Below are 144,179 nucleotides of genomic sequence, written 5' to 3' on the forward strand. Positions count from 1 at the left end.
TAATGTATTATTTTGCTGGAATTGAAATAAACGAATTGAATGGAATGGAATACTATCAGGAAGTAGGATCGTTTGTGTATCTCACTTCATCAAATGTAGCCTGTTACCTCAAAAACTATACACAAGCCATTTCTGTGACTCGTCTATACCTCAAATACCCTACCAAAGTCATTTATGTAGCCAGTAATCTCAAGGACCATACATATTATCAATTATTTAACTTTGATTTATCTGTTTTTCCTTCTAACAATAAGAATATTCTAAATGAGCTTCAAAGTTAGCGTTTAAATACCCCCTTTCTAAAGGGTAAGTTGGAAAGAAGTGGATAATGAATTATGTTGCAAAATACAATAACTGCCGTAAACACTCCTTTCTAGTGAGGAATCACAAAAATAGCTGTGGGGGTAGACCGGAACGGATCTGAAATATGTTGTTAACAAATTCATTTTCTTCCCGTATCTTCTGAAATGGGGATATTGCATTTTTGTGACAATAATTAAACCTTAAAAACAAAATCATTGAGTATGGTAACTTGTTCCCTCTAAAAGGATTCGTTATATTTAATTCATAGTAGCTCCGAGTACGGAAACAAATAAACCTAAAACGCCTAAGTAATATTGTATTTGTTTTCATATTCCGTTTGATGCAGATGAACCAGATTATGCAGTCGATCACACAGATTCGTAAGTAAAAGAATATATATTTATATTCTTGTATGTATATATATATATAATGTGTAAACTGTATTGTATGAGTCTCCGGTCTTTTTATTCAGCATGATTTTATTTACAATAAACCAGAATTGAATTGAATTGAGAAATCCTTACACCAGGCATTTGTGAATACTTACGCGTAACCGATCACTATAAAGTTATATTTACCTGTAATAAGTATGGCCACTGGTCGACAATTAACTTTTGTCAGTCGATTCTCGGTCTTTAGATAAGGGTGAAGACGAGGATTCCTGTCGATATTTTAAATAGGAATGTACCGACCCTCCATCAACTAGTATTTCATTTATTTATACATTTTGCAAATGTGTCAAATATAATAGGTAACAGATGGACATTATGACGAAAATAACAAAATTCGCAGCATTATACATTTCGATATCCTAAAATATGATTTCCTGCCGAATGTTATGAAATTACTTTTCTGCAGGCAGGGGCGATTGCAGTATGTATCCAACAATCTTCTCGAGATCATCCCGGATGTAATCCCTTCAATAAAGGATTTAAAGACCCTTGGCTACCAGTTAGGCTTCTCTCATTCAGCTGTAGAGAAATACGTCAACCGCCCAGACTTGTCATTTGATTGTGTCTCAAGATCAGGCTGTGGTGAGATGCTTCGTGACTGGAGACGGAAGGTTCGACCTAGTGAGCAGGTAGATGAAATTCACCTAGCATTACAAAATGCTGGGTTAGGCCATACATCTGAGGTCATCCTACCCGAACGTAAGTACCATACTACACTATCTTTCCATTTGCAAAACAACAGTGTATAATATTTCCTTTACGTGTTGCACAGTTTGGACAAAAATAACAAATTGTCGAACTCCCTTTTACATATATAACCATAAACAAAGGCACTAAGAAAAGTTTTTCACTTGTATTACTCACCATAACGATCTGGTATGTGCTCGAACTGTTTTGAAGCATGCCCCATTTCTGGTAGATATCTATATAATACACAACGGAAGAGGCATATTAGTTGGGAGAAAAAACTGGCCCTACATATATCGTAAGTACCCAGCAAGGATGCAACCTGGGGCCTCTCATAATTATAACAGTCCAGAGTGATCAATCTACCACTGTGCTTCCACGTATACAAATTAATGTGAGCTTTACACTCTACCCTATTTGCTTTTATTATTAATCTTCTTCCCCATTTCAATGTGTATTACCAGTGAAAAGCACTTCTAGGAGGCACTTTGAAAAAGCCAGACACAAATTTGAGTCAAACAAGTAGGCAACGCTGTCATTGGAATGTATATCATCATCTCAAGGCCAAGAAGGGATTCACTTGATTCATGCATTCAGCTCAGAAGCCTACGTCTTCAGAAACATGTATTCTAAGTCTGCATGATTTTCAGCTTGAGTCTCGAAATTTTCCTTTTGCTTCCTTAGCCAATGCTGCTGGAAGTCATGTAGTTAAGCTTCATACCAGAAAAGTTTCTTTTTAATTATCCTTCACGACTAAAGGGAAATCCAACCTTGTTGGTAAACTAATCTTTACACAAGCAAAACAACCAGAGAAGCAGACTAGAGAAGTTTTTAAGGAAATTAAGAATAATGTGTAAGTTATGAATATTTGAAAGTTATAATCACGTTTTATATGGGCACTTCACAGTGGCTGCAACAAATGCTCTCGAAATCCCCTCATATTTGAAAGGTGACTAAACAAAAATTCGAACAATTGGACTAAATATTAGATATGGGCGCACTGTTTACACTTTCTGCAAAATTTAGTACATTTTATATAATTTGGATTACACCCTACATTATCAAACAGTCCCAGTAACATATAGACATTTTCATTACAGAAGGTATTCCTAATTTATTGTAAAATTGTATAAAAACTGTTTGAATTATGTTGCTATTATAATCATAATCATATGATTTTTATATGTATGAATTGTTTCAATACTGTTTCAGTAGTTTTCGACAATGACGATATACAAGAGGTTATAATCGCAGGTAATATTTACTCTTTTTAAATGGTATAAATACTGTTTTAATTTTGTTACTAGAATACTCATGAATCAAGCACATAATATTGTAATTACAGAATATATTTTCTTTCTGGCAAGTAAGTTTTTTTGAATACTGTGCTAGTCCTATTGCTACAATATCATATTAATATATGATAATAATTACAAAATCTATTTTGTTTATTATAATGTTGTATGAATACTGTTTCATTTCTGTTGCTTCACTGAACGATCATTTACTTGTGATAATATTTGTTGTTTTTAGAGTCCATGCCTCTGATTTATAGAGCAGCACACTCCAAAACATATACATATGATAATAATTGCAGAATGAAATGGTTGTATGAGTGCTGTTTTAATTATATTGCTACAATAATTATTTACACATTATATTAATTACAGAAGGTATTTCCTTTATTTTAATGTTGTATGAATATTGTTTAAAGTATGTTGCTATAATTATCATAAACATATGATTTTAATATCCAAAGATACACTGTCGCTCATATAGTTGGAATATTTTTGTTTTACCCCAATTTATGGAATTATTTTAAAAATAATTTAAAAATAATAGATCTAGATAATAATATTTGAGTGAATAATAATTTGCCAATGTGTGTTTTGCGTGACTGCTAAAGAATGTGTATGCTACCATGCTTATCAACTAGGGGACCTACGCCCTTAAGTCATAAATGACAGTAATGAAGATTAATGCCCCACAAAAGGGCACTAATATAGCACATCGACACGGTTTTTATCCTGGGGCCTCACAGTTACGAGGCCATTGCTTTGCCACTGAACCATGACTGTACGCAGCGGGGGCAAGGGTAGGGGGCAGTTTTCATAAATATATATTTTTTTTTTAACAGAAAATGCAATAAATTTTCAATATATTATTTTTTTTACCCCGGTTCCCAACATAAACAAATCCTCTGTGTGCCCATGCCTTGAGCCATAATGCATGGCCGTCCAGAGGATTTTTTATGAGTACTGTTCTAGTCCTGTTGCTACAATATCATATAAATATGATAATCAGTACACATTTTCTTTATTGTAAGTTTGTATGAATAGTGGTTACTGTTATAGTCTTGTTTTTACAATAATCATATATAGTAATCGCAGTATATGTATAAATGTTATTGAAATATTGTATGAATACTTTTTCAGTTATATTGCTACAATAATCCTATATTTGTGATAATAATTACAGAGTATATTTTCTTTACCGTAAGGTTGTATGAATACTGTTTCTGTTCTCTTGCTCGAATAATCATATATATATAAGATAACATTTACAGAAAATCTTTTCTTTATCGCAAGTTTGTATGAGCACTGTTCTAGTCATATTGATACAATATCATACATATATATGAATCTTCTTACAGAATACATTTTCTTTATTGTAAGTTTGAACGAATAATATTTCAGCTCTGTTGCGTCAAATATCACGTACTTGTGATAATATTTACAATTCGTTTTTTCTTTATTGTAACTTTGCATAAATACTGTTTCATTCCTGTTGCTACAGCAATGAAATACGTGATTTTGTAATCACAGTATATATGTTATTTTAAGGTTGAATGAATACTATTTCAGTTATATTGCTACAATAATCCTATATTTGTGATAATAATTACAGAGTATATTTTCTTTACCGTAATGTTGTATGAATACTGTTTCAGTTCTGTTGCTCTAATAATCATATATATATATATATATATATAAGATAACATTTACAGAAAATCTTTTTTTTATCTCAAGTTTGTATGAGCACTGTTTTAGTCATATTGATACAATATCATACAAATATATGAAACTTCTTACAGAATACATTTTCTTTATTGTAAGTTTGTACGAATACTATTTCAGCTCTGTTGCGTCAAATATCACGTACTTGTGATAATATTTACAATTCATTTTTTCTTTATTGTAACTTTGCATGAATACTGTTTCAGTCCTGTTGCTACAGCAATGAAATACGTGATTTTGTAATCACAGTATATTTGTTATTTTAAGGTTGAATGAATACTATTTCAGTTATATTGCGACAATAATCCTATATTTGTGATAACAATTACAGAGTATATTTTCTTTACCGTAATGTTGTATGAGTACTGTTTCAGTTCTGTTGCTCTAATAATCATATATATATAAGATAACATTTACAGAAAATCTTTTTTTTATCGCAAGTTTGTATGAGCACTGTTCTAGTCATATTGATAAAATATCATACATATATATGAATCTTCTTACAGAATACATTTTCTTTATTGTAAGTTTGTACGAATACTATTTCAGCTCTGTTGCGTCAAATATCACGTACTTGTGATAATATTTACAATTCATTTTTTCTTTATTGTAACTTTGCATGAATACTGTTTCAGTCCTGTTGCTACAGCAATGAAATACGTGATTTTGTAATCACAGTATATGTGTTATTTTAAGGTTGAATGAATACTATTTCAGTTATATTGCTACAATCATCCTATATTTGTGATAATAATTACAGAGTATATTTTCTTTACCGTAATGTTGTTTGAATACTGTTTCAGTCATGTTGCTCTATTAACCATATATGTATATATATAAGATAACATTTACAGAAAATCCTTTCTTTATCTCAAGTTTGTATGAGCACTGTTCTAGTCATATTGATACAATATCATACATATATATGAAACTTATTACAGAATACATTTTCTTCATTGTAAGTTTGTACGAATACTGTTTCAGCTCTGTTGCTTCAACGATCACTTACTTGTGATAATAATTACAGTTCATTTTTTCTTTATTGTAACTTTGCATGAATACTGTTTCAGTCCTGTTGCTACAGCAATGAAATACGTGATTTTGTAATCGCAGTACATATGTTATTTTAAGGTTGAACGAATACTATTTCAGTTATATTGCTACAATTATCCTATATTTGTGATAATAATTACAGAGTATATTTTCTTTACCGTAATGATGTATGAATACTGTTTCAGTTCTGTTGCTCGAATAATCATACATATAAGATAATATTTACAGAAGACGTTTTCTATATTGTGATAATACTGTTCTTGTCCTATGGCTACAATATCATATATATATATATATATATATATATATATATATATAAAACATATTAAAGAATACATTTTCTTTATTGTAAGGCTGCATTAATACTATTTCAGTCCTGTTGCTAATATATGATATATATATCATAATCATTACAGAATACATCTTTATTGTAAGGCTGCATGAATACTATTTCAGTTCTGTTGCTAATATATGATATATATCATAATAATTACAGAATACATTTTCTTTATTGTAAGGCTGCATTAATACTATTTCAGTCCTGTTGCTAATATATGATATATATCATAATAATTACAGAATACATCTTTATTGTAAGGCTGCATGAATACTATTTCAGTTCTGTTGCTAATATATGATATATATTATAATAATTACAGAATATATTTATTTATTGTGAGCTTTAATGAATACTGTTGCAGTTCTGTTTTCTCGAATAATCATATAACATAATATTTACAGAAGACGTTTTCTTTATTATGAGATTACTGTTTCAGTTCTTTTGCTACAATTATAATGAACCTAAGGTAATAAATACAATAAATATATGGTTTGTATTGCAAGAATTATCATGCTAGTAAGACAATAATTACAGACCAAATATGCTGTACTATAAGGCTATATAACTATAGTGTTTCATGTGTATTGCTACAATAGCCATGTATATAAGACAATAATTACAGTAGATATCTTCCTCATTGCATGGTCTTATGAAGACTGTTCATTGTTTTACTACGATGATCGTGTATATTACGTATTATAACTGAATGGAATATATGCGAGATTATAAGGTTATATGAAAACGGTTTTACATGAATGGCTACAACAATCATGTATATCGGCTAGCTATTTTCTTTATTGCAAGTTTTTTTGAAAATTCAGTTATATTGATATATTGTATTGTTGTATTAACACAACAATCATGTAAATAATACAATAATAACAGCGGATAACTTTGTTATTGTAAGTTTGCATGAAAACCTTTTTCTGTTATATTGCTTCAAATCATTATTATGTAAAAGAGTTAAAGTTAGGTTGTGTGGTATAAGGCAAACAATGATGTGTGAGCTATTGGATTCATTATATATAGGCGAAAGAATAGCATAGAAGAAATACTGCTCATAAAATGTTATCATATTCAAAAGATGACAAAGTAGCTCCAGTCATTGATCTAGGTATTGATGACACTTTGTGCTTTCCCATATTTCAGTGAGGATTGTCCTCACTACCGTCACTTCGTGAAAATAGGGACGATATGTGTGCAGTGTTTTTCAACTGTTAGCAGTTTTCAGCAAGATTGCATGTTGTTATGATTTGTATGTATATCATTTTCCTTGTATTAAAGAGTTTATTACAGTTGGTATGATCTTTGATGGCTTTATTCTCCAAAACGAATTGATACTAGTTAATATTGTATATACTTCTTTATTTCTTGTATTCAACAGACTTTGTATTTATCTTTATTCATTTGTATGTGTTTCGTAATTTCTATGGTTGCATTTAATATTTTTAACATTTTTAACAAGTCTTTAATGTCGATTTTTTTCATGGTTCTAATTAAAAAATGTACAACAGTACTAACACCAATCGTATAATTCTCTATACATACATTTGAATTTGTTTTTCTTTTCTAAACCTGAAAACTAATAATTCCCATGTATATTCCTATGAACATAATCAACATTTTCGAATGACTTCAATACAGTTTCTTTTACAATGCACTTGCCGAACTAGTACTCGACATTATACACGCAGCTGTGTCACGGATGATTATGTTGAATTGCTTCAATAATCAAGTAAAACAAAAAAAAACAGATTAGATATGTATTAAGCCATATTACGGTCGTAGAAACGGCTTTTTCGGAGTGTTGTACCAATGATCATGTACATAAGATGGTATACAGTAATGTTTGCAGGAGCGGATCCAGGGGGCCGAGCGGGCCTTGCCCCCCCCCCCCCCCCCCGCAAAAAAAAAAAAAAGGAGAGAGAGAGAAGGAAAGAAGGGAAAGGGAAAGAGGAGACAAAGGGAAAAAAGAAGAGGAAGAAGAAAAGAAAAGAGGGAAGAAGTAGATCGGGGGAGGGCAAAAGGACTTGCCTCCCAGGCTGTTGCCCCCCCCCCCCCCCAATCAAAAAATAAAAGAGAAGGAAGGAAAGGGAAAGAAAAAAGGAAAAGAGGAGATACAAGAAAGGAAAAAAGAGGAAGAAGAAAAGAGAAAAAAAGGGGATAACGACACAACAAATCGTCTTCTTTCTCTAATGATTTAATGAAACGTAAGCTTCTGCTTAGCGCGGGAGGGGGAAAACTCAATTCAGACGAGGATTATTTTTTGGGAACGGTAAAACAAATCGTCTTCTTTCTCTAATAATTTATTGAAATGTCAAAGCTTCCGCGTTTCGCGGAGGAGGGAGGGGGAAACTCGCCCCTCCCTGCACCCACCCACCCCCAATTACGTCACTGCTGGTCACCATTTCGAACCAATATTTGGCTTGCATAATTTCAAATTTTACCCCCCCCCCCCCCCCCGCCCCTAAGAAATCCTGGATCCGCTCCTGATGTATATACAACGGCAACAGTTTCAATATAAAATGTAAGTTCTTCTTACTTAAATCATTGGTCTGGAAACAATTATTTGCCCATTGTTGTGTATTGTATTACATTTTCACTGACAATGAATTCACATTGTAATGCAATTTTCAAGTTTCCCAGGCTTATTTAGGAGAACAGAAGATTGATATTGTTTAGTTTTACGATAACATCACTCAGTTTGATTTGATTTGATTGGAGATATATCTCATTAAAAACAGAGTAAAGGCTATACAGTTTCAAACAAACCTACACCATTAAACTTCAAGCTCACTCACACATGATTTATTGCGACACTTTCAAGGCTACTTATTATTTCAAGTTCATGTATATACAAAGGGCAACAGCTTCAATATTAAACCTAATTAAATCAATGGTCTGGAAAATGTTAATGCCCATTGTTGTATATTATACAACATTTTCCATAACGATGAATATACATTGTATAATGCAATTTTCAGGAAAACCATACTTATCATTACTGTTATATTTGTTATATGATACTAAAGCAAATCGTTTCGCTGATCGATAAGATAAATCAGTGTGAAGTACGTGTCAAATAATGAAATCATTACGTGTTATATACCTCACTTAAGAAATCCAGCCATCTGATTGGTCGAAATTGCATTCATAAACTTTAACTATTTCTGTAAAATTCCCAGTAACCATGGTTAAAACAGTTCTAAAATCCCAGTAACCATGGTTACCGGGAAAATAGTTCAGTCTCCATGGTTACCCCATAGGTTTACATGTTAAAAAATGGTTTGAGCGATCGAGGATACCGTACGTGTGCGAAGAATTGGTCGGTATTTTCATACAAGACATGACAATTCCAAACAAGACAAAAATGGCTAAAGAAACTGTCCCAAGATTTCAACTTATCAAATGCAAGACTCGCTGACAGCAAGAACAACAAAAAGGGTACGTGAAATTATCCATAAACATGTTAGTTTAGTTGCTGAAAATGGAGTACCAGCATAGACGTAGACGAAAATAGATCTAGTTGTCAGGGTGTCTGATCGCGCACCCGATGTTGTGTGCTATATTCTTCCCATAGAGATTACACGCAATGCAGTCTCTATGCAGTCTATGTGCATTGCGCGACCATGCAAAAAAGTCAAGTTTTTTTTTTTCAATTCGAGATTCAAACCTTTATCTGTTGTGATCCTGAAAGTGATACTCAATACGTGAGGTGTCATATGAAAGCGCAGGTTCTTCTCTCTATTCCCCACAGGGCCGGTCCACCCCCAAAATTGTAAAACTATCCTGCGTAGACTAGAATCTAGATCTAGTCTACTCTCAAAGATACACTCATAAAAAACAACCGTGCAGATAAACTAGAGAAAGGCCAAGGTGGTGTCATTAGTTGCCTCTTTTGTTTTCGGCATATAAAAGTATTAATGACTGCTTTAATATTCGAGAAATAGTTGTTTTTATACGCTCTCGGGAAAGTTACAATTGGGCTATTGCCCTCGGCACGCCCAGGGGCAATAGCACAATTCTAACCTTTCCTTGAGCGTATAAAAACAACTATTTCTCTCAAAGCAGTCATTAATACTATACTATTTTTAACCGGACTAGACATTTGAAACGTATAAAAAATGTATACACTATTGACAGCAAGCAAGTTTTTTAAACAAAGAATTCAGAAATTGAACAACATTGCATATTTTAGTCTACACGGCATGCTCTACACCTTTAGTTGGACTGTAAACAGTTGTCTTCTTGAGTCTTCCATATAAATATAAATTTATAGGAGGTCAATAATCATTATGAAAACACCACTTTCGTAAGGTTCACACATCAATATATATTGTGCACACATGTAACAATGTGATAATATTTTTTCTTGGGGGGGGGGGGGACGGGAGGAGGGCAATCCCAAAAGGGACTGATATGTGAACATTAATATTGATAGGTCGCTTCACAAAAGGGGCATACATAGTCCTTTTTTGTGGATAGTTTTTTGAGCAAAACACAAAATAGGTGGAAGGACGGGGTACACGTCTTCCTTCAATTTTCTGAGGGGGATCGTCCCCCATGGATAATTTGAAAAAGTGCACACCAACAAAATGTATAGCAAATACTGACTAAAGACTGCAACACGCTTTAAGGCTCTGGTGGGCCCAAGAGTACAGCGTTTAGACTAATAGAAATGCTAAAATCTTCTCGCTCGGTCGCTACGCTCCTTCGCATAATATCCTAAAAATATACAAGTAAATATTGAAGAAAATATGTATTCTGTTGGTATCACGTATGTACAAATCGTCCTTGTTTTCACGAAGTGACGGTAGTGAGGAAAATCGTAACGCAAAGTGAATGCAATTCTTTTTCACTACCGTCACTTCGTGAAAACAGCGACGAAATTACAATGTATGTTAACAAGATTAAAAGTTATAGAAATAGATCAGTGTTCCAAAAATGAATATTCAGCTTGCTCTTTTAAGAAGTCCCTTCCTGCTCAGTCAAACTAAAATTTACCTAGTAAATATTTACAACCCTTCGGACTGCACACTAGATATCGGCAAAGTAAAAGTGAAGCGTGAAAAAAGTATATTGCTTCTTTTTATGCTGTAGTTTTGCTAAAGAATGTAATTTTGTAACACAACAAAACTTCAAAAACCTGTGAGGGGTTTACATATAAGACTTATCATACAGCTTTATGGGGGTAGTCCCTTCCGTCACCTCCGCCTCTTTCACTGGCGTACTGATGGGTGGGGGGCAGTAACCCCCCCCCCCCCCCCAATACAATTTAAACATGGGTTATTTTTAATTTGATACCAGTGATTTACAAGTATTGCTAAAATGGCAGTATTTTTCCATGAGCTCCCGGGGGCTCTACCCCCTGGAACCCACCAAGGGCCCTAAGGCGGGCCCTGTTTGCTCATTTGGCCGTAATTAAATGCCTAAAGTCCTTGAGCTTTCGGGGGCTCTGCCCTCTGGACTCAACCAAGGGGCCTAAGGCGGGTCCCTAGATGCGTAATTTGGTGCCTAAAAGCCCTTCCGTTATGTATTTCTTATGTATTTCTTTGTCTTTCTTTCTCCATATCCTCTGCACTCTCCTTATGTATTTTTTTGTTTTCCTTTTTCTATTACCTTCTCTTCCCTGGGTATACGTGCTTGCACATGAACTATATATGGCTAAACAGTTTTGTAAAAAAAAATATGCGCGAACGGTCAAGGAGTAAGAAGAAGGCAAAAAGAGAACAAAGACGGCATCCATGGAAGCCATGTGAGAGTGTCCACTTTTTTCGCTTTTACTTTCACCCTTGCATTCTTTCCTGAATCAGAGTTTTCTCACACCTTGTAGACTCGTGCAGGTTATGATCTTGTGTGTGTGTGTGTATGCGTGTGTGTGTGCGTGCGTGTGTGTGTGTGTGTGTGTGTGTGTGTGTGTGTGCGTGCGTGTGTTTGTGTGTGTTCGTGTAACGAAATAACGTATACAATAGCTTGGCAATTCTCATGGTTATGAGATACAATGTGAAAGGAAATAAGAGAATAATGGTCGCGTAGCTTAAATCAAAGTTCCCCATTGCAGTCCTCTCTTTTTGGATATTTTTGCATTTTGTTTTTGTAAGAGGTGTAGCGCCAGAAGAAAGAAGAGGAAGAAGAAAAGAAACGGGTGAAGAAGGAGATCGGGGGGGGGGGCGAAAGGGTCTTGCCTCCCACGCTGTTGCAACCCCCCCCCCCCTCCAATAAAAAAAATAAGAGAGAAGGAAGGAAAGGGAAAGGGTAAGAGGAGATAAAGGGAAGGAAAAAGAAGAAAAGAAAAGAAAGGGGATATCATTTGCAATTTTCCCGCCGGTGGATCGAGGAGGGGCGAAAGGCCCTTACATCCCCCCGCCACCGCTATATAACAAAGAGAGAAAGAAGGAAAAGGGAAAGAGGAGAGCTAAAAGGGAACAAAAAAGAGGAAGAAGAAAAGAAAAGGGTGAAAAGAACGGGAGATCATTTCCGGTTAATCCCGCCAACAACGTGTGGATCGGGGTGGGGGCCCTTGCCCCCCCCCCCTCGGCAAACCTTAAGGAGGAGAGAAAGGGAAAGAAGAAAAAAAAGAGAAAGAAGAAAAGGGGGGCACTGGGGTACTGATGGGGGGCTTGGGGAATTTAAATTCAAACGTGGCTTATTTCTAATTCCATAACGGTGGCTTACAAATAATGCTGAATTCTTTCCGAGATTTTTCCTCAGTTTTTAGTAAATAATACTTTTGTATGCGTTTGTTGGAAAATGACAAATTCCTAAATTTACAGCCAGGCAAGAAATATATTCTTGAGAAAAGTTAGGGCCCGAAGATCGGCTGGAATCGCAAGCCTCGAGCTCCCCCCCCCCCTCCACTTTTTTTTGAAAAGGTATAGTAAAGAGAAATAGAAATAAAGAGAGCAAGAAAGAAAGAATAGTTAACTAGCTGCTCATCTGACCGAAATTAAACGCCTAAAAACCCCTGAGACTCCCCTAGATGCTAATCTGACGGAAATGTAATGCCTTAAACCCCCTGTTTTCTTGGGGCTTCGCCCGCTGGACCTCACGCCACTTAGTGTCCTGCCAGTGTCACAAATAAGGTATAAAAATATGTTCATCTGACCGGAATCAAATGCCTAAAACCCCTGAGCTTCTCGGGTCGGACAAGGTATCAAAATTTGTTTATCTGACCGCAGGCGCGTAGCCAGGGGGGGGGGGAATAGAAAAAAATAGAGAGGAGAGGAAAGAAAGAGGACGTAGGGAGAAAAAGGAGCAGACAAAAAACATCTTTGAAATTCAGACAAGAATTAAGAGTATAGAGAACGGTACAACGAATCGTCTTCTAACTCTAATAATTTAATGAATCGTCAAAGCTTCCGCGCTTCGCGGAGGGGGGAGCTGAATTAAGACAAGGATTAAGAGTATAGAGAACGGTACAACGAATCGTCTTCTATCTCTAATAATTTAATGAAACGTCAAAGCTTCCGCGCTTCGCGGAGGGGGGGGCTGAATTAAGACAAGGATTAAGAGTCGAGAACGGTACAACGAATCGTTTTCTTTCGTCAATGATTTAATGAAACGTAAAAGTTTCCGCGCTACGCGCGGGAGGGGAAAATTGCATTCAAACGAGGATAATTTGTTTATCTGACCGCAGGCGCGTAGCCAGGGGGGGGGGGGGGGAATAAAAAAATAGAGAGGAGAGGAAAGAAAGAGGACGTAGGGAGAAAAAGGAGCAGACAAAAAACATCTTTGAAATTCAGACAAGAATTAAGAGTATAGAGAACGGTACAACGAATCGTCTTCTAACTCTAATAATTTAATGAATCGTCAAAGCTTCCGCGCTTCGCGGAGGGGGGAGCTGAATTAAGACAAGGATTAAGAGTATAGAGAACGGTACAACGAATCGTCTTCTATCTCTAATAATTTAATGAAACGTCAAAGCTTCCGCGCTTCGCGGAGGGGGGGGGGCTGAATTAAGACAAGGATTAAGAGTCGAGAACGGTACAACGAATCGTTTTCTTTCGTCAATGATTTAATGAAACGTAAAAGTTTCCGCGCTACGCGCGGGAGGGGAAAATTGCATTCAAACGAGGATAATTTTCGAGAACGCTATAACGAATCGTCTTCTTTCAATAATAATTTAATGAAACGTCAAAGTTTCCGCGCTGCGTGGAGAGGGGGGGGGGGCTGAATTAAGAGAAGGATTAAGAGTCGAGAACGGTACAACGAATTGTCTTCTTTCTCTAATACTTTAATGAAACGTCATATTTAGCTTCCGCGCTTTGCAGAGGAGGGAGGGGGGAAACTCGCCCCTCCCCACATCCCCCTGCATTACGTCACTGCTGGTCACAATTACGTACCAATATTTGGCTCGCATAATTTCAAATTTGCCCCCCCCCCCCCCCTAAGAAATCCTGGATCCGTTTGTATTGTATTAAGATGTGGCAATGTTTTAGTTGTGATGCCGCAATTACCATTTAATGAATAAAGTTTGAATAAAGTTTGAATAAAGTAATAGATATTGGAAATTGTTGCGTATAATGATCATACATGGCCGCGATCTGAGTGTTCACTTACTTTTAAAAAGTCAAGTTGGAATAAGGCTGCTGATTTAATACATATCATCTTTAAACAGACACAAATAAATCCCAATCAATCTACCTATTCACTCATTTCAGAGTCGGGTTGAGGCTTCATTTGTTCTTACGTTTTCCTAATTAAAACTTACGTATGCCTAATTAAAATCAGAAAAACAAATCAACGACCTTCTGCAAAACAGCATGGGTGTAGTGACTATTTCTCAAATTATTTATGGAATCAGGAAATTGCTGGTGTATTAATTTCAATTTCATGTGTTACCGTGTAAACTCAACTTTAACGCAATCTGGTATTTAAGACACGGTTAATTCTAAAAAAATACAGGTGTATTTCAAAGACACAGACGGTAATTTGACTTGACTTGACTTATGCCGTCCACGCAGGCCGGGGGCCTCGTGATGGCTTCTGTATGGTGATGGTATGCCAAGTTTTTCTGTCCGCAGCCAGTCTTGATGCATCTGTCAGCCTTGGTATGGATCTTGCTTTGCAGTCCTCTGAGATGCAGTCAAGCCATCTTTTGGGTGGGCGGCCTCTGGGTCGATTTCCTGCGACCTTTCCTTCCACGGCAATTTTGGGGTATCTTGTAGGTTTCATTCTTAGGACGTGGCCGAAATATTTGAGTCTTTTAGTGGAGACTTTGTCCATAACATCTTGATCGAGGTTGAGGGATTCTTTGATGTGTGTGTTACGGATCTTATCTAGTCTTGTCACCCCCATTATGCGACGAAGGCATGCCATTTCAAACACTTGAAGTCTGTTGCTATCTTCTTTTTTAACTGTCCAGGATTCCGCCCCATAAAGCAGTATAGAGAGGATGAGTGATTGGTACAGTTGCATCTTCGTGTGGCTACTAATGCTTTTTGATGTCCAAATGTTATTTAGCCTTTGGAAAGCTGCCCCTGCTTTCCTGATACGATTCTTAATGTCACTTGTACTTGAGCCGTTTTCTGCTATTTTCCCTCCCAGGTACACAAAATCTTCCACCTGTTTTAGTCTGTCGTTGGCTATGTCAATGTTGAGGTTGCACTTGCTTTTGCTAATAGCTTGCACTTCTGTCTTTGCTATGTTCACCTTGAGACCAAGGTCACAGCTTGCCTTGTAGACTTTATCAACCAGTGTCTGCAGTTCCTCTGGAGTCTCGGCTATCAAGACGATGTCGTCTGCAAAACGTAAGTTGTTTATGCAGGTTCCTTGAATTTTAGCTCCTATTTGGACTTCCTCCATTGCCATGGTCATAACTAGCTCGAGGAGTATGTTGAAAAGTTGTGGGGAGATGGCAAAAAGTTGTGGGGAGACGGTAATTTATTATGTAAAAAATGTTATTCTTGGTTACGGAAAATAACCAAGTAGAACTCGTCCTTTTTGAGCGGTTCCGTCGGTTCCATGGGTTAACTCCTAGGTTCGATAACGTTTAGCTCAGAGCAGAGCGGTATCCTGGTTGTTAATACATCACCAGCTACACTTAGTGTATTATTTGGTTACATCTTTCTCCACGGGGATTCGAACCAATTTCTCCCGAGATCTTCAGCATAGCTCCCAACAGCTACCATCTTCACTAGTCTATCTGGGCAGGTTCACTCTTGTGTAGAGTAGGAGAAATGGATGTTTTCTGATAGCTGATTTGTAACTCATCTCTAAGTTTTTTCCTGGTACTTATCGCGTATGTACTCTGTAATTTAGGATTGCCATTTTTAGCAAAACAGACATTTTATAAGTGGTTTCTTGACAAAAGTTATTGAACTGCATTAATGATGCTAAATATGTTTGCAGGCGACTTTATTTTCATTAAGTTCAAGTTCAAGTTTCAAGTTTATTTGTCTTTCTTCCAACATAAATGTAATACAATTTAACAAATGTATAAACATGCAAATTATATAAGAGGAACACTATAAGAATCAAGTTCATACAATGCATTTACATGAGAAAACAAAAGAAGAAAAGACGAGGAGACCTAATTAAAGCTTAGCTTGTAGAGGTCATGTCCCTCAAAAACAATAACATAAACAACAAGAACAGCCTGGTTATATAATAGATTAATACAAGAAATGTTCGTCAAAGGCGCTAAAGTACTAAAACAAATAACTATAAACAATAACCATATGATTATACACATGGTTTAACTGAGTAATAAAAAAGGGTGGGGAGAAGAGACTATGTATACAAAAGGGGGAGATAAGAGTGATAATAATGTGGGATATAGAATTGGAGAGAGGGGGCGGGAGTGGGAAATAGAGGGAGAGTTCGAGTGGGGGGGGGGGAAGAAAAAAATATATACTTTCACTGTAAACTGAAAGCTAGCTACAGGCGAGAAAGGAAAGAAAAAGGAAAAGGTAAGTCGGCAGTTGCTATACAGAAGTAAATTGAGGAATGGATTAAGTTCAAATATAAATCACGACAGTACAGATTAAGAAACAACTAAGTAATCATTCAATAAGTACAATTTCAGTTTACGTTTGAAGACAGATATACTGACAGAATGGCTAATGCTTGTGTCAAGAGTGTTCCAAATCTTTGGTCCAGTGCAAACTAAAGTGTTGAGAGTAAACTTTGTCCTTGCATGGGGTAAGTGGAATGCAGAAGCACCTCTTGTGGCATAATTGTGAATTTGATTGTTTCTATTGAAAATCTTGGCTAATGCCAGTGGCAGTACACCTGAGATGAGATCATACATTAAGGAACCCAATTGCATATAATAAATATCTTCTTCCTTTAAAATCCTATGATGATAAAAAAGAGGATTTGTATGAGCACGAAAGTCAGCATTACAGATTGTTCTTATTACCCTCTTTTGAGCCAAGAATATTTTATCTAATTGTGTTATTAGAGATTTTCCCCAAGCAAGCACACCATAATTAATATAAGGTAGAATTAAAGTTGAATACAAGATAAGTAATATGCTTTTAGGAAGAGTAGACTTCAACCTACGAATTACACCAGTATTCCTTGATAATATTTGCATAGATTATTTACATGAGTTTTCCCCTTCAATTGTTCGTCGATATAAAGACCTAAAAATTTAGTTGATGTTACCCTGTCTATCAGAACACCGTTGAACATAATGTCACCGGGCAACATCTTGAGCAAATTACTATATATCATATAATTGGTTTTTTTAAGATTAAGAGACAGTCTATTAGCATGAATCCATGAGGTAATATTGCGCAACTCTGAGTTAACTGTTTGCACAAGAACTTGTGCATCTTTGTGTGAAAAAAAATATGCTTGAATCATCTGCAAACAAAATAAAGGATAATACATCAGAAGAATACTGATAATCATTTATATAAAGAATAAATAAAAGAGGACCAAGAAGTGATCCCTGTGGGACTCCACAGCTGACATTTTGTAACTCTGAATCAAAACCATTTATGGATACGAATTGCTGTCTGTCAGCTAAATAGCTCCTGAACCAATCAAGGACAGCACCCCTGACCCCGTAATGGGATAATTTACATAACAATATTTTGTGATCTACTGTATCAAATGCCTTAGAGTAATCCAAGAATATTCCATGTGTGTGCATGTGGTTGTCCATAACATAAGAAACTGTATTGATAAAGTGCAGTATAGCATGGGTGGTAGTATATGTTTCTCACGGAAGCCAAATTGAAATTTGGAAAACATTTTACTTGAATTGAGAAACTTTACAGTTCTCACATAGATAAGTTTTTCAAGAATTTTAGAGAAAGATGTTAATAGGGAAATGGGTCGGTAGTTCGTCAATAGTTTTGGGTCACCCTTCTTAAAAATTGGGACAACCTTTGCGACTTTCATATTCCTGGGTACAATGCCATTTGTCATTGACAGATTAAATATATGCACTAATGGCTGTACGATTTCTGTTGCTAAGTTTTTAACTAGACTGTTGGAGATAGTATCACAACCTGGGCTTTTTCCAATCTTCAAAAAATGTACTATACTGAGTACTTATACTTCATTTGTTGGCATTAAAAAACAAACTTTGCTGATTAGGTTCTTTCAATAAGTCATGGAATGATTTATCACAATTTGGAATACTCTCCGACAAATTCGGACCGATACTACAAAAATAATTATTGAACTTTTCAACAATAGATTTTGTATCATCTACTAATTCTCCATCAATTTGCAGAGATCTTATGCTGGATGTTTTACTGTTGCTTAAATTAAAATAAACGTCGTCTTCTTTATAAACAGTCATTATTATAATATGAAAACGAAAATAGAAGTGTCTTTGAATTTTAGCGATATTCAGTTGTCAATATTGTGAATTTTCTTTCCAATGTTTTTTTTAAAGTCATCATGAGAGTGAACATCGGCATTTGTCCTTGATAATTGTGAAATTCATTCTTGTCGAATTAAGAAATACTACTTTATAGTTATTACATTTGTAATACCTTTATTATATGAGATATAAAATTACATGCGGTTACATATTTTTAGAGGTCTCTTGACCATGTTCGACAATGATAGTTTGTATAGGTGTATTTCGGACAAACTATTGTCTATTTTATTTTGGTAACTATAGGTTCAACTGGCCAACGAGATTTACATCGTCGCCGAGTGTCTTTTTACCAGTTTCGACAATTTTCACCATGGGTCTTCGCTCCTAGACTACATCATGTAGTTCGTCGAGGTTCAGGACGTCGAACATTTCAGCTTCTCTGACAGCCGTCAAAATCAACGTCGCCACGTGTCTTCCGTCGACAAGTCTCCGCCGCGTGTTTGAAAGACATTGAAATTTGATATCTTGTTTATATCTCATATAATCTCACATCAAATGTTCATTCTATTTTTATTCAAGCAAAACGGTATATCTTTGTTTGTTTGAATTAATAAGTGTAAGGAATATATATACATTTATACTTTGGTACTGCGTTCAATTAATTGACCAGTCAGGTTTTGCTTCACTTATAATTACATACATCTTTACTTTGTAAAATGTGATACCAGTTCAATTGTTGGATTATAAACTAAATTCACTGAACGGTAATTATTTTGTTTCCAAGTTATTTATTCTGAGAGATCACATAGTTAAAAAGTTTGGAATGTTGAGTCGCCATGATTGATTGAGTATGGTGTTGAATTTGTTATTGCCTTAGAAAATATATCAATACACCACACTTCCATAATCTAGAAAAGTCGGTTAAATCCCAAAATGCGAACCAAAAGGAACGCAAAGCGTTTTGGGGACTTTACACCTCCCATAAACGTTTAAATGTCCTCGAAACAATATGTATTTCAAAAGTCTTGAGAGCATAGCGGTGATGCTTGATCCAAACAAGGGAAATTGTGAAAATGATGTTGAATCTCGCTATGAAAAGAAAAACCACCTTTATTTTCAATAATATTTTTTTGTTTCACTTGATATCAGCTCCGATTTAAGTAGCAACTCTTTTAATAATTGTTGTTTAAATATCATAATAATATTCTGCTTTTATATAGCGCTTAATACAGTATCTCTAAGCGCTTTACAGATATACTATAGTTTGCCTTTTGTGTTGCTGAGGTTTCTCTTCGTATATTCTGCATGCTCCTGTGGTCAGTTTTGTTTTGATTGTGATAATACCGATATACTCATTTTTATTGGATGTAATGCGACCATATATGTACATAGTCTAATCACAATTTTCCTTGTTTCTATCTAGCATATTAAGTTCTTTTTTTATACTAATGTTATCCTATACAGTAGGTTTGCGGGTGCACCATGTGAGAGAGAGAGAGAGAGAGAGAGAGAGGGTTGAGGAGTCCTGAAAAGGACTCTGACTCAGTAATCTTTCTTGGGGGTGTGGTAGTCCTGAAAAGGACTGTTTGTTATCTTTCTTAGCATAAAGTTCTAAGGAGAACTATAGCGCTTGGAGAGGATGAGTGGCTCGACGTTTCGAACAGGTTGACTATCCGTCGTCAGGAGTGGCGACGGTTAGTCAACCTGTTCGAAACATCACTATTAAATTTATGTCATAGATGTTATCAATGATTTGCTTACCATCATTTTCATTATTATTAGAGTTTATCATTTCTAGGCTATAGCCTAGGTGTTGAAATTAATGAAAGGGACTCAATTTTGAGGTTTGTGAAATCTTTGACAAGCAAATACCAAAGGTCATCAACTTGATATCTGCGTATGCTTTGGGAGTCTCTATAGCTGCTGCAAGGAAGGGGGCTGGGGGAGGGGGCACAATCAGGAGACACATTTCTTTGTGTGTATAATAATGTATTGCTAGGTATCCCATAATGGCAGGATTGTTGCGTTTAGGATACGTAAATACACCCTTGCTGTTTATGCCCCCCCCCCCCCTCTGATCTGCTACTGAATAATTATCCAGCTCCAGTCTTGCTTTATTTTATCGAATACATTTTGTTTAGACTTGTTTTAGCCTCTCTTTTTTAAGGGTGATTTTACCTGTTTCTTGGCCATCCGCCACTGCACTGAAATACCCTTCAAATACTATTCACCATTCATTCTCTATTTTCCTTTATTCACCTGTGAAGCAACTCATTTTATATGTGTCTGGTGGACGCCCCCCCCCCCCCTCCTCCCCGAAAAAATGTAATTTGGATCGATTTACCCCCATGCAGTCATGGGTATGTTGATCCGTGGCATATTTAGTGGCATTTTGGCATCTGGAATATGCATTATAATTTTAGAATAACATTACCTGTACATTTATTTATTTATTTATTTCTAATCTTTTGTCAGATATCCAATTCACCAATAAGTACATCAAGGCATGTATTGCTGTCATTTGTCAATCATCATTTCTTCCTTTTTAACTTAAAAGTACGCATGCGCAGCACATATGCGCACGCGTACTTTCTCTTCGCCATGTTGAATCGACGATACAACATGGACGAATCGTCGAGTTAGGACGAAGAATTTCGCCCTTTTTCGCCATCAAAGATTTCTTCAAATTATAAGATACAAGGAGATGGCACGATGCCCAGATAAGTCGAAAAACATCGTTAGTAAAATTTGTAATTGCTATACCTCTTCACATTTTGAGATAATGTCGCCTAATCGGCTGTGTGAATCGTTTACCTGTTCGTCGTCTCGAGCTCCGGAGCCTTCGGCATCGGTGTCGGAGCTCCATGGAGTTACTCATGAGTATGAGTTATGTTTGACCAGGGAGGTGATAGAGAAGGAGTGGAAACTCTTGTAATTTATTCAAAAGCAGCGTGAGTTTTAAAGCGTAACAATGGGATGCGTAACATTCCACTTGGCTTTGAAGTTCCATGCTCCGAGCCGCATTTATTAAATTACCGGCAAAATTTCAGTGTAAATTATAAACGTTATATGGGGATTGTATTGGGAATAGTGCATCAAACAATTTTTCAAATTTAGTACTCCACCCTTCCTTTAATTTGTGTGCCAGAGTTGGTAAAAGAAAATTTAGATCCTGACAGCAACAAAAAATCAATATTTCAGGATAATCTGATTTTGCGTGTTTTAATGTCCCGTTATTTAATCCATGATTTAAAATCTTCGATAACTATAGGTTTGCTAATGCGTGCTTTCGCGTGCTTTTTTTTGTATTTTGCAGTTGGAAAAAAGGTGTGAAATTACAACAATTTGTGTTTGCTTGCTCAACTAATTACACATTCAACAATGGATGAGGAATCATTCAAAGGGACAGCGAACATTTGCTGAGATACCATTTTCTGATGAAGGAATTCTAAATCCTGATATTTCATGCGCTCTTTTATCATACCACCTGGTCAACAGTTGCAAATTAGCGCATAACTTTTCGGCGGCTCAAAGGAGAGCGTCTTGATTCCACTCCTTCTCTTATCACCTTCCTGGTTTGACAAAACAGTTGAGCAGGGGCGGCGATCCCGGGGGGGGGGGATGGGGGGGACACGTCCCCCCCCCCCTCAATTTTTTTAGGGGGGGGGTCGTCCGTCCCCCCCCCCCCCTAAAATTTGTAAAAGTGCCAACAAAAATGTATAGCAAATACTGACTAAAGACTGCAACACACTTTTAGGTTCTGGAGGGCCAAAGAGTGCAGCGTTTAGACGAATACAAATGCAAAAATCCTCTCACTCGGTAGCTACGCTCCCTCGCATAATATCCTTCAAAATGTACAAGTAAATATCGAGAAAATTGAAGTGTGAAACAAGTATATTGGTTGTTTTTATACTATAGTTTTGCTAAGGAATGTAATTTTTTAATAGAACAAAACTTCAAAAACCTGTAAGGGGGTAGTCACTTCCGTCACCTTCACCCCTCTCATTCACTATGCTCCCTCGCACTTGTGTACCGATGGGGGGCTTTGGGGGCAGTTCCCTCCAAATGAAATTCGAACGCGGTTTATTTCTAATTCGATACCAATGATTTACAAATGTTGTTGAAATGGCATGATTTTTCGCTGAGCTTCCGGGGGCTCTGCCCCCGGACCTCACCAAGGGCCCTAAGGCGGGCCCCTGGTTGCTCATATGATCGTAATTTAATGCCTAATACCCCCGAGCTTCATGAGGCTCCGCCCATTGACACCCCCGGGGCTTTACCCCTGGACCCACGCCAACTTACGCACCACTTTGCTTTGCTTTGCTCTACCCCCCCCCCCCCCTCACCTTGAAAAACGTTCCCAGGGCCTGCGTTACATGTAAGAGTGGTGGTGATGCGGATTTTTTTTTCTGCCCCCCAAAACGTTTTTGCTCATTACGCCATTGCTCCCTCGTCACTTGCATTTCGCCCCCCCCCCCCCGGTCATGAAAAGAAATCGCCGCCCCTGCAGTTGAGTGTCCATTAATAGAAACTAAGTCTAACACTGAGTTGTCACTTAAAGTTAAACCTCTTTATACGTGAGATTTCAAATTGATGTCAAGTTGAATTTTCAAAGGGTTGACCTTGAGTCTGATAAACCTAGACCTGGGGGTATTTCATAAAGCTGTTCGTAAAGTTACGCATGACTTTACGAACGACTTGTATATGAAGTGCCAGATAGGATGCCCTAATTTTTGTTGGATATTTCCAATAACCTCAATTAAATTATGGCTAAAAATATACTTTGCATTAAAAATGGTTGTTAGAATGTTATTCTACATCTGCACAGTTCAACTTTAGTTGATGCAGTTAATAATGATTGAGCATCCCTTTTGTTTTTCATATACGAGTCGTTTGTAAAGTCATGCGTAACTTTATGAATAGCTTTATGAAACACCCCCCCCCCCCCCCCAGGTATACTTGTATTTGAGTACTAGTTTGGTATAAACGTTTCAAGTCTAGAGATCTCACTTCAATCTAACAAGTCGACTTCTTGTGTAAGGTAATTTTTGTACCACTATTGCATTTTTTATTGTGGAAATTAGGGCCAGACCCTATAGCCTATACATGTTTGTATACATAGTATTAGTCTTCTCGCAGACCCCTTATGAGTGTATTCATAGGCGTGTTATAGAGGGTCCATTCCAAAGTAATATCTATGAATGGACAAAATGCATATACGGGTATTAATTGTGACTAGTCTAGGTTTCTAAAATGGTCTTTCTCAGCTGCATTTGAATTGAATCCTTTCATTCAGATTTAACAAATGTAGTCTATACAGTGCGTCCCAAGAAAAAACGAAATCGATGTTTTATCATAACTTAATCACAATTATAATTAATAAATGACACATATTTGGAAAGGTTAGATCCTCCTCTTTCATTTGATGCAACTCATATGATGCATATTTCACGCACTTTGAAAGCAATTTGAAGAGAGGAAACCAAAATGTCATTTGGCGGGCGGTTATTCCGGCGGTATCTGAATTTTAAAGAGAAAATCACGTTTCTAGAAAGTTCAATTTCTGTCCTTTCATATGACACCTCAATCAGGAAAAATGAGCCAGGAATAACAAAGTTCTGTTTGTTTAAAGTAAAAAAAGACGAAAGACCTGATCAGCCATGCATCAGGTCTTTCGTCTGTTTTGTGCATATGGCTTATCGTCACAGGCGCACCGGAAGCAAACATTCCATGGAGCTCACCTTCCAGGCAGAAGCGGATCTAGAGGGGGGGTTGGGGGGGGGGTTGCAACCCCCCCAAAAAAAATCCGGGGACCATTTTTTAAAATCTTATCTTTTTTTTTAAACTTGTAATTTTATTTTATTCTATTTCTATGTATTTATTTCATTTATTATTATTATTATTGTTATTATTATTATTATTATTATTATTATTATTTCTTTTTTGGGGGAGGGGGGGGGGGGGGGGTTGGGCGAACAAATGTCACAGAGTCCCTTGCCCCCCCCCCCCCCCCCCCCCATCAGCTTTTTTGAGGACACGGGCCACCGCCGAAGTGAAAAAAAAAAGAAAGAAAAAAGAACGCACGCTGGAGAGAAACCCTTTCAAGTGCAAATATTGTGAAAAGATTTTCAACTCATCTGGTAACCAAACACATGATAACTCTGGATATAACTGTGTATTTAACTGTTACTTGATTTAAAAAGACGTTATCATGCACTGCTTTTTATGGTCTCCATTGTGTTAATAGATGCCAGGAAAACATCACTTACGGGGTTCAAATAAACACCCAAAAAAAAATCGGCTCGCCGCTTCGCGGCTCGTGGACGATGCTCCGCATCGTCATTATTTTGGTCAACCCCCCCCATTAGCAAAAAGCTAGATCCGCCCCTGCCAGGGGCAGTGACGTAATGAGAAAAAACGTTCGGAAGGGGGGGGCACACGAAAAATCTGCATCACCACCAGTCTTAAACTTTACATGCAGGTCCCGCGAAACGTTTTTCAAAGTGGAGTATTAACGATCAGGTAGATTGTAAATTTGCGTGGGGTCCAGGGCATGAACTTCGACAGGGGGTCAAGGGGCTGAGCCCCCGGAAGCTCAGGGGTTTTGGTATTTAATTACGGTTAGATGAGCATCCAGGGGCCCTCTTTAAGGCCAGGGGGAAAGCCCCCAGAAGCTCAGAAGTTTTAATATTTAACTACGGTCAGATGAGCATCCAGGGGCCGCCTTAGGGTCCTTGGTGGGGTCCAGGGGGGAGAGCCCCCGGAAGCTCAGGGGTTTTAGGTATTTAATTACGGTCAGATTTGTGGGGTTCCAGGGGGCAGAGCCCCCGGAAGCTCAGGGGTTAGTAGGGATTTAATTACGGTCAGATGAGCATCCAGGGGCCCGCCTTAGGGCCCTTGGTGGGGTCCAGGGGGCAGAGTACCCGGAAGCTCGGGGTTTTTAGGTATTTATTTACGGTCAGATGAACATCGAAGGGGTAGAGCCACCGGAAGCTCAGGGGTTAGTAGGTATTTAATTACGGTCAGATGAGCACCCAGAAAAAATACCGGAAAATCATGTCATAGCAGCAACATTTGTAAATCATTGGTATCGAATAAGAAATACACCACCCCCCCCCCCCCCATCAGCACGCCAGCGTTTAGGGGCTCATGTCTTCTCACCGCTATAACAAAAAAAAGACAATGTTTCCCACTCCCGCACAATATGTCCACGATATGCGCGTATCGCTATTATAAAGACCTCCATTGACAAATACCGAATAGGTGGCATGCGCATTGTTTATGAAATTTAATTCCTGTGAACTTTCCTTTTCTTTGAATGGAATTGTATATGTGATTTAATTCAGTTTTTTTTTTATTATTGTTATGTTCTTTTGGGTTAAAAATACAAACCATGTTTACTCCTTTACTGCTTTTTATTTTTGGAGGGGGGGGCATTTTTGGGGGGCAAAATGTGTTTTGCCCCCCACTTTTTTGGTTGGGGGAGGCAACTGCCCCCCCCCTTGTTATTCCTGGCTCATTTTTCCTGATTGAGGTGTCATATGAAAGGACAGAAGATGAAATTTCTAAAAATGTGATTTTCTCTTTGAAATTCAGATACCGCCCGCCAAATGACATTTTGGTTTCCTCTCTTCAAATTGCTTTTAATCACGCATGCGTGAAATATGCATCATATTAGTTGCATCAAATGAAAGAGGAGGATTTAACCTTTCCAAATATGTGTTATTAATTAATTATAATTGTGATTAAGTTATGATAAAACAACGATAGTTCTCGGTTTCGTTTTTTCTTGGGACGCACTGCATAGTCAAAAAAAATCTTTGCTGGGTTATAATAACTCTTGATATTTTCTTGAGAGTGGGTGCATGCTAACCTTCATAAACAAGAGTTTTATTCCAGGTAATTCAAGCTATCTTGTTTTAATTGATGAAGCACAATTCATTGTTTTTACAAGACCAAATCGATCCTTCCTTTGGTTATTGCGTTTATGTTCATTATAGTAAATACACCTTAATTATATATAGATTTAGGTGAACTAGCAAGCTTAGCTTATTTCTTTTAGCAAACTCTTCATACTGGAAAAGCTTTATAGGAGCACACTTCCGCAACATGGCGAAGTACCAAGATATGAACTGGAAAGCTGCGGACCTCCCAACAGAAATCAAGTTGTTCAAGAAGTGCATCGAACTTGTCCACCTAATTTATTGATGTTTTGTGCAGACTCAAATTCATCTTTGTCAATATCGTCATCACCGTCGCTATAATCATTTATCAACATCACTATAATCACCCTCATTATCAACATCATCATCATCATCAGTTACAAATATCAATATCATCGTCATCAGCATCAGTTAACATAATTACTATCATCATTACCATTGTAATTTATCAACATCAATATTATCATCATCATCATTATCAGTTATCAACATAACTATCATCATCATCATCATCAGTTTAATATCAACATCACTATATCATCATCAGTTATCAACATAACTATCATCATCATCATTATCAGTTATCAACATAACTATCATCATCATCATCATTATCAGTTATCAACATAACTATTATCATCATCATCATTATCAGTTATCAACATCAACATTACTATCAACATCACTATCATCATCGTTACTGTAGATGTTGTCGTGGTCTACTGGATACGTTACAGGACTTTGGATCACATGATTTGCGGTTCACGTCTCGTAGTTTATTATTTATCATGGAAGTCATGTTAAAAAGCCGGGGTAATAATTGTGGAGCACCAGGAGTGTCCAGTCTGACAGACATGAGCAGCTATACAAGAACAGACTCTTTTCATTTACATTATCAGTTATCAACATCACTTATATCATCATCAAATATCATTCATCATCTCCCTCAATACAATCCCCATCAATATTGTCACCATAATGATCAATATAAATGTAGTCATTATCATTACCAATATCAACATCATCACCAACCAGTAACTGTACTACAAAGAAAACTTCTTGAAATTGCATGTACACATGTATATCAAATGTACTTAAAGAATTTAATTAATGGAATTTTTGATTTTTTACATAAAAAACAAGGCAATTCATGAGTTTTCAGTATTCAGGGTTATGAAGATGACACGTCTCTTTTTAACAATATGAATTTTTTTTTCTTCATCTAAAACATTATGTACCTCCATAAAATGACTTCTGCATGTTTAATGATTACAATTCATGAGTTTTCAGCTTCATTCACGATTAAGAATATGACACGTCTCTTTTTAACAATATAAATTTTGTTCATCTAAAAGCATTATGTACAAGCATAAAATGACTTCTGCATGTTTAATGAATACTGTGGAAACACATATATGCTATTGCAACATATACATTCATGTAAAAGCTAAAGATCATCATCATCAGGCACTGACGACGGAATCATAAGATTGCTGAAAGCTGCACATATTTCATGTAAAAGATGGACTTGCATACATGCCATATTGACAAAGAAATAGGTACATGACGTTGTATATATGTTATAACACACATGAGCAGGTCCAAACTTCTAAGCTTTTTCTTCTGACATTTACATTAAAGTTAATTTGAATATATGTAGTAATAAAAGGGGACATTTCTTTGATGATATTTTTTCCAAGCAGATATAAAATGAACTTAAAAGCTTACAATTATTTACCTTTCCTTTTTGTGTGCAAAAAGCTATAATATAAAGCATACATATAAGATGCATCTACAGTCATGTATATTTAAAACACAACAATCCACAAAGTTACAGAAATGTCTACTGTGAATAATTCATTATATTGTGAAATCTATCAATCTCTCTCTTTTTTTTTCCTTCAAGCTACATCTACATGTACTAAAATCCTCCAAACCAAGGCCATAATAATTATATACCGTTTCATCTATAAGAAAACATACCAGCAACCTCAACCCTCATCTTTCCGCTATATAGGCTCGTTTTTTTTTTTTTATTTTTAAACGACGACATTAAGTGTAATACGTTTCACAATTACCTGTACATCTAACGGGAAGAAAAAATTACAATTCAATTAACAAATATGTATTTAATGTAAATATCAATGTTCATACAATCCATGTTTTTAAGTGACAGAATGCGAAATACCCACACTACAACTATTGATAAACTACGAAACACCCCTCTATAAAACAATAGTTACATGTACACCTTTAATACATAAAACGATGACGTAAAGTGTACGCTTCACAATTATGTATCTTATAACATTCGGTTCATTGAAAACATGCAAATCCTTTGACTTGCAACGAAGGCGGGCAACAAAGGCTTCATTGCCCATAGTTAATTGTCATTCATATAGTTAAAAGATAAAAAAAAATTGCTGCAATTTTTTTTATTTACTTTTAAAGACATGATGTTCTTTGTATTCTATTTTAATGTACCATATACAACTTAAACATAAGGGAAACAACTTTTTGTTTTATTATGTACACAGTATGTTGACAATTCATGTATCACTATGTTCAGTATGTTCACAAAAAGTATATATCAGTTAATTATCAAGGATTTATATAATGTGTATATGTTCCAAATACGTTAATGAAAAAAGAAAATAATATACTTCCATAGTTCCTACACTCTATAAATGAATTTATAGAAATTAACATATTTCTTTGACAGTTAAATTCCTATATTTACACGATACTGCAGTGAACACGAAGGCATTCTATAACACAGCTAGATAATACAAGTAGGTTTGGACTCCACAATATTGTAAAGCAGACCTCTGACATGCGCCAGGGAAACAAGGGTGTCCAAAGTCTGGACCCTAAACAAATTTCAAGATGTTTACACATGGCTCACGAATACAGATTCTAAAACAGTTCACTGCGGACCTAAGCTTACACTCACGATATAGTGTGGAGCCAAGCTGTAATGAATATATAGTTGTACATATAACAGGAAGACAATTTGTATCATTATTTAAAAATCTAGTCGAATAAATAAATTTCTTGCAGTGACAGAATTAATCAAACTATTGATAAACTACGAACACTCCTCTATAGTGACATCAGCAATTTACATATACCTTTCATCCATTCCTGTACTTTGTCTATTGTGAATAATTCATTATACATGTATTGTGGAATCTATCAATCTCTCTCCTTTTTTCCTTCAAGCTACATCTAAATATGCTAAAATCCGCCAAACTAAAACCATAATAATTATACACCGTTTCTTCTACAGGAAAACGTACCAGTAACCTCAACCCTCCTCTATCTTATATAGGCTCGTTCAGATATAGCGCTGCAAAACCGTCTGCGACGTTTTTTTTTTATTTTACGATGACGTAAAGTGTAATACTTTTCACATTTCTGTATATTTCTGTATATAACAAAGGCTTTGGTGCACACAGTTGCAATTCATGCTCAGAAGTTAATATAAAACAAAAACTGCAGCGATGTTTGTTTTTGCGGCCGGTTAACAGCACCATATCTGAACAAGCCTTAAAGCTACAAACATTAAAAATATATATCATTGCAGATTGAAAACTGCTTGAAAATAAAGGCACTTTTGAGTTTGAATCCACTATACGTACATGTACTGTTTTCATATTATTTATTTGGCATTTTTAATATTTGAAATAATGAATACAACCAATAATATACAAAGAAATTATGTACCATAATAACAGAAACGGCGAAAAAGAAAAAAAGTTCTCGGCCGGGAGTGGTGAGTGGCTAAGCTCTGGTAAGCCTGAATAAATAGATCTCCTTTAAAAAGCAAACAATCAATGAAATACTTAAATATCATTGTGAGTGATTATTATACAACACCAACTCTTAAAAGAGCCCCCGCAAACAGAAAAGTATATTTACACAGTAATTTATAGGTGCCGTGTCGGAGATCAAACCCACGACCTTTGCATTTGAAGATAAATGCCTTAATCCAACCCACTACGACACCTGAAGGGCAATACACAGGAATATCTTCAGTGACATGTACAACCTTCGTATAATTCTACGTCTGCACTCATAACGTGTAATTGATTATAGAACAGAACTGTGTAGTATATACAGTCAACAACTAAACTATTCATACCCCCTTTTAAATTTGATGTTTTTGTGTTATTTGTAACTCAAGAATGAAAGGTGTACTGGTTGAATACGGCCTTTGTGAAATACTTTTAGATGTAAGCTACAATATGTCACATTCTCAAGAAACATATATCGGACAAATACATTTTCTGAAATGCTTAAAATATACGAAACTTGGTAAGAGTATGAATAACTTAGTAGTTAAATTATATGCATACGGTACATTCTTTTTTTCATACATCAAATGGCACTGAAATGTGTATATTTGATATATCCTTCTTTTGCACTTAAAGAAAACTTCACCAGTTATGGTCATGCGATTGCATTGTGAAAGAAACATTGTGAAATCGATCAGAAAAGGTTGATCATCTAGCATAGATGTACTGCAAGGTTCTGGAATCATCAAAATGATAAGAAATTTGGCCAAGTCTTCATAAAGTTAGAATCACTGTACACAGACAGATGTATATGGGACTACACACACGTGCGCGACACGTGCATTTGTATCTCTCAACAGGCGAGAGATACACTAATTTACCAAATATATCAATAAGTAGGCGGTTTCCCGTCAACATTTTTATCATCATGTATTATATTCAAAACATATTCTTTTACATGATTGGTAATAAGAGCTTCCATTTCATTTTTTTGAAATTAAGGCGTTTCCAATACTGGTCTTTACCTTTAACATACACGTACTTGATAATTACAGCCATGCAACGTTTCTATACACATCCTGTTTCTTACAGATATATACATGCAAAACTGGAATAAAACTTCACATAAATTGAAAATGTTGAGAGTTTAGTAAAAAAAAAAAAAATTAAAAAAAAAGAAATAGGCAGCTGATGAAAATGGATTTGCATGTTTCGGGAAGAAAATAATCTTCTTGATCAAAACTTCTAGGCCCTATTTCATAAAACCTGTAATCTATAACGAATGCTACATTACTGTGACAAATTATATCGCAGCCAATCAAATTCCACGAATTCAGTAGCTTAAAACATTTATTGTATTAAACTTGTGATTGATAACAAGTTTTATGAAACACGGCCCTGCCGCGGTTTAAATCAGCAAGTTTTGAGAATCTGGTTAATAAGACATGCATTTCACAACTTACAGGGGTACTGCATATAGGTCTGTATGTAGCAGTATCATCCCGTACATCACTGAGCTGTTGGTTCCTCAAACTCTTTACTACTTAATGTAGAGTTCAGTGGGTTACGTACTGTTCACAAGTTGACCACCACATGGTGCTGTGCAACTTCATCGGTTCAGTCTCTCCTACGTACCACTTTTTTTTTGTTCATTTTCCACCATCCTCCCAGACTGTCAAAGTCTCCCAACTCTCCTTTATTCTTGTACACGTACCAAAAAACTAGAAACCACAGGGATGGTTCATTTGAACTTAATTGCTGGATCAAACGTTTGGAACAACGGAAAACATACATGTACATGAATCATCTGATCTGTTAATCCTTTGAAATCTTGCCTCTCAAAACAAAAGTTGTTCAAAACAACAACTTTCAATTAATTGACTTTTTTTTTTATGTAGACCTAGATGAATCACCAGAGCCCAGAGCATTTTGCGCAATAGATACATGGAACTTTCCACATGTTTATATCCTTTATCACTACTATCGTAACCACCCTTATTAAGGGACCCCACTGGAAATAAGCTCTCGAGCTTTCGTGGGTTATTCTGTTCAAGCTGACTTATTTTTGATCTGTTATTATTGTTTATTGTTGTATGTTGGAAGCTTGTCGAATAAAAATCAATCAATCAATCAGTCATAAAACGATTATTATTCATGTCATTATCATTACCATCTCACTGTCTTGACGGAAAAGGAAGTATTCCCCTTTTCCTCCTGATGTTTGGTCGAGTAAATGCAACCACTTCGGACTGTTGAGCATTTAATCTGCGTAATTTTAATTCATCTGGCGGTTTTTGGAAGATTTCGAGCGTTTCCTCCTCCTGGTATTTGGATAAGGCTCAGTCAGAGCAGAAAATCGACCCCCATATGCCTTATTAACTGTTATGTTATGGAGCAGCTTTTGAGCAAGCTGGACTCGCGCGAAGGTAGTTGATCGGACCCACTTTGCTGCTGGTCTTGTTTATGAAGGCTTCGACGCCGAAGTCGCTGATCTGATCCGCCTTGCTGCTGGTGATGGTCAGGGCTCTGATTTTGTCCCGTTTCATTTCCATTAGAACCGGTACAACGTTGAGAAGTTCCTGCACCAGTGACTTCGCTAGTTGGTCTTCTTTCATTGTTATCATGCTCCTGTCTCTCTGGACTCACTTTTTGTTGACAGCTCTTACGCTGAGGTCGTTGATCTGACCTGCTTTGCCGTTGCTGATGGTCAAGGCTCTGATTTTGTCCCGTTTCATTTCCTTTAGAACCGTTACGACGTTGAGAAGTTCTAATAGTGACTTCACTAGTTAGTCTTCTTTCACTGTTATCGTGCTTCTGTCTCTCTGGACTCACTTTTTGTTGACGGCTCTTACGCTGAGGTCGTTGATCTGACCTGCTTTGCCGTTGCTGATGGTCAAGGCTCTGATTTTGTCCCGTTTCATTTCCATTAGAACCGGTACACCGTTGAGAAGTTCCTGCACCAGTGACTTCACTAGTTGGTCTTCTTTCACTGTTATCATGCACCTGTCTCTCTGGACTCACTTTTTGTTGGCGGCTCTTACGCTGAGGTCGTTGATCTGACCTGCTTTGCCGTTGCTGATGGTCAAGGCTCTGATTTTGTCCCGTTTCATTTCCTTTAGAACCGTTACGACGTTGAGAAGTTCCTGCACCAGTGACTTCACTAGTTAGTCTTCTTTCACTGTTATCGTGCTTCTGTCTCTCTGGACTCACTTTTTGTTGACGGCTCTTACGCTGAGGTCGTTGATCTGACCTGTTTTGCCGTTGCTGATGGTCAAGGCTCTGATTTTGTCCCGTTTCATTTCCATTAGAACCGGTACACCGTTGAGAAGTTCCTGCACCAGTGACTTCACTAGTTGGTCTTCTTTCACTGTTATCATGCTCCTGTCTCTCTGGACTCAATTTTTGTTGACGGCTCTTACGCTGAGGTCGTTGATCTGACCTGCTTTGCCGCTTCTGATGGTCAAGGCTCTGATTTTGTCCCGTTACATTTCCATTAGAACCCTTCCGACGTTGAGAAGTTCGTGCACCAGTTACTTCACCAGATGATCTCTTTTCACTCCTTACATGCTCCTGCTTCTCTGGACTCACTTTTTGTTGACGGCTCTTACGCTGAGGTCGTTGATCTGACCTGCTTTGCTGCTTCTGATGGTCAAGGCTCTGATTTTGTCCCGTTACATGTCCATTAGAACCCTTCCGACGTTGAGAAGTTCGTGCACCAGTGACTTCACCAGATGATCTCTTTTCACTCCTTACATGCTCCTGCTTCTCTGAACTCACTTTTTGTTGACGGCTTTGACGCTGAGGTCGTTGATCTGACCTGCTTTGCCGCTTCTGACGGTCAAGGCTCTGATTTTGTCCAGTTTCATTTCCTTTAGAACCCTTCCGAGTTTGAGAAGTTCCAGATCTAGTGGCTTCACCAAATTGTCTCCTTTCTCTCCGACCATGCTTAATGCTGTCAGTCCTTGAACTCGGGTGTTTTCGCTGCTGACCTGCTTTATTTTTACCCTTCTGCTGCCTGGAAAATCTCACATCGTTCCCCGTTCCTGTAACACTTACTTGTAAACTTTTCCCATCCTCTGTGTCAAGGCTAGCATCAAGACGCGAACTTTTCCTCCTCTGTCTTTGAGGACTACAGGTGCTACTGCTGCTGGCAGTTATGCCCTGGGCTGTTATTGATCGACTGTGGCTCCTTAGGTTGCGATGCACCTGGTGACCAACAACACCTATATCCTCTTCATGACTCGTTGATGCTACGTTTCTGTCAGGTTTCTTTAGTATGCTTCGAGGTTGAGCAGGGTCTCTGGATGATGGGGGGAAATGGCTACTTCCACCAAATGACTTCCCGCTAGAGGACTCACCGTGGATAGAGTCGCATGACCTTGTGACCTTTGCTGCTTTTCCATGATCCTCTGTCCCTGTGTCTAAGCGTACTCGCTTCTTGCACCCGTTATCTACTCCATCATTGCCAGAAGATCTGATCTTCTCCACCCCATCGCACGAAGCCTGGGTGGCTTGAAAAGATTGACTCTGAGAGATATCTCTTAGAGCATTAGGCACATGCTGTTCTCCTACGATCATAGGGGCGTTACCTTTGCTGTTAAGTTCCTGAGATGATCTGCTACCCGTGTCCACTACTGGAGGTAACAAGATGGCCCCTGCAGGCATCACAGCATCTGCCGGATGGCTTGATGTCTGCGAATGGCGTCTCTTTTCTGGAGGTTTCCTAATGTCCGATGGCACCAATGACGGGTTTGGAGGGTCACCTGGACAAGTAGATCTATCTTCTTCGGTAGGTTTTGCCCTGTCTTGTTTAGTATTGGGTGTCGATGAGGTGCCTGAACAGGCAGCTTGACCACCAATGGTCTCAGAGATGTTTGCAGAGTACGAACTTGTTGAAGGGAAGGACTCGCCTAGAATTGATGAATGACCATGTGACAAACTTCTTGAATCTGCAAGTAGTATATCCTCCAAATCCATCTCATTTGAGTTTGATGATGCAGGTTGTTGAAGGCAATCCTGCTCGGAATGGATCACGGAAACAAAAGAGGTTTCTGAAGGTTCCTTTGAACTTAAACTAGGTGGATTAGATGGAGTGCAAGGAACGTCCTGTACATAGTTGGTCCTCAGGGTGGGATTCTTCTCCTTTTGACGATCATTTTGTTTTGTAGTTGACGGTAATTTATCAGGTCTTGAGGGTCTCTGGATGTGTTGTTCATTTCTACTTGCAACCAATTTGTCAGGTGCTGCTGTAGATATGCTTGGGGCCACACACCGAGAGAAAGGCTCCAGTAGTTGCAGATGAAGAGAGGGACTTACCTGATTAACCTTGGAAGGTTCTGTCCCTTGGTTTCCTGACGGAACACTTGATGTCTGCGAGTGGCGTCTCTTCTTTAGAGGTTTGCTCATGTCCGATGCCACCAATGATGGGTCTGGAGGGTCACTTGGACAAGCAGATCTATCATCTCCAGTAGGTTTTAACCTGTCTGGTTTGGTACTGGGTGTTTCAGAGGTGCCTGAAGAGGCAGAATGACCACCGTTAAGAGTCCTTGAGGATTCAGAGATGTTACTGGAGTACAAACTTGTTGAAGGAAAGGAAACACTTGGAATTGATGAATGACCATGTGACAAACTTCTTGAATCTGCAGGTAGTCTATCCTCCAAACCCATCTCATTTGAGTTCAAAGATGCAGGTTGCTGGAGGCAATCCTGCACGGAACGGATCATGGATGTAGAAGGGCTTTCTGAAGGTTCCTTGGAACTTAAGCTGAGTGTATTAGATGAAGTGTCAGGAATGTCCTGTAGAGAGTCGGTCCTCTTGGTATCATTCTTCTCCTTTTGACGATCATTTTGTTTTGTAGTTGACGGTAATTTATCAGGTCTTGAGGGTCTCTGGATGTGTTGTTCATTTCTACTTGCAACCAATTTGTCAGGTGCTGCTGTAGATATGCTTGGGGCCACACACCGAGAAAAAGGCACAGCTAGAGATTCTAGCGAGAAAGAATACACAGGTTCTGATTCTCCCTCTTGTAGCAACAACAATCTTTCTTGTGGGTGCAACCTTGATGGAGACCATGCATTTCGTAGACATGGAAGAAATTTCTTTCCAGAGTTCTTATCGAGGTCCTCGGAAATTCCTCCGGATAAGTGAGCTTTGGAAGGAATGGACATTGCTAATTGCTCCTCTTGTAGCAACAAGAATCTTTCTTGGGGATCCAACTCTAAGGGACACCATGCATTTCGTTGGCAAGAAAGAAGTTTCTTTCCAGAGTCCTTATCAACGTCCTTTGAAACTCCTTTGGAAGGAATGGACATAGCTGCTTGTGCCTCTTTACCATGGGATACTGTTCCTTTCTCATGTTGATTAACTTGTTCTTTAGTGTCTTCATTCTCCATCTTGATACTTAATTGAGAATCTTTGGGGAAATACTGTCCTTGAGAGTCATCCTCTAGAGGCTTTTGCTGTAGCTGCTGAGTGGTCAGATCTTCAGTATCCTCATTCTCCATCTTGATACTCAACTGAGAATCTGTGGGGAAATACTGTCTATGAGAGTCATCCTCTATTTGCAAACGTGGCGGATTGACACCATTATTTGAAGAAGTTTCTAAACCTGCATCATCCCTTTGAGGTTGGTGGATTTCTTCATCAGGGCTTTGACAGCTTACGTGATAGTTAGGTTCTAGGTCAGCAGCTTCTCTATCATTATGTTCCTTATCCTCCAACAAGTGTGGTGGGAAATCTCTTGGAACGATCGTGTCAGAGGTAGGGAACTCTTCGCTTGCATCACTTAAAGAATCATCACTTTCTTCATGAAGAATAGGTGAGGAAGGCTGTGTATCAAAATTCTCAGTTGTTTCTTTAAGGACTACCTCACCCACTTCATCGCCTGTCATATTTTCAGTGTGCCCGTGATCATCTCCATCATTACTGTCAATCATAGTTTCATCCGAGTCTGTCTCATTCTCGGACACCGCTGAAGCTTTTGTGCTGACGAGACATCTTCTTATTTTATGAGTGTCTTCATCGCTGACAGTATCAATAGGCTCTTCGCCTGAACCTTCATTCAACGGGCGTGCAGGAATTTTAGGAGGCAACCTGTCCATTTTTTCAGATTGCTCTGGACCCCGTCCTTGCTGCAAGCAAACCTCATTCGTTGAAACTTGGTTGGATTCAGGATCCTGTAATGAACCAACATCACCCAAAGAGTAACATTTACCACTCTTTGCAACTTTCTGCTTCTTCTTCTGACCTCGCCTGTCCCTACATTTCTTTTTACGTTTCACCTTCAGCTTTCTTCTGGCATCAGACTGTTTATCAAAGTCTGGCTTCTTCTGTACATTGTCCCAGGATGTCAGGTCTCCTTCATTAGTCGATGAATTATCATCACTGCAGTGAGGTTTTCTACGGCTTTTTGTCATGGCCAAGTTGATTTCATCTTTGCAGCTACCATCCAACCCACAGCCTGAAGTAAAAAGGACAATGTTTCATGTTGTACTATCATATTTTATTATGTAGACTTCGATGTCAAACTTTTTGACTCAATAGTGAAACGGTTGGAATATTATTTAACACTTTTAGGATATGGTGCATTTTAAATCCAACGAGTAACATTTAACAAATATTAAAGGCAAAATATTTATAAGATTTATGGATAATAATGGCTATTTCATGTAGTGTTGTGAATAATCAGAGAAAATGGAGACCATAAAAAATAAAAATGGAAAGAAAGCAAGTACCCGGTAGTTAACATTTTTTCCAAGCTATCCTAAAGCAATTTGCAAGAATTCGGGAAAGGTTGCTCATTGCGCACATCTATATTTAAACTATGCAGTTGTCGCTCCAAAGTAATTATGGGATAACACAGGATTATAAGTACTCAAGTTACTATCAATTTCAGCATTATACCTAATATCTAATAAAAGATATGGGAAATTGATATTGAGTCACAACCCCCCCCCCCCTAAGACAATCACCCCGGACAATTACCCAAGGAAAACCATAAACTTTCAAATCTACGTTATTTTATGACAGAATATATTTGTTTCAAACAGGGGTTGTACAAAAAAACATATTTGCATTTAAATATATTTAGGGTGAATGTATAATTAAAAATTTTCTTACGGAAGAAAACAGCTTTTTGGAAGATTTTAGTACAAGAAAAATGGGAGGGGAGCTCGCATGATACGTCACAATTTTGCTAATTTGTGTTTCATTGATGACAACTTCAAAATATCATAACTTTTTTTTATTTGTTATTGGATATTTATCAAACTCTCAGTAACTTGTTTCTCCATATTTTCTTCTTTTATTAAAAACAACTTATTAACAGGGTAGACTTCCCCTTTAATGAACAGCCCCCTGGAAAATCACAACTGTTGTTATTTTCCAGGGGGCGTAAAATTTTCCTCGGGGGTTGTTGTCGTTGCATAGTTGTCGCTGATTGTGGATGAAATTGGGGTTGGGTGGCTGTCCCATGACGATATTTTGTTTATTTTTATTTTATTTTTTTTTCTTCTTTTTTTTTTGGGGGGGGGGGTATTTGGGGGCGGTGGTTATTTTGTGTGGGATCGATTGTCCTTGGGGTGTAATTGTCCTAGGGGATAATTTTCCAAGGGAGTAATAATCCTCGGTGGGTGGTTATCCTTGGGGAGTAATTGTCCCACTGGTAATTGACCAGGGGTGAAAGGGGGCAATCGTCCTAGAACCTAATCAAACAAGTATGTCCCCTGATTAGATTCAGAATCAGGATAAACTCTGTTTCTTGGATCAAGGAAATCTCCCAACAACTAATTGCAATGTTAATGAGCAGAAGATGGAGATCATTATATTGAAGGGAAAAAAATCATACCTGGATGACGAAGGTATGTGCCACTTGCAGATGGAGCATCATTGCCTTCACAGTCGCTGGATCTGACAATACCTGATGAAATGTGAACAGCTGATGGTGAATCCTGAGGCAACGGCGACTCCTGAGATTGAAAAAAAATATCTGGGTTGCTGAAGTCTGCTAGATGTAAGTCCCAAGGCCTACCCTCAAACTTGTATTCTACAGCGCTAGCGTCCACTTGACTATACGACTGAGATTCCTTCCAAAGGTCTCCCAGAGTCATTCCGTTGCCTTTGCCGTCACTAGCGTGACTAACGTCTCCACTCATATGTCTTGGTTCATTATGATGTCTTTGATTACGAGGTTGTCCTTCAGATTTATAATCACCATCCAGTTCTGAATTTTTCTCTCCAATGCCACTAAGTTGTTCCTCTGCTTGAAGGTCAGACTCATAATCCACTGCACTATCTTTCCCCACTGATGGCAGTGAGGTATCCTGCTTTATTGCAATATGCCTTTTCCCACATCCTGACCCTGTGACCCTCCCAGTGCTTGTGGATGGCAAATCTCTGTCGACATCATCGTCATTATGGCTTTCGTTGTCACTGCCCCAAATATCTGGTAAATCTGAATTAGAGTTCGAGGCATTATCTTGCAAATCCTTGGCAGAGTTTGAGGGACTATCTCGAGGGTCACAACTAGTGTCTGAGGATATGATGTCACTATCAGATTCAGTTGGGGATCCTTCATCCATGGTGTCTTCCACTTCTTAACTTTCATTCATTTCTTTTCATTCAGCTCTCTGTACTAGCTCATCATCATCTATAAAGCATAAATTGAGAGAATCGTCATGACAATTAGGACATTCTAAACGTTTCCCTCTTTTGCTCATCTGGCCATCTGCACTAAGCTTGATAATGTTATTGGTGTGTTCTATGTCCTTCACAGATAGTAAAATCTATCCTTCCTTTCTTTGGCACGAAAAAAACACCGTATGCTTAAACAAAAATACAATGGACGATGGACGACAACCAACGCGGCAAGCAGTGTAAACGTAGCTATAACACAGCACAAATTTGCGTCCCAAAATGGCCGCGATGTACACGGAAGTTTAGGGGAATCCCTACGGGGAATCCCCGCAACAACCCGTTACGATTTTATTTTTTTTAAAGATATTTGTTATTATATTCTCTCATATCAAATACATATTGTATAAATCATTTATCTTAAACAAAATAGTACATATTTTTCATATAGCAAAACTGGATTCACTGTACATTGATATTTTGGTAGGCCCTAATAAAAGGGGGAAAACAGTACATTTTCCTAAACTGTTTAGAATTTTTTTCATATATTATATGATCAAAGAATAGTATCTGTCAATTATGTACTTAATCGATATTGGAACGATACCACTTCTCAAAAATAAATGGATCTATTCCGTCCGCCTCTCTAATTTACGTGTATTTCAGAGACTGCATAGCCGGGGGCAGGGGCACAGTACCCCACCCCCACTTATTCAGGTACCCCATCATTAAGTGCCCCATTTTACATACAAGAAGTGCCCCTTTTAGTTCAGATATTAGTACCCCTTTTTATTTTTAGTAGGTGTCCGTTCTGCAATCTTATAATAGCCTCTTACCATCTCTGATAAATGCCCCTATTCAAATCTGGGAGCTAGGTGCCAGTGGCGCTCAAGGGGGGGGGGGGGGTGCAAATTTTAAAATTTTCGAGGACCCCCCCCCCCAAAAAAAAAAATGTGCTCACTACCCTCCCCCCCTCCCCCCCTACTGAACGACTTTTCGGCTGGCTCAGTCGTTGCGATTTTTTTTTGGACTCCAAAAAACAAACAAAAAGTGTCTGCTTACCATCATCACCGTCGTCATTATCAGTTATCATCATCACTATGCCATCATGATCACCATCTTCAACATCAGTTACCAATATCACTATCATCATCAGTTATGAACATCACTATCATCATCATCACAACCATCAATATCATCATCATCAGTTATCAACATCATCATCACAACCATCAGTTACCAGTATCAATATTATCATCGTCATCATCATCATAATGTTATCAATATCATCATCAGTTATCATTCAACGCACTATCATCATCACATCATAAGTGAATATCAACATTTCTATCATCATTGTTACTGTAGATGGTGGTCTAGAGGATATGTTACAAGAATTTGGATCGCATGATTCGCAATTCATGTCTTGCAGTTTATTATTTATCAGGGCAGCCATGCTAAAGCCGGGGTAATAATTGAGGAGCACCAGGAGTGTCCAGTCTGACAGACATGAGCAGCTATACAAGAACCCACTTTTTGTTATTAACATCAGTTATCAACATATCACTATCATCATCATTGATCAGCATCATCATCACCATCAACGTTGTCACCATAATGACCAATATACATGTAATCATTATCAATATTGATTGATTGATGATTGATTCTTATTCGACAAGCTTCCAACATACAACAATATACAATAATAACAGATCAGGGGGTGTTTCATGAAACAATTAGTCAGTGGTTTTCACCCACTAATATCATGTTCACCGACAATTCTGTAGTCACCGACTATTTTCCAGGCCAGTGATTGGTCACATTTAGTCAGCGCTGACTAAATTGTCGGTGAACATGATATTAGTGGGTGAAACCACCGACTAATTGTTTCATGAAACGCCCCTCAGAAATAAGTCAGCTTAAACAGGATAACCCACGAAAGCTCGAGACCTTATTTCCAGTGGGGTCAACTGGAAACATCAACATCATCAGCCGCTAACATCACTACACTGAACTACCAGTAACACTTCTTGAAATCGCTGTACACACGTGTATATAAAATATACTTGAGGAAAAAAAACGAATTTGATTACCGGTAATGAAAGCTCTTGATTTTTTATATACATCTGAAACAAGACAATTCATGAAATTTTCAGCTTCATTCACGATTATGAATGACATCTTGTTTTGGCAAATTAAATGTTATTGATCTAAAAAGCATTATGTACAGTACCATCATAAAATGACTTTGGCATGTTCACAAAATACCGAGGATCACACATAGATGCTATTTCAATACATACTAATGTAAAAGCAATCGATCATCATCATAATTATCAGACACTGATCACGGAAGAATACTATTTAAAAACAAAGACAGAATAAAACAGTATTTGAAAGCTGCACATACTTCATTTAAAAGATGAATTTGCATGTACATCATATTATAAATTGCCGTTAGAAATAGTGAAATCACCAATGTTAAACCTGGTCGGTGTTTAACTTTTTTCTTCTATAGTTGATTTACAGTAGGCTTGCGGGTGCACCATGTGAGAGAGAGGGAGGATTGAGGAGTCCTGAAAAGGACTCTCGGTAATCTTTCTTGAGGGTGTGTAGTCCTGAAAAGGACTGTTGGTGTGGTCTTGAAAAAGACTGTTGGTTATCTTTCTTAGCTTATAGTTCTAAAGAGAACTAAAGCGCTTGGAGAGGATGGGTGGCGGGAGTGGCTCGACGTTTCAAAACAGGTTGACTATCCGTCGTCAGGAGTGAATATATTCATATATTCACATTCATATTTATTTCATTTCCAACAGAAAGGTAAACAAAAATATTACATATTTTTTTCATACATAATTCAATTTTTTTGGAAACTACACAAATACACTATACAAATACACTTTGCACATAACAAAATTATTACAAGAAATTCTTAATTTCTGAGGAAATGGGGGGGGGGGGTCCACAAAAAAGCAGTGCACCCGCAAGCCTACTGTATATTTACATTACCATGCAAGCCGATACTTACAAGCTATAGTTGATTTGTTATGCAAATGCTATTTTTAATGTACCATAATAAGAGAAATATCTTTTTTTTAATTATATACACAGTATATTGACAAATTATGTTTCACTATGTTCAGTATGTTCACAAAAGTATCTATCGCTTGATTATAAATGATTCATATAATTGTATAAGTTCCAAATACTATATATCATATATAATATATTTCCATAATTGCTCCACTTTATAAATGAATATATAGAAATGAACATATATATTTATATATATAAAGTTTTATGACAGTTAAATTCCTATAAACACAATATCATTGCATATTGAAAACTGCATAAAAGTAAAGGCACTTATGAGTTTGAATCCACTATATGTACATGTATATGCACATGATTATTAAATTTTCACATTATTTATTTGGCATTTTCGATACTTGGAATAATGAATATCAACCAACAATATACAAAGGAATTATGTACCACAATAGCATACTTAAAAAAATACGAAACTTGGCAAGGGTAGGAATAATGTAGTTGTTAAATTATATGCATATACATTCTCTTTTCATTCTTCAAGTGGCACTAAAATTTGCTTGATTTATTCTTCTTTTGCACATTAAGAAAACTTCAAATTTCACATTTTTCATGATTACAACCATGCAACATTTCTATACACATCCTGCTTAATATATACATAAACATGCATAAACTTTGGTATAAAACTTCATATAAATTGAAAATTTGAACAGGTTTTTTTTTTTTAACAGTTTAGTAAAACAAAAAAAATGAAAATTTGAACAGTAATAGTAAAAATAGGCAGCTGATGAAAATGGATTGGCATGATGTTTCTGACTCAAATGATATCTTGTTGATGAAAACTTCTGGGCTCTATTTCATAAAACTTGTTATCAATAGCAAATGCTATATTACTGTGACAAATTAGATCTCAACCAATCACATACCACGATTACTGTAGCTTATAACAGTTACTACAACTTGCGATTGATAACAAGCTTTATGAAAACTGGTCCTGACAGTACATGCGCACTGAAGAAAGTCAGCTGATGAAATTGAGCTGTCATAATATTTCTGGAAGTATAAAGACATGTAATACCCGTGCATAAAGGAATAGCCTCAATTAAAAATGGACGACATGAATACAGGCAAATTAGCATAAGAATTCTCAGGGTGAAACCAGACAGTATCTGGAATTTGAAGGAATATCTTTACAATGACCTGCAAGTAGGATTCTACTGTTCTAGCCCAGTGGCGGATCCAGGGGGGGCCGGGCCCCCCCCCCCCCCCCTTGAGAAAAAAATCATGCAAAATCACGTGATTTTTACCCTTTTTTGGGGTTGGCCCCCCCCCCCCCTGGCGCTCAAGGGGGGGTGCAAATTTTAAAATTTTCGAGGACCAAAAAAAAAATTGTGCTCACTACCCCCCCCCCCCCCCCCCCCCCCCTCCCCCCCCCCCCCCCCCCACTGATTGACTTTTCGGCCGGCGCGATTTTCAAATTTTCGTGAGCAAAAAACAAAAAAGTTGGGCCCCCTCCCCTAAGAAATCCTGGATCCGCGCCTGTATAGCCTCTCGGTATTTTCTCAGTATTTCCTCCCCCTTTTGGACTATACTGTTGCATTCATACTTTCCAAGGATATCAATAGACTTGCTGTTCTGTCATTATAAGTTCTCTGATTTATTGTGCCATTTTTTAGCCCATTAAATCAGCAAGTTTTGGTGAATCTGTTGTTTATTAAAAACATATGCAGTTAACAACTTAAAGGGGTGCTGCACTAAAAGCGTTTCTCTAACGCCATTTCAGGTCAGCTGTAGCAGTATCGTCCCGTAAATCACTGCACTGTTGGTTCCTCTAAATTCTTCACTACGTAACATAAGAGTTTATTTGGTTAAGCATGAGATGATGCTGTGCAAGTTCATCGTTTCAGTCTCTCTTAAGTACAATTCTACTTTTTTCATTTTCCACCATCCTCCCTTACTGCCCAAGACTACCAAAATCTTTTCTACTTCTTGTACAAGTACTGATAACTAGAAAATCACAGAGATTGATCATTTGTACTTGCTGGATCAAACGTTTGGAACAACGGAAGACATGTTTTATCTTTTAATCCTTTGAAATCTTGCCTATCAAAACTAAAGATGTTCAAAACAACTTTCAATCAATAGAAGATGTTTTTATGTACATGAATGACCAGTGCCCTGAGCATTTTGCATAATAGATACATGGAACTTTATACATGTTTATACCAAGTATCATTGTTATCTTTATCATCATCATTATTCATACAATTATTTCTATTCATGTCATTTTCGTTTAATACCATCTCACATTCTTAACAGAGAGGGAGCATTTCTTTCTTCTTCATGATGTTTGGCTGTGTAAATGTATTCAATATGGGTAATTATTCATCTGGCGTTCTTTGACAGAGTTGGAGCGTTTCCTCCCCCTGATATTTGGCCGAGGCTCAGTCAGGGCAGTAGAACGACCCCCATACGCCTCATTAACTGTCCTGTTATGGAGCATGTTTCGATCAAGCTGTACTGGATTGTTGGCAAGTTGGTTCAGGGAAACTGTTCGCTGATAGGGTTGTGGTCGTTGACGACGCCACTGCTGAGGTCGTCGATATGACCAGTTTTGCTGTTGCTGATTGTGTCCTGTTTCATTTCCATTAGAACCTTTCCAACGTTGAGAAGTTCCTGCACCAGTTGCCTCACCAGTTGGTCTCTTTTCCCTCCTATCATGCTCTTGTCTCTCTGAACTCACTTGTTGTTGATGGCGTTGATGCTGAGGTCCTCGATCGAACCTGTTTTGATGTTGCTGATGGTCATTAGTCTGATTTTGTCCCGTTTCATTTCCATTGGAACCATTCCAACGTTGAGAAGTTCCTGCACCAGTGACTTCACCAGATGGTCTCCTTTCCCTCCTATCATGCTCCTGTCTCCCTGAACTTACTTGTTGTTGACGGCTCTTACACTGAGGTTGTTGATCTGACCTGTTTTGCCACTGCTGATAGGAACGGCTCTGATTTTGTCCCGTTTCGTTTCCTTTAGAACTGTTTCTACGTCGAGAAGTCCCTTCACCAGTGACTTCACCAGATGGTCTCCTTTCTCTCCTACCATGCTCGATGGTTTCCATTCTCCTTGAACTCTGGGGTTTCTGTTTGCCAACAGTATGACCTGCTATAATTTGACCCTTCTGCTGCCTGGGAAGCCTCTCATTGTCCCTCATTCCTGTAGCAATTACATGTAAACTCTTCCCATCCTGTGTGTCAAGGCTAGCATCAAGACCCGAGCTATTCCTCCTCTGTCTTTGAGGACTATAGGTACTACTGCTGCTGGCAGATATGCGTGGGGCTGTACTTGCAACTGATTGACTGTGGCTCATTCGGTTGTGATGCACCTGGTGTACCGGTACAATGACACCTCTATCCTCTCCATGACTTGAATTTGCTAAGCTTCCGTCAGGCTTCTTCAGTATGCTTTGAGGTTGTGCAGAGTCTCTAATTCTACCAAATGATTTCCCGCTAGAGGAGGACTCGCCTTGGACGGAGCTGCATGACCTTGGGACCTTCGCTGCTGTTCCATGATCCTCTGTCCCTGGATCAGGGTGCACCCGCCTCTTGCCCCTGTTATCTATTCCAGCATCGCCAGATACATGTTTATGTCTTGGCGATCTGTTCTCCTCCACCCCTTTGCTTGAAGCCTTGACATTTAGACTGTCCTTGGGATCCTTACTGTGGCACTCCTTGGCATCTTTACTGTAGGAAGCCTGCGAAGTCCTGAAGACAAGCTGTCTACCGGTAGCATCATCTACCAAGGATTTCCAGTTGCCGCTCATCTGCACAGAAATAATTGTGGATACTTTGACTGGATTTTAGGCATTATATGGGTAGCCTTGAGTTACGGTAGTGGTGAAGAGTGGGAGAATGGAACGAAATGCTTTGAATGTCAAAGACTACAAACTAATTACAAGGAACACAATATTTGTAGTCATAGTTAAAGGAAGAATACATTACATGACTTATCCTTGTGCTGGGACGTCACGACCATGATATTTGTATGCATGGAAAGAAAGAGAATGGACAGATCCTTTTTAGATCTGTCCATGTTTGGTGCAGGGGGAGAGATATCAGCTGGGAGCGAGTGCCATATTCAGGATGCCCTATCCAAACGTTCGTCCTTTAGAAAAAGGCTTACATTTGTGAAGACAATGAATGCAGAGAAATAATAATAAAGTTTGTACCTTCTGTAAACTCTTCATGTTGCCAACGATGATGAGGCTGAACTTGGATCGAGTCAAAGCTAGATTCAAGACCTGTTTGTTCATCACGAATCTGAAAGAATGGAGAGGAAAAAAAATGGACATAAATGATGATGGCTTACATTATGAAAGGTCATCTGTAATGTTAATATGTATGTATTTTTGAAAGTTAAACTTTTTATCTCATTACAAAAAATCTTTACATTCCAATTTTTAAGATGTTAAGCTATAGGCATGCAAGCTAGCCCGGCCCTCGTTTCATAAATGCAGGCTATGTCACAGTGGAAAACACTCCGTCCATCAGACAGGACATTAAACGGAGGCCGATGTAGAGGGGAGTAACCATATTTGCTTGTTAAGAACCCACTGCACTATTCTTATAAGAGTAGGGGCAAACTCCAGTGTGGTGGTGCACCTGCGCACCTCAATCAGTTATACTGGGAGGAGAGACCCAACGGTTACAACGATTTAGTTTGTTTTTGCCTCCCAGGCACAGGTGACGCCAAATACTTAATAATAATAATAATAATTCATGATCTGGCACCAGTGCATCAGTGAATTATTTGAATACTAACCCATTCTCTTTAGGTGTCCTGGAGGTGCTGGTGCAACACAGGATGATGACATCTTTCTCCAAGCCGTAGAAATTTGTAGGGGTTCCAACAAGCAGGCCAGGAATGTTCTTCCTGTAAAGATACAAAAGTTTACAGTAAACTAAATCATGCATACCCTTACCAAGTTTTGTAATTTGGGAAGTATGTCAAAATTTTATTTGACCCTATTTATTTTTCTTGAGAATGTGACATATTGAAGCTTAGGCCTACATTTAAAAGTATTTGACAAAGGACTTAATTCAACCACCTTACATTTTTGTGCTCTGGCTTTGCCCCCGGGAAGGGCCTCAGGGCCTTGACAATCCATCTGGAAATGGACTCCTAACCAACCTGAACCCGAGGATGATAGAGACCCCAGATAATAATAATAATAATAATAATAGTGGCTTCTTGTATAGCGCTCATGTCAGTCAGATTTAACCCTCCTGGCGCTCCCGATTATTACCCTGGCTTTAGCACGGCTGCCATACGGCGCTCTAGCATTTCAAGGAATAAATTCCTACCAGGTACCCAGTTACTTCACCTGGGTGGAGTGTGGTAAATGTAGGTCAATGTCTTGCCAAGGGATAGGGGTTGAGCCGCATGTCAGATCTTGCGTGGGCCTCAAAGTTACGCGCCCTGTCTATCCTTGACCATGTCGGCTCGGTGACAAAAATTCAAGCCCATTCTCAAACCCACATGGGAAATGTCGGGTGAGAATGACTTCGGTTAGAAAAATCCAAGCGAGTCTTAGGGTCGGAAGGTATCTTGCAAAGGAACGCTTTCTAGCAGCCCCAGATGTAGACGATTGTTCAGCTTAGACCTCATAGGCTAGCTTGAAGTCATCCGTCAGGTGTATTCCCGAGGAAGGAGCCCCTTGAGAAGGGAAGAGAAGGGAAGTCTGGGCCGCATCCAGCTGAGCTGGAGTGTAGGTCTCCGGCAAGTATTTCTCCAGGAGAGCCTGTGCGTCGGCTGCCAAACCATGAGTGGTTTGGGGAACCACGCTGGCTAGTGACTCAGAAACAGAGTCACTATCCTGATTCCACAAAATCAGCTACATGGGGAACCTGGCCCAAATGGGTTGGGTGCAACCACGAGCAGGCAGTCTCCCCACCTGGAGGGGAGCCAAGCACAGCCGGGATACGAGGGGGAAACTCTGAACAGGCGGTTCTGTGCCTGCTGGGATCGAGCATTACTGAGTTCTAAACACGGGCCGAGCTCAGCGGGGCTTTCGGATAGTCTCTTACGGCTCGCAACTATCCGTCTGGGACAGTTGGGGGGGGGACCAGCTCCTGAGTGACTGTGGCTGTACATGCACTAGCTGTGTCACTCAAAGTGCACGGGTCACTAGCTGGACAATGCCAGTGATCCTGCTCAGGTGGGAGTCAGAGGTCGTCAAACCAACGGCTCCCATGAGTGGGGCTCGAGTGTCAGTGGTCGGTAGTCCGACGACACTCGTACCTGGGGAAGATAATCTGCAAGCAAGATGTCGGCTACTGTAGCAGGGTTCATCCGAGATGAAGCCGTCACACTCATGGAAGGGGGGTACGGGTAGCAAGATCAGAAGAATCCATGACAGATCCTGTGAACAAAAGGAAATCTTAGCAAACGAGCAAGAGCGAAATAAACCAAGAGCTCATTCTATTTCCAAAAGAAAAACAATCCCAAATAAAAGTGAAAGAAACTCACTTCCAAAGGCAAGCACAAAAAAGTCTAAAAAAAAACCGAAACCCGAAAAGACAATAACTGCGCCGCAAACCGTGCCCAGCGAGGTGACAAGAGCTATTCTATACAGTGGCAATAGATTAATCTTGCACTAAAAAAAGTGAAAAAAATCTTGGAAGTCTTTGGTACATCTATCCCATGATACATACAATGTGGAACAGGGATTTGTTTGCATATAAAGTTAAAGAAATATTTGTAATCAACCTCACCCTTGCAATCTTTCTAGAAGTTTTCCCTTTTGTCCTTCAGAGGGGGTGATTATGCCTACGGTGAAGCGTTCTCTTAGTTTAAGGAAACCTGAAATCAGGAGCTCGATGAATGAAACCTCAGAGGTGTTGACAACTGAACTGTACATGAGAAAAGATCAAAGACTGAGAATGATTAAACACGGCACAATTTTTTGTGACAAAGTTTGAGAAAATTGTAGCAAGGTTCGATCTACAAACTCCTTATCATACACAGGCCAAAGCTGGGGAATCTCTTATTTTCATGTACATTTCATGATGATCAAAGAATAGTAATGGTCTGTCAACAAAATATGCAGTAGTACATGTCTCAACATACATACATTCAATGAAGTAATCACAAAGTGACCTTTAACCTTACACACCCGATATCTATTCAGTTCATCTTTCAATGCTATCATAGATGTGTCGTGTTTATCACAATCTGTTCTATAGTTTGCATGTTAAACAGGAAGTCCACCCTGACATTAAATTGGTGGGAGAAAGTTTGAGCAAAAACTGATAACAAAAATAAGAAAGTTATTAATTTTTAAATTTGCGATCAATCACACACAAATTGGCAACTCTGTGACGTATCTTGCAAAGTCCCCTCCAATTTGCTCTGTTTTAACGAATCAGAAATGTCAATTTTTGCCCTTAAGAATTCACAACATCTGGGTGGAGAGTGGCAAATGTAGATTAATATCTTGCCAATGGACATTAGTGCTGCAGGAGGACTAGAACTGCGTACGATGTGATCCACAGTCCGGTGACGTATCCACTAGATCACGACATCTATGCATGTCAATCTATGTACACTGTAATGGGCTATATTAACCCATTGACTACTGAATTCATTCCTTCCCATAGGCTTAACACAGTAACCGCCCAGCTCCCGTAGGCGATGGGTAGAAGTCATTCCATTTGTTTTGTGAAGCGTATAGAGAGATAGCAATATAAATGTGCATAGTATACGTAAAAGCCGAACATGACCATTATCATTATACCAGATACTCACTCTCTCTGTAAAGATTCTTTTCCATCAGCCACGTCAAAGATGATATATGGACGAAGACAGAAGGGCAGGTGCCTACAGAAAATCAAGATATCAATGGATTATCACCCTCAGCATGATGTCTGATAAAATAAATTACTACTGAATTCTCCTATATTCCCATAATGAATATTACAGTTATCATCTGGTTCCCATCATAGCATATTAAGAAATGTAATGCTTGGAGTAAGGGTGAGGTAAATTATTAGGGTAAGAGTTTGGAGTAAGGGTTGGGGAAGGAGCGAGGTAAGGGCTAGGAAAAGGGTGAGGTGAGGGTGAGGTAAGAGTTAGGACAAGCGTTGGGGGTAAGGGTGAGGTAAAAGTTAGGATAATAGTTAGGGTAAGGGTTGGGATAAATGTTGGGATAAGGGTAGAGTAAGATTAGGACAAGAGCTGGGGTAATAAGGGGCAGGTAAAAGTTAGGACAAGAGTTAGGGTAAAGGTTAGGTAAGGGTTAGGATAAGTGTTGGGGGTAAGGGTGTGGTAAACGTAAAGTAGCTGTCACATGGTGCCACTGTGTGGTAAACTTTATGTGGAGAGTGGAACACAGTGAGACCACAAGTTGATGGACATGGTGGGGGCCCGTTAGCGGCCGGCAAGACTCGGCAAAAATGTTGGGTATGCACAAAACTGTCGCTGAGTGGATACAAGCAGTGGCACATGGTGAGAACCCGGTATGAGGACTGTATTAGAGGATGGTATATGGACGGTAGGCTTGCACGAGGCCGTTATGGATCCGTTTGTTTGGGCGGTGAGAATGGTGACGACCGATGTGTCATATTTTGGTCTGGGGTTGAAGGTTTGAATTGGCTAGTGTTAGAAATTAAATGCGGATGAATAGAATTAGAACACAGACTTCATGCCAAATCACTTACTTATCCCGAGTCTCGAGTCTGTTTGAGTACATAACAGACGATGGATATTTTGCAATATCTTCCTTCATGCGGTATTGGACCTTCCATCTGTGCATACGTCTGTCCTCTATCTTGAAATTCTTAGCCAGCCTGTCTAACATGGAATGACCGAAGCCCCAAGCCCGAGCCTAGGTGCATGTACAAGAGATAATGGTACAGTGAATCCTGTATGTAAAGACCCCTCAAGGGTGACAAGAAAAGTGCTCTTTATAGACATGTGTTCTTTATGTATTGGGTTCCGTTAGTACATCAGGTTTATATGAAAATCGACTGTTATAGTTAAGGGAAACAGAAAATGTGGTCTTTATAGACAGGTGGTCTTTATGTACAGGTGGTCACTAAGGCAGGTTTCACTGTATTCCACACATATTGCATGATAAAGTATCCAAAACAACAAAATATATGCATGAAGGAGGTGGACATACAGTTTAGAACAAAGATATGCAAAAATCATACCAGTACGTACGTACCTTTGAGCGAATGCTAACAATGCCCTGTTCTTGATCGCCTGCCAAGAACACACGCTTAGTTTTACACTGAAGGGCAAGGAGAATCTCAGTTTCCAAACAATGGCCGGCCTACAAAAAAGAAACAGAATCAGCTGCAAACATACTGTAAATGAAGAAACTTTGTGAAGACCAACACTTTTCCAGTTTTCAAGAGTGGTCCAAATCCAGAGGCAAACTATTGCAAGGCTCCCTGACAGTGGCTCTAGCAGGCTGCACATTTTCCTATGTTGTAGTAGTTGTTGCAAATCATAAAATCATCAACTTTCGGAACTCAAGACTGTCTTCAGGTCTTTCATAGCCAACATATACTTCATGTGGGAAGTTCTTTCTTATGAAACCAAACTTAAATGAATGCTCCCCCCCCCCTCCCCTCCCTCCCCCACACTTTGTCCCAACTACCAGAACTGAACCTTCTAATGTTGTCAAGGATCTACAAGCATATACTGTACTTACATCATCCACAATGAGTGCAAACACATTTCCTGCCAAGCTGCTTCTTACGATCTACAAATAAAACAAAACAAACAAGATGAATGCAACTATTATGAGAATGCAGACAGGCTTGCACATATTAACTAATGACTTGTCCTAATTTTATTTGTTATGAAAATCGATAACATTTCTACAATTCTACTAACATAAAAGATAACTTTGTTTTCAGAATTCCACCCTCTTGGAAATAGATATATTCAGCACTCAAAGAGTTAAAGGTAAAAAAAGAGACAATTGGAGACCGTAAATGGGTTGTTTTGCAAAGCTTTTGTCATACACAGTGCATTGCAGGTTAATTGGTGCAGGGTGTGTAATGTGGGTGCCATTGAAAGTTTAATAACTTCACTAGAAATGCGAAGGTCCCTTGTTCAAGCCCCAGTACATCACTATCAATTTTTAAACATTTTATTTCAATGATTTCGCTAGGGTAAAAGATACAGAAAGAAAAGTAGAACTGTTTACCTCTAATCCACAATCTTCAAGCGTGCACCCCACAATATCAGCTTGCTGAAGTATTTTAGTTTGAAGGCCATCTTCAGACAGCTCAACATCTATATGAAATCCATCCATAAGAAATATGTAATACAATCGATAGTGTCTTTAAAATTTCATGTTTCATGGTAGGAACACAGTACAGGACAATTTTGCTCCACTAGCATCTCAATCTTGGCCACTTAAACAAGAAAACTCCACTTGAAACTCAGGTGAGACAATACAAAGTCAATCAAATGATCTGGCAATTAGAAATTTCTTTTTAAATAAAGTATAAATACCGCAGTAGCATACTGCTGTACAAGTACTGCAGTAGTAGTACCGCAGTGGTACTGTAGTACAAGTACCGCGGTAGTACCGCAGTGGTACTGTAGTGCAAGTATTGCGGAAGTACTGCAGTACTAGTACCGTAGTGGTAGTACAATTATTGTGGTAGTACTGCAGTACAAGTACCGCGGTAGTACCGCAATCGTACTGTAGTGCAAGTATTGTGGTAGTACTGCAGTACTAGTACCGCAGTGGTACTGTAGTGCAAGTATTGCGGTAGTACTGCAGTACTAGTACCGCAGTGGTAGTACAAGTATTGTGGTAGTACTGCAGTACAAGTACCGCGGTAGTACCGCAGTCGTACTGTAGTGCAAGTATTGCGGTAGTACTGCAGTACAAGTACTGCGGTAGTACTGCAGTAGTACTGCAGTGGTACGTACTGTAGGACAAGAACTGTGGTCTAGTACTGCAGTATAAGTACCGCGGTAGTACCAGTTAATGTAGTACAAGTACTGCGGTAGTACTGCAGTACAAGTACCGCGGTACAAGTACCACGGTAGTACTGCAGTAGTACCGCAGTACATTTTAACAAGGGTACAGGTATAGCAATATTCAGGTTTAAGAGTACAAGTGATGAAGAAATGATGAGGGTAATGAAATTGCTTTGTTTGATTGGCTGTTAGCAAATCATATGTACAGTGGAACCTGGATATAAATACCACCCAAGGAAGACAAGAAAAGTGGTCTTTATGGTCTTTATATACAGGTTCCTTGAGAACAAGTTTCTATGAGAAATGACTGTCAAGAGAAATATAAAATGTGGTCTCTTTAAACAGGTGGTCGCTAAGCAGTTTTTACTGTATTTACATTTTAAAAATGGAAGAAAGAGGAACCAGAAACTTACAGGGTGATCCTTGCTTTCTCTTACTCGCCATTACAGTGGAGAGTAGAAACTCTGTGAGACGAAGATCGGCTTCCCCAGTTTCATTGACACGGACAATTTCTACACCCTCTACGATGTGTTCTAAAGGATAAAGACAGGACAAAAAAAAGTTGAAAAGTTACAAAGTACTCACCAGGTCCCAAATTAGTTAAAAAATACTTCTTTACTTTAAATGCATCCATGGTCTGGCTCCTCCCTACCTATTAGAACTTATAACTACCAGGCAACCATCCCGCTACTCCCTTCGCCTCTCTCAAGGCATCACACTGAACCATCCGGCTCCCAAGATGCTAACCACACTTGGTGACAGAGCATTTTCAACTGCTGCTCCCGAACTGGAATAACCTACCGGTACCCATATAGATTCGCAACCAGCAAACTCTCAATACCTCTAAAAAATATCTTAAATCTCACCTTTTAACTGACGTAAAGGTTCTAATGGTTAAATCTACTTCCACAGAGCGGTAGCTATCGTTATGGGGTGAATAGCTGGAGGATGACAAATACCTCACGAGTCTTTAAAACTGTAATAAATTACTCACTCATCGCTTCTCTTCCACTGGCTGTCGGTACATCCTTCAAAGCCACCCATATCTTCCTCAACAAGACATCTAACGACTGATTGGTTGGGGCACAGACCAGCAGTTTGTAAGGTTTTTTCAAAGTCTGCAAAAAAAGAAAAGAAATACAGTTAGCTCTGCTGAAGTCGAATCTTTTGAAATTCAAATTTGGAAATGTACCAAATTCATATTTTGCATATTGGTCAAAAGGTTTATTAGAATAAGGGAAAGTTCAGCATGTGCAACTTCGAGTTATGCAGATTTAACTGTATATCGCAGTATACACCCCTTGCAAATTTGATGTATTTTGTGTTTTTTTGTAACTCAAGAATGATGAACTGGTTAAGGGCTTTGTTAAATACTTTTAGATGTACGCTTAGGCCACATTCTCAAGAAACAATCTGCGGGGGGAACTATTTTTGTATGCACTTAAAAAGTTACATAACTTGGTAAGAGTATGATTAATTTAGTTGTTAGAAACCATAAGTGATGCACTAAAATATTTGTATAAACTTTTGTTGTAAACCTGCTCTCCATATTCTGAATTGGAGCTGCTGGAAACCCTACATGTATAATAGAAATTTTAATGGAGTTGAAAGTAAAGGATTATGTCAAGGTGATATTCAAAGTCTAAATATGATTTGAATTTAAATTAAAACGAATTGAAAAACACACCTTCTGGAGTGTGTTTTTTAAACATCAGCCTTCCATCTATAATGGGGTTTTGTCGACAAGATTTTTGACAAAGGGCTGATCGACAACAGCACGAGTGTTGGTATAAATTGAATCTTACCTTAAGAATCTTCTTATGTTCTCTTGCGATCCGTCGAACGAGTCGACACAAAAATGCTGTCTTTCCCGTTCCCGCTGCCCCTATCATGAGTCGAATCACTTTCAATTGTGATGAGGTACTTGAAATTGATTCCATGTAGGAGTTTAGCAACACATCGTCAGATACCCTTCCTTCTGCATTCACCTGTGGTGCAAATCACACATTCATTAATTGAATCACTTTCGGTCATGATGCCGTAGTACTTACAGATTCCATGCAACTCATCGTCAGATACCCTTCCATCTGCTTGTACTTGTGGTGGAAATCACACATTACATTCCATCCAGATGTGTACGCTTTCAAAACTCCCGATTTCTTAATCTCCCTCTAGAAGCTCAATACTAAATGGGGGGAAAGAACCTTCTCTCATGCAGGGCCTTTGCTGTGGCAGGCTCTTTCATGGGAGATTCTTAATAGCAGACCAAGATTATTAATACCCCTTTAAAATTTGATGAGGGGAAAATCCATTTTTCACAGACTTAAAGGGGAAGTCCACCCTGACATCAGGTTTATTTAAATAGAAGCAAAAAATGAGACAAACAGGTCAACGAAAATTTGAGCAGAATCCAATTATTAAAGATAAAGAAATTTATGAGTATTTAAAGTTCTGATCAATCAAACACAAATTGGCAACTTTTTTACTTTTCTTGCGAGATTCCCTCCAATTTGCTCTGTATTGAAAATTTCATAAACCTCCATTTTTGGGGGTTATCGATGACAGAACAGAATCGATCCATACAGGGGTTGTATAAAACATATTTGCAACAACTATAAATGTAGGGTGCATATGCTTGGAATTTCTCTATAGGGCAAAATAAAAAGTTCTGATTTTTGAAAGACCAAATGGGAAAGGAGCTCGCAAGATACAAACATTTTCTCATGAATTCTATTTGATACCTGTGTGTCCTTTACAAACACGGAGGAGTCCTCTGGCTTTATGATGTGCCTTGCGAGAGGATGGCTGTTAAAAGACAGCAACGCTCTAACCTGATTCAGGTAATGACCGAGTGATGTTACAACCTGCATGAAGACAAAAAATGAATTGGTTAAACTTTTTACTTTTTTTTTATGCTGTTACACTTAGCCAAAAAAGGCATGTACGTAAAATAAGAATACAGGACTAAAATTTCATTTTTAAGGAATACAAAGATTAAGATTTTGAAATTTGAACAATCTGGATAGGATCTGATACCAGTAATAAACAAATTTTTCAGACCCAAACAATTATCTCAGGGTTAGTATATTCAACCAGGTAAATTTTAACATTTGTATGCATTCTTCCATTTTTTACTCTTGAAATCCTTACATATAAAGGTATTAAACAACGGCCCTAGTACAAACTTTCATCCCTGAGTCACGAAAACAAAACAAAAAAACATCAGATTTTCAAGGGGTATGAATATTTTAGATGTTAACTGTACTACATTGTACATACACTATGAAAATGACTGACAAAGAAAGCGGACAAAATATACAGTTCCTCAGTTAGACAAAGGAACATCCCTTCACTGCTATTATGTAAAAAGGTGAATATGCATGTGACACCTGTTCTACACATTTGTACATAATAGCAGTGAAGGGATGTTCCTTTGTCTACCTGAGGAACTGTATATTTTGTCCGCTTTCTTTGTCAGTCATGTTTATAGTGATACCTTCAGTCTTGTTGAGCTGGGTACAATTATGCTCTTGTGAAGGGCTAGGCATACGGTTCTATCTGTCAATCCAATCTCAAGGACTAGTCCAAAATTGAACTTTTTCTCCGAAGCAGTGTCAGTCGTCATGTCAACGAGGACAAGGTCCCAAACACTCAGGTCGTGAGGTTCTGTCAGATTATCAGCCGCTTCATATTGCACTACATGTACAGGGAATGAAATACACAGTCAATTAAAACTTCAAATATTTTTTCAATACAATATCTTCAACTAGACTACTTTGTAATGTTGACCTTTATACCTCGTCATTTAAACAGAATATCAATAAATATGTAAAAATAGGTATATAATTTGAATAATTTATAATTAGGTAATAAACAAGTGAATTTCTTGTAAAAAAGGTTGTGCATCCATAACCTTTACAAATCCTTGCAAAATTTGGCGTCGATTGGACCTTCCGTGGTCAAGAAATTTGATCCCTCCCCCAAAAAGCCTGGTCAGAATACGATTAATGGTCTTCTACCTTCAACGATGTCCTGTGAGATTTTGTTCTCCCTAGAGTTCTGCCTCCATGTCCTATCACAATCTTTAGCCACAGAGCTCGAAACCTACAGATTTGATATGAAAAAAGGGGTAAAACTTTGAGTGGGTTGATTAGTAGAGGTAGCACAGTCCAGTGGTTAAACGCTTAAAGAGAAGGTTCATTGTTGTTTTCATAATGAAAAAAGAGAGGAGAAAAAATGGGGTGCCGTGAGAGAGAAATAGAAGAGATAAGACAAAGAAAAAGAGGGAAAAGTCGAGGATAAAATTACTCACGTTTGACCACATCTCCAGGAGTAAAAAGCAAATAAATGCCTCTTGATAGCTCCTAATGTCTGGGTAGCATGCATGGTATCTTGGTACTTCCTTAGCCATCAAGAAAGATTGCAAAATCTCTGCGGAATGTACTGAGAGGATTGATGCAAAATATTAAATAAGCCACACGTATTAAAGCAAATTTGTACAGAATTAACACTAAAAAAAAAGACAATGCTTCCACAAAGATTTTGCATGTATACCGGTATGTAAGATACGATCTAATTTTTCGATGCAGATATAACAAGTGATTGGAATACTAAGGTTTTTTTTTTTTAATTTGAATAACAATGATTCATTTTAAGTTTTTTAAATAACAGAATAAATTTCTCTCTCTAAAAAAAGAGAAAAAGAAAGAAAGTTTATAATTGAATTCCCTACTAGAGTCCTTCTCCCCATGGCGCATCTGAAACACAATAAAATACATTGTTTATCTAAGGGAATCAAAAATTAATAAAAAATGGAAAAGTGTGCAATACAGTACGATAAAAGATATATATATATATGTACATTTCATTATTTTAACATCCTTGTGTAAGTCTGCACAAAAGTATTGGATGAAAATTTGAAGGGAAATCCAATCATAAAAGAAAACTACTCTAAAAAGAAGAAAAAAGAAGAGAAAAATCAGAGGAGCAGACTGGTGAAAGATTGAACAAAATCGAACAAGAAATAAGAAAGTTATGAACTTGTAAAGATTGATCCGATTTATTACAAACTATCATCATTTAGTTTCTCTTGCTTTTCTGCTTTCATACAGGTCATGCAGATATAGGTTGGAATGCCCTGTACAAAAAAAAAATCCATAGCATATACCTTCTTTGTGCTTGTCAAACCAGTCAGCGTTCCAGGAGAGTACGCACGATAAGACATCCTCTTCCTTGAATTCCTTGGTGATCTTCAGCATAAATAGAATTACAAGTATAAAATGACCATGTTAGTTTAAATAACCCTTGTAGAGCAAATTTAGAACAACTATCCAAAATCAGGATTTCCGAAAAGCCCATTCATATATATATATATATATATATGGTGCAAATAATCTATGTGATTTAATTTTTTGCACATCTTTACACAGCGCCCTTCGGCTCCTGATGGAGAATATTATAACTGCATTTTCATTTATAATATTATGGCTGTCAAATGGTTATATTGCATGTTCATTTATAGCCACCTATATTGTATTATATTTTTGTGAGTGTATGTGTATAGTAAATAAATGGCAGGGGGATGACGAAGGTCCTACATGTACCTGTATGCGTATACTAAATATACTGTATACTCACTAAACACCTGTTTAAATGTATAATGTGTTTTCAGGTTTAAAAAGTCTGAAGTACACTTACACTTCCTGTGACTACTGACACAAGCTATGTTGAATGTCCTTCCTCTTATCTTTCCAAAAGTCTTTTAGCCAAACTAGAGTCTTATAGCCAAACTGGGGGTTTCTATATCCCCCCCCCCCCCTACATTTATTATACAGGAGGTGATGACATATAACTAATTAACACTGTAATACATCTCCCAAAAATTGCTTCTTATGCCACCAGTAGTTGCAGAGGAAAAGAGGAACTCACCCGAGTAACCTTGGACAGTTCTGTCCCTAGGTTTCCCGACGGAATGCTTGGTGTCTGCGAGTGGCGTCTCTCTTTTAGAGGTTTCCTAATGTCCGATGCCACCAATGATGGGTGTGGAGGGTCACTTGGACAAGCAGATCTATCATCTCCAGTAGGTTTTACCCTGTCTGGTTTGGTATTGGGCGTCTCAGAGGTGCCCGAAGAGGCAGCATGACCACCGATTACAGTTCTTGAGGATTCAGAGATGTTTCTGGAGTACGAACTTGTTGAAGGAAAGGAAACACTTGGAACTGATAAATGACCATGAGACAAATTTCTAGGATCTGCTGGCATTTCATCCCCCAAGCCCATCTCATTTGAATTTGGTGATGCAGGTTGCTGGAGGCAATCCTGCACGAAACGGATCATAGCTGCTGAAGGGGTTTCTGTAGGTTCCTTTGAACTTAAGCTGAGTGGCTTAGATAGAGTGTCAGGAATGTCATGTAGAGAGTTGGTCATCTTGGTAGGATTCTTCTCCTTTTCTTGATCACTTTGTTTCATAGTTGACAGTAGTTGTTCAGATCTTGAAGGTCTCCGGATCCTGTTATTCTTTTTAGGTATGTGTTTTTTATTTCTGGTGGGAACTAAGCTGCCAGGTGCTGCTGTAGATGTGCTTGGGGCCATACTGGGAGAGAAAGGCATAACTAGAGCTTCTTGCAAGAAAGAAGACACATGTTCTGATTCTCCCTCTTGTAGCAACAAGAATCTTTCTTGTGGATCCAACTCTGAGGGACACCATGCATTTCGTTGGCAAGGGAGAACTCCTCCAGATGAGTTGGGTTTGGAAGGAATGGACATAGCTGATTGTGACTCTTCACCATGAAATACTGTTCCTTTCTCATGCTGATTGACTATTTCTTTAATGTCTTCATTATCCAGGTTGATACTCAATTGCGAATCTGTGGGGAAATACTGTCCTTGAGAGTCATCCTCTAGAGGCTTTTGTTGTGGCTGCTGAGTGGCAAGTTCTTCAGTATCCTCATTGTCGAGGCAAATACTCAACTGGGAATCTGTGGGGAAGTACTGTCCTAGAGAGTCATCCTCTTGAGGCTTTTGCAGCGGCTGCTGAGTGGTGAGTTCTTCAGAGTCCTCATTGTCGAGGCTAATACTCAACTGAGAATCTGTGGGAAAATAGTGTCCATGAGAGTCATCCTCTCTTTGCAACCGTGGCGATTTACTTCCGTGGCTTGAAGAAGTTTCTGAACCTGCATCACCCCTTTGAGGTTGGTGGATTTCTTTATCAGGGCTTTGACAGCTTATGTGAGAGTCTGATGGGAAGAGGTCCTTAGGTTCTAGGTCAGCAGCTTCCCTACGATCATGTTCCTTATCCTCTAACAAGTGTGATGGGGAATCTCTTGGAACAATCGTGTCAGAGGTAGGGAACTCTTCACTTGCATCACTTAAAGAATCTTCAGTTTCGTCATCAAGAAAAGGTGAGAAGGGCTGTGTATTAAAACCCTCAGTTGTTTCACCAATGACTGCCTTATCCCCTGCATCAAGAATAGGTGAGAAAGGCTGTGTATCAAAACCCTCAGTTATTTCATTAACGTCTACTTCATCCCCTGCATCAAGAATAGGTGAGAAGGGATGTGTATCAGTGTGGCCATGATCATCTCCATCATTACTGTAAATCGTGGTTTCATCTGAGCTTGGGGGTTCTGACTTGATACTGCCAGCTTGACTAGACGATGGATTCAAGTCATCATCTTCAATACATGTTTCATCAGAGTCTGTCTCACTCTCGGACACCACTGGAGCTTTTGTGCTGACAAGGTATCTTCTTAGTTTGTGAATGTCCTCATCACTGACAGTATCCATAGGCTCTTCTTCTGAACCTTCATTCAACATGGAAGTTGGATTTTTAAGAGGCAACCTGTCACGGTCAATGGATCTGACAACACCTGAAGAAATGTGAACAGCTGATGGTGAAACCTGAGGCAACGGCGATTCCCGAGACGGAACGGAACTGGGCGATCCCGGTGATGAAACCTGAGGCAACGGTGACTCCAGAGATTGAAAAATATCTGGGCTGCTGCAGTCTGCTGTGTCCCATGACAGCCTATCCTCAAACTTATATTCTACAGCCTCCACTTGACTGTAAGACTGAGATTCCTTCCAAAGATCTCCCAGAGTCATTCCGTTGCCTTTGATGTCACCAGCGTAACTAACGTCTCCACTAATATTTCCTGGTTCATTATGATGTGTTTGATTTCGCGATTGTCCTTCATCATTATAATCACCATCCAGCTCAGAATTTTTTTCTCCAATACCACTGGGCTGTTCCTCTGCCTGAACTTCAGACTCAGAATCCAATGCACCATCTTTCCCCGCCAGTGAAGTAACTTCCTGCTTTATATGACCTTTCCCACATCCTGACCTTGTGCCTCTCCCATTGCTTGTGGATGGCAAATCCCTCCTGACATCATCGTCCTTATGGCTTTCATCGTCCCTGGCTAATGATATGCTGTCAATATCAGATTCAGTTTGAATTACCTCATCATCCTCACTATCAGAAATCACGATACAATCATCATCCATGGTGTCTCCCACTTCTTAACTCTCATTCAATTCTGCTTCATCTTCAGCTCTCGATCTGTAATCATCATCATCCATAAAGTCTAAATTGAGAGAATCATCATGATTCAACATCTGTCTTTATCTCTTTAAATTTCTACCACCAACGGTTTCTTTCTTACCCAATTATTTCACTATAAGCTTGTCCACTTTCTCTAATTCTTATCCTCCATATATATGGGTTCTTCTAATGGATTCCTTGCTTCTGTTCTGTTTTGAAAAGGACCCAACTTCTGAAGATAATATTCCCTCAGCCTTATCAATTACTGAAGTTGACCTCTGATTACAGAACTTCTTTCATTTTCATGGAGTAAGAGGATGGTTTTGATATGGTTGTGTCAACTTCTGTACTAATTTGCTGCAAAATTGTGCTCTGAGATAGAAGAGTTTATTTGATAGAGGCTCTGCCTGTAGCTGATGTGATCTCTACATCCTACAGATTCCTTGATAGAGGTGCAGACTAGAAAATAGTAATAGTAGTACTAGTATAGTAGGCTTAGGCCTGGTTGATCTACAAGAACACCTTAGTCCTTATCTATATAGGAAACATCTCCTTTAATAAAAGCCTTGCTGATGTTTTCAATATGTTCTTCCATAAACTTGGCTTGCACTGTCTAAAATTGAGGCCGTTCTGATAGGGCTCTGTCTGTGGTCTTGGTGGTCTAAGTCCTGCAGATCCCTGGACAATAGATAGTGCAGACGTCAAGATTATTGGCACAAAAGACAAAGTTTCATATCCTGGAGGCTGTGGGGAAAAAACAATTCCAAGTCTTGCTGATGTTTCCATTGCTATTCCATGAACTTGTGTTTCCTTTTCACTTAGGCCTACGTACTGCACGATCAGAACATAGAATTACAACAAAAAATATACATGCCTGCACTGCAGCTTTACTGTGCACTGCCTAGTCCCCACAGACACAGTACAGTAAGCCTACAGGTGCATTTATACTAGTAGTAGTTCACTAGTTGTTGTACATATACGCACGCAGATACTACTAGCTCTCACTTGCTTGCCTCTGGCATCGATCGCCACGGTCTCTGGCCTTCGTCGGCGTTGCGTAGCCTCGGCATGCAGTCGATGGAATAGCTGTGAGACGACAATCACATGCGGCAATAAGCAGCGTAAAAGTAAATGTTACCAGAGTTGTTGTTGTTGGAGCTGGAGGTGCTGTATTGAACACGGCCTAGTAAATTTGCGCGCCAACTTTGGGGGAATCCTGACGGGGAATCCCCGGTCCGCAAATGACCTGTTATACGATATGTCAATTATCGATACTGGAGCGATACTACTGAAGAAAACAAATATGGATCCTTAGTCCTTACGACTCGACTGTCCGTTCCCAGCTTTGTTCGCCTTTCCTATTATATTTTTTATTGTGTATTTATAATATTTATCAACAACATAGTGCCGACGGCAAAACGTTTAACACGTATTGGAGTGGTACGTCATCTTTGATTCATTTGCGGACATTTTGGCTTGCAATATGAGATGCATTGTTAGAGCGTTCTGTTCATAATTCCCATGCTGGTCCTCCTGGAGTTTGAATGACTAGACTAGAGTAGTTTTTCACAGTTCGTGATCAGCGCGGACGTATACAGCTGTGTATTGGAGCCTCCGAGGAGCACATTTTGGATACGTAATACTACTAGACATTTCGGGCAGAACTTTTCTTTGTGAAAGTGGAATGAATGCAGCTAATTTGGTGGACCTAGACCGAAAATTTCTGTCTTTTTCGTTCGTTATATTATTTGGGTAGGATCGGCTCTCTCTTTACAGAAGCCGACAACAAGCACAACAAGGTCTCCTGTGCAAACTTTGCACAAAATACTCATTGAAGACGTCATATCCTTCAAGCGCAGTAGACCTAGTAACATTGAACATAGACAGAAATAACCATCTGATATGATACATGGGTCGTTTCTTTAATAAATCTGACATTTGTTGACATTCCCCAATAGAGGCGGTCAGATCGAGGAGCGAGACCCAAGACGAAAATCCAATTGAATCCCCATTGAAATACCATATATCAACTGACAATTATTTGGAGTAGAAGGTCCAGGCTACATGGAAAGTGAAACAATGCTGGGTACCTATTGAAACCAATTGGCAATATTGGTGCCCATTGAATCCAAGTAGCAATTGGTTTTAATAATGGGGACCAATTGCCAATTGGTTTCTATAGACGAGACATGATGAGCACTACATACACAAACCTACAGGTGCAATATTATTAGTAGGCCTTAAACAAAAAAGTTGTATTGCCAAAACATGGGTTGGTCGGTCGGAGATCTCTTCTTTTTTTTTTTGACTTTTTTTTTCTGTCCCTCTTTGGGATGATGTTTTCAGATCAGTTTTTTAAGCATTTAACATTTTTTTCTAAAAAATGGTTAATTTTTTTTTAAAGCCGACCGTAGATTTGAAGATTTTGAGATCGGTCGCAAATTAAGGGCAATAGTCAATACAACATCTTTTTTTGTTTAGGCCTTATTGTCATCCGTTTTGTCATCCCAATAGTATCACAACTTCCACCATTATTAAATAATCGCCCTCATCACGGCCATCATCACCAATATACATGTAATCATTACCACATCTTTATCAACATCATCATCAGCCAGTAACATCACTACACTTTAGGCCTACTACGAACAAAGAAGAACTCTTCTGGAAATTACATGTATAATAATGAATTTAATTAATGAAATTCTTGATTTTTGTTTTACATCTAAAAAAGGCAATTCAACAATTTTCAGCTTCATTCACGATCATGAATACGACACATGTCTCTTTGGAAATATAAATTTTGTCCATCTAAAAGAAATAGGTACACTTTGTTGCACACACATGGGCGTGTAGGCCTAAGTTTGGTCCAAACTTTTAAGCTTTTTTTTCTCATATTTACATTCAAGTTTATTTGAATATATATAGCAATCATTTTCAGGGGACATTTCTTTGGTGATATTTTTCCAAACAGACATGAAATGAACTTGAAAGCTCACAATTTGACCTTTCCTTTTTTTTGCAAAAAGCCATTTAAAGCACACATAAAATGCTTCTACATAGCCGGTAGTACATACATGTACACCATATATATATATATATATATATATATATATATATTTGTTTGTAAATACCCAATTGTACTTAAGGTGCTCATAGAGCAGTTTAGTCAAGTACTTAAATATAAGTACTTTTATTTCATATTATCCAACAAAGTCTGCCATTAAAATTTAAGAAATTGCCAAGGTGTAACCTTGTCAAAGAAATTTCTTCTTTAGTTGAATTATGTAGGATTCTTTTTTATGCAAATGTTATTTTTAATGTACAATGAGATACATAAGAGAAACAACTTTTTTTTAATTTGTATACCGGTTAACGGTATGTTGACAATTTATGTATCTATGTTCAGCATGTTCACAAAAGTACGTATTGACCAGTATAATATACTAATGAACGAGAAAAGAAAGTTTGTTACAAAATAATAACATTAACAATAATAATAGTCTAAACTTATAGAGCGCACACACCGTCCAGGGGCGCTCATGATAGCTCAGCAACAGTTCTCTTTTATACAAGGAAATGATATGACCAATAAAATCACTAAATAGAGTTATTTAATACTTAATGCAGAAGAATATATACAGATAGTTCCTGCACTTAATAAATTAATATATATCGAAATGAAATCTTTATAAAGTTTTATTCCTAAATCCCTATACATTTTATACACAATATACCGCAGTGTACTTGAGTCCAATCACGGAGGCAGTCTAGAATACAATTAGGTTTGGACTCCACAGTATTGTAAAGCAGGGCTTGACTTTAAAGGTAATTCAAAGTTTTGGTATGGGGTCATGAATTTCGTTCAAATGAACATATTGGAAGCATATATGCAATCCTACAATATTCAGTGATCGTTGGCGCGGTTGAAATCGAGTCTAAAGTTATGAATTTGTCAATAATAAACTCTTTATGTTGTATAGCTCCCTCTCAAGGTCAAGATATTGATTCAGCCATAAAACAATGTTTCTTGACTAAAATCGGCCGATTAGCTATTCCCGTTTATAAATTATATATCTCAACTACATATTCTGATATTTCAAGGTCACAGCTACCATTGTACGGCCATACGCGATATTTGAATTTCTTACCGGCCGGAGCACCAGTAAATTGTTATATTCAAATTTTCTCGAAAACAGACGTGTTTTAGGGGCTAAATTTTCCAGTGCTTGTAATACATCCACAGGGGCATCCAAATATATCGCAATTGTATAGAATCACTATCCACCCAATTTTCAAAATTTCCCAAAACTTTGTATTACCTTTAACAGGCGCCTGAGAAACACGGCGTCCTAAATCCAAATTTTTAAAACATTTTGGTGCACACAGTCAGTCAGACCGCAGCCGGTGCGAAAACCCTCTATTTTATTCAGCACGTATGCAAGAATTTACGTGTCTTGCATACGTAATGAGTAGTGCAGACGGTCTTCCCGATCGGCAGTTTTTGCCTTTATAATTGTTCATTTCTCATGAAATGGGTCTTATTTCAAAGATAAGAAGTTGCACTCTCTATATACTTATATGACAATCATGTTTAATATATTTTGGAAACAGATATTTCGCCTTGAAAATGGGGTTTTTCGACGATAAATCTATCTAAAGAGTAGGGCTGATTTTCACATAGAAATCATTCTTGCGTCAAGAAGATGTTATAATCAGCATAAAGCATAAATATTTTTCTTTACAATGATATCAAAATTATTATATTTTACGCTGTACCAAAGTCAGGAACCAAGAAAAATCACGCGAATGTTCATGAATAATTAAAAAAAAGTAGTCAACTTTGCCGATGTGATAATAGAGCGTTCTGATTGGCCAAATACGTCAACTACGTCACATATGTTCCGCTTTGGTTTATTAACATTCTAAATACCAAATCTGAGTAAGCATTCCTTGTGGCGTGCGCCTGTAATGCACGTGCGCGCTAATAGTCATGACAACAACCTGAGGACCCTGGATCAATTACGTCACCTGCCTATCAAATAATATTTTTCTACATTATTTCTTTTTTAATCATTTTTCTTAATTTTTTCGGCCAGTCGGTGGCGCGGCGGAGCTCCCTGGAATTTACTAATCAGTTATGCATTGCCATTGCTCAAACGGCGAGCGTGCACGAGTATGAAATCACACAATTTCGTGCCATCATATAGAAAGAACAAATTGGTAATTTCCGGGTTTTTAGGGTCTTAATTACTATGATTATAAAGAGAACAAGATTTTGCGTCAATTAGGTTTTGACATTATTTTGATCAGTGACTTTTCATCTTTCCAACGAATCTCAAAGTAAACAAATTAATTATGTACCAAAGTCAGGAACCAAAAGCGAAATTTCGGGTACAAAATAGCTGTTGAAATGTTATAAAAATAGCGACAATAAAAGTGGTGAAAAAGGATCGTTTCAAAATTGTGAAATATGGCAAGTTTCATATCAAACTGAAGCTGAGAATCTCGAGAGTAATTACCGTTGCGTGCTGCCATGTTGACAGAAGTTATCGACCACAAAAGCAGCTGCATGTACACCCTTACAAATCTCACAGAAAATCTCGTGAATTTCAGCACACGTGAATGTACGAGATAACCAAAGAGACGCTGAATAAAAATCAGCGTATAGCCTCATTATCGCGCACGCTGCGGTCTGACTGCAGTTGCCATTCATACTTACAAGTTAAAAACTGCGGCAAATTTGTGTGCGGTGGTTTACCGCATCATATATGAACAAGCTAGCCTTTAAGTTTCAAACAATTCTTTTTAATGCCATGGGAGATTGAAAACTGCACGTTAAAGGGATAGTTTAGTTATGTTGCAGAGGGCGCTACACAAAAAAAAATTGTGAGATAATGAAAAACCGAGTGTCAAATTTTAAAGAACATACAATTTAAATGACAATATCATCTTTGTTTGAACAAAATCGGTTCAGAGACGGCTGAAATATCCATGAATATAAAGGTTTCTAATTCTAATACTTGTGAACCACTAAAAATATTAGATAATTTGAAAAAAAAGTTTTAAAAAAGCACCTTTTACCTCGTATTTCAGCCAATGCCGATGTTGCCTTTTTTGTTGGTATTTTCGTGTTGGTTATAAATAATATGCACAACCAGCCGGCCCATGTATTGTTATTTTTAATTAAATAATTAATTAACGGTCACCATATTTTTTTTAAAGTGGAGCTGAATTGGTATGATCGTATTGGCTAAATTTCACACATTTTGGGGTCAAAATTACCTTCATAGCAACTTTAGGTTCTAAAAGGGCACTAGAAGTGTCATAGATGAGAATATAAGAGCAACAACCATGCACTTTGAAGGCATTTGCGGTCTGAAAACAGAACTCGACTATCCCTTTAATAAAAATATAGTCAGCTTTGAGTTTGAATCCACTATATTTTTATGTACATGATTATTTTCACATTATTTATGTGGCATTTTGAATACTTGGTTTACCGCATCGTATCTGAACATGCCTATAAGTTTCAAACAATTCAAGCAAATATATACAAATTATAAAACGTCAGTGTGAGTTGTTTTATGTTCTATGGTATGTGAATTGTAAATGTATTATAATTGTACCTTGTAACAGAGGCAATGGAAAAATAATTTCTATGTATCACTATGTATCACCATGGATCAATAAAGATGAAATGAACGAAATCAAATACTTTTAGATGTAAGCTTTAGTGTGTCACATTATCCAGAAACATAAATTGGGAAAAATACATTTTTTGATATACTTAAAAAATTAAAAACTTGGTAAGGGTATGAATAATTTAGATGTTAAATTATATATGCATACATTTTAGTTTTCAATCATAAAATAGCACTTAAATTTGCTTGATTGATCCTTATTTTGAACAAAAAGAAACTTCAATTTCACATTCTTCATAGTTACAACCATGCAACATTTCTATACACATCCTTTTTCGGACATATAAACGCATAAAATTTGGAATACAATTTCATTTAAATTGAAAATATTGACAGTATAGTGAAAATAGGCAGCTGATAGAAATGGATTGCCATAATGTTTTAGGAAGGAAATAATATCTGATCTTTATAAAAACTTCTGGGCACTATTTCATAAAACTTGTTATCATTAATATATGCTACATATCTGTGACAAATTTGCTCTCGGCCTATCAAATGCAATAATTTTAGTAGCTGATAATAGTTATTGTAACCTGTGATTTATAACAAGCTTTATGAAAACGGACCCTGACAGTACATGTGCAATGAAGAAATTGAGCAGTAGACATGTAATAAATACCAAGCCTTTCCGTAAGCATGCGCCGGATGATTTTTACCAAACGGTCTCCGACTTTTGGCGCCCGAAGAGACAGAAAAAATGAGTCTCAGGTGCCGGTCTTTTTTCTTCTTTTTTTTTAGCCCTGTCTGGGAGAATTAACATTTCCTGTTTCAGAAACTTTCACATGGCAGGCACTATTATGTTCACAAATCTGACAAAAAAACTTACTTAAGAATACAATGAGAACCCTAAAATCCTTTTGTGATTGTATACATATCCCACATAATTCATTTCATGCACTTTAGTTTTGCATGTTGTTTTTGTCTCTGTCTGTGGTTTGTTTATACATCTCAAACTGCTACCACTGCTGTGCAGTGTGTACTTTATAGTGTGCTGACAGACTAATGAATAAATAAAAGATAACTGTTGACAATCTAGAAGATTATATATTTTCACTAATTTTGGAAATGGGTCCTGGTCCTGGACTTTGAGATATTTGGCTCCTGGTCTGCTTTGACTTATGGAAAGGCTTGTGTAATACCCATACCTAAAGGAATAACCTCCATTAAAAGTGAATGACAGGAATACAGGCAAGCTGGCATAAGAATTCTAAGAATGAAACCACACAGTATCTGAAATTGGTAGGAATTACAGTGACCCGAATAAGGATTCTACTGACTAGCTAGCTCTCACTATTTTCTCGACCTTTTGGACAACTGATGCATTTGACACTTTTCAAGGATACCAATAGATTGCTATTCTGTCGTTGAAAATCTCCTGATTTATAGCGCCATTTTATAGCCGTTTAAATCAGCAAGTTTTGTGAATTTGTTGTTAACATATATAGTCAACAAATTTAAAGGGATACCGTGCTGCTGCACCAGACACTGCACAGTGGGTTACAACCTGTTCACAAGTTGGCCATGAGATGATGCTGTGCAAGTTCACCAGTTCAGTCCCTTTCAAGTACAATTCTACTTTGTTCATTTTCCACCATCCTCCCAGACTGCCAAGGTCTTCTAACTCTTCTCTACTTCTTGTACAAGTACCAAATACTATAGAAACCCACAGGGATTGGTCATTAGTACTTGCTGAATCAAACGTTTTGAACGGAAAACATACATGTACAGTACATGTATCATCTGTTAACCCTTTGAAATCTTGCCTATTAAAACATAAGTTGTTCAAAACAACGGGGCGTTGGGGCATGCGCCTGTAATCCAGCTAACAATGGAAGTGACAAAACTGATTCAGCCGAGGACGCAGGTTAGAAACTGAGTCCCGTCTTTCGGACTGTAACGTTAAAGGTTGGTCCACAGATGTAAATAATCATATCTGATTGATACACATCTGTAAAACCCCAATTACACACACACAATTTCAATCATTTAACAATGTTTTTTATGTACATGAATGACCAGTGCATAGAGCATTTCGTACAATGGATAAATGGAACTTTATAAATGTTAATACCCTGTATTATTATTAGCGTTTCCCCCTCCTCAAATTTGGCCGAGGCTCAGTCAGGGCAGTAGAACGACCCCCATATGCCTCATTAACTATCCTGTTATGGAGCATGTTTCGATCATGCTGTACTGGGTTGTAGGCAAGTTGGTTCAAGGAAGCCCTACGCAGAACCTGTATTCCTATATAAGGTTGTGGTTGACGGCACTGACGTTGAGGTCTTTGATCTGAACTGTTTTGCAACGCAGGGCCACGGCCCTGATTTTGTCTAATTTCATTTCCATTTGAACCATTCTGACGTAGAGAAGTTCGAGCACCAGTGACTTCACCAGATGATCTCCTTACACTCCTTCCATGATCCTGTCTGTCTGGACTCACTTGTTGTTGACAGCTTTGACGTCGAGGTCGCTGATCTGACCCACCTTCCTGCTGCTGATGGTCACGGCTCTGATTTTGTCCCGCTTCATTTCCATTTGAACTGTTCCGACGTTGAGAAGTTCCAGCACTGGTGGCTTCACCAGATGGTCTCCTTTCTCTCCCACTATGCTCAATGGTTTCCGTTCTCTTTGAACTCTGGGGTTTTCGCTTGCCAACAGTATGACCTGCTATAACTTGACCCTTCTGCTGCCTGGGAAGCCTCTCATTGGCCCTCATTCCTGTAGCAATTTCACGTAAACTCTTCCCATCCTCTGTGTCAAGGCTGGCATCAAGACCCGAGCTATTCCTCCTCTGTCTTTGAGGAATCGGGGTACTACTGCTGCTGACAGATATGCCTGGGGCTGTACTTGCAATTGATGGACTGTGGCTCCTTAGGTTGTGATGACTTGTTGATGCTACGTTTCCGTCAGGCTTCTTCAGTATGCTTCGAGGTTGAGCAGAGTCTCTTGATGACGGAAAAGAATGTCTACGTCTACCAAATGACTTCACGCTAGAGGACGCACCTTGGTTGTAGTTGCTTGACCTTGGGACCTTTGCTGCTCTTCCATGATCCTCTGTCCCTGTATCAAAGTGCACTCGCCTCTTGCCCCTGTTATCTATTCCAGCATCGCCAGATACATGTTTATGTCTTGAAGTTCTGTTCTCCTCCACCCCATTGCTCGAAGTTGACTCTTTTTGACTCTGTGAGATATTTCTTGGAGCATAAGGCACGTGCTGTTCTTCTACGAAAATGGGGGCGTTACCTTCATCATTAAGTGCCTGAGATGATCTGCTACCTGGGTCCACTCCTGGAGGTAAATAGTTGGCCCCTGCAGGCATCACAGCATCTGCCTCCATCGGATCCCGACCACTGCCATGTGCAGGATTATCTTGCGGCCATGGGTTGTGTCTGTGGCGGTAACTGTCCTCACTTCTCCTAGAATTTCCATCTTGTACCCCTCTCTGCTGTTGTCCAGGAGGAGGCCTTCCTTCGGACACAGTTCTCAGAGGCATCTCTGGTCGGCTACTAGAAGGTATTGTTTCCTTGTGACAGTTCTTGGCATCTTGACTGTAGGAAGCTTGTGAAGTCCTGAAGACCAACTGTCTACCGGTAGCATCATGTACCAAGAATTTCCAGTTGCTGCTCATCTGCACAGAAATAATTGTGGATATTTTGACAGGATTTTAGGTATCAATTACGGATAAGCCTTGAATTATGGTAATGGTGAAGAGTGGGAAAATGAAATACAATGCTGTGAATGTCAAAGACTACAAACTAATTCCAAGGTACATAATATTTTTAGTCATAGTTACAGGAAGAGAACATTTTATGACTAATCCTTGTGATGGGACATTGCACTTACAATTTTCTTATGCATGGAAAGAAAAAGAATAGACAGATCCTTTTTAGATCTGTCCATGTTTGGTGCAGGGGGAAAGATATCAGCTGGGAGCGAGTGCCATATTCAGGATGCCCTATTCATACATTCGTCCTTTAGAAAAAGGCTCACATTTGTGAAGACAATGAATGCAGAGAAATAATAATAAAGTTTGTACCTTCTGTAAACTCCTCATGTTGCCAACGATGATGAGGCTATACTTTGATCGAGTCAAAGCTAGATTTAAGACCTGTTTATTCATCACGAATCTGAAAGAATGGAAAGGAAAGAAATGAACATAAATGATGATGAGGGCTTACAGTTAAGTTTATTTCTTGGATCTATATAAGCACTGGAGCACACAAATATGCTGCAATTGATCAATTGTGGTGTCATTCTTCAAATATATAGGTGGGGGGGGGGGGTAGGCGATTAGTACTCTTCAAGCAAATGGAGGTCTCAATGACTGTGTGACTCCCAACATTTTATTCGGGTTGGGTATTTTGATTTTGTTGACCCATTTTGAAGCGTCTGAGGGTTACAGCGATTTAGTTTGCTTTTTTTCGCCTCCAAGGCACAGGTGACGCCAAATACTTCATAATAATTATAATAATCCATGATCTGACACCAGTGCATTTGTTCAGTTATGTTAGTAATATTTCATTTTCTTGGTAATTGAAGTAATGTTAATTCTATTAGTCATATTGATTTTTCTTGAAGTAATCTTGATTTTTTTTATAGCGCTTTGAAACTTTTATGTCATAAGCGCTACATACATTTTTCGTACTATTATTGTATTATACTGACCCATTCTCATTAGGTGTCCTGGAGGTGCTGGTGCAACACAGAATGATAACATCTTTCTCCAAGCCGTAGAAATTTTTAGGGGTTCCAATAACCAGGCCAGGAATGTTCTTCCTGAAATGATACAAACAGTCAACTATAAAAGTATTCATATCTCCTTACCAAGTTTTGTAATTTTTGAGGTACGTCAAAACTATATTTGTCCCGATTTATGTTTCTTGAGAACGTGACACATTAATGCTTACATCTAAAAGTATTTGACAAACGCCCTAATTCAACCACCTTCATTTTTGAGTTACGAAAAGAAGAATTTTTTTTTTATCAGGGGTATGGATAATTTAGTTGTTAACTGTACATGTATAACATCAATCATACATGTACTCTCCCTATTGCGTTGTGCAACACAATGGGTAGTATTCTCATAAGTTAAGCCGGGACTAAGTCCAGACTAAACAAGAATTTTAGTTCACACTTCTATGGAATGCTAGGTTTCATCTTCCTCCTTCAATATTCATGACAAAGATAATCTACCAAAGACTTTGTTGAAATTCAGTTCATACTCATATTATCTTTTTCTTCCCATTTCATTGCAAAATTAATTTTTTGGACGCTTTTCATTGAAGGATTAAAATAATCTGTACAGGGTAAATTAGTTTGCAACAGGCACTCCATAAAAGTGTGAACTAACTAAGTACGCGCTAACTTAGTACGCGCTACCGGAATACCACCCTATGGCTTTGCAAAATTACCCATTTCCCATCTTGATTAGTTACATGACAACCATTTTCACACTGATAAATTACCGTTTAGTCTACACCCTGCCTGCCTACTATCCACATGGTCTAATGATCATTTCGTCAATTTAAAAAAATGGGTTTTAGAAATCTGAGCGAAGCGAGGTGCTGAGTACTTGTGCAAGGCGTTTAAGCAAGTCATGAAAAAACGGCACCTCATCCCCTAATTCATTTACATCGATCTCAGGGACTTTCTATTTTTTGGAGAAAAAAATCAGGAACAACAACAATTGGAAACCGATTTAACTCAGTAAATTATAAGGCCCGTCAATTGGTCATTTAGTCTAATTCCCAGTTTGTCTAATGCCCATTTTGTCTACCATCAATAAGGTCTAATAATCATTAAATATTGAAGCCTTTGGTACATCTTTCCCATGATACATACAATGTGGCCCGGGGATTTGTGTTGCATATATAAAGATAATGAAATATTAGTAATAAACCTCACCCTTGCAATCTTTCTAGAAGTTTTCCCTTTTGTCCTTCAGAGGGGGCAATTATGCCTACAGTGAAGCGTTCTCTTAGTTTAAGGAAGCCTGAAACCAGGACCTCGATGAATGAAACCTCAGAGGTGTTGACAACTGAACTGTACATGAGAAAAGATCAAAGAATGAGAATGATTAGAGTATACGTACTGTAGATTGCAGGACACCTGTTGGTGACCTTTTTCTTTCATATGTCACTCAATTTTCATGACCAAGTTTGAGAAGCTTGTGGCAAGGCTCTAAATCTCCTTATCATACGAAGGGCCAAAGTTAGAGAAAATATAATTTGCATGTTTGTTGCATGAGCAAAGAGCAGTAATGTTCTGTCAACAACAACATATGCGGTAGTACTGCTTTGTGAAGCGTATAGAGATAGCAACATATAATGTACATAGTAGAAGCCAAACATGACCATTATCGAAAATAATATCGCTAGTGATATTCGTTTGTCTCGCAATGTGGTCAATAAGGAATCTAAAAGATCACGACGTTTCGTATGCTACTGCGATACTTCGTCAGGTGATAAAAACTATTGTAAGCAAGGGTCTTTTATACTTTACGGGTGGACCGGCGGAGCGGTCTATAATTCGATCGATAATTGGAACAATAACGCCCAATGCCTATTGGTCGACGCACACGGTGATCGACCAATCACCAAGGCCGCTGGTTCGGCCGCTGGTTCGGCTGATGCACCAGGCCTATTATCATTATACCAGACCATTATCATTATACCAGATACTCACTCTCTGTGTAAAATTTCTTTTCCATCAGCCACGTCAAAGATGATATATGGATGAAGAAGGAAGGGCGGGTGACTGCAGTAAAATAACAAATTAGTGGATTATCACCCTCAGGATGATGTCTGATACAATAAATTAACCCATTGATCTCTGAAATAGGTGACCTATCTACACACCAAACACAAGCAGCTAACTCCCATATCCTATAAACCCAACATAGAATATTATCCATAAAACTTCTGTAACCTACATTCTTAATAATTATTATAATAATATAATCATTGCAATAATAACAATTGTATTTACATATAGCCCCTTTTCCAGAAGATACAAGGCGCTGTTCCTTAGTATAAGGACAAATTAAGATGTTGAATGGTATGTTTTGAGATGGTTTTTTAAGAATTCAAGTGAAGTTATATGAATTGTATGAATACAATACTAAAGCATAAAACCTCACCAAAATTGTCCTGCAAGTTCCATAGATGATAATTAAACACAAGAAAGCACAAACACAAAATAGTTGGGGTAAGGGTGAGGTAAAATTAGGATAAGAGTTGGGGAAAGGGTATTAAGGACAAATCACTCACTTAACCCGAGTCTTGAGTCTGTGTAAGTACATAACAGAGGATGGATATTTTGCGATTTCTTCCTTCATGCGGTATTGAACCTCCCATCTGTGGATACGTCTGTCCTCTATCTCAAAATTCTCAGCCAGCCTGTCTAGCATGGAATGACCGAATTCAAGATCTTGGGCCCCCTAGGTGCATGTACAAGAGATAATGGTATTAGGTGAAACAATCAAGGGTGACAAGAAAAGTAGTCGGTCTTTAGACATTTCTTCTTTATGTACAGGTTCCATGAGTAGAGGTTTTTATGAAGAAAAAACTATTGTTAAAGATACTATGTCCCTTTTGTTACGATATGCGATATCCTAATATCCGGTATCCGTTGTAGTTGAATAAACAACATGTCTACCATAACAAACCAGTCTGCCTACTCTATATTATCCTGAGTTTTCTACCATTACTAAGACCCTCAAACTCATAATAATAATAATAATAATAGGCATTTCTATAGCGCCGTCTATCTAGATAATTCTATTCTGAGGCGCATTTATTATTGGTGGCAGTGGTGGGATATGAACCCACACCTTGAAATGACCTTTCGCAGCCAACATCAAACTCTGTACAACTTTGCAGGAATTATAAATGTGACAATTATGAATATGTCATATATGTCCTATCGAAACTACTATAACATGGCCCTCCATAATTAAGACAAAAATCTGAAGAGAGCTCTCGGGAAAAGAAAAAAAAAGTACACATATTTTTTTAACTGATCGTACTTGTACATACCTTTGAGCGAATGCTAACAATGCCCTGTTCTTGATCGCCTGCCAAGAAAACACGCTTAGTTTTACACTGCAGCGCAAGGAGAATTTCAGTTTCCAAACAATGGCTGGCCTAGAAAAAAGAAACAGAATCAGCTGCAAACATACTGTAAAACAAAGAAACAATGTGACCACTTCCACTTTTAAAGATTTCAGAAGTGGTCTAAAGTCCAGAGATTTTGTTCAACCTATTGCCTATGGGAACTGGGCCCTGTTTCATAAAACTTTTCATCAATAACAAATCATTAACAAATACTAAATATATATGACAAATCTGCTCTCAGCCAATGGAATGCCAAGATTTCAGTAGCTTATTTGTTTTTTCTTTCGAAAATTAGAGGCATATTTTGAAGATGCAGGATTTAATTGTTAAATTGACTGCTTAGTGAGCTTTCTGAATACCGATTCGAAGCTCTATTAGTGCTCAATTAACTTGACGACTTAAAAGAAAAGTTAAAAGGAAAGTTAAGTGAATTTTCAGAAAATTTGCACTAAAGTTTCTAAAATTATTAATTTTAGGAACTTGTGCAAAATCAAGACTGCCTTCAGGCCTACCATATACATCATGTGCTTCATGTGGGAAGTTCTTTCCAATAAAACCAAACTAAAATATATGCTCACCCCCATCCCCCCCCCCCCCTAATTTTTTCCAATTACCAGAACTGAACCTAATGTAGCTCAGTAAAGATCTACAAGTATATACTGTACTTACATCATCCACAAAGAGTGCAAACACATTTCCTGCCAAGCTGCTTCTTACGATCTACAAATCAAACAAACAAAAATAGTTAAATGCGACTGCGTCTCTATTATGACAGGCTTGCCGAGACATTAAACAATGACTTGTCCAAAGTTGATTTGTTATGACAACTAAAATCAATTTACTAGTATAAAAGATAACATTGTTTCAGAATTTCACCAGAATTTCACCAGATACATTAAGCGATAAAAAGAGGCAGGGTTGCATAATGCCAACTTTGCCTTGAATAGTAACTTCCATGATGGAAACCTTGATGAGACTGGCTGTTGACTAGCTAGTTCCATAGGCTTTATACAGGGACCAGGCAACGGGTTAAAATTGATGGACAGACCCTAGGGTTGACCTTAGCCTCCTTTGCTTTTGTACTTGATGTTGACCACAGCAGCATTACAACGCAAGGCATACCATAACAAAACGACTATGATGATGATTATTGTTTTACCTCACTGCTAGGAAAGCATGTGCTTGTAAGTAAACAACCCGGGGACCAATGGCTTTAAGTCCTCTTTGAGGGACTTGGTAATGAGGATTAATGCCTTAAGAAAGGCGTTAGAGCATTGACTTGGTTTCGAACCTGAGATCTCCTGGTTACGAGACCACAGCTCTACCACTAAGCCATCGGGCCTCAGCAATTTGATTAAAGGTATAAAAGTCAAGGAGTTAGTTCTTGATGTGCCATTTCACATATGTTTCCCATGATGCCCTAACAATCCATCCAAGTAAATTTCTTAATTTTCAGTATAAAGCCATTACATACAGGCTTTTATAAAGGATATGCAAAGCTTTTGTCGTACACAGTGTGGGTCTTCTGTTAATTGGTTTGTATTTTTTGGTGGAATGAAAGGTTAATCACTTCGGTAAGCACTTCACTAGAAATGCAAAGTTACTGGTTCAAGCCCCAGTACATCACTACAAATTTTCAAACATTTGATTTCAAGAATTTTGCTAGAGTAACAAAAAAGAAAGAGAATTAGAACTGTTTACCTCTAATCCACAATCTTCAAGCGTGCACCCCACAATATCAGCTTCTTGAAGTATTTTGGTTTGAAGGTCATCTTCAGACAGCTGGTCATCTATATGAAATCCATCCATTAGAAATATGTAATCCAATCAATATTATGTCTTTAATATTGCACCTTTTTTTTTCGTAACACAATGCAGGAAAAAAATTTGCTCCACTAACATGTACATCTAGGCCACTTTAACAAGAAAAGTCCACCTGAGACCCAGGTGAAACAATATAAGGTCAATCAAATGATTTGGCATTTAGAAGGATTTTCTTGTTATTAGTACAAATATATCAATATTGAGGAGTAAGAGTAATGGTGCGAAACAAATGATGCAAGGTAATGAAATTACTTTGTTTGCTTGGCTGTTAGTAAATTATAAGTACAGTGAAACCTGGGTATAAAGACCACCCATGGGAGACAAGAAAAGTGGTGTTTATAGGTAGGTGGTCTTCATATACAGGTAATTGGTAAAGCAGATTTACATTTGAAAATAGTAGAAACAAGAACCAGAAACTTACAGGGTGATCCTTGATTTCTCTTACTCGCCATTACAGTGGAGAGAAGAAACTGTGTGAGACGACGATCGGCTTCCTCAGCTTTATCAACACGTATGATTTTTACGCCATCTACGATGTGTTCTGAAGCATGAAGGTAGGACCAAAATAAAGTTAGCGTAAAAATGTCCAAACTCTTTGTCGTTGCATGCGCATAGGGATGTTTTATCATAACGTGTTATGTGCTATACAAGAACAGATTATTAGTAGTCACTGTAGTAAATTCCTGAATGAGAATTTCTAAATAAAACCCATGTGTATCATCCCATCTCCCAGATGAGTAACATCCATCACTGGGTAAATAGCAGATTGGTGACAAATTCTCAATGGGAACCAACCTATACACCAACACTGAATGGGTCTTTAAAACTGACGAAAAATAAATTACTCGCTCAAAGCATTTATATAAGATGCGACGGTTGTAATGGTTAAATCTACCTTTAAAAACAGGTAACTCCTGTTATTGGGTGACAAATATCTTACAAGTCTTTAAAACTGAAAAGATTTACTCACTCATCGCATCTCTTCTACTGCCTGTCGGTGCATTATCCATCTTCTTCATCAGAGCATCCCATATCTTCCTCAGCAAGACATCTAATGACTGATTGGTTGGGGCACAGACCAGCAGTTTGTAAGGGTTTTTGAAAGTCTGCAAAAAAAATGGCAATACAGTTAACTCTGCTTATGTTGAATCTGTTGACATGATTGTTGACAAAGGGCTGATCAACAACAGCAGGGGGGTGTTTCATAAAGCTGTTTGTAAAGTTACGCATGACTTTACGAACGACTTGTATATGAAAAGCCATATGGGATGCTCAATCATTATTAACTGCATCAACTAAAGTTGAACTGTGCAGATGTAGATTAACATTCTTATTATAACAAACATTTTTAATGCAAAGTATATTTTTTGCAATAATTTAATTGAGGTTATTGAAAATATAAAAAAAAACTTTGGGCATCCTATCTGGCACTTCATATACAAGTCGCTCGTAAAGTCATGCGTAACTTTACGAACAGCTTTATGAAACACCCCCCAGGAGTGTTGATAAATTGAATCTTACCTTAGGAACCTCCTTATGTACTCTTGTGATCCGTTGAATGAGTCGACACAAGAATCCAGTTTTTCCCGTTCCCGCTGCCCCATCCATTAGTCGAATCACTTCTGATCGGGATGCGTGACTTGTAATGGATTCCATGTAGGAGTTTAGCAACTCATCGTCAGAAACGCTTCGTTCAGTGCATATCTGTGGAGGAAATCACACATTCATTGGTCAAATCGCTTTCTGATCGGGATGCGTGACTTGTAATGGATTCCATGTAGGAGTTTAGCAACTCATCGTCAGAAACGCTTCCTTCCGTGTGTACCTGTGGTGCAAATCACACATACCATGTTGTGATCTCCATGTAGTGCTAGAAATATAGTCCAAGTTAGAATTCATCAAATCATCATCAGATTTATGTACATGTACAGTTAACAAATAAATTATTCATACCCCTTTAAAATTTGATGGGGAGTTTATTGCGTGTAATTTTCGTAACTTAAGGGTAAAAGGTGGACAGGTTGAATTGGGGCTTTTGTCAAATACTTTTAGGTGTAAGCTTTGATATGTCACATTTTCAAGAAACATAAAGAGGGAAAAATCAATTTTTCACATACTGAAAGGGGAAGTCCACCCTAATATTAGGTTGGTTTTAATAGATGCAGAAAAATTAGAAGAAACAGGTCAGTAAAAGTAAGAGCAACATCAAATTATGAATTTTTAAAGTTGATTTCAGTCAAACAGAAATTGGTAACTCGGTGACATATCTTGCAAATTCCCCCTTCTATTTGCTCTGTACAGAAAATGCATGGAAATGTTCTATAGGGCAAAAATTTCAGATTTGAGGTAGAGCAAATTGGAAAGGAGCTCACAAGATATGTATATTTTCACATAATTGATACCTGTGTGTCCTTTGCAAACACGGGGGAGTCCTCTGGATTTATGATGTGCTTTGCGAGAGGATGGCTGTTAATAGACAGCAACGCCCTAATCTGATTCAGGTAATGACTGAGTGATGTTACAACCTGCATGGATGATAAAAAAATAAAATTAGCAACATTTTTTACTATTTTTCATGCCGTTAAAACTTTCAACAAAAGGCAAGTAGGTAGAATAAGAATACAGGACTGAAAGTTCAATACAACAAAAGTTTCATGGAAAACAAATTTATTGAAATTTAAACAACTTGGATAGGATCTGATACCAGTAATAAACAAACTTTACAGACCCAAACAAAAATTGATATCAGGGTTAGTATTCAACCAGGTAATAGGTTGCTAATGTGAACATTTAGTAAATATTCTTCCATTGTTTACTCTTGAATTCCTCCTACAATGCTCTCTCGATGATATGAATTTTTCTCCCATCAGATGTATCGAGGCTACAAAGAGCAGAACTGTTTGTATTAGATTTTTTATTGTCCATACAATTAACAACTAAATTATTCATACCATTTATCCAAGGCTTTAATTTTGAAGTACCGGTATGTGAAAAATTAGTATTTTTACTGATTGATGTTTCTTGAGAATATAACATATCAAAGCTTACTGTATTCAACAAAGGCCCTAGTTCAAACCTTCATCCCTGAGTTACGAAAACAAAAAGAAAAAACATCAGATTTTCAAGGGGTATGAATAATTAAGTTGTTGACTGCACATACCTTCAGTCTTGTTGAGCTGGGTACAATTATGCTCTTGTGAAGGGCTAGGCATATGGTCCTATCTGACAATCCAATCTCACGGACTAGTCCAAAATTGAACTGTTTCTCTGAAGCAGTATCTGTTGCCATGTCAACGAGGACTAGATCCTCAACACTCAGGTCATGAGGTTCTGTCTGAATATCAGCTGCTTCATATTGCACTATATGTATAGGGAATGAAATACACAGTCAACTAAAACTGAAAATACCAAATGAACGAATACAAAATACAAACACTGAGGTTTGTTCTGATATGACAAAGTAACTGCCACTAAAGAGGGGGAAAATGGCTGTTTTCTTTTTGATAAACTTTTATACCTGGTATATGTAAATGCATTGAATGTAGAAACCTTTTTTCAAAAAATTGACCTTCATAACTTGTTTTTAATAAAAAATTATATCAATAAATTCGTAAAAAGAGGTATCTAATTTACATATGAAGTGATAATTAGCCAATTTCTTGCAAAAAAAGTTATGCAGCAGTACATTTTATATGCGTGTCAAAATCCTTGCAAAATTGGGCGTCGATTGGACCTTCCGTGGTTGAGAAATCTGACCCCCTCCCCCCCCCCCCCCACATCTTCCATTAAAAGTCGTTCTTAGAAAACCCAGTTAAAATACGATGAATGGTCTTCTACCTTCAACGATGTCCTGTGAGATTTCGTTCTCCCTAGAGTTCTGCCTCCATGTCCTATCACAATCTTTAGCCACAGAGCTTGAAACCTGATGGGAAGTAAATTTTGTTTTAATGGAAAAGGGGAAGAATTTTAAGTAGATTGATTAGTAGAGGGATCGCAGTCCAGTGGTTAAATGCTTAACTGGAGATGCAAAGGTTGTGGGTTCAATCCGTCCCCGGCAAATAAGTCCCTAAAGATGAAGTTGAGTTTTGGTCATGCGATTGTGAAAGAAACATTGTGGAATCGATCAGAAAAGGTTGATCATCTAGCATATTATAAGCATTGGTGTGTTCTGCAAGGTTGTGGAATCATCAAAATGATAAGAAATTTGGTCTAGTCTTGGTATAGTTACAAGCACTGTACACAGAAAGATGTATATGGGACTACACGAACATAATCTCCATTGCTTACAAAATGAAAAAAGGTAGGAGAAAAAAGGGTGAGAGAGGGAGAGAGGTGATAAGAGAAAGAGAAAGAGGGGAAAGTTGAGAATAAATTACTCACGTTTGACCACATCTCCAGGAGTAAAAAGCAAATAAATGCCTCTTGATAGCTCCTAATGTCTGGGTAGCATGCATGGTATCTTGGTACTTCCTTACACATCAAGAAAGATTGCAAAATCTCTGCAGGACGTACTGAGTGGATTGATGCAAATAATTTAAAAGCAAAACAAAGCAAAACAGAAGTAACTGGTAAGCAAATTTGTACAGAATTAAAACTAAAAGAAGACAATGCTTCCACAAATAGTTTGCATAAATATTCAAGATAAGATATAACCTTTTGATGCTACATATGATATGAAGAATGATTGGGACACTAACATTTAAACAAATACAGAAATTTAATTAACAAATTTATACAAAATCGGACAAAAAAAAAGAAAGATATGAATTTTAAAAGTTGTAATCACTAAATTAGTGGGTACTTCAAATTGACTGATTTAGTAATGTCACTGTGATGTTATGCCACAAAACTTTATTTGTTCCAAAACACAAATTGACTAAATTCATTTTATTATTTTTGTTATGACTCGGGAAGGTCTTTAATTTTTCATAGGACCTATAATGATATACTATCCACAATATATTTTGAAACAGAAATTAATTATACTTTAATGCACGACAAACAGGACTGTTGTCAATGACATCAAAATTCAAAATCCATTGGCAGAATTCCCAATTTGAGATTTGTATAGGTATATTGATCTCATATTTCAAACATTCATAAATCTCTTGTTATTGATCCGATTTATTTCAAACTTTCTCTTGCTTTTCTGCTTTTCCGCTTTTCTGCACTTTAAAAAAAAAAAATCAAAAGCCAATACCTTCTTTGTGCTTTTCAAACCAGCCAGTGTCCCAGGAGAGTACGCAAGCTAATGCATCCTCTTGCTTGAATTCATTGGTGACCTACAGCAAAAATAGAATCACAAGTATAAAAGGAGTAAGGACCATGTTAGTTTAACCCTTGTTGAGCAACTTTAGAAAAGGTATCCAAAAACAGGATTTCTCAAAGTCTTGTTCACATATGGTACGGAAAAATCACAGTAATTTTATTTTTTGTAATGCTTCTCCAAAGGGCATTTGCTGCCCATTTTGGGCCAAAGGGGCAACGACTAGTACCTCTTTAGACCGAGAAAAGGCCTCCTTGACTTGACTTATCCCATAATCAAAATGTGATACAGAATTCTTTAAAACAATAATACATGCAAACAATAATTACAAAATAACTATACACATGAGAATGTTATGACTTCTGACACAAGTCTTCTGAAAGCCCCACTGTACTACTTGTAGCTACTTGCTCCCTCTTTGTAGAAAACTTCCCCAATCAGTGCCTGTTGGTCCCCCATGGTCCTCTTTTTCTTAGGGGAGCCTTCCAAAGTTGCGACTGTGCCCGGACGCGTCGGGGCGCGATGAATAGAACAGTCGCGTCCCAAGAGACGCATTGAGGCGCAAAGGGGCGCGAAGGGGCGCAATAGTCACCCTCACCTGATTCTTGCATATGAAAAGAAACTGTCTATTGTTAGTATAAACCCGCTCTATTCTTCTTGCGCCCTTTTGCGCCCCACCAGGCGATGGAAGATTATCTCTCCCGTCATTGTTCTCGCTCGTGATGCGCGGTACAGCTTAAACTTGATATACAGAAAGTATTTGTCGGCCAAAGCCTGTCTTCCCCTCCTCCGGTTTTCGTTCTGATAAACTTTCCATTGTTTGTAAAAAAAAAAATGATGTATTCTTCTCGCGTCGCGATCTATTCTTCTCGCGCCGTTTTGCGTCGTAACGGGCGGGGTATTACCTTTCCAATCATTGTGGCGAAGCTTTGCGATGTACATTACTACAGCACAGCATGAACTTGTCTGGTGGGATCGTCTTTGTTTTGGGGGGCAATCAACACACTCGTTCATCTTGATCAGAATAAATAATGATTTATTTTTGTTGGGTTTAATACGCCTCCTTTTAATTTTTGTGACGACTGTATGAAATGTGAAATAAAGATGACTATGTACGATTAATGGTTGGTTAATTGCGAGCTTAATTGTCCCCAACAACAACAAATTAAAGAGGAATGATGTGAATGACTACATGTAGGCGGTTATAGTCGGCAAATTGATTACTGTTTGGGTCGCTTGTGTATGTTTGTAATTTGAATGATTATCAACACATTTGTATAATTCCCACATCGCGATATGATTCTAGCGTCGTATAATGGACAAATGAATTATCTTTCTCTCCCGTCATTCATATTCACGCTACGCGGTGCACATCGCCACAGTCTGAGCTTGGAAGAATTTATATTTTGTCAGTCAAATCCTTTTTTTTCTCCTCCCATGACTTGGTTCTAATAAATTGAAGGTTTGCTTATTAGGGATAAGAAGGATAACATCAAACAAACGATTTACTCAAGATGACGCTCTTTTCATTTCACCTCGCTGTTTGATAAAGTAGAGTTTTACGGAGCGAATACAAAAGAAAAGTTCGCTCTAAGGCCAAATAAAAAATGTTTTATTAGTGTCCTGTTTTTTTTCGAAAACTAGGAAGGAGGAGGCCCTCTCTTTTCTTTTTTTTTTCTTTCAAAATGGCCGCTCAAAATGGCCGCTCGGTACATTTTCCCTGACAGTCGGGCTATTTTTCAAGATGGCCGCCGACATTTTTAAACTTTTAAACAAAATCAGTAATAGATCCATTTTAGTATTGTTTTTCATGTTTTTTTTTCAAAAATTATTTTAAAACAAAAATTAAATAAAAATAAAAATAAAACAAATTTCCCCAAAAATAAAAAAAATTGGAGGCTGCCCCCCAAAAAAAGAAGTGGGCGGGGACGCTAAACATGTATATTTTGTTAAGTGGCCTCAGGGAAAAAAAAAACATAAAATGCCGTGGCAGGATTTCACGCCCGAGATTTGCCTTCGAAAACTGCCCGTCCAAAAGGCGTTTTAAATCATAATAATTCCATAGCTCTTTTTAAAAGTGGAATAAATAGAAAAAAGAGTCCGGGAACTATATCGAGATTATAAAACATGTGTGTCATGAAGATGTAAACAAAAAAGCGTAGCCTGATGGTGATAACGTTGAGCAGCAATTGGAAATGCAATACAAAACATTAATCAGTTCATGATGATAATTTATCATTCGACTTCTACTTTGCGCTACATGATCGCAAAACGGGCAGGGACACAAATACAAACATTGATTTCTGCTCTAACACTATTCGAAACATTTATTCGTAGATTTGTATAATTAAGTGTCGAAAGTGAAATTTTGAAATCTTAATGCACAGATACAAAAACATACCAAACATGTTTCGATTCTTATTCTAAAAAAAAAAAAAACGGCAAATTTTAAAAGATCTTTTTAAAAGGAGGGAGGCGCTATAGCCCAGTGGTAGAGCAGAGCAGCTCGTAACCGGGAGCTCCCTGGTTAGAAACCAAGTCGATATGCTATGGTAAGGCATAACTCAACATTACATTTCGTTCGGAGAGGATCTTAAACCCGCCGGTCCCCTGTTTGCCTAATTCAGAGCATACACATGCTTCATATAGCAGTCAGGAAAAAAAAGCGAACGGTACAGAAAGCTACCTTTTATGGATAGGCCTAAATTGAAGGTTTGGCTTAACTAGGGAGAAGAAGGATAACATCAAACAATAGATCTACTCATGATGACGCTCTTTTCATTTCACCTCGCTGTAAGATAAAGTAGAGTTCTATGGAGCGAATACAAAAGAAAAGTTTGCTCTAAAGGTAAAAACATAGAATGCCGTCGCAGGATTTCATGCGGCCGAGCAAGGCTATTGTTTGATCGCTATAATTTATTGTCCGACTTGCTATAGATTCTTGTTTAGCTACACATTAAGGTTGCGTATTATGTGTGTGTGTGTGTGTGTGTGTGAGGGAGGGGGCGCCGAAGTGAACGGCCGGACCAAAATGGCAGAGGCCAATCAAGAGGGCTCCGCTCGCTAGTTATAAGGACCGCTATTCATTGGACAACTATTCATGAAGACCGCTATTCGTAATTTGAGAACATGGTCATTATGTATAAGGGTCATGAATTCGTAATACGACATCCCCCCTCCCCAAAACTAAATAAATAAATAGAAAACATGAATAGATTAATAAACTTAACTAATGATACAATAACAAATAATGCCCGGTAATTGGGAATAGCCGTCTATGAGCGGAACAATGGGCGCAACAACTATTAGCTGCTCAAAGAGCTGTCTTTTGTCATTGCGTTGCAAAAACAAAGTGCTTTTAAAAGTTACATGTACTATAATATCCGTATGCTATATAACACCCAATGTGAACATGACGTGTTCAGGCCTTATAACTATATACAGTGCACGTTAAAACAAAAGACTTTACTAGCGCTAGCTAACAATTATGAAACGTCATTACAACAAGTTAATACGCGTCAGGGGACAAAACCTAATGAGGTATGACGTATTTGTTTTCATTTACATACAGCCAATCAGAGCCTATTGGTGGTACTGATTAATGAATATTCATATAACTATCACGAGTTGACCTTATTCGCATACGCGGAAGGTAAAACAGATTAAACCAATAGGCGCGTAGTGTGCACATTGCATACGCGCGCGCCAGTCGTTGAGAGTCGTTGGGAGGTCATAATGAATGAATATTTATGAAGTGATCACGCGCTAAGCTTATGCGACATATTCTCTAACGATAGTTAGCCAATCAGCATCGCGTATTACAAGTTGTTGCACGCGCATGCTATTGTGTGTACACCTATGGCATGGGCAAAATGGCCTTGCTTAGCTAGTCGGATTGACAAGGTTTATGAATATTGACAAGGTACCTATAGCGAATTTTTGCAAATTTCCACGAAATTTCTCATGAATATGCATCAGGATCTGTTGCAACTACCCATGTAGGTTCTTTTGTGAATGAACAACGTGTCGACAGTGAAACGCCCCGCCAAAGTTGGAAATCCGGTTGGAAATATTCCACCGCGCGTCAATGTAAAAACGCGTATTGTGGCAGGCTAATTGCCCTAGAAAGTGCCGTGTAAGCTATTTTTCAACTCGAAAGGTACCTATGTAAAATTTTCACAAAAGTAGACAAATTTGGCATCTACAGCAAGTCTAAAACCTGAATTTTTATTAAAATCGGGTTTTTCTGTACATAAAAATATATTCGGGGAGATATGAGCTCGTAAAATGAACAGTGTGTGTAAAAGCCCATACCTGAGTGTGCGCCCTTTTGTGGTGCGTTTTGAATACGCTTGGCCTCTATGGAGATGTCCCTCAACTTATTGTAATGTCAAAACGTCACGAACATTGACGATAACAAATCGTTACGACAAATGCCACCACCAATACACCACCTTCGCGAAGAAATATTCGATCGAATTTCATGTTTGGAACAGATAGGCGATTTCGAATTGTTCCATCTACCGAAACGTTTTGATGATGCTGGCTCCCGACAATACGATTATCATTTTTGTAATATCTTTAATTTGCAGATGTTTGTTTGTTTTGTATGACATATTTATAAACGCCCTATAATCTTATTTCAAGCAGAATCTTTCAATTTCTTTGATTATAAGTATCATTTTTAAATCACGGGTATTTAAATACAATAGCTGATTTTGCGAAGATTTAGAGAACCTACGTTTCTATTCTTTAAATCGATCTTGCATGAGAAAGAACAGAGTGATGATATAGATATATGACCTATTTTGATCGGATGACAGAACAAAATAAATGTAATATGAAACAAATAATGTGTCAAAACATACAGAAGGAATACAATTATACATATCGTTTTTGTTTTGTTCGTGAAGAAATTAATATAATACAAGTATTGAACACATTAATGAACAGAAATGAACAATCATAACAACGTCAACGCCTACACAACTTCGATGTTTGGGAGGAAAATAACAATCAGAACAACAATCTAAATCACTGTCTTGTACGTAAAATAATAATAAAACATATCAGTAGCCAAAGTGAAAATTTTAGAGTCAAATCTTTCAAGACGAGAGCGGACACACACGCGGGGATTACATGAATAACTAATGCGTAGGAACGGGCGCGAAAGCTTTTCAAATTCACAAATTCACAATTCACAAAAAGCGCTTCGCCTTTAAGCGCAGCCCCCCCCCCCCCCCCCCCCCCCCCCCCCCCCAATGAGTGTTATGTAGGGTACGCATATGCATTTTCCCTCCTTTTGAAAACAGTTCCTTAAGTCCAGTGTGTAAAGTCAATATGGGCCGGATTTGTGTGTACTAGACGAGCCGGACTTTGGTGCGTGAAAAGTACCCCTTTACCAGACAGTAACAATGAGTCTCCAAACAATAGCCAGATTTGATATTCATATTGTGAGCATGTGCTTAGTTATATCGGGATTCCCTGGTTATATTGAAGACGTGGGCTAATATCTGTTTGCCCAGTATTTCTCGCTGATTGTTTGACCAACATTAAATTGCTATTGTCCAGCTGACTTTTCTAAAGGCTTTTCTACCCTCGGCGCTAAAGGGATTGCGGAAAATTTCAACACTATTTGTGTTTCTTGATGAACCAGTAGAAGAAGAATAAGGGCTACCCCCCCCCCCCCCCCGAAAAAAAAAATGTCCCAAAACAACGCAATCATTATTAATTCCGTTTACTACTTGATACCAACACGTGCATAATGGATCCCCCGGATGGATCCTTATTTAGACAGTGAGACAGTTCTGTTACGAGAAGCAATTCAACGAATTGCCATGGCTTGTATTTGTTCTAGAACGCACTACACTCTTTCGATAACACGTGGCCCCTATTCAGCACAATATATACGTATTTTAGTTCTTCTTAACAATGACCTAGATCTAAAACTGGCCGCGGATGTAACCCCCCCCCCCCCCCCTTCGTCACAAAGAAATATTCGATAAAATTCTTTGACACAGAATGATAAACTAATTTCTTCTTGAGATATGTTCGGGGTGAAATTTCAAACATCATTTCCTGGTAACTCTCTTCTTTTTTAATGCATGCTCTATTCTTACGATTTAGGCATAATTTATTACTATGTTGATTTGCAATTGATAATCTCCCTGGGAGTTTTGCGATATCCCCGATGATACGGGTACAGTGTATTTAATTTTGTTCGTAACATTAGTGTTTTGCAAAGAAAGAACATTCTGAAAATGAGCGTCTTCCTTCTAACGAAACATATTGATGATGTTCCCGACAATACGGATATCATTTGCATTAACAAAAAATTAATACAGATAAAACGCTTTTTAAATCCAATTCAAGGAGAAACTACGACATTCTTGATTAAGTATTATTTTCAAAATCACGGATTTTAAAATACGTTCTCTAATTTTAAGAAGATTCAAAGGATCTATGTATTGAAATAACAGACTGATGATATAATTATATGATTTATAATGATCATACGACAGAACTGTTTACAAGATGCAACAAAAATTGTTTAAAAAAAAACAAGAAAATCGAAACATGCGATAACATCGCTATAAGGAAATATAAAATTACAATTAAAGTGTCAAAACATGCACGAGGAAAACAATGTCAGAGAGAGTGGGGTATTAAAGTATAAAATAAATTTGTTTTTTTCGTGAACAAATCAATTTGTATTAAAATTGATACAGTATATTGAACACAAACATGAACAGAACAGGAGGAGATGAAAAAATGAACAATCATGCCAACGTTAACGCCTACAGAACTCCGATGTTGAGAGGAAAATAAACAAACATTGTAACCAATGTCATGTACATAAAATAATATTAAAACAAATCAGTAGCCAAAGTAATGCTTTTCAGAGTCAAATCTCGCAAGACGAGAGCGACACACAAGCGGGCACTACATGAATAACTAATGCGCCGGACCGGGCGCGAAAGGGCGCGAAAGCTATTCAAAGTTTAAGCTTCCATTCACAAATGTCAAGTGCTTCACCGGGGCGCGCCCCGGCGGGGTAATTTCGTAACAATGAGACTCCAAACAATAGCCAGATTTTAATGAGCTGGCAACCAACTGAAGTCCTCTCCTATCCGACGCAAAAAGGCGCTAATGGGCGCATAAAGGCGCCTCCTTTGTTCTCATATCCTGCTCTGCGCCCCGACGCGTCGCGGCACAGTCGCAACTTTGGAAGGCTCCCCTTATGTTAATTGATAGCTGAGTTGATGAGAAAGCCACCTGTCAGTGACCACGCTGTGTGGTCTAATCTCTTCTGGCCAAACTAGAGAACTACAGACAGCCTTTAAGATCAAGTTGAGTTATGACAGAGCCAAGACTAACATCAAGAGAGAGACGTGGCTGACATTCCTACAGTTACTATAATACAAGTTGTGACATGCAATTCATTAACACTTTAAAACATCTACCAAAAACAACTGCCCCTTATGCCACCAGTAGTTGCAGATGAAGAGAGGGACTTACCTGATTAACCTTGGAAGGTTCTGTCCCTTGGTTTCCTGACGGAACACTTGATGTCTGCGAGTGGCGTCTCTTCTTTAGAGGTTTGCTCATGTCCGATGCCACCAATGATGGGTCTGGAGGGTCACTTGGACAAGCAGATCTATCATCTCCAGTAGGTTTTAACCTGTCTGGTTTGGTACTGGGTGTTTCAGAGGTGCCTGAAGAGGCAGAATGACCACCGTTAAGAGTCCTTGAGGATTCAGAGATGTTACCGGAGTACGAACTTGTTGAAGGAAAGGAAACACTTGGAATAGATGAATGACCATGTGACAAACTTCTTGAATCTGCAGGTAGTCTTTCCTCCAAACCCATCTCATTTGAGTTCAAAGATGCAGGTTGCTGGAGGCAATCCTGCAAGGAACGGATCATGGATGTAGAAGGGCTTTCTGAAGGTTCCTTGGAACTTAAGCTGGGTGTATTAGATGGAGTGTCAGGAATGTCCTGTAGAGAGTCGGTCCTCTTGGTATCATTCTTCTCCTTTTGTTGATCACTTTCTTTCATAGTTGTCAGTAATTTATCCGCTCTTGAGGGTCTTTGGAAGTTTTTATTCTTTTTAGGTATATGTTGTTCATTTGAAGTTGCAAGTAAGTAGCCAGGTGATGCTGTAGATGTGCTTGGGGCCTCACCGGGAGAGGAAGGCGTAAATAGAGTTTCTTGCGAGAAAGAAGACACATGTTCTGAATCTCCCTCTTGTAGCAACAAGAATCTTTCTTGTGGATCCAACTCTGAGGGACACCATGCATTTCGTTGGCAAGGAAGAAGTTTCTTTCCAGAGTCCTTATCAAGGTTCTTTGAAGCTCCTCTGGTTGAGTGGGCTTTGGAAGGAATGGACATAGTGTCTTCATTCTCCAGGTTGATACTCAACTGAGAATCTGTGGGAAAATACTGTCCTTTGTCCTCGAGAGTGGTAAGTTCTTCAGTATCCACATCGTCGAGGCTAATACTTAACTGGGAATCTGTGGGGAAATACTGATCTTGAGAATCATCTTCAAGAGTGGTAAGTTCTTCAGTATCCTCAATGTCGAGACTAATACTTAACTGGGAATCTGTGGGAAAATATTGTCCAGGAGAGTCATCCTCTCTTTGCAAACTTGGCCGATTAACACCATTACTTCTGTGGCTTGAGGAAGGTTCTAAACCTGCGTCATCCCTTTGAGGTTGATGGATTTCTTCATCAGGGCTTTGACAGCTTACGTGAGAGTTAGGTTCTAGGTCAGCAGCTTCTCTACCATCATGTTCCTTATCCCCCAACAAGTATGATGGAGAATCTCTTGAAACGATCGTCTCAGAGGTATGCAACTCTTCATCTGCATCACTTAATGAATCTTCAGTTTCGTTATGAAGAATAGGCGAGAAGGGCTGTGTATCAAAATACTCAGTTGTTGTATTATGGACCACCTCATCCACTGCATCGCTTGTCATATTTTCAGTGCAGCCAGGATCATCTCCATCATTACTGTCAATCATGGTTTCATCTGAGTTGGGGTGTTCTGACTTGATACCGCCAGCTTGACTGGACGATGGATCTAAGTCATCATCTTCAATACATGTTTCATCAGAGTCTGTCTCACTCTTGGACACCACTGGAACTTTTCTGATTACAAGGCGTCTTCTTAATTTATTCATATCTTCATCGCTGGCAGTATCCATAGGCTCTTCTTCTGTACCTCCATTCAACATGGGAGTTGGATTTGTAGGAGGCAACCTGTCCTTGTTTCCAGATTGCTCTGGACCCTGTCCTTGCTGCAAGCAATCCTCATTTGTTGAATCTTGATTAGATTCAGGATCCTGTAATGAACCAGCATTACTCAAGGAACGACTTTTGCCACCCCTTGTCTTCTTGTGACCTCTCCTATCCCTGCATCTCTTTTTACCTTTCACCTTACGCTTTCTTCTGGCAGCAGACTGTTCACCACACTCTGCCTTCTTCTGTACATTGTCGCAGGATGTCTGGTTTTCTTCATCTGTGGATGATCTATCAGTTCTACTGTGACGTTTTCTACTGCTTTTTCTGATGGCCGATTGGTTCTTCTTTGGCCTTTTATCCACAGGTTCTGGACAAGAATCCGACTTGATTTCATCTTCTTCATCTGTGGATGATCTATCATTTCTACTGTGAGGTTTTCTACGGCTTTTTCTGATGGCTGATTGGTTCTTCTCTGGCCTTTTATCCACAGGTTCTGAACAAGAATCCGACTTGATTTCATCTTCTTCATCTGTAGATGATCTATCATTTCTACTTTGAGGTTTTCTACGGCTTTTTCTGATGGCCGATTGGTTCTTCTTTGGCCTTTTATCCCCAGGTTCTGGAGAGGAATCCGACTTGATTTCATCTTCGATTTCATCTTCGCCATCATCTGACAAGCAGCCTGAAGAAAGAAAGGACAATGTTTCATTTTGTACCATCATTCTTTTACAGTCAAACCTGTCTATAGCGACCACCCAAGGGAAACACAAAAGTGGCCTTTGTAGACAGGTGGTCTTTGTAGACAGGTTCCTTTAGTACATGATTCAATGAGAAACCATTTTCAAGGGAAACAACAAATGTGGCCTTTGTAGACAGGTGGTCTTTGTAGACAGGTGGTCTTTGTAGACAGGTGGTCACTAAAGCAGGTTTGACTGTCTATACAAGTAGACTTCGATGTTAAACATTTTGAAATGATAATGAAAGGGTTAGAATATAACCTAACAAATTAAGACATCTAGATGCCTAGCCCGAAGGGCATTAATTTATATACAAAACTGTTAATGTCATTCTGGCTCAAAACAGACATAAACTTGTAAATGTAAAGCTATGAAAAACAATAACCATTTTTGTGCGATTCCTTTATGACTTGTGAAAACAGCTCTCATTGATGATTTGAAAAGCTCAAATTGTACAGTTAATTTTAAAACTCATGTACAGTTTTAGTAGCAAAAATAAAATGAGACAAATGAGACAGATGAGACAAATATTTTTTAGTTTTTTACAAGATCATTCTATCCATGATTTCCTGTGAAATCTGTAAATCTGTAAGGAATGCTAGATAATGCCTGAACACTTCCCTATAAGGACCCTTCTACCCTGATTGCTCCTGAAACATTGCAAGCTTTGCTTATCGGGATTCGCGCCTTCTTCCTTGTAATACAAGTTCTTTAATTATATTTATATTCCTATGTATAAATTGTATTGTTTGAACAGATGTCAAACATGTTGTCAAATTGAATGGAAGAAAACATATGTTCATGTGAATTTAAAATGAATTCAAATGTCACAAAAAAGAACTTTTAACTTACAAACATCATCAAATATGTTGTCTTTTGTGTTCTGGATGCTTCTTTTCATGCCAGCAACTTTAATCATATTTACCATAAGTTTACTACAAATGTTTCAAAGCAACAAAATTTGTATAACTATTTTCAAGATTCAGCCTATTTACGGACATGTACACTGTGTATGTGTACATGTCGTGTGTGTAGTGCTGGTCGCCGTTGTTTGAACTAATACTCTCCAGGATGGTATCTGAATTATATGCTACCTCTTATTTGTTTAATATTTCACTTGAGGAAAAAAAAACTTCACTGCAGCTTAGTAAATGCGAGTATCTACATTGTACATGTACATGTATATCTATAATCCAGGAAATGGAAGAAATGATTTTGAGGGATTACCAAAACTGTAAATCAGCTCTAATGGAACATAAATGTAGGCCTGCATTGTGAACTTTAGTTCTTCACACTGAGTACTTTATTATTGTAGACTTTGTAGTATAATTACCTGGGGGTAAAGGAAGTCTGTGGAGCTTAAGTTCCATTCTATCGTCGTCAAGGGCTTGATGCAAAAGAAATTGGGGAAATGGACCACCTGTTCATTAGAAGTCAGAGAAGAAAGACATGTAACTTTCAGAATTAATTACCCAAATGACCTATGATGATACCCAGTAAGCCTATACACTTGCCGTTAAACTGTAACAGGACCGTAAATTACCCCCCCCCCAAAAAAAAAAAAAATATATATATATATATATATATATAATAATACCGGTAATAATAAAAATAAAATAAAATAATAATAATAATAAAATAAAAAATAACCCCCTAGGACATGGGTTCTCAAAGTATTTCCTTTACAGTCCAGATGTATTTCCACAAAAATTACAAGGTCTGTAACATGGGATGCCATTTGCTGATTTGCATGAAAATTCTTATCTTAAAGGGATCCGGTAACTTTGTCTCAGATTCTGAAACAAAATTCTGAATTTAGCTCATGCTGCAATCATAATTACAAACCTTTAGGTCAGTCAGGAACCCCATGATTTTTACAAGCCGATCGCTTGTCTGATTAGCAAGATATTTATGATTGGATTTACAAATTTTGAAAAACATTTGCCTAACGGTTTTCATAACACTACAGTCTATTGGGGAAAACAAGTATGGTAAAACCGGTCACTCAAAGATTTTTAGTTTTTTGAGGCACTTCTTGATCATTTTGAAGCTCAATTTTTTTAGGGCATCAATATTACACCATATCACAGACACTGATAACACGTAGGGCCATGTATCTCAGATTTAACATTGTTAAATGATCCCTTTAATCATAGACAACTGAAGTAGAATAATGTAAAATTGCTGGAAAGCCGGAAACGACTCAAGCATTCCTCAATTTTGTTTCAGACTAAGAAAATCTACTACGGTACTTAAATTTAAAGTAATGACAATTGTATACCGTACTGAAATAATGAGGCTTGTTTTAAGTCTATTTCTGATCTAAGAGAAATTTTAACAGACCTGTAGATCAAAGTAATACAACTTGTCACACAGAACCAGACTAGCAACTTTAAACTGCAAAAATTGACTCTTAATTCAGAGGAAATGGGTAAAACTATAAATTTCTCAGTGGCGGATCCATGATTTTTCCCCAAAAGGGAGGGGTGCAAGCCAACGTGTGCACAAAGTACACTGTGAGCACGTAAACGCAAGCTTTTCTGGGTGGTGCCAGGGGCGGACTCCAAAGACGCTATCGAGATTTAGCAATCCAGAGCCTTTAAGATAGCTTTCTTGAGTGCTAGCAACACCCACATATGATACAGAAACATTCATTTTGGGGTAATCATAGCATGTAGCTTTTACCAACCTTAAAATATAGTAAGAAGCTTTTGTCTACTCTTGTGGACTTTCTCAAGCCATGTGATTATTCAAACACTTTATTTATGCTGAATCAAGATCACTGGAGCGAAGATACAGTACCATGTACATGTACCTTGTACAATGTAGGTGACAATGATTTTCATTGAAGAATTAATCCTCTTTATCTACATGGATTCTTTCACCTTTCTTGACCAGAAGTGCATTTCAAACTCAAGATCGCTGGAACAAAGATAAGTGACAATGACATAGTCATTCAATGAAGGAATAATCCTTTTTTTTCATCATCCCATCAATCCAGTGATCTGTTAAAGGTAATACAAAGTTTTGGGAAATTTTGAAAATTGGGTGGATGTGATTCTTCACAATTTTGATATATTTGGATGCCCCTGTGAATGTATTATAAACAATAACAAAATTAGCCCCTAAAACACTTCTGCTTTCGAGAAAAATTGAATATAAAAATTTACCGGTGCTCCCGGTAAATTTTGGTAAATTTCAAATACTGGTAGCGCCTACGGCCGTACAATGGTAGCTGCGACCATGAAAATCTCAAAATATGTAGTTGTGATATACAATTTTCAAACGGGAGTAGTTAATCGGTCGATTTTAGTCAAGAAACATTGTTTTATAGCTTAATTAATATCTTGACCTAGAGAGGGAGCTATACAACTTAAAGAATTTATTATTTACAATTTCATAACTTAAGACTCGATTTCAACCGCGACAACGATCACTGAATATTGTAGAATTGCATATGCTTCCAATATGTTAATTTGAACAAAATTCATGACCCTATACCAAAACTTTGTATTACCTTTAATAACAGAGTGAGATGGAATGCTCAATCTGAGGATTCTTTTTTGCTCTTTTAAAATTCTATGGGATGATGTCCACATTATTGAGTTTGAGAGGCACTGGTCAAGAAAGGTGAAAGATCGAATCCATCTGGATAAAAAAAGATTAATCCTTCACTAAATCTTCGCTCTAGTAAACATGAGGCAGCAGAAAACAAGGAAATTGTGTGATTTATAAAAAGTTCACTGTGGTGGACGAAAGCTTGCCTACATGTACGTTAAGGTTGGTGGTAGAAGCTTAACCTCCATGAAACACAGTTTGGATTTTGTCTTCATCTGGTGAACTTTGTTATAATATAAAATTTTATAGATTAATAATCCAACCCAATTGTAAAGTGAAATCAACAAGAGTCATACCTGGAGGATGAAGACCTGTGCCACTTGTAGATGAGGCGTCTGAATTAACGGCATCATCAGCTTCACAGTCGCTGGATCTGACAACACCTGATGAAATGTGATCCTGAGGCAACGGCGATTCCCGAGACGGAACGGAACTGGCCGATCCGGGTGATGAAACCTGAGGCAACGGCGTTTCCCGAGACGGAACGGAACTGGCCGATCCTGGTGATGAAACCCGAGGCAACGGCGATTCCCGAGACGGAACGGAACTGGCCGATCCGGGTGATGAAACCCGAGGCAACGGCGATTCCCGAGACGGAATGGAACTGGCTGATCCGGGTGATGAAACCTGAGGCAACGGCGATTCCCGAGACGGAACGGAACTGGCCGATACGGGTGATGAAACCTGAGGCAGCGGCGATTCCCGAGATGGAACGGAACTGGCCGATACGGGTGATGAAACCTGAGGCAACGGCGATTCTCGAGATGGAATGGAACTGGCCGATACGGGTGATGAAACCTGAGGCAGCGGCGATTCCTGAGATGGAACGGAACTGGCCGATACGGGTGATGAAACCTGAGGCAACGGCGATTCTCGAGATGGAATGGAACTGGCCGATCCGGGTGATGAAACCGGAGGCAACGGTGACTCCCGAGATTGAACAGCATCTGGGCTGCCGCAGTCTTCTACATGTAAGTCCCAAGGCCTATCCTCAAACTTGCATTCTACAGGCTCTACTTGACTGTAAGACTGAGATTCCTTCAAAAAAACTCCCAGGGTCATTACGTCGCCACTGCTGTCACTTGCATCACCATGATCACTAACCTCTCCACTAATATTTCCTGTCTCATTCTGATGTATTTGATTTTGAAACTGTTCTTCATCATTATAATCACCATCAGAACTGTTCTCTCCAATACCACCGAATTGTTCCTCTTCCTCAACTTCAGACTCAGAATCAACTGCACTACCTTTCCCCGCTGGTGGCAGTGAGGTATATTCCTGCTTTATTGCAATATGCCTTTTCCCACATCGTGACGCTGTGACCCTCCCAGTGCTTGTGGATGGCAAATCTCTGCCGACATCATCATCCTTATGGCTTTCGTTGTCACTGCCCCAAATATCTGGTAAATCTGAATCAGAGTTTGAGGCATTATCCTGCAAATCCTTGGCCGAGTTTGAGGGAATATCTTGAGGGTCGACACAGCCAGTGTCTGAGGATACGCTGTCCCTTTTGGATTCAGTTAAAGGGGATCCCTCATCCTCACTATCATAAATCACGATACAATTATCCTCCATGGTGTCTCCCACTCCTTAACTCTTATTTAATTCTGCTTCATCTCTCTGTAAAGTCTAAATTGACGTAGAGTCTAATCGTAATCATCATGACATGGACATTCTGAGCTACATCATACATCTATTTCCTTTTGTTCGTTTCTCATCTGGCCATCGATCTGCACTCAGCTTTGAGAATACTATCGAGTATTGGCAATGTTCCTTCAATGATGAGGCAAATTAATCAACGTCTAAAAATTGTGAATTAACAAGAGAACCATATAGTCACATAAAAAAATTCTTAATTTGCCCATATGCTCATCTGCTCTCATCTTGGTGTCGTGGGTGGGGGTTGGACCTTGCTAGGGGCCGGATAGTATCAATGATGAGACATAGACAGCAGATTAAGGTCTACAAGGTTTATTCCGTGTCGTAAACAAAAAACCCTGTAAAGATACAGAAAAAAGGCAGTGATAAATCAATTACATTACAGATTCAAACAGTTCAGTGACATTGTTCACATACATATTCAATATGCATGTATTTGTTCATAATTATACATTGTATAAAAACCAATGTCATTACGCAATCTAGCGTATAACTGAAATAAACACCTGATTCAGCTATGCAGGATACATTATACTACGAAAAAGGAATTTTCCAAGTGAAAGAACATCAAATATAACCTCGATCCTTAACACTTAATTGAAAGCAGAATATAAATTTGCCTTAAACTTAAACATCATAACATAAAGACTTCCACAAATATCCAACTTCCGATAGGAATGCCAATTAATTAGCATGTTCTATCTGCTTTATTTTACATCATGACTCTTCAGACTCAGAGTCGAGTCAGAGGTAGCCTTTAAACAAGGCCACATGCCTGGTAGACGCCGAGCGACTAAAAAGAGACTAATCGCGAAAACCTGAATGAACGCCAGTGCGAATTGTCCAGACCTGTGGCCTTTATCAATCTGGTTTGGATTTCTTATGTTAACCCTTGTTTCCGACTGGAACTCGCTTCAGAAAACGTAGTGTCCAATCAGCGAACGTATCCTAGCACGACGTCAGCATATAGTATCCATCGCACACACACACACACACACAGTAAACTCTACGTAGTGCGAACATGGACCTACATGCCTACTATACGTACGTGCTAATAGTAAGACCACTGACCACTGACCTCTACATGGAACGAATCACGAACGAAGCCAACTGGGAGATCGCCGTTCTGATTGGTCAATGAATCCAAAGTAGGCGTATTGGCATAAGCCTACTAATATTTATCTATGAATAATTCATGCGGAGCAGTGAAACCCACTTTCCAAAAGGCCTCATGACATTCGTCATTCGGTCGCGCGTTCACTCCGGGTATCTAGACTCATCTCAGCCGCTTAGCCAGAGTCAACGAGGCCTTGTCAAAAGGCTAAGTCAGAGGTAGATGTGTCTTAATTGTTACAACAGCTGAGTACAATTACAAGCCTATCTACATGTAAACATGTTGACGTTCAGATATTTGCACAGATTTACAAATGTAGCCTCAAGTTACAATCTAACTCTAAGCCAATGGGGTGTGTCCTTCTCCATGAATGTACATTATATTCTATACGTACTAGTTTATGCTACAACTGCCTTTAATTTAACCAGTTGTAAAACGCACAGATATCGCTCACTAATTGCTTTGCCCTTAATTGGCCTGGCATCGATCGCCACGGTCTCTTTATTCTTAGCCTCGGCTCAGCAGTGCAGCTAGTTTGGTAGTATAAGTGCTCCGACAAAAACAAATGAAATGTCCGAAGTCAAATATAGATCTATCCCTCTTTTCTTTTCAACGTGACAAAACACATACGTATGCTACATGTATACAATTACCAACAATGGATTCGTTCTTCCACGTCGTGGGTCAAGTCTAGAAAAACACCGCATCAGCCAAACTTCAGCGGCCCAAAGATCGATTTACCAGCAGTAAGGGCAAGCATCAAGCTAGACAGAAATAACCGTCTGATATGGGTCATTTCTTTAATAAAACTGACATTCCCCAGAGGCGGTCAGTGGAGCCAGATGCAATCTCAGCGGAACCACCGTCGATATCAGAGACTGCATGAAGCTTTCGGTCTAGCATCAAGCGTAAACGTAGCTATAACGTACACACGGCATATAGATTTGCATCCAATAAGCGCCGCGTCATATGTGCGTTGGCCATGGGGAATCCCCGCTCCCCGCTACAACTAGGTGAAGTGGCCGATTCCACTGCTAATGACTGTTTCTATACATCCAGACAGACAGAATCCCATGTTTGTTGTAACTGCATGGTTATGACAGGCAATCGAGGGGATGGATATTGGTTATGACTTTTGGAATAGTTCACGACTATTTGCTATTATAGTATAATCATGAAAAGTTATCATGAGTCAATTAAATGCAATTATAAGATGATGACGTAGATCCCAATCAAATGATTGGTTGAAAGCGTGTACACGTGACCAGGCATTTATTTTGCCTAACGCGTAATTTGGGTAATGACCGGTCATTACCACATCTAGCTAAAATTAGCGCAAAATAAGCGCGACACAAGTCAGAGGTTTAATATTAGACGCGCGCAAGGCAAGGTACGCCTCAATTTGCTCTTAGTAAACGAGAATTTAAACCATGGGTTAGATTTAAACCTCCTTTGTAAATTTGGACCTTTGAGTTTGAGATGAGGGCGATTGATCAAATAACAAGGATCCACGTTATAATTTTATAAAACAAATAATACACATCATTTTGTTCGGGCATTAGTATAATAACCCACACTCGGAACCTTTGAAAAAGTCTAACAAGTGTTAGACTTTTCCAAAAGGTACGTTGTGTGGGTAATTCTTACTAAGCGGCCCTCACTGCTGTGTATTATTTGTATATTAACACATAATGAATTAGCTGATGGCAGGCCTATATAGGCAGGCGCGTACGCCGATAGGGGGAGGGGGGATGTTACCCCCCCCCCCCCCCTCAATTATTTTTTTTTTTTTTTAATATGTTACTTTTGCAGTGTTGTCTTCTTTTTGCTGAAAACAGCCACAAAAGCAGGGTTTTTTTTATAACCGTATTTAAATAAATAAATTGAGATGAGGGCGATTGATCAAATAACGTGAGCGAAGAGAGAGAGCAAGAAGAAAATGCTTAGGAAAGGATAAAAAATGTGAAAGAAGTAGTAATATTATACGAGATACAGAGAAGTGTAGAATTACATGTACTATCATGAAAGACTTGAAACAACGAATAGCATACGGAAAGATAATTATAAAGAGAATATAAAAGAAGATAATAAAGATATAATGAAAGATTAATAGGCCTAAAGGGAAAAACTTAAAGAAACATAACCCTTGAGGAGATTTTATAGAACTATGGTAAAACAGACAATAACATAATTAGGACCGATATGAACATCGTAAATAAGAGATAAAAGTGAAGAAAAAACAAACAATAAAAAGCAAAGAATGAGAAGGAGTGATAGAAGGAAAGGTGATAGAAAGATTTTTTTAAAGAAAGAGTAACGCAAAAGATTTATTTATAAAAAATAAAAATAAAAAATATTTAAAAATGCATCCATATATAGAGAATGATAGAAGAAAAGATGAAAGGGGGGAAGAATTGTACTGGAAAATGCATAGAAGATAGAAAAGGACAAAATGTTGGTATGCTTCCATCACTAAGATTGAAGGACCTATAGGTCCAATTAAGCTGACGAATCAGTCCATCAAAACCTGCTGCAGGGGCAACTATATATTTATCCTTTGAAATTATTTTGTTATTAATATGTTACTTTTGTAGTGTTGTCTTCTTTTGTATAAGGACTTGCTGAAAACAGCCACAAAAGCAGGTTTTTTTTTATAACCGTATTGAAATAGATAAAACAGACCAACAAACAATAAACGAATGGCAGTGCGTCACCCTCCTTTGTTCAAGGCGCCATTCACTTTGATACGATTGAGTGCGTTTATTAGGAGTATAACCGCCGTGGCGTATTTGTACAGTGTGTATACAGTCTGCAGTGGTATGAGCGCTGTTTGTGTACTGTGTAAACCTGTGTCTCAAGGAAATACATATATATTTACATCCTAAATATTATTTTCGGTATACGTCTACTTCAGTATTAAACCGGTATACGTGAGAACGAAAAGGGTGAGTACATGTATAGAAGACGGAAAATGAAAATTAATATGAAATGTACCGGTCTATCCTTACACGTCCAAGAGTGAGTGCAAGAGTACTGTGGTATAATATCGCAAATATTATGTTCTAACGTGCACGGACACCATGTATAATTATGTACAGTATATGCATGTACAAATGCTTTAGCTAACAAGGTATATTAAGTGTAGACTTCTTTCAGTTGGTTTAGCGGTTCGTTCACATGGTCAGCTATGTGTCACGCATACATAAACTGAAACTTGGTCAGGTTTTTCGGATGGTGACGTTAAAGGTCGGTCCCCAGACGTAAATAATCATATATGATTGATACACATCTGTGGAAAAAAAAATACACACACAACGGTACTTTAGATGTATGTCAGTATTAATCTTCATGACGACAAGAGTCGATGGTTAAACTAACGGGATTCGAGACATTTGAAATTCCCAATATTGGCTAGATATCACACATTGTGTTTTGTACTGTTTTAGAGATCTATACTATTCATGTTCCCTTAATTGCAACGCACTTGCCAAAAGTTGTCCACTATTGCAAGGTATCACTGTTCATCAAATAACACATCATGATCATGCACGATTCAAGGGGTACCGTTTTCTAACTATGACATTAGCTTGGACAGGTATAGGTGGTAGACACCATCGTAGATTTGGAAGCGTATTATTATAATGGCGGACAATACTTGGCGAGGTGTACGCCAACTAATATAGCTCCAGCGCGGAAACGCCCCAAATTGTGATATCTTTAGCGTTATAGACCGACTGGGGTTCCATAACCAGGGGGTATCTAAGAGCCTAACGAGAGATAATCTGATGTCGTATGTAATCTTACAGATGCATGGCCGTTCTTGAACTAAAGTGGGGATATTGACTATTAATTAGCACTAGGAGGACCCGTGGAAAATCCACGGGATTCTAGGGGGTGGGTGGTTGTTAATAATGTGCTATCGATTTTTTAAATTTTCATGTTTGTTTTTCTGTTTTTGTTCCCCCTTTTATTTTCAATTTCATTTTCCCTCTTGGTATAGGCCTACTTTTTATCATTTTATTCTTTTTCTACTCTTGTTATTAATATTTAATTCGATAGAATATTAACCTTTTGTTTGCTGTTTCATATATCATTTTGAAATGTTTTTTTTTATTTGTAACATATAATAAAACTTGAAGATTGAAATAAAAAATTAAATAAGTAATTTGTAAACAAACTGATGCAAACTATTTTACGCTTTAACTTTCGTTTTCACTTTCATTATTTATGATTATTGTTTTTCATTCATTCCCATATATATCCTTATTCTCATTATCCATTTCCCGTCCAGTTTCTTACGAATACTGTTCTCAATCCTCCCATTCTCATTTTTCATATTTTCACTCATCTCTAATTAGAACTTGTCCCAAATCAAAACATGAGTAACAATAATTGTTTAACTTGGCTTAACATACATTATTAAAACTGAATGTTCTATTAAACAAAATTATCAACAAAATGATATTTTGCATGGATGATACAAAGAACTTCAGAGAGGTCCCAGAGGTCTCAGTGAAAATATACAAATATTGACTGCTCATGAGGATGAAATTATCATTTCCAAGGTGGAGTTCATACCGGTCCTTCTATCACCCGAAGCAAAGCCGAGGGGGTAATAGAAGGGCCAGTATTTGAACGAAATCGAGGGAGTGATAATTTCCATCACCATCCAATTACAGAGCAGTCCTTATTTTTTTTGTTTATCCCTCATGCTTTCATTAACAGGTCAGTAGGAAAGAAATCCAACATCAAGAGTCTATTTAACATATTTACAGTCTTTCGGAGTTCAAAAGTTTCAAATAACCAACGCTAAACGAAATCAAACATACGGAAATCAAATCTATACAGTGTAGTGCAGTAACTGCGGCGCAGCGTAAAACGATGGCTTGAGCGCCGTGATGACACGCCTGAGTTGGGGGCTGGAAGGCATTTGAAATCCTGTTTGCTCTGTGTGTGTGCATGAATCGCAGATTGGTCAGGCGTACTATCACAGATCTATTTGCGTTATTATTGTTGTTATTTCGAGGTAGTTTTCATGAAAAGACCAATAAAACAGAAGCTTGGACTATGAATATGTTGGCATAGATCACAGAATTTGTATAATTATTTTCAGAGTAAAGATTTTACGCGAAAATAGGTCCATGGTTTGCGCCAATTGTCGCAATCGCCACGACTCGAATCGAGTGTGTGTACGTGTGTGACGGTGAGCGTGAAATACACGTATACTATGGGCGCCTGGCCTACAAAGCATATCCTATAGAAAGACGCATAACACGGGTAAGCCCTACCCGTGAGAGCGTGCATTTCTTACACCCCCTCACCCGCGTGAGTCATCTGTTAATGTGTATTTCTCTTACACGCTACAAAGCGAATCCTATAGCAAGAGGCCTTACTCAAGATACGCCGCAGCCTTTACAATGAGACTTGCTACACCCGTTGACGCGAGTGGATTCTCGTCCATCGTGTGTCTCTTCGTCTCTCTTTGATAATTAGACAGAGGGCGGGTGCACGCCTTGTCAACTCGCTCTCGCGGGTTCGTCGCCTCCTCGCAATCCACGACGCCCGCCGTGCTCTCGTCCGCCCGTCCTCCCCGGCACCCCGAAACCGCGTTTAACGGCATGGACGTCGATCGCGGGGTCGAGGTGGCACGCGGGTTACGGGAGACAGGCCTCGTGGAATTGTGCCACCGTTCCCGCGCCACGGCGGAGGCGAGCGGGGTCGGGGAAAGGCGTTTTTGAGGAACCGTTTTGCCCCGTTTTGGACCCCCCGCGGCGATTTCAAAAGTTTCAAATAACCAACGCTAAACGAAATCAAACATACGGAAATCAAATCTATACAGTGTAGTGCAGTAACTGCGGCGCAGCGTAAAACGATGGCTTGAGCGCCGTGATGACACGCCTGAGTTGGGGGCTGGAAGGCATTTGAAATCCTGTTTGCTCTGTGTGTGTGCATGAATCGCAGATTGGTCAGGCGTACTATCACAGATCTATTTGCGTTATTATTGTTGTTATTTCGAGGTAGTTTTCATGAAAAGACCAATAAAACAGAAGCTTGGACTATGAATATGTTGGCATAGATCACAGAATTTGTATAATTATTTTCAGAGTAAAGATTTTACGCGAAAATAGGTCCATGGTTTGCGCCAATTGTCGCAATCGCCACGACTCGAATCGAGTGTGTGTACGTGTGTGACGGTGAGCGTGAAATACACGTATACTATGGGCGCCTGGCCTACAAAGCATATCCTATAGAAAGACGCATAACACGGGTAAGCCCTACCCGTGAGAGCGTGCATTTCTTACACCCCCTCACCCGCGTGAGTCATCTGTTAATGTGTATTTCTCTTACACGCTACAAAGCGAATCCTATAGCAAGAGGCCTTACTCAAGATACGCCGCAGCCTTTACAATGAGACTTGCTACACCCGTTGACGCGAGTGGATTCTCGTCCATCGTGTGTCTCTTCGTCTCTCTTTGATAATTAGACAGAGGGCGGGTGCACGCCTTGTCAACTCGCTCTCGCGGGTTCGTCGCCTCCTCGCAATCCACGACGCCCGCCGTGCTCTCGTCCGCCCGTCCTCCCCGGCACCCCGAAACCGCGTTTAACGGCATGGACGTCGATCGCGGGGTCGAGGTGGCACGCGGGTTACGGGAGACAGGCCTCGTGGAATTGTGCCACCGTTCCCGCGCCACGGCGGAGGCGAGCGGGGTCGGGGAAAGGCGTTTTTGAGGAACCGTTTTGCCCCGTTTTGGACCCCCCGCGGCGATTTTGCGTATTAATAATATAGATAGGCCTACTTGATGGCCTCCAGTAATGGTGACTGACAAAACTATCGGTGTATATTGTGATTATTCAATTTTGACTCTTAGTTTCCATTTCTCGATATATAAACTTTAAATAAAATGATTCACCTGCATTCTCTTTTATATCTATTGCCCCCATTATAATCAATGTTTGCTTTCCATTTTGTTTTCATTTTCTCACACGTTAGATCACGATGGCGTCAATACTTCAAGTCGTTACAGCTACTTTGCTATCTTCCCTCGCTCTCCTGGTGGAAAAAGCGTTATCGCAGACAACAGAGTCAATGAACGACACAGTATTCATCGGACCAAACGCAGGTGGTCAGGTCCTCAGTAAGTAGCAATGTTATTGTTGTTGTGATTGTTATTGTTGTTGTTTGGTGCAAATGACATCCATTCCATTATATATATATATATATATATATATATATATATATATATATATATATATATGTTGTTTAGTTTTTTGGAGGGAAAAAGGGGAGTATGGCCTCAGATCCACGTTGGCACGTTACTTTGAAATAAATGAGAGAGCGCATTAGCTGCATGGGTATCGAAACCATTTCCTCCCACTAATATGCGATTGCTAGTCCACAAGACCACTATACCTCACAGACTATGGACGCTCTTTTATAAGATAGTGAAGCGACACTCTCCTGACTGTTATTTTGGGTCGGAATAACATGAAACCTTTGATCGGTTGTTTTGTAAATGTAGAAAGTTGTCCCTACGTGGGAGAGTCGGGTAAACTGATTCAACGAGTTCTAATCTTATTATGTTTTCCAAGTTCATCTATTAGTATCTTTCTATCTACAGTTACCAACGAAATTATTTATGCCCCTTGTAAATTGGATGTGTTTTTGTTGTGCTTTTCATAAATCGAGAATGAAAGATGGACTGCTTGAAGGATGGCCTGTGTTGAATACTTTAAAGGCCCACTGCACTACTTGTAGCTACTTGCGCCCTCTATATAACAAACAATGCCTAATCGGTGACCATTGGTCCCCCATGATCCTCTTTTTCTTATGTAAACTGAGAGCTGAGTTGATGAGATAACCACCTGTCCAGTGACCTTGCAGGGCGCTCTAATCCCTCCTGTAAACTATGGCAGATAAGCTTTAAAGGCACACTGCCATACTTGTAGCTACTTGCTCCCTCTATATAGAAAACTTCCCCAATCGGTGCCTGTTGGTCCCCCATGATCCTCTTTTTCTTATGTTAAATGAGAGCTGAGTTAATGAGATAGCCACCTGTCACAGTGACCTCGATGGCTCTCTGTGTGGTCTAATCCCTTCTGGCCCAGTAGTGGTGACGGTCTTTAAGGTAATATCAATGTCACATCATCAAGAAACATAAATCGAGACGAATCAATTTTCACGTAATCTTTTTAACAAAACTTGGTAAGGTATATGAATAATTGTGTTGATAACTGTATCTTTCTTCCTTGCAGATTTTCGTTACCTCTCTAAGGACGAGAGGGCGGCGCTCTGGGCCTGCTTTCTAGGCGGTCTCATGGCGCTCGTCGGGGCTGGCATTATCTACTACGAATACCGTCTAAAGAAATACGAGCAGAACTTCCCTTATCGTCCAAAGAAGAAGTCTAGAAAACCCAAGACTGTCGAAGAAACCTCCCACTGAGAGCAGAAAATCAAAGGCGTATCCAAGATAGTGACATTCAGCGGGAGGGGAAGGGGCATGAGCTGTTCTGAAAATATATATGTATGCATCTGAAAGTTTGGACATTGTGTAGATGGGATATTTTTACAGGAAACCACACCCCAAGAAATAACTCGCTATTCTAACTTGCCTATTAATCTACGAGATTCCCAACCAATTAAAGTGTATGAGAGAGGTATAAAGCAAGATATTCTTAGCATAATGTACAGTTTCTCAGCACGACATGGGCATTGACATTTTTTGGATAACGTGACGTACTATGTATATGTAACGCATTATCAAGAAAATGGCTGCGCCCATGTCATGCTAAAAAGCATTACATCATGTCAAGAATATTTTCATTTATATCAAGGAATATTAAGGAATATTGGGCATCAAAAGAAAGGAAAACATCTCATATTTCAGCATACATTGATTTATTATTTGGGGTAAGGTTTCCTTTAAGCAGGACTGCAATACCTGCGTCCTCTTTCATAGCCAATATTTCCCAACAATGCATAAGCGGTACCTGTTGATCCCCCATGGTCCTCTTGTTCTCATGTTAATTGAGAGCTGATTTGATGAGATAACCACCTGCCAGTGACCACGCATGGAGGTCTAATCCCTCCTGGTCAAACTAGTGCAGATAGGCTTTCATTCAAGAGGTGATATAAGTCTAGATTGTGAATTTCAAGGATGTGTGCCGATAATGACACCATGTCTACCAATAAAGGCCTTACATTGTTATACCTGATGAAGCCTTCATCATTGATATCTACATCATGTTATATTGATTATAATGATAAACAAAAAACCAAGTCAAGAAATTATACAGTACAATAGAGATCTCAGTCAAACCTAACAATGATAACGGGAACTTTACGATCATTCGGATGTCATAATTAATATATTGAAAGTTCTATCTTTGGGGTGGGAGTGGTTGAAAGTGCCCCTAGAAATATAAAAGGTTTTGTCGGCACATTTGGGAAGGAAAGGCCACAATATTCGACCGAAGTGGGCGATAAGAAAGTATGACAAATAACCGCTGGCGACATTGTTTGCGATGCATATTTTGTTTCTTTATTGCAACCAAAACTTGTTAGATTTTAAATACAAATAAATATACAAACAGTTAGATTTAAATGGTATAAATAATGTACACAAAGATACATAAATACATAATAGACAGGGGGCTACTTGAAAAATAACCCCTTAATGTTAAAAATACGGATGTACTTGCACATGCTATGATATTCAAGGGACATAGTACTAAAGTAATTGTTTACTGCTCGGTTGATCCCCATTCTGTATTATCGTCGACAAAAAAACTAAAAGTGTTGTGCAGCGAGTAAAAGCAAGGAATTGATGTATAATAACTACCAATGATAGTCATAATTTCATTCGAAATGTTAGATGCCTTTGTTTTTTTATTTCAATATCCAGTAACTTTCATTTATGTACTTCTTCGTCGTGTATATTTCTAAAGATTGTACATAGCATACTTTTTTACAAGATGATTTGTATGTATATATTGCACCAGTATATGTATATTTTGATACGAACAGGGTGAATTAAAAGGTAACTTTAGTAGCCATATAGTAGTACATTTTAAACGTGAATCGAATAGTTATTATTGATAGTTCATAAGGCGAAACTAGACAGTGTAAGAGATAAAGAGAGATTGAGTGGTCGAGGGAGGAAGAAAAAAGGAAGGAAAGAAGGGTAAAATGAAAGACATAAATGTGTAGGCATAATAGAAGGAAGAGACCGATGGTGACAACGAATGATGATAATGAAAGTGGTGATGTTTGTGGTGGTGGTGATGTGTATCATGCTTCAATTCATTTATAAATAACAAGGTTAATGACAACAATGATAATAATAATAACTTCTTATTATATTAAGCGCTTTTACAACAAAACTGATCAAAGCGCTAATACAACAAAACCAAAATGTATTTGGAACGATAACTTATATACATATAACACTTAAAGTAAACATAGTATTCATCTATATCCAAAGATTGGGCATAATGTTCATAAAAATATTATACAAGATAATGACACAATCGTAGCTATGGTATCAGACATGTATATCACTTGTCCTGTTGAGAGCTAGAGAGGTGTTAATAAACAACAAGCCGATTGGAAAAGGGAGAAAGCAAGATCACGATAATCGCTGAGACTACCTTGTGGTACATTTTAATGTATCTCAACGGTAAAGTTCAGGTAACAAATATCGAGGGCCATATTATAAACTCATGTTATATTGTAAAACAGCATCTGAGGAACTAACACTTCAACAATGCTTCTAGTAAGTTCCTCTCTTCTCGTGCTATTTCTACTATATTTTTTTTTTTTCATTACATATTTTTTCTGCATTGTATCTAATTATTCATTTAATTATTCAATGTATTATGTTTTGCATGAGAAATAAAATCATTTGATCAAATTGATCAAATAAGACGATTAAAAAAAAGTTGGTATATGTTAGAGAGATATTATAAAGGATGAGCATACAACATTATCTTATTTTAAATTAACCATGACTATTATCGCTCAATCGCATCTATATACTTTCTCCAACTCGTCACCTGATGTCCCCCCTCACTCATGATAAAATTATAACCGGATGACTATACATGTATATAATATTTTAAGCCCTCCCTCTCTCTCTCTCTATCTCTCTTACTCGATCTTCCATCTCTGTTTCATCTTCCCTTCTCTACCTCTAGTATCCTCCCCCTCTCTATATCTTTCTCTTCTTCTTCTTCTTCTTCTTCTTCTTCTTCTCCTCCTCCTCATCCTCCTTCTTTTTATTCTTCTCGATACATGAATTATTATTATTATCATTATCATTATTATTATCATTATTATTAGAATCATTCTACTATACACAAACCTCCTGATTTTTTAAAAACATAATTAAAATAGCATTTTGCTATTTCACTCCATGATTGTTACTCCATTTCCACATTACCCAAGCAGCATAGGTGTGAAAAACATTGCTTCATAATATCACAACAATTGACATAAACGTTTTGTTTTCAAGTCCAAATAGGCGACGAGGGGAAATTCTGCATCACAAACCAATATATAAGAAAACTTAAATACAGGATGAAGAACATGATGAAGATGAGGCGGTTGACGATCTCGGCAATGACCTCCATTTCCGTCCTTTCCTGTAAAATGATTTATAAAAAAAGGAATATTGAGCGAACTCGGGCAACGGTTGAAAGATAAGTTGGCTTTTAAATGTATTTAAAAAGGCAGCACCAAGTTAAAGTAAAACTTATTTTCTAAAAACCAAATAATATTTTGGATTTAGGATTGCTTAAAAAGTAAGTGAATATTGATTTGTGACCTGCCGAATTTTTTCTTCTACAATTGAGCCCCACTTCCTTTTCTCTTTGACAGTGTTTTACCAAGTATAATGATGTTTTCTGTCATTTTTTGTCCTTACTTGAATAATGTAAAAGTGACAAAAAAGTCTGTGATTAATAAAGAAAATTCACAAAACTGAAGGTCTATACCGACGTCTTTTGTATTGAAAAGAAAAGACCCCTCCATATTGAACAATGTGAACCGTAGTACGTCCTTTCTCTTTTTTTGTATTAATATAGTAGGAACAGTTCCAAAAGTAAGTATAATATAAAATAAGGATCATTTACACACTTTCAATAAGGGTGAGTACTTAAAAAAAAAAAACAAGGAAGGAATAAAATGTACAAACCTCCTTTACTTTATCCTTTTCTTGTTCCTTTCCTGCGCCTGATGAAATGCCGTTTGAAGAGGGATGCCTGTCTCCATCAATGGATGATGGTCTACTTGGAGGAGGGCTGGACCGGTTGCTATGGATACTACCGTTTGGTGTTTGCCTCCCATGTCTGTATCGCCAAATCAATTGCCCGGAGCCGATTTCCCCAGGTTTTGGTTGACTATTCGCAACAGTTTCTTTTTCTTTTTTGCCGAAGTCGTTTCGTACGCAGACGATCTTTGCCAGGAAACCAAACCAGAAAGCGCGCCAGAAACGGCCGCGTATCTTTCGCGCGCTTTTGTAGATGTTGAAGTTTATTATGCAACTGAGGAGGCATCCGCATGACACAAGAAAGTTGACGAAAATGTAGCGGGCGAGCAAGGGCATGTCGCCATCACTGACAGGAAGCATGTCTGTGACGACAATCTGGAAGACGACCACGCCGAGGAGAAGCGACACTGCTGTCGAGAGTTTTTCCCCCGAGTCCAGGGGAACCCAGAACGCAACTAGCGACATTGCATTGATCAGGGACGACGGCAACATGAGGTTAATGACGAAGTAATACGACTTCCGTGTCAGCGTGATCTCAAAGTGAATCTTGGAGTAGTTCATGTTGATTCGGGGATCCATGTGGACTGTCTCATAGACGTCGCCTAGTCCCACTTCCCACTGGTTGCTCGGAACGTCGCCCATCTTCGACGCCAGGTTCCGCGGCGTGAACGAAGCACCGGGCATGCTCGGGCTGCTGACGGTCACCGTGCAGGTCTGGTTGTCGAAGGGGAAGTTGACCACGTTGGTGAGACAGAAGGTGACGAAACGAGCTGGTACGGTGACCCGGATGTACCCGTCAGAGAAGATGATGGCGTAGCTGTGATGCATGGCAAACGGGTCTTCCAACGATTCCATGGCACTGGGTTTAAAATAAAAAATATGATTTAGTGCGATACGGTGTCTAGTCGGATAGAGGACATTATTATAATCATGATAATGTACATCATTTTTAGGCCACTAACTATATAAGCATAATTGATTTCAACAAAAGTGTTGTGTGGTCATTAAATCCGTATAGAACGTCTTCCACATGACAGAGATAAATATTAGTCATAGGTCGAGTTGAGTTATTTCAAAGAGATAAATTTGAATAAAGATGAAGTTCCATTTGGTTGTGGTCATTCCTACGAACATTGTTGAAATACTGAAGGAATGTAGGCTGTTTGTGAAACATACGATAACACAGACGTACGTTTCAGAAAATCAACATATTAAGGCAAAAAGACCTTAATAATATAGGAGTAGGCTTGACTGTGCTTAGCCTTTTGAATTATGCGAACATTACAAGAACATAATTAGAACATAGGTTCTATAAATGTTCCAATATCATATTTGGCTGATTGTTAGTGTTTGTTTGTTTGGTTTTATATCTGTGACAGGGATTCGAATCCCTTACCTGTGTGATAATGTGATTGTTTTGAAGGAGTCCCAGGCGCGGATCCAGGATTTCTTAGGGGAGGGGGCCCAACTTTTTTTTTTTTTTTGCTCCCGAAAATTTGAAATTCGCGCCGGCCGAAAAGTCGCTCAGTGGGGGCGGGGGGGGGGGGGGGGGGGGGGGGGGGGGGGGGGGGGGGGGGGGGGGGGGGGGTAGTGAGCACATTTTTTTTTTTTGATCCTCAAAAAAAATTCAATTTGCACCCCCCCCCCCCCCCTTGAGCGCCAGGGGGGGGGCCCAACCCCCCAAAATCGTAAAAATCACGTGATTTTACATGATTTTTTTTTCTCAAGGGGGGGGGGGGGGCCGGGCCCCCGGCCCCCCCCCCCCCCCCCCCCCCCCTGGATCCGCCACTGAGGAGTCCACACTTACGAATTCTGCATGATGACCCGTGGCATCCAGATAGTTTCCGGGTCGAGGTTAAGATACTGAATCCCGTCATACTCGGTCTCATTCCATGAAAGGCGTGGATCCTTCCACATCTATAGATGAAACATCATAGATTAAGTTTGAACAAAGCGTAGAGGTGTTGTGGTCCAGTGGATAAGTCTCCAGACTATAAACCATAAGGTAATGGGTTCGAATCTCTATCACAAAACTAGTGTCTTTTGGCAAGACGCTAGTCTACAAGTGTCACTCCACCCAGGTAAGGTAAAAGGGGGTACCTGGTAGGATAATTCCTTGAAATACACCTTGCGCTGATAACGGCCGCTGGAGCTAAAGCTATTGAACCTAGGGTAATAATTCCCAAAGCTCTTTGGAAGCGCATATAAGGACGTTGTAATAATGCGCTATACCAGAACGAAATAGTATTAGTATTAGTATTATTAAAATTAAACAAAGTTAACAAATAGTATTCATCCTTTATTAACAATAGAAATTATACTTTACGGAACCAATAAACTATAACAGATTATGATGGTGCCTAGGTAGATCTCATCAAATCATCGGGGGAGTTCATGAATCTGAACAATAATTAACCCGTTGGCTATTGAATTCTCTCATTCTCATAGGCTTAATACAGGGGCACTTAGGTTCCAGTAGGCAGTGGGTTAAGTAAAATAGTTAAATAGTGTAAAATAGTAGTTGACACTGCTGTACATTCTCTATGGAAGCCAGAAAAAAATATACGTTGCTTACCAATTCTACCCAAGCCGAACCACTGACAACTTGCCGACGGTCATTCTAGCAAAATATAAATAAAAAAATAGAAATATCACTTTTGGAATTAAATGCTAATTGCATTAACATTTTAAAAAATGATTATTTTTGAGTCTTCCCACAGTCGTCATTGGGCTACTGACTTGTTAGTCTATCAGCAAATCAAACCATTGCAATGGTGTTTCTGATAAGCTATGTGGGCATACGAAGGAGCCCGAGAAGAATCAATTTACAAACCAAGCAATTCATCCGTTCATTTAATTAACCCTCCATTTACCAAAAGTGCGTATTAACACAGTCACCTGTTTGCCGCACGTTCCGATCGTCACAAAACGATAGTAAAAGCATCTTGTGCTAAAAGCTTTGTAAACCAGCCATTTTATGTCTTCATGAGCTTCATAACAACTCTTATAACACAGTCTAGCTTGATTCGTTTTGCCCTTAAGACATTTACATAATCATGAAGCCTTTGGTATAACTATACCATATGAAATACAAATAAAGAGTTTAAGAATAGCTTAACCAATCATACAACCGATAAGTCATTGATAGATGAACAAGTAAATAGGTGAATTAATTAAATAAATAAATACTTATTAATCAATTACCAGCTCAAACAAAGCGAACAAGACGAATAGCACATCAACATAGACTATATCGCGATTGTTACGTAACGGTCTCTCTCTAGGGTCGTAGCCCGTGTCAATCAGGTCTCTGATCAACCGACCTTCTGCACTGAGGTTGCTTCCATTATTGGTACCTAAAAGAGAAAGAGGGAGAGAGAGGGAAGAGAGAGAGAGAGAGAGAGGGGGGGCAAAGGAGGTAGGGAGAAGTGAGAGAAAGAGGGAGGGAGAGAGGGCGAAAGAAAGAAAGGGGGAGGGGGAGGGTAGGGAGAAGTGAGAGAGGGAGAGAAAGAGAGAGAGAGAGAGAGAGAGAGGGGGTAGGGTAGGGAGAAGTGAGAGAAAGAGGGAGGGACAGTTAGAGCGAAAGAAAGAAAGAAAGAAAGGGGAGGGGGAGAAATATTAAGAGACGGAAAGAAAATGAGAAAGAGAGAGAGAGGGGAGCGGGAGAGTTGAGCGAGAGAGTTGGGGAAAGATATTTAGGTGGGATAGAGAGAGTGGAAAAGGGAGTGTGTCATGTAGAGATCAGGGGGGGGGGTGGCAGGGAGGTGAAGAGTGGGAAAGAGAGAGAATTTTCAGAATAAGTGAAAATCAGGCAATGATATAAGTTTAAAATTCCATTCATTCAATTCCTATTGATTAAAATTAAATTTTCAAATCATTACCTGGGATCAAGAAAAATTATTCTAAAAATTTATCATTCACTTGGCGCAACGTTGTGATTTTAAATGTTCTCCTTCTTCTTCCCCTCCGCCTCCTCGTTATTCTTCTCCTTCTTCTTCTACCTCTTCCCTTTTCTTCTTCTTATTCTTCTTGTTGTTCTTCTTCTTCTTCCTCGAGATAACTAGATCACTTGCCTTACACATCTCTATGATATGGCTTCTATTCTAAATACTTGCTACAAACAAAAATACTTTTGTTTATTTTACATCTGATAAATATAGAATATACACACCTTGTGCTTTCGTAACGCCTTGGCCAGCTAGGATAACAGTCACCATGGTCACCATAACAAGGTCAAAGGAAACCTTCGAAAGTAGCGCCATTTTCCCTGCAAAATATATTCAAAGAATCATGACCTTAGGTACAGTTTTAAATTTACCAGATTTAAATCGATGTACAAAAAACGGTATTTTTCCAAGAATAATATCTATGGATGAGGATGTACCTCTTTCCCCTTTCTTTCTCCTTTTTTAATTCGTTAATCCTATTTTTCTCTCCTTCACATTTTTCTTTGATACGTTCCTTTATGAGTGTGTGTATGTGTGTGTTTATGAGTATGTGCGTGTTTGTCTTATGCAAGTTTTTTTAATTGTTATTTACGTTCATTTTTTGTTCTTGTTTTTCTACAGGGCCCCGATAACAAGCATAATTCTGCTTTCTAGGCGTCCTAACCATTATCTTGCATATGGTCACTGTATAATTTTTTTTTTATAAAACTTGAATAAAGATTTTAATTGAAGAAAAAAATCCAACTTAATGGATCCGGGAGGATTAATTTCCGTTTAAAACTCATCGTGTTTCCTTTTGTAAATAAATGTGAAACGGACGATGAGTGCTCATTTCCTGGCTGGGACTCGAGAGGCAATTAAATCTTCCATTACCTTTGCGGATAATAGTATGTGAACGCCATGTACCAAATTAAGAGATAAGTGTTTTAGGCAGACACATAATTTGATAAGAGCAAACATAGTCCATCACGGTATTACTTTAACCATTACCATGAAAACATCTACAATATACATGATACGTCGTTCAATCGCATCGTGGCTTCTCCAGCATTACATGACTTCCGTGTCGCCATAGGGTCCCCCCCCCCCCTCGTTTCTTAAATAAATTATAGTACACGGCTCATCGTTACTATTCTAAAGTGCTCATATTCACAATTTTCTGTATAATCTGATATTAAGCATGACTATAGTTCTACTTCTTTTTGTTGCCATGGCAACTCTTCTGACAAGCATGTCCATTCATTCTTTAAAACCCCATCTACATTGAAAACAATCATTTATATCTGAACATTAGTTTTGTTTTGTAGTTAATTTTGAATACAGGAATACTATATTTTCTCAAAATACAAATTTCTACCATGTTATTGCAATCGCAACGACATGGTAATGGTATGACTTAGAACGATCAATTTCAGGATGGTAATCAAACTTTTAACATGAAATGGAAATATTTCGAAAGTTTTCAATGTAATGGTATTTTTCGAAACGGTTTTAACACTCTTAATGGCTTGCACATTGTACTTATAAATCTCTATGATTCAATCGGCTTCAATTCACAAGATTCTGTATAGAGGCTAGTTTCCGGAAATAAGGGAATATGTACTCCATCAACACAAAAATAAGATTTGAGATGATATTACCTTCATGCATTTATTAGTTATGAAAAGTAGATTAAAGAAAGACTTCTTTCCAGAAGCTCTTCTCATTTTGTTCGTCTATTCATCCTTCTCATTATGTTGGTCTTACTGGCAGTCACAACGCCAAACCGATTCCGTACCAACAGATTCTTGACCATTTTGTGGTATATAATGTACAGTCACACCTGTCTACAACATCCGCCCAAGGGGTAAAAATGTGCTTGTTGTAGACCGTCTTTGTATAGACAGGTTCCTTTAGTACATGTTTTAATGAGAAACCATTCTCAAGGGAAACAAAAAATGTGATTGTTGTAGACAAGTGGCCTGTGTAGACAGGTTCTTTTAGTACGTACAGGTCATGTTTTAATGAGAAACCATTCTCAAGGGAAACAAAAAATGTGATTGTTGTAGACAAGTGGCCTGTGTAGACAGGTTCTTTTAGTACGTACAGGTCATGTTTTAATGAGAAACCATTCTCAAGGGAAACAAAAAATGTGATTGTTGTAGACAAGTGGCCTGTGTAGACAGGTTCTTTTAGTACGTACAGGTCATGTTTTAATGAGAAACCATTCTCAAGGGAAACAAAAAATGTGATTGTTGTAGACAAGTGGCCTGTGTAGACAGGTTCTTTTAGTACGTACAGGTCATGTTTTAATGAGAAACCATTCTCAAGGGAAACAAAAAATGTGCTTGTTGTAGACAAGTGGCCTGTGTAGACAGGTTCTTTTAGTACGTACAGGTCATGTTTTAATGAGAAACCATTCTCAAGGGAAACAAAAAATGTGATTGTTGTAGACAAGTGGCCTGTGTAGACAGGTTCTTTTAGTACGTACAGGTCATGTTTTAATGAGAAACCATTCTCAAGGGAAACAAAAAATGTGATTGTTGTAGACAAGTGGCCTGTGTAGACAGGTTCTTTTAGTACGTACAGGTCATGTTTTAATGAGAAACCATTCTCAAGGGAAACAAAAAATGTGATTGTTGTAGACAAGTGGCCTGTGTAGACAGGTTCTTTTAGTACGTACAGGTCATGTTTTAATGAGAAACCATTCTCAAGGGAAACAAAAAATGTGATTGTTGTAGACAAGTGGCCTGTGTAGACAGGTTCTTTTAGTACGTACAGGTCATGTTTTAATGAGAAACCATTCTCAAGGGAAACAAAAAATGTGATTGTTGTAGACAAGTGGCCTGTGTAGACAGGTTCTTTTAGTACGTACAGGTCATGTTTTAATGAGAAACCATTCTCAAGGGAAACAAAACATGTGATTGTTGTAGACAAGTGGCCTGTGTAGACAGGTTCTTTTAGTACAAGTCATGTTTTAATGAGAAACCATTCTCAAGGGAAACAAAAAATGTGATTGTTGTAGACAAGTGGCCTGTGTAGACAGGTTCTTTTAGTACGTACAGGTCATGTTTTAATGAGAAACCATTCTCAAGGGAAACAAAAAATGTGATTGTTGTAGACAAGTGGCCTGTGTAGACAGGTTCTTTTAGTACGTACAGGTCATGTTTTAATGAGAAACCATTCTCAAGGGAAACAAAAAATGTGCTTGTTGTAGACAAGTGGCCTGTGTAGACAGGTTCTTTTAGTACGTACAGGTCATGTTTTAATGAGAAACCATTCTCAAGGGAAACAAAAAATGTGATTGTTGTAGACAAGTGGCCTGTGTAGACAGGTTCTTTTAGTACGTACAGGTCATGTTTTAATGAGAAACCATTCTCAAGGGAAACAAAAAATGTGATTGTTGTAGACAAGTGGCCTGTGTAGACAGGTTCTTTTAGTACGTACAGGTCATGTTTTAATGAGAAACCATTCTCAAGGGAAACAAAAAATGTGCTTGTTGTAGACAAGTGGCCTGTGTAGACAGGTTCTTTTAGTACGTACAGGTCATGTTTTAATGAGAAACCATTCTCAAGGGAAACAAAAAATGTGATTGTTGTAGACAAGTGGCCTGTGTAGACAGGTTCTTTTAGTACGTACAGGTCATGTTTTAATGAGAAACCATTCTCAAGGGAAACAAAAAATGTGATTGTTGTAGACAAGTGGCCTGTGTAGACAGGTTCTTTTAGTACGTACAGGTCATGTTTTAATGAGAAACCATTCTCAAGGGAAACAAAAAATGTGATTGTTGTAGACAAGTGGCCTGTGTAGACAGGTTCTTTTAGTACGTACAGGTCATGTTTTAATGAGAAACCATTCTCAAGGGAAACAAAAAATGTGATTGTTGTAGACAAGTGGCCTGTGTAGACAGGTTCTTTTAGTACGTACAGGTCATGTTTTAATGAGAAACCATTCTCAAGGGAAACAAAAAATGTGATTGTTGTAGACAAGTGGCCTGTGTAGACAGGTTCTTTTAGTACGTACAGGTCATGTTTTAATGAGAAACCATTCTCAAGGGAAACAAAAAATGTGATTGTTGTAGACAAGTGGCCTGTGTAGACAGGTTCTTTTAGTACGTACAGGTCATGTTTTAATGAGAAACCATTCTCAAGGGAAACAAAAAATGTGATTGTTGTAGACAAGTGGCCTGTGTAGACAGGTTCTTTTAGTACGTACAGGTCATGTTTTAATGAGAAACCATTCTCAAGGGAAACAAAAAATGTGATTGTTGTAGACAAGTGGCCTGTGTAGACAGGTTCTTTTAGTACGTACAGGTCATGTTTTAATGAGAAAACATTCTCAAGGGAAACAAAAAATGTGCTTGTTGTAGACAAGTGGTCTTTGTAGACAGGTGATCACAAAAGTGGGTTTGGCTGTATTATTTTTGTTCAGTCTGTTGTCGGTCTCGTGTCGGTCTCGTGTCGGTCTCGTGTCGGTCTCGTGTCGGTCTCGCGTTGATATGACTGAGGTATTAGTATTTAACGCTTCAATTTTTTCGCCCTGCCATATCTAAATGCACCAACAAAAAATAAGGATAAGATAGGAAGGGGCATGCTTACGATCACGCCACAATAATACAACTCACCTTCAGATACTATATGCTCCGTAAAGAAAAATAGCCCGCATATATTCCACAAAGGTATGATCTGGAACGGATCTGGAAATATTACTGTGTCACATGTCACTTCACCCAGATTCCAAGCGTGGTGGGTTTGCAAATTAACAGTCTATACTGCAGCCCCTGACTGTACAGAGCTATAATTATGGTGCGTTGGTAAATATTACGTTTTCATACTCGGTATTGAATGGGAGCTAGAAGCTAGGAATAACAATGCCAAGTCCTCAATTTTTTTTTACTCCTGTCACGATCGGCTTCGCATGATCTATTTATAAAGCTTCGTGTATTGATATTAGATATTTTGCTATTCAACTTGAGTGATGATGCGGAAAGTGCCTCTCACCCCTCAGTGCAGAGTAGTTGCTGCTATTAGTTTCATCAGACGTGCATAATATGCCACGGTTTGTTATCCTTCAGTGTTTTTGTAATGTACCTATTGTCTCCTGTATTTCACCCTTGAAATTGATAGTACCTGTATTTCATGGGACTTCTCCTTATTTCACTGAATCCGGTTTATTCCACTTTTTGTCAGGCAGTTTAATATTTCCTGCATTCTCAGGTTGATTGTTCATTTTATCTGGGCTTCCAGTTATCTCAGTCTTGAAATTCCTTTTTGATGGGAAAATCAAGTTTCTGCGTTATTCACCTTGCTCTCTATCTATCTCCATATTAAAGTAATGTAAATCTGTACTTTTAATTTTCTCTTCTCACACCCTCACTCGATCCCCATCAACCCCTTCTCTCTCTTTCTTCAGGCTCTTCTCTCTCTCTCTCTCTCTCTCTCTCTCTCTCTCTATCTGTATTTCCGTTTCGGTTTAATACAATTTGGAGTGGACTTTAAAAGATTATTATTATATTATTATTATTATTATCCTTCTCTCTCTTCTTGTTTTCCCTTTTTCTTATTAATATTATTATTATTATTATTATTTTTTTTTTTTTTTTGGGGGGGGGGGGGGGGTACCATTATTGTTCTACATTACCTCTAACAATAATAACATAATAACAGGCACCTATAGAAATTCGTTTAGTTTAGATATTTATTTCATAAACAAGTAATCTCGCAAAGATGTTATCACCATTCTGTATTACCCAAATAAAACAACAAACAAACGTAATACATGTACATCTGTGTTCACAACACATATCCCTAAAAACCTTCAAGCTACTTCATATTATATAGCAAATATTCGTTGAAGGTACAACAAAATTCAAAAACGTAGTAGAAAAGTGATTCAACTTTTTTGTGATTGCAATATACATGAAGTAAAATCCCAGCACCATAAATGATTGAAAAAAGTGATCTACACAGTTTCTGTATTTCTTGAATATTTCTCATGATAACATCTTGAATCATTTACAAACAAATAAACAAACAAAAGTCCATTAAATGGATTTGTACACCACATCCACCATAGTGGAGAGAGATGGATAGAGAGGCGAGTACTGAAAATAGATAAGAGAGGGGAGGAGAGAGAGAGAGAGAGAGAGAGTGAGTGAGGGGGAGGGAGAGAGAGAGAGAGAGAGAGAGAGGGGGGGGGGGGAGAGAGAAGGGAGGGGAGAGAGAGAGAGAGAGAGAGAGAGAGAGAGAGAGAGAGAGAGTTGTCTGAAAAATAGATCATGCAACAAACGTAGCAGAATATTATTCAATTTTAAACATAAACTTTAAAATAAAACAAATATGTAAAACTAAAAGCTGAGGTATCAGATATGAAGAGAAATACAACGCATTATCCTTCAAAATTGTTTGAAATATGAGGGTGACAAATTACAGCAACCTTTTGGTGAAATTTTTGTCGCAAATTAAGACTTTCATTGGGAATCTTCTCCAAATGGTTTTGTAGACATGACATGAAAAAGAAAAATGATTGCAGCTCATAAAATTATAGCATTATATTCTGAAAATTGTCAAAGAACTTGCTCTAGATTTATACACTATTCAAATTATTCGACTTTTTTTTTCTTTCCAAGGTTGGACTCTTCCTTCAATAAAGAATCTATGTGGCTCTCATTATAGAGTATAAAACTTTGTGAATTTCACAAGACTTAAATATGCTTATTAGTTTGTTCCAACAAAAAGCTCAGAGTGGTATTACATTTGACAAGCTTTAATTGATATACATGTATATCACAGTATAAACCCTATGCTAAGATTTGAATCATATAATGCAAAGTAAGGAGAGAAAGAGAGAGAGTGAAAGAGAGAGAGAGAGAGTGTGTGTGAGAGAGAGAGGGAGAGAGAGAGAGAGAGAGAGGGGGGAGGAGAGAGAGAGAGAGAAAGAGACGGACAGAATAGGAGAAAGAGAGAGAGGGAAGCGAGAGAGTTAGGGAAAGACACAAAAATTGAGATTGAGGAGAGTATAAGAGTGAAAGTGGGATAAAGAGAAAACTAAATGGAGTATATTATGTAGAGTATTACTTCGAACAAGCTTTAATTGATATACATGTATATCACATTATAAACCCTATGCTAAGATTTGAAATCATATAATGCAAAGTAAGGAGAGAAAGAGAGAGAGAGAGAGAGAGAGAGAGGGGGGAGGGGTGAGAGAGAGAGAGGATGAGAGGAAGGAGATGCGAAGGGGAAGAGGATATAGTGAGTGGAAGGAGCATGGAAGCATACTAGATAGCTGTTCAGAAAGATAGGCAGAAACAGAGAAAGAGAGAGGAGGGGCAGAGACAGAGAGAAAAGGTGGGAAAGAAAGAGATTTAGTCAGAGCACAAAGTTATTCTTTACAAAGTTTATGTAACACATTTATACATCATACACATATTGTAAATATATCTTTTCACATCATGAAGTACACTTATTTAGATCAATCAATCAGAAAATGTGTTCATCAAAAGGAAAATGGAAATATAAAATTATCTTATGATTATGTACAGCAGCTGCAAGATTTGAAAAGCAGCAACATTTTATGTCTACATTTTTCCCCCTTTTTTTTTTCAAGGTCCTCGAAATGAAAATATTCAATGTAAGCACAAAATCTTCTTTAACAAAAAAAAATTAAAATCATTGAAGGGGGTATCTCACTGAGTGGTGAATGCTTACGAACATTGCGAATTATGGACACGCCAACTTCAGCGACACCGTCTTACAATCGTTTGCAAAGGCTTACGACTGTTTTTCAAACGCTTGCAACTGATTGCAGAAAAATAAATCCGCATTACGTAGAAAAACTGTTTGCAAGAATGAAAACTGTTTGCAAACTTTCTTGAAACCTTTTACAATCGGTGGCGAAACCCCAAATTCGTTACGTTCGCAAACATTCTGGTGTTCTGTGTTCTAGTGATTGGTACATTTTGATTATCATCGAGCAGTCAATCTTCTGTATACAATAATAATACAGTCAACTCTGTCTACGGCAACCGCCCAAGGGAAACACAAAAAGTGGTCTTTGTAGACAGGTTCCTTTTAGTACATGTTTCAATGAGAAACCATTTTCAAGGGGAAAACAAATGTGCTTGTTGTATACAGGTGGTCTTTGTAGACAGGTGGTCACTAAAAGAGGTTTGAATGTAGTTCATGAGATTAACATAGCGCCATTATGAAGGCGCTTCCAAATATTAGGGCACAGGAATCATGTACATTTACATAAGAAAGAAAGTACAATAACTGAAATAGTATCACTGACTCCTCATCCCACTACAGTCCAGGGACCCGTTTCACAAAGCCTTTTTTTCAATGACAAATTACAAAAATCAGTGACAAATCTGCAGATAACTAATCAGAAGCAAGGATTTCAGTAGCTGATAACAAAACCTGTCATTTGTCACTGATGACAAGTTTTGTGAAACACCCCCCAGGCATTCCTTTCAAGAAATAACTCTACCTACTTTAGACCAAGTACAACTGAATTTCATTGATAGCAGTCAATAACTTATTTGGCAGGGCTCGACACTAAGAGATGACTGGGACAAGTGGGCACCCAAAATCAAAGTCTGGACCCATATCATTTCATTTTTTGTTCAAACATCTAGGGCATATGCATACAGACTTAACAAGTTAAATCCGGACCCCCTTCCAAAAAATTACTGGAGAGCCCTGCATTTTAATATTATATCTAAAAAGGAAAGGGTACAGCTTTTGAACATGTAATAAATGTTGTACAGTCAAACCTGCTTTAGTGGCCACCTGTCTACAAAGACCACATTGTTTGTTTCCCTTGAAAATGGATTCTCATTGAAACATGTACTATAGGAACCTGTCTACAAAGACCACATTTTTTGTTTCCCTTGAAAATGGTTTCTCATTGAAACATGTACTAAAGGAACCTGTCTACAAAGACCACATGTTTTGTTTCCCTTGGGCGGTTTCTATAGAAAGGTTTGACTGTAACACTGGCAAAGTATATGAGTGGCATAACAAACATGAACATTGAACATAATCATGTTTGAATTTTCTTTAAACATCTGAGCTGTGTAAATATTAGCTTTTGAAGCGATAAAATGTCATAGCATACAAATATTGACTGCTTTTAGGGGCAATGTTATAACTATTGCCGGAGGTGACCTGGAAACTGTACTGTGCCCGAGATGGTTTCGAGGGGCATAGTGCATTCTCAAGATCACCAAGGATTAATAGTTTTAAAGGTATATACCAGTTTTGGAAACGCCCCCCTCACAAAATATAAAATGGAAGCTCTTATTACCAATCATGTGAAAGAATACGTTTTGACCAATACGTGATGATACAAATTTTGCCGGAAAACCGCCTACTAATTGTTATATTTGGTAAATTATTATCCGGACCGGATAGATATCGTGCACGTGTCGCGTAGTCCCATATACATCTTTCTGTGTACAGTGCTTGTAACTTTACCAAGACTGGGCAAAATTTCTTAGCATTTTGATGATTCCAGAACCTTGCAGTACACACCAATACCTATGCTAGATGATCATCCTTTTCTGATCGATTCCACAACGTTTCTTTCACAATGCAATCGCATGACCAGAACTGGTCTTTACCTTTAACCTTAACCCCCAAAATAGGCAGTCAATATCGCATCCCAAGTGTCAATTCATAAAAAGAGATATTTTAACTTAACATGTATGTTAAAGTGTAGTTATATGCAGAGTCAGAAAGAATTTGCCCACCTAAGGGCATCGTGCGCCTCTCATGGGGCCTATCCATCATTAACAGTCAGTAGTGATCTTCATGCCTGCAGTTTTGACCAATCAGAGGCCTGGAATCTTCCTACGCGGTACATAATAGAATCTATTCAATCAAACGTCATATTTGTGCTGGTGCCATATACACTTACATGTGGTACAGTTGCACCATAAGCCTAAATTTGAGAATTAAACAAAATAAAAAAATATAACATGAAAACACAGCAAAAATCAATTAAAAATCAATATGACCTTGATGTCTGCAAGGTTCTATTATTGGCAAAGTCAATAAAATTTCAAGAAGTTAAATCTATTTCAGATGTTTCAAACATAAATTATAAAAATAAATTGATACATACAGAAGCCTTTCATCGTGCACCCATCACAGTAAAGTACAAGAATGAACTGAGAGCCCAATTCAAACAGTGTAACAGGATCTTGGGGGAAATAAAGAGGTTAAATCATAGCAAGCTCTGCTTAGTTTGTTTAACCCTTTGCTACTTGAACCGGGTTGTTCCTGCATTAACCCTATGTAAATGAAAGAATTCAGTAGCCTACGGGTTAAAATAACACCTTAGGAGTTTGTGTATACCTCAGGCATACCATCAAATCGACTCCAAACCAATCCAAAAACCAACCAACTTTTCAGCGTTAGAATGTTCAAATGTCGGAACCGCATCATTTCAGGTCATTTTTTTATGCCTGTGTAAAATCTGTTCAACAAATTGAAGGGGTCCAAAGCTTCACGTACACACATGTAATAAATGGATGCATAACATGATTATGTGACTAACATGAATTTCACCTAGAGTTAAAACTATTGATAATAAGACTATAAATGTTAAATCTGAGATGCATGGCCCTACATATTATCAGTATCTTTAATATGGTGTGATATCAAAGCCCTAAATAAATTGCGCTTCAAAATGATCATGAAGTGCCTAAAAAAAGTGAAAATCTTTGAGTGACCGGTTTTACCACTGTTATGAAAACCGTTAGGAAAACGCAAAATTTGATTTCAATTTCCAATCATAAATATCTTGATAATCAGACAGGCGATCGGCTTGTAAAAGTCATGGGGTTCTTAACTGACCTAAAGGTTTACAATTATCATTGCAGCATGAGCTATATCCAGGACTTTATTTCACAATCTGAGACAAAGTTACCCGATCCCTTTAAAGCTCAATATCCTCATCGCTATCTGTTTCCCCCAGTCCTCTCTACTGCCTGAATTTTGCTTGCTATTCATTCATGTATACTTAACATCCAGTCCAGTGCAATAACTAGCATTCTCTATAATTATCAGATGCTCAATACTGAAAGACACAGACTCGAACCCAAATAGGTTAATAGAAAACTAGCATTATATTTCAATTGCATTCTTCGTTTGCGTATATACATTTTCATGAAATTTCAATCTAGAGCGTATGCGAGCATGGATGATGAACATGCCCTACCATTATATTCTTATGATTACAGTTTCGTAGTTGATATCATTTCTTACGGTTTAAAGGGCATTCCAACCTTTGTATCAAATAAGGTCATTGATTTGAATTTAGAAAAATAACAGCAACAGAATGGCAGAAGTTTGAAATAAATGAGATGTATAATGAAAAAGTTAGGGAATTTTTTAAATATGAGATCACTACATCACTTTTCTTCTACTTCTTCTTCAAGATAATCTGCCTCTTCAATACTGAAGATACTTGCAGATGCCTTTTATACTCGGCCTGATTGAACACGTAAGAACTTTGACTGATAAAATCCAGAAGATATTATCCACAGCATAAAAATGGATAGACATTCGTTGATTGTTCATTTGCAGCTGCAGTACTAACATTGTTTTGGATTGAACAGTTCACTCTTTGTGGTTCTTCCTTTTTAGGATCGGAGGGACACGTGGTTTGCTCATCTGCTTGTTATTTGATCCTCCATTCTTGAAGAGTTCCTCCATGGGCAGGGCTTCCTCAACGCTCTGGAACAGCTCCAGGGCGGGGCTCTTTTCGGCCGGTAGCGACTTCTTCTCCCGCCCGCTCTCCGCCATCAACCAGAACACATAGACGAAGATGAGAGCTGACAACGCGGACGTTGCCAACATCCAGTACATTAGAACCATGGGGCCTATGCGATCTTCAAAGAGATAACCAATTAAGACGGGTACGCACATTTCTCCGAGGGCGCTACCGACAATAAGGAAGGATGCGGTGTTGCCGGTGACAGGGGTGTACGTCTCCAGCCAAACGATACCAGTTGGGAAGAGCGAGGCCATGGACAGACCCAAGAGAGCACTGCAGATCCATAGGATGTTCTCGTTGCTGTCTGCAAAGAGCGTCAGGGCAAGGGACGCAGTAACGCATCCCACCATGTCGGCAATCACCATCTTCAGTGGCGAGATGACACTTGCAAGACAGATAGCTAGACCCCGTCCAAGGCAAAAGGCGCCCCAGAACAGGGCTGCCACGTGGCTCGCACGGTCCTGCTCAAAGTGGTGTTGACTCTTACTCGCAAACATGGGGACAAAGCTTCCGTAAGCGACTTCTCCGCCAACGTATAGGAAGTAGAAGAAGAACAGAAGGATCAGGATCCTTGTTCTGAACGGGCTGTTGTCCTTAGCTGAAGTCCCGTCAGAGTGCTCTGAACCGATGTATCCAGGTTCCTCTTTGGGCTTGGTGCAAAGCAAGTAGAAAAATAACCCACAGGTTAAAAGAACCAAGATCCCTATGATGATGAAGGGCATCGCAAACCTTTCAACCTCACGCTGGGGTGCAGGCTGCTCTGATTTTGAAGGAGTGTCTTTTCCTGCAATGGTAATAGGTTGAACTGTTCCTTTAGTGGTAGAAGGTTTAACTGTTCCTTTAGTGGTAGAAGGCTTAACTGTTCCTTTAGTGGTAGAAGGTTTAACTGTTCCTTTAGTGGTAGAAGGTTTAACTGTTCCTTTAGTGGTAGAAGGTTTAACTGTTCCTTTAGTGGTAGAAGGTTTAACTGTTCCTTTAGTGGTAGAAGGTTTAACTGTTCCTTTAGTGGTAGAAGGTTTAACTGTTCCTTTAGTGGTAGAAGGTTTAACTGTTCCTTTAGTGGTAGAAGGTTTAACTGTTCCTTTAGTGGTAGAAGGTTTAACTGTTCCTTTAGTGGTAGAAGGCTTAACTGTTCCTTTAGTGGTAGAAGGCTTAACTGTTCCTTTAGTGGTAGAAGGTTTAACTGTTCCTTTAGTGGTAGAAGGTTTAACTGTTCCTTTAGTGGTAGAAGGTTTAACTGTTCCTTTAGTGGTAGAAGGTTTAACTGTTCCTTCGTTGACGGCGTCACGTTTCTCTCTTTGATCAGTAAGTTCAGTGCCATTAGATTTATCTACTCCTTCAGTGGTAATAGGTTTAGCTGCTCCTCCGGTGTTCAGAGTACCGTTCTCACTGGGTGCTCCTGGAACAGGACTTATAACAGGCGATGCCAATGTTACATTGATCATAGGGGAAGGCAATACCAACATGGTGCTGTTGGCGGCAGTGGTTTCCGCCAAAAAAGGAGCTGCAACAAGAGGCGAGATAAAGGCACCAAGGGCGAAGCTGAAATGTAGTGCCTGAAGCATGGTGCCGGAACGTTTCTTCCCCCACATGCGAAGGCAGAGAAGATTTGCACCTGTGCATGGTAAAAAGGAGAAAATAATTGGTTTTAATCCCTGCATTTCGTACTCACTGAACACTGCACATACAGATTAATTTCCGAAATTTGGGTCAAAATTGTTCCAAATGTTAGTTCAGTACAATATGGCTCTAAATTCAGGATAACTCCTTATACTATTTATCAGCCAATATTTGTGTATATTCACAGATGACAGATGCAAGATGGCATTTTTCAGATAATTATCACAAGCTAACTGTATTGAGAGATGACCTAACATCATACATGGGAACGGCCGCTTGGACTAGGATAGCTAGAGACAGAAGAGAATGGAAATATTATGAGGAGGGCTTTGTCCAACATCTGGATGAACTATAGCTCGATAGATAGATTGATAGATTGATAGAACAGTTACTGTATTTTACTATACAAGTTTGCACATGCACAGGTTTGTCATTTTCACATGCTGTTAGGAAATTCGCAAAACAAAAGTATAACTGACAGGAGCTCAAGTTGGATATCAAGTTTAACTCTCTATACGCCACACAAATAATCCCCCAGTGGCACACTGTATTTATCATGAGATAGATATATCAATGGCCTCAAGATTATTGAACTGTTTCCAGTGAGGCAAGGTTAAAGATAAAGTTGAGTTCTGGTCATGCGATTGCATTGTGAAAGAAAAGGTGTGGAATGGATCAGAAAAAAGTGGATCATGTAGCATGCAAGTATTGGTGTGTACTGCAAGGTTCTGGAGTCATCAAAATCATAATAACTTTGGCCCAGTCTTGTTAAAGTAACAAGCACTGTGCACAGAAAGATGTACATGGGACTACACATATGGTGTCGGGGCTAGCTTACCTTGATTCCCAACTCTGTATATATGTTCATTACTCAGCCAGTATACATTTTCTATCAAAATTGTTTGGCAAATGACATTTATTTGTAATCTTGAACGTTCAGTGATAAAGTTTTGTTTGATTCTGTAAGATTTTCATTTTCTTTTTTTACCAGAACTCAAGTTTATCTTTCATGTATACCGATTGTGATGAGGGTTGTCATGGAGTTCATCAAGAATGGAAATGGGTAACTTTGCAAAACCACCCTGATGCACGGAGCAATGCTTCCGTCAAGTGGTGCCTATTGTGTTGTGTAAAATTGCACGTGGGGCAAACAAATGACCATGCAGAGAGGCGAAGAAAACAACGGTTGTGTTGATATGGTTCTAGGACACCTACCCCCTAGACATCCACTCCCCGGATAACCACCGCCAGTCAACTACCCATTAGGACAACTACCCCCTAAGGCAACCACCCTCTAGGACGACTACCCCCCGGACAACTACCCCCTGGACATCCACTCCCCGGATAACCACCCCCAGTCAACTACCCCTTAGGACACCTACCCCCTGGACATCCACTCCCCGGATAACCACCACCAGTCAACTACCCCTAAGGACAACTACCCCCTAGGGCAACCACCCTCTAGGACGAATACCCCTGGGACAACTACCCCTTAGGACACCTACCCCCTGGACATCGACTCCCCGGATAACCACTCCCAGTCAACTAACCCTTAGGACACCTACCCCCTGGACATCCACTCCCCGGATAACCACTACCAGTCAACTACCCCTTAGGACAACTACCCCCTAGGGCAACCACCCTCTAGGACGACTACCTCCCGGGACAACTACCCCCCGGACAACTACCCCCAGACAACTACCCCCTGGACAACTACCCCCGGGCAACTAACCCCTGGACAACTACCCCCTGGACAACTACCCCCTAGGACAAATAGTACCCCCTGGACAACTACCCCCTAGAACAACTACGCCCCCGGACAGCTACCCCCTGGACAACTTACCCGAGACAACTACCCCCAGGCAACTAAACTCCCGGACAACTACCCCCCAGACACCTACCCCTGGACAACTATCCTAGGGGGTAGTTAACTGGGGGTGGTTATCCGGGGGGTAGGTGTCCGGATACGTGTTGATATTCTTACCTGTGTCTAGGACACCCATACTGATACCAACACTACTGATGCTTACTGCCAGGACCAGGACCGATGTCACGAACGGGACAGCCAAGACCCCTATACCGCACAGGAACAGGACAACGGATAGGAGGAAGAGAGGGTTGAAGGATTGGAAGAGCATCCCACCGAGGATTGCACCAAAGAGGTACCCAACGCTCCGCCCCGCGAACACCCAGGAGATCTTGGGAAGCGTGGTATCTAGGTGCTTCTGTAGGCTCAGCAGCGTTGGGCCTAGAATGGCCAGGCATAGACCCTGTGTGGAGAGATGAAACATATATATTCATACCTACAAACCGTCCACAGCAAATCTCTTGAGCCCAAATAGTAGAGGTACTGTGGTCTAGTGGACTGCGGACCACAAGGTATGGGTTCAATTCCCAGCCCGGCACTATCGTCCTTTGGCAAGACGATAGTCTACATTTGCCACTCTCCACCCAGGTGTTTAATGGGTACCTGGTAGGATGTGAACGTTAAGCTAGTTTGCTCAGCATTGTGAGCATCTATAAAATGGCACCTGGCTTGAATGCTCCCCAGGGAGTGGAGAATGTGCATACATTCTTGTGCGGGCAAGCCTGAATACGATGACCAGGATTATAATATAGTTCTAAAGCGCTTAGAGACATTGTCAATGTATTAAGCGCTATACAAAAGCAAAATATTAATATTATTATCAAATAAGGAATACAGTGTACCAGTATTTCACATGCTTTCACAAAAATGTATTTAGTAAATGACAGAAATAAAGGGTCCATAACACTATTTCAAGGCAAAAATGAATTAACGTTTGCATATATCTGTTTGAAAAGAATTGCATATTGGTGAACTGGTGATTTCCCTTAAGCTCCACTGTCCTACTTGTAGCTACTTGCTCCCTCTATAGAGAAAACTTCCCCAATCGGTGCCTGTTGGTCCCCCATGATCCTCTTTTTCTTATGTTAGTTGAGAGCTGAGTTAATGCGATAGCCACCTGTCAGTGACCTCACTGTGTGGTCTAATCCCTTCTGGCCCAGTAGTATTGACGGTCTTTAACACTTACCAAGCATAAGAACGCCAAGCACAGAGCAAGGGTTTTCCTCAGTTTCCTCTTGTCCTTCTTCCCTCCGTTCAAGACGTCATCCACGTTCTTCACCCGCTTGCCCCCAATCAGGTTACGACCCAGGTCATTGTCGTACAAGATTTCCTCGTCATCAGAGTCAGCCATTTTGTCTAAAAAGTGGATGATGGATAGGATCGTGACAAATGCAAAATTGTACAAAGGGGAGCCCAATGTCTGCCCACCTACATGTACATGTAATACTGCACTTCGAAATGACAAAAAATTCTATTGTTTTCTCCTTATGCTTGATATGATATTATTACTTATATTAAAAACCGTTAGGAAAATGCAAACTTCAATTCTAACCTGAATTTCACCTCCAGTTAAATCTATTGATAATAAGACTACAAATTTTAAATCTGAGATGCATGGCCCTACGTGGTATTAATGTCTTTAATATGGTGTGATATTGAAGCCCTAAAAAAATTGTGCTTGAAATAGATCATGAAGTGCCTAAAAAAAGTGAAAATCTTTGAGTGACTGGTTTTACCACTGTTATGAAAACCGTTAGGAAAACACAAAATTTGATTTCGATTTGCAATCATAAATATCTTGATAATCAGACAGGCGATCGGCTTGTAAAAGTCATGGGGTTCCTGACTGACCTTAAGGTTTATAATTATGATTGAAGCATGAGCTAAATCCAGGATTTTGTTTCAGAATCTGAGACAAAGTTAACCGATCCCTTTAATAATCAAAGGTTTCATGAGTGGGCAAGTCAAAGCTACAAATATTTTGTCCCAGATCTTACAAACCACATCAAAGATCTCAGTATGTTTGTTGACTGTGTTAATCTGATATGCTCACTAGAACTTGAATCAAAGTTTTAGACAACCACAAAAGCCACCAACAAATAACACCTGGTAACGTACGGGAGATGACTCTTTAGATTGATCAAGACAGTTCACAGAGGATATGAACTTAATCTATTGATAACAAATCATATTCTTGCATCACTTCATGAAAAGAAGACAAATTATTTCAACATAATGGGCAACAGTCACATGCCATGTGCATGTTTTTGACAAAGTTTCACAAATCAAACAGAAATAGAAATTAGATTTTAACAAATTATTTCGACATAATGGGCAACAGTGACATACCATGTGCATGTATTTGACAAAGTTTCAAAAAATCAAACAGAAATAGAAATTAGATTAAAAGATCTACCTTTGCCTGTTGAAAATCTGGGGATGAGGTGGTCTTGGCTCGCTTTTGGGGCACAATGCAAGTTATTTCAGACAACTCCAAAATACATGTACATGTATGTAGGACCTATGGAAATAAATTAACATATTGAAAAGAAAGTGAAAGTAAACCTGCCTGAGCTGTATAAAAGGGGATTATTTGATCAAAAATAATGTACATGTATTGGTAATGGAAATCTCAACAGGAAATGAATTACTAACCGAATTGGATTAGACATAAAAAGTTTAGGAGTCCATAAATTACGAGGGACAGGGGGGCAAAGTCCAGTATAGCTTGGCATGACGGAAAAAAAACTGCCAAAAGGTTTGGTTCACACATTGTAGAGAACATCCATTGTTTAGACTTTTTTTCAATTATGGTGAAAAACCATAATGAAAGCAGAGTTTGAGCCACGGTCAAAGCATCAATGATTGTTGCATGTGTTCACACAAGCGACAAAAACCTCACTTTTGTTTACTTGCGAGATCGTTGACTGGCTGATTGCATACTGCAGGCGTAATAACAAAGGAATTCAATTCAGATTTAACTAGATGGAATTTTGACTGCGCGCAGTCGAAAATGATGCCTCCGCCATAGAGCAATTTAAACAAGTTTGGAGTTTAAATCTCCAGTGGTTCTTGAGATATCATGATATGGTGATACATACTATCATTAAGTTTGAAGTGAAAATTCTCCAGTGGTTCTTGAGATATCGCGATAACGATCTCAATGTATGGAATTTCATGAGTTGACCTCTGTGACCCTTGACCTTTGACCTACGTGCTCCAAAATCTAATCAGATTGTCTTCCTATGGTGATACACACTATCATTAAGTTTGAAGTTTAAATCTCCAGTGGTTCTTGAGATATTATGATAACAATCTCAATGTATGGAATTTCATAAGTTGACCTCTGTGACCCTTGACCTTTGACCTACGTGCTCCAAAATCTAATCAGATCGTCTTCCTATGGTGATACATACTATCCTTAAGTTTGAAGTTTTTACATCTCCAGTGGTTCTTGAGATATCATGATAACAATCTCAATGTATGGAATTTCATAAGTTGACCTCTATGACCCTTGACCTTTGACCTACGTGCTCCAACATGTAATCAGATTGTTTTCCTATAGTGATACACACTATCACTAAGTTTGAAGTTTAAATCTCCAGTGGTTCTTGAGATATCATGATAACAATCTCAATGTATGGAATTTCATAAGTTGACCTCTGTGACCCTTGACCTTTGACATACGTGCTCCAAAATCTAATCAGATCATCTTCCTATGGTGATACATACTATCCTTAAGTTTGAAGTTTAAATCTCAAATGGTTCTTGAGATATCGCGCTAACAAACTCAATACAAGGAATTTCATAAGTTGACCTCTGTGACCTGTGACCTTTGACCTACGTACTCCAAAATCTAATCAGATCGTCTTCCTATGGTGATAAATACTATTCCCGAGTCTTAAGTTTAAATCTTAAATGGTTCTTGAGATATTCTGATAACGGTCAAACGGGACGGACGTACGGACGGACGTACGGACGGACGTACGGACGTACGGACGGACAACCCGAAAACATGATGCCTCCGGCACCACCTTCGGTGGCGGAGGCATAAAAAGGAAGTGATCACAATCAAACAAACTTAAATGTTACGTCTATTTGGGGGGAACCAAATGCTAAAAGTAATAATTAAAAATATATATATATTCCGCTTTATAGCGCTTAATACATCTACGATGTCTCTGAGCGCTTAACAAATATGACTGGTGCCTGTAAATAATGGCATATCTTTCATTAAACTGTCTTCTGATCTGTTAAATGTTAGTCCCAAAGGAAATTACTTCTCTATTTATGATTTCAGAACTGATCCTAGCAAAGCTAAAATCTATGTGTATTTATTTTGAGAATCAACATAAGATTCCACTTACTAAACATTCATTTATCACATTCCTTAACAAACTTCTGGGATTTTGTTCTATACATCAGTACATTTTAGGACAATATTTAAAAATTGTATGACTAAATCAAGTTATCAAGTTGAACAGTATCAAGTTTTCATGTTGAGTACTTTGTACCTTTAATGTGTTCTCATAAAGGTCTGTGGCAGATTTTATCTAGACAATGTAAACATCAATTTCTGGGCGATTGCCAGAAATGTTTAGAAAAGGAGTTAAATCAATTTGGACATGCAGCGTCAGCTGCGAAATTGAATTAGCATAATTTATCTTCCCCTGTGATTTATGATGCCTCATAAATATCATACTGGGTTGCACTTTGTGCATTGACGACACTCATTCGGTTGATTGGCGTTTGGTCTACAAGTTCGTCTACTTGCCAGTTGGTCTATTCCCATATGGTCTGCTACCGATATGATCTAATAATCATTTGATAATTTATGTTGCCTTGTAAATATCATACTGGGTTGCACTTTGTGCATTGGCGACACTCTGCTACTCTGCTACCAATATGATCTAAATAATCATTTGATCACTAAAAATAATCTTCATCAAATGAATATTAGACATTTGGTTAGAAGACAGAATGGGCATTAGACAAATTGGGAATTAGACAAAACTGGTTATCATACTAAATGAATAATAGACCAACCCCCTGTCCACAAACAACATTTTCTGTGATTAGGCATGATTAGCTACACCGTTTCGCGATAGTTTTACAATGAAATTGTGTGTGTGGACGCTCACTAACGATACGTCGTTTGGTCATCGTTTCGAACTGAAACTCAATAACTAATCACCCCTAATCACGCCTAATCACAGAAAATGTTGTGTGGACAGGGGGCAAATGGGTTGTAGATTAATTGGAGATTAGACCAAATGGTAAGAGGATAATATGATCGTTAGACCATGTGGATAGTAGACAACCTGAGTACAGACCATATAGAGTACCAAAGCTGTGACATCATAAAAATCTATTTTTGTAATTTCTCAATTTTTTCTTCATTTTCCGAAAGAGCATCACAAATAATGTCAAATGTTAAAACCAATGCTGATATCTGACCATCTGAATAAATAGATTTCCTATAGGAACTCAGTGTTGTATTGCTCTGGTTCTATTTATTCAGATGGTCATATCTCAGCCAATACTTAACCTATTCAATTGGTTTTTGACATTATTTGTGATGCTCTTTTGGTAAATGAAGAATTGAGAAATTCCAAAAATAGATTTTTGATGACGTCACACTTCACCACTATATGGGATTAGACTAATTGGGTAGTAGACAAACTGGTTGTAGATCAAACAGCAATTCACCACTCAATTCAACTACATGTAAAAATGCAGTTTTTGTGACGGTGTATAAAAAATGAATTTTTCTAAATAACTACTATTAAAGATAAAGATCACTTCTGGTCATGTGATTGCATTGTGAAAGAAACGTTGTGGAATCAATAAAAAAAGGTTAATCATCTAGCAAGTATTGGTGTGTACTGCACTAGTTTGGCCAGGAGAGATTTCTTTGGCCAAGTCTTGGTAAAGTTACAAGCACTGTACACAGAAATATGTATATGGGACAACAGACACGTGCGCGATATCTATCGGGTCCAAATAGATATTATAATTTACCAAATATATCAATTAGTAGGCGGTTTCCCGGCACAATCTGTATCATCACGTTCGAAACATATTCTTTCACATGATTGGTAATAAGAGCTTCCATTTTATTTTTTGAGAGGGGGGCATTTCGAAAACTGGTCTCTACGTTCATAGTACATGTAATACTACTTTTTGACATGAGGTCATTGAAGGTATAGATATTTAGAAGATTACATCATAATAAATGTTTATCTACATAAAACTACATGTAAAAATACGTGGAGGTCTTGATTCAAGAATAAACAGTTTCATAGTGGAGCAGTTTCAATATGGTAGATCTACATTTACGCTTCAGTACATGTAACAGTAACCAAGTGCCACGTGCCACTAGCCATTAGCAATATGGAGGCACGATGGCTCAGTGGTAGATCAGTGGTCTTGTAACCGGGAGGACCTGGGTTTAAAACCAAGTCGATGTGCTAGTGCCCTTTGGTCGAGTGGATACGTCGCCGGACTGTCGATCACAAGGTCAGCGGTTCGAGTCCCGCCGCTGCACTAATGTCCTTTGGCAAGACATTGATCTACATTTGCCACACTCCACCCAGGTGAAGTAAATGGGTACCTGGTAGGAATTTATTCCTTGAAACGCAGCGCGCGTAACAGCTGCACTGCTAAAGCCAGGGTAATTATGCTGCATTATTGTAGAGCGCTTAGAGACTTCTGACAAAGTAAATGTTAGGCGCTATATAAGCACTGTAATTATTATTACCAAGTCCGTCTGAAAAGAAATAAAGCTGTCAGTCCCCTGGTTGCTTTAAATACTTACAAGCATAAACACGCTTTCTTAGCAGTCAGGTAAAGACAAACTAACAAATATCTCAAATGATTTGATAGAGGGCGTCGTCGAGACTACAACTTGTTATTACAAGTAGTGCTGTAACATCACGGATATCTCCAATTCCGTTTAACCGCCAGTCAAAACCGGACGGTTTTCGGTTAAACGATTTTAAACGTTAAAAGATTTTGCTATTTGCTGACTCTTTCGGCAGCAAGCCAGGTCCGTGTGAAGAAGCGGGAAGGCGCCGATATGTGCTTGCGAACTTGTCACAAATAATAGTAACAATGTCGTTTTTAGGAGAATGTGTAAGATCATTAATGTAAATTAAAAACAGTAAGGGACCTAGGATAGAACCTTGTGGTACGCCTTGTGTAAAAATTGGATGAATATTATTATAAACTACATATTGAGATCTATTACAAAGATACTTTCAAACCAAGATGACAGACAAATTGTAGTGTTGTTCTAGTTTCAGAGTCGTGAGTCAACACACAGATTACTGAGCTGGGAGACATTGCCAGGCATAGTGCCAGATGGAGGGGCATAAATCTAAACTTTAAAAAAAAAAAAAAAAAAAAACGTCCAATTGAAAACGGAATCCGCCATGGGCGGTCGAATACCGAACGGTTAAACGTTTGACTACAGCACTAATTACGTGTCTTCAGATTTTTGTTATTTTCAACATTTTCTCTTCTTGATATGAACATTGTTTGAATATGGACTAACTGACTAACTTCTCAGATAAACAGGAAATCTGTCTTCGTCATGGTATGTGACTGTAATGTGCTTTTTTTGGAATATCTCTTCCGATCTGTGCAGCTCAACTTCTTGACTTTCCCACGTACTCATTTTTGTGTTGTGCTATACTATTTGAGTACCTCGATCACTACACTATGTCTGAATCATGTGGATGCAACACCGAGGCCAATTCGAATGAGCCTCACAGCCACTCTAAAACTCCAAATATTAAACTCAGATCATCATATACTAAGTATACTCGCGAAGTAAAGGTACCTGCCAGACCTAAATCCAGTAGTAAATCAAATACTAAACGACACGAGTTTGCAGCTGAAACTATAATGGCTCTTTTCAAGGATGACCAGTTCAAAGACTTACTACGTGAAACTGTCACATCTCTTGTCACTTCATGCATTGCTAGTATAGAGTCTAAGCTATCCACTTCCATTGAACAAAATATTGGGTGTATTGAACAGCAACAGGGTATTCTTCATGATGTCCAAAATCAAATGGGCTTGACACGTACACATCTCACTGATCTTCAAACATCTCTAGGCAATGCTAAAACTGCCCTCAAGAAGTATGAGAATGAATTAGAAGACTTAAAACAATACAGTCATCGTAACTCCATCCGCATCTTAGGCTTACCTGAGATGCCAAGTGAAAACACTGATCAACTCGAACTCGCTATTGACCTAGTAACCAAATCTCTTGGCATTAACTTGTCCCCCGCCAACATCGACAGATCCCACCGGGTTGGAAAACCACGTTCTTCAAGTGCTCCAGCTAATGCTCCTCCAGATGTTTCTACACCATCAACTCGTAAGATGTATGATAGAGGGTCGTCCCAAGCCAGGAATCTACACCAGTCCGCGAATAGGCCCCGACCGATACTAGTCAAACTATGTTCTTATTGCCATAAGCGGGATTAGCGGATCATAATGAGTAAGAAGTCACAACTCAAAGAGTCAGGATTTATGATTGTGGAAGATCTCACAAAAAGGAACTTTCAATTACTAATGGATACTCGCAGATCAGAGCAAGTAGAGACTGCATGGAAAATAGATGGGAAAGTGTTTGCAGCAGTCAAGACAACAGGAAGTAAACCAATGAAGAAGTTGATAAGCTCACTTGATCAACTGAACTCTCTCCGAATTTTGCACAGTCGACTTTAAAAAAAATCAATCCAAGATTAAGTACCTTGGATATCAATTTACTGCATGCACCATGATGTGAAGATGCTTTTCCTGGTATTCCACATGCATCTTTCCTTGGAACTTTTTGAACTTTTTGAAACTTTTAATATACAAACGTGTTTTGTGTGTGACTGTGTGTGATTGCCACTGCTCGTGTGTGATTTTGATATTGTTGTTATACTTTTCTTTTGTCTTTTTTCTTACATTGTGAAATGGTTAATTATTGCAAGCTACATGTATGTAAAGCTCACTTCAACTCATGTTTTCATATATCTACACATGCATCTTTCTGTACCCAGTGTAATGCTGAGATATTCCCATTTAACTGTATATCAGACAATGAATTTCTCTGGAATCTATATACATGTAGTTACTTTGAACTGAATAAGAATATAGATATTGAAAGACTACGATGTCTATCAGTAAACCCTTTTGAAATGAACAATGATCCCGCTGACAATACTACCTTTCAATCCGAATCTGATGACTATTTTCCAGAACGTAACTGTTAATACTTGTTCTCAGATGAATTTAAATCAAAGTTTCAGAACTCAAACAAAAGTTTTTCAATCTTAAATGTAAATGCTCGAAGTCTCCCAAGAAATTTTGATGAGTTACAGTTGTTATTGAAAAGTTTGAGTCATGCATTTAAAGCTATAAAGTATAGGAATATCTGAAACCTGGTTCAGAGAAAATACTGTTGCTAAAAACTCTAAAACTCTTAAAGACTATTCATTTACTTGTTGATCAGCTTTGTATAATATTTAATAAATCTCTATCACAAGGGATTATATCTGACAGACTCAAAGTTTCCAAGATTATACCTGTGTACAAAAAGAAAAGCTCTCAAAATTTTGAAAACTACAGACCTATATCATTGTTACCATTTTTTTCCAAAATTCTAGAAAAAGATGTTCATAAAAGATTGTATTCTCACCTTCAAATTAATGACATCCTCATACCTGAACAATTTGGTTTCCGTGAAAATTTTTCAACTTCTATGGGTGTATTAAATATTGCAAATGCGCGATACCATAAACCATACAAAGAAGTCTGCATAATTTTGTACTGATAGCTTCAGTTTGAGGTGCAGGACTACAGCGTAGAGACGGTACTGAGCGACGACATTGAAGCCCTAAACGAAGGTTTCCCGATGTCGAATGTGATCCAAATTCAGGTGGAAAATGCAATATATGATTATGATTAAAATTAGTTAAAAATTGGGCTAAAAAATTCCTTTGCTAAGAATGGATTTTTAAACTGCTAAAAAAAATGGATACGGAACTACATGTACACTAGCGCCCATTTCTCCATGTCTGTTGCTTGAACAATTGCTGAAGATTTATAATTATATGATGTTTGTTGTGTTACAGTAAGGTATCTCCACGCCGGTGTTAGGGCTCCGATAGTATGGTTACAGTTATGAACAAGCGCCAAAATGTGAATAGTATGAGAATTGAAGGAAGCATCCAACTGAGTGATGGCAGCACATCGTTGTCCACGTTTTTAACAGCACATCACTGTATATTTTGCACCTAGATTGAGGCCTACACACATTTTGGACATGGCACACACCACTCTGCAGTGCGTAATCTTCGTTGTATGAAGTTGCATTTACCGAGGAAGAAGAAGAAGAAGAATTTAACTTCCTACCAAAGGTAACCAGTGCTAACCATGCTAACACGAGTACGCACACGTGGGACCGAACAAGACAATTTATCCTGATAAATAAGCTTTCACAACTCTTTCTCATCCCTTACATTACATTATATTTAGAATTCATAAAATAACTTACTTCAGGAACGCTCTGAATACGCTGCAAATCTAATTGTCTCTTCTAGATATCCCTTTTCCTCAACTTCTGTTATTATGGTGGTGCCTGGTGTAGTGGTAGTGTCTCTAAAAATCGTCGCAAACTAACTTCTTGACTAATTCTGAATCAGCGTTGGGAAGCTAGCCACTGACCTCAGGTACAGGTCAGTGCTGCATGCTAGCTACGTGTTTCACGAAGCCCTCTTTGCCAAGATCAAGGACAACTGTTGTTGTCAAGAATGGTAGAGGACATCATCCTGACTATATTATAGATAATGATGCTTCCGACCCTGCCATAAATTATCTCTGTCATAACTTTCATATCTCCAAATGTGTTTTAATGCTTGCAATGTTGAATTTTTGTCATTTTGAGATTCTGTTGAAGTTAAAACATTGGGCAAAAAAATTGATAGCATCGTATTCTTATAAGAAATTAAGAATAATATAGCGGTGTATTTTTTATAAACTATGGCATGAAAATGTCCGGGGGTATCCATTTATATAAAACAAAAGTATGTATTCTTTTATCAATAATTGTCTTCAAACATTTTTTTTTTTTTTGGGGGGGGGGGAATCTTTGCAGAAGTGTGTTTAAAATGACTTCCTCTTTCACATTATACAATTTAAGTGAAATTTTGCCACGAAACTTTTGGCGAATTCGGGGCTCCCAACACTTAAGAGGGGCTTCTTTGCCGTTGAATGTGCCAATCTAAATATTCATTATAGCAAGAGAGCGTTTCCGACCTCGCACTGCATGGAAACAGTTGAATTATGTTGAAACCTATTCCATGATAAATAAAATGTGCCATGCATAGGGAGATTATTTGTGTGGCATATGTACAGAGTGGCTTTAAAGATCTAGCTATATAGTACATCAATGATCTAAGAGATCATTTTGAGTGATCACTCGTGCTCTAAACCTTGAATATCATCAGGGATCGATAAGCTGACTGGGCGGAAGGGTGATAATTATGTTTCTAACATTGGAAACAAAAGAAACATACATGATAATGTATATATTAAAGATACTATATGTCCCCTTTACAGCCAACATCAAATTCTGTAGAACTTTGCATGAATTATGAATATGTCATGTATGTCCTATCTGTAATATTTAAACTTTAGCAGTGTCCTAATATTCAAATTATGCAAGGAAACCCATTTACTTGCTAGACTTCACTGTCAGACACTATTCAGTGACTGACTGGCTTTTTTCTTCTTTGGTAATAACATACATAAAATGAGCTGTAAAGGGTA

General features: G+C 38.4%; 7 protein-coding genes across 8 annotated transcripts; 1 reads left to right on the plus strand and 6 right to left on the minus strand.

The window, feature by feature from the left end:
• Nucleotides 1-32,758: 32,758 nt before the first annotated feature.
• LOC105447191 lies at nt 32,759-39,955 on the minus strand. The gene is made up of 2 exons (XM_030988117.1): nt 39,223-39,955; nt 32,759-37,836 (listed from the first exon to the last, which is right to left on the minus strand). Exons 1-2 carry the CDS (start codon nt 39,953-39,955, stop codon nt 32,759-32,761), a joined length of 5,811 nt encoding a protein of 1,936 aa, XP_030843977.1.
• A 4,595-nt stretch (nt 39,956-44,550) lies between these two features.
• Nucleotides 44,551-63,990, minus strand: LOC115925153. The gene is made up of 18 exons (XM_030988467.1): nt 59,988-63,990; nt 59,227-59,308; nt 58,372-58,502; nt 58,079-58,163; nt 57,556-57,755; nt 56,801-56,923; nt 55,865-56,047; nt 55,054-55,177; nt 54,473-54,592; nt 53,272-53,360; nt 52,771-52,821; nt 52,279-52,386; nt 51,770-51,936; nt 50,859-50,930; nt 49,826-49,963; nt 47,874-47,984; nt 47,281-47,371; nt 44,551-46,875 (listed from the first exon to the last, which is right to left on the minus strand). The coding sequence occupies exons 1-18, from the start codon at nt 62,562-62,564 to the stop codon at nt 45,427-45,429; spliced, it is 5,901 nt and encodes a 1,966-aa protein (XP_030844327.1). The 5' UTR covers nt 62,565-63,990; the 3' UTR covers nt 44,551-45,426.
• Nucleotides 63,991-70,032: 6,042 nt separating this feature from the next.
• Nucleotides 70,033-83,751, minus strand: LOC115918732 (probable helicase senataxin). Its single transcript, XM_030988468.1, has 16 exons — nt 83,624-83,751; nt 83,081-83,165; nt 82,404-82,603; nt 81,646-81,768; nt 80,765-80,947; nt 80,214-80,349; nt 79,665-79,784; nt 79,121-79,209; nt 78,089-78,139; nt 77,342-77,449; nt 76,574-76,743; nt 75,990-76,061; nt 75,210-75,347; nt 73,971-74,081; nt 73,342-73,432; nt 70,033-72,933 (listed from the first exon to the last, which is right to left on the minus strand). The coding sequence occupies exons 1-16, from the start codon at nt 83,720-83,722 to the stop codon at nt 71,389-71,391; spliced, it is 3,321 nt and encodes a 1,106-aa protein (XP_030844328.1). The 5' UTR covers nt 83,723-83,751; the 3' UTR covers nt 70,033-71,388.
• Nucleotides 83,752-84,429: 678 nt separating this feature from the next.
• On the minus strand, nt 84,430-100,478 carry LOC115925006. The gene is made up of 4 exons (XM_030988118.1): nt 98,405-100,478; nt 95,824-95,910; nt 92,028-94,435; nt 84,430-84,525 (listed from the first exon to the last, which is right to left on the minus strand). The coding sequence occupies exons 1-4, from the start codon at nt 99,684-99,686 to the stop codon at nt 84,430-84,432; spliced, it is 3,873 nt and encodes a 1,290-aa protein (XP_030843978.1). The 5' UTR covers nt 99,687-100,478.
• A 3,230-nt stretch (nt 100,479-103,708) lies between these two features.
• On the plus strand, nt 103,709-110,956 carry LOC752412. The gene is made up of 3 exons (XM_030988469.1): nt 103,709-103,829; nt 107,876-108,020; nt 109,138-110,956. The coding sequence occupies exons 2-3, from the start codon at nt 107,882-107,884 to the stop codon at nt 109,323-109,325; spliced, it is 327 nt and encodes a 108-aa protein (XP_030844329.1). The 5' UTR covers nt 103,709-103,829; nt 107,876-107,881; the 3' UTR covers nt 109,326-110,956.
• Nucleotides 110,957-112,389: 1,433 nt separating this feature from the next.
• On the minus strand, nt 112,390-117,232 carry LOC115918727 (acetylcholine receptor subunit beta-type unc-29-like). Its single transcript, XM_030988120.1, has 6 exons — nt 117,229-117,232; nt 116,355-116,506; nt 115,726-115,770; nt 114,958-115,067; nt 113,076-114,009; nt 112,390-112,524 (listed from the first exon to the last, which is right to left on the minus strand). Exons 1-6 carry the CDS (start codon nt 117,230-117,232, stop codon nt 112,390-112,392), a joined length of 1,380 nt encoding a protein of 459 aa, XP_030843980.1.
• Nucleotides 117,233-128,197: 10,965 nt separating this feature from the next.
• On the minus strand, nt 128,198-143,173 carry LOC115925154 (sodium-dependent glucose transporter 1-like). 2 transcript variants are annotated; one of them, XM_030988471.1, is made up of 5 exons: nt 142,906-143,173; nt 134,764-134,868; nt 133,534-133,703; nt 132,465-132,750; nt 128,198-130,475 (listed from the first exon to the last, which is right to left on the minus strand). In XM_030988471.1, the coding sequence occupies exons 3-5, from the start codon at nt 133,696-133,698 to the stop codon at nt 128,704-128,706; spliced, it is 2,223 nt and encodes a 740-aa protein (XP_030844331.1). In that variant the 5' UTR covers nt 133,699-133,703; nt 134,764-134,868; nt 142,906-143,173; the 3' UTR covers nt 128,198-128,703. The 2 variants fall into 2 exon arrangements, with proteins under 2 accessions (XP_030844331.1, XP_030844332.1); XM_030988472.1 differs by lacking the exon at nt 134,764-134,868.
• Nucleotides 143,174-144,179: the final 1,006 nt, after the last annotated feature.

This window comes from Strongylocentrotus purpuratus, unplaced genomic scaffold (genome assembly GCF_000002235.5).
Source record: "Strongylocentrotus purpuratus isolate Spur 01 unplaced genomic scaffold, Spur_5.0 spur5_scaffold_17, whole genome shotgun sequence".
Taxonomy (NCBI): Eukaryota; Metazoa; Echinodermata; class Echinoidea; order Camarodonta; family Strongylocentrotidae; genus Strongylocentrotus; species Strongylocentrotus purpuratus.

Bases quoted from the DNA above. Each gene is read 5' to 3' on its own strand.
- LOC115918732 (XM_030988468.1), bottom strand. From the start codon at position 83,722: ATGTGTAAGGAAGTACCAAGATACCATGCATGCTACCCAGACATTAGG. The intron at 80,350-80,764 runs GTAAGATTCAAT...TTTTTTTTGCAG, and splicing joins TACATAAGGAGGTTCCTAAG to ACTTTCAAAAACCCTTACAA. The intron at 75,348-75,989 runs GTGAGTATCTGG...TCTCATGTACAG, and splicing joins AAAGAAATTTTACACAGAGA to TTCAGTTGTCAACACCTCTG.
- LOC105447191 (XM_030988117.1), bottom strand. From the start codon at position 39,955: ATGGATGAAGGATCCCCAACTGAATCTGATAGTGACATCATATCCTCA. The intron at 37,837-39,222 runs GTATGATTTTTT...TTTTTACTTCAG, and splicing joins CACATACCTTCGTCATCCAG to GCTGTGGGTTGGATGGTAGC.
- LOC115918727 (XM_030988120.1), bottom strand. The intron at 115,771-116,354 runs GTAATTGATTAA...ATATTTTGCTAG, and splicing joins TGTTCGCTTTGTTTGAGCTG to AATGACCGTCGGCAAGTTGT. The intron at 115,068-115,725 runs GTAAGCAACGTA...TTTCATCTATAG, and splicing joins GTTCGGCTTGGGTAGAATTG to ATGTGGAAGGATCCACGCCT.
- LOC115925154 (XM_030988472.1), bottom strand. From the start codon at position 133,698: ATGGCTGACTCTGATGACGAGGAAATCTTGTACGACAATGACCTGGGT. The intron at 132,751-133,533 runs GTAAGTGTTAAA...CTCTCCACACAG, and splicing joins GCTTGGCGTTCTTATGCTTG to GGTCTATGCCTGGCCATTCT. The intron at 130,476-132,464 runs GTAAGAATATCA...TACCATGCACAG, and splicing joins TATGGGTGTCCTAGACACAG to GTGCAAATCTTCTCTGCCTT.
- LOC115925006 (XM_030988118.1), bottom strand. From the start codon at position 99,686: ATGGAGGATAATTGTATCGTGATTTATGATAGTGAGGATGAGGGATCC. The intron at 94,436-95,823 runs GTAATTATACTA...TTCTTTCTTCAG, and splicing joins CAGACTTCCTTTACCCCCAG to GCTGCTTGTCAGATGATGGC. The intron at 84,526-92,027 runs GTAAGTCCCTCT...TTTTTGCTGTAG, and splicing joins AACCTTCCAAGGTTAATCAG to GTCACCAATGAATTCAAGCA.
- LOC115925153 (XM_030988467.1), bottom strand. From the start codon at position 62,564: ATGGATGATGATTGTATCGTGATTTCTGATAGTGAGGATGATGAGGTA. The intron at 59,309-59,987 runs GTGAGTTCCTCT...TTTATGCTGAAG, and splicing joins AACTGTCCAAGGTTACTCGG to ATCACCAAGGAATTCAAGGA. The intron at 55,178-55,864 runs GTAAGATTCAAT...CTTTTTTTGCAG, and splicing joins AACATAAGAAGATTCTTAAG to ACTTTGAAAAAACCTTACAA.
- LOC752412 (XM_030988469.1), top strand. From the start codon at position 107,882: ATGGCGTCAATACTTCAAGTCGTTACAGCTACTTTGCTATCTTCCCTC. The intron at 108,021-109,137 runs GTAAGTAGCAAT...TCTTCCTTGCAG, and splicing joins CGCAGGTGGTCAGGTCCTCA to ATTTTCGTTACCTCTCTAAG.